A 107759-nucleotide genomic window follows, 5' to 3' on the forward strand; every position below is an offset into this window, starting at 1 on the left:
CTCAGTCTGGCTGTAGACCTAGAAATACATAGGTCCAGCCAGAATGAAGAAATGTCATAGCAAAAAAGCAAGACGCATCCGCAGCACACATAACATGTGCATGACAGCTGCGGACTTCATTGCGGAACTTAGAATCTCCATTGAAGTCAATGGAGAAATTCCGCCATGAGTCCGCCACTGCTCCGCAACAGACAGAGCATGCTGCGGACACCAAATTCCGCTCCGCAGCCTATGCTCCGCAGCGGAATGTTACGCATCGTCTAAACGAACACTTCTAAATAGAAGTGGAAGTCAATGCAGAAACGGCTCCGCTGCGGATTAACGCTGCGGAGTGTCCGCAGCGGAATTTAAGTGAAATTCCGCCACGTGTGAACCCAGCCTTATGCTGGCCTGCGTGCCGACGTACAATACGGTTGCATACTCTTATGGCATTAATGTGTTATGTTTGTGGAAAATTGAAAATAAAAGAATTTATAAAAAAAAAAAAAAGAATCTTCAGTCCCATTGGAATGTACTAATTTGTACAATATCATCTCCTCATCCTAAAAAAAATAAAAATTGCCAGGGCTATAATGTGTGAAGAGGTAGTAAGCAGAGGAGCTGTCCAATTTTTACAACGTGTGGGAGTGGTCATGAAAATAAAGGGTGTGGTAATGCAAATAGGGACTGTGGTAAGTTATCATACCTAGGAGACGCTGATTGGAAGTGTCACCGAGGCGGGATTTGATGTGCAAGCGCTCCTGCACTGCATGCTGCCAACCTCACCCCTCTGCTGAATGACGACTCTAGCGGTCCCCTGATTGGCCGCTAGAGCCGTGACTCAGAGATTGGCACTTGCGACTGTTGTGCCAGGGAAATCAAATCTCGGTTTCTTGGTAATGAAACTTGCATGACCGAGAATAAAGGTACGTTTAAAATCACCTCCCCTATATCCCGTCAGCAGTTTCGATACCTCAAAACTTTTGACAGGTTCTCTTTAAAATTAGAAAGAAATGTAGCAAATTTGTCCTGAGTAGTCGACTCCGCTATTGATTCCGTCGGAAAACCGGAAACCTGCCGGAATGTTGACGAACGGAAACCATTAGCAATGTCTCTGTCACCATTGATATCAATAGTGACGGAAACGGAAGCTGTGGTTTCAGTTTGACTTTCCGTTGCGGGGATCACCCGACAGAAACCTCCAACGGAACCCTGGAACGGAAAGCGAACGGTGATGTGAACAGGCCCTAAGACAAATATCTTTGTCTGGTGGCGGCCCGACTCTCCTCCGATGTTTGCCGATCCCGTAGTGGGGTAATCCGGAGAGATGACTTGTTCAGCAGCTTTGCATAGGAACTGTAGGCAAAAAAAAATTGGCTATAAAAAGTTGACTATATTTTTTTTGTTGTCCTGCTGCAATTAAAATGGTTGCAAAAGTAATACACACCCTATACAATATCCAGTTTATTGGGCAATTATATAACTAACAATTCCTTACTGCCCTCAGTTCTCAATGACAGTCCTGATCCAGAAGATACAGGCTTCAGTAAACAGTGTATATATCCTGCTGACTGCAAGGCAATGGTACCAACCTGTGGCTCTCCAGCTGCTGCAAAACTACAACTCTCAGCATGCCCGGTCTGTCAGGGCAATCATTCTGGGAGTTGTAGGTTGCGGAGCTCTTCTGTAAGGGGGAGGGGTAACTCCTTGGAGTACTGCAGGTTTATTATTACACTGCTTTGCTTGTATTATAATGTGACAGTGAGGAATTGTTACACAAGCAGTTGCCTGACGCGAATTTCCAAACACTGTTCACATAGTACATAAGCTCTATACCAACGAGGTGCTGCCTTCACGCTACAATATTTCTAGGAGACTGAAAAATCGGGGAATTAAACACGGACATACGGATTTCACCAGTCCTGCCAGTGACTCCGCTTTCCTCACTGTAGCACACTGTATCTGCTTTGCGCATGCTCCATGTGGTTTCCTACGCATGCTCAGAACAACAGCAGACAAACCCGCTACCGTATGTCTCGGTTACCATGGAGACGGGACTCCGCGTCCTTCCTAACATTCAGCTCCAGCTATAGGAATGTGTCCCGGTCTCCGGTATCTTGCTGTAGGAGGAGGAGGAGGAGACCTGCTGAAGATCACCGACTAAATTCACATAAACCAGGTAAAAACAGCCTAACACAGCTCTTCTGTCTACAAAGAATGATCATGAATAACAATGGCATAAACGAGGATAGACCTTTAAACTGGACTTCAATTATCCAATAGATTTGCTAAAGTTTTACCAATAATATATCATTTAAAGGGGCCATACACGGTCAGATTTTGGACAAGGGTGACGGATGATCCACGTATTGGTACTTCAGGAGATAACAAGGAGTTCTGATTAGAAGCCCTCAATATATCAGATATAGATTTTCTGCATGCTGGAAAAGATCTTACATGGCACATTTTTTCCCTTATTCTTTCCAGTTGCTTATATACTGTAGCGCCAGCATATTCCGCAGCACCGTACAGATATTTCCACCATCTTTCTTTATATAAATGTGAAGGTTGGGGCGCAGCAGAGTCTAAGTCTACGTTTACACGGCAATTATTAAAACCACCGACAAATGATCTTGGTATTGGAGCGACATTTCCATAATAGAAATTATTGAATTATTGTATATATGCCGCCATTTTAAAACAACTTTTATTGTATCCAGGGGTGTAACTAGGATTCATATGGCCCCATAGCAAAGAAAACGCGTAGAAACGCGCGTTGGGGTGGACGCTGGCTGTGTGTGTCTCTCCTGGCATCTCAATATGGGTATGGTTCATCCCATGCAAATACGCCATTCTTATTGTATATCCATTGACTTCTCTTCCAGTATTTATTCCTCTATACGTATAGTGACTGTATATGTACAAAATATTGCTGTGTATATTTGTTCGACCATATGCATGGTCTGTTTACCTTCCATTGATGTGTATGTGGTTTATAATACCTTGCATAAATGTTCTGCCGGTATTTTATTTAGTGCTACATATATACGGCCATTTGACAAATTCGTTATCATATTGTGGGCTCTACCTTCTTTCCCACAAACTCATATGAATATATTTCCTATTTTCATATATGGTCTCTCATTAGATATGTCTTTTTTTGGAAGTTCAATCACATATACTTATCTGCTATTTATGAGTATTTGCTAGACACCCCCCAGTCTTGTGTCCCTTTTTTAACTGTTGGTCTATGGATTCTTTTGCTTTTATACATTGTTCATTGTTCTATATTATGTATGCTAATAAAGTATTTTTCTATTTTTTTGTATGGCGTTATCTACAGGGGGGACTGTATGGCGTTATCTACAGGGGGGGGTCTGTATGGCGTTATCTACAGGGGGCTGTATGGCGTTCCCTAGAGGGGGGCTGTATGGCGTTCCCTACAGGGGGGGGGGCGCTGTATGGCGTTCTCTACAGGGGGGGCTGTATGGCGTTCCCTACAGGGGGGGCTGTATGGCGTTCCCTACAGGGGGGGCTGTATGGCATACAGCCCCCCCTGTAGGTAACGCCATACAGCCCCCCCTGTAGAGAACGCCATACAGCGCCCCCCCCCTGTAGGGAACGCCATACAGCGCCCACCCCTCTAGGGAACGCCATACAGAGCCCCCCCTGTAGGGAACGCCATACAGCGCCCCCCTGTAGGGAACGCCATACAGCCCCCCTGTAGGTAACGCCATACAGCCCCCCCTGTAGGGAACGCCATACAGCGCCCACCCCTCTAGAGAACGCCATACAGAGCCCCCCCCCTGTAGGGAACGCCATACAGCACCCCCCCTGTAGGGAACGCCATACAGCGTTCCCCCTCCCAAAAAAATGTGACCTACAGCGTGTCCGACAAAAGACATGTATCCCCTATCCACAGGATAGGGGATACATGTGTGATCGCTGGCAGCGATAGGGAGAACGGGGGACTGAATGTCCCCTGAAGTTCTCCATGACTAACCTCTGACTTCCGGCGTCTGCGCAGCTCACTAAAAATGAAAGGAGCGCTGGTCACGCATGTGCACAAGCTCGACCGGTGCTCCATTCATTTCTACGGAGCTGCCGACACAGACCCCGGAAGTCCGAGGTTTGTGATGGAGAACTTCAGGGGACTTTTAGTCCCCCGTTCTCCTTATCGCTGCCAGCGATCACACATGTATCCCCTATCCTGTGGATATCCTGTGGAGAGGGGATACATGTCTTTTGTTTAATGGCAGAGCGGGGAGATACCTCCCTGCTCTGCCGTAGTGTTCAGTGGCGTCCCGCTGTAGCAGCCATAGCGGCTGCTAGCGGAGCCTCCGGCCCCCCCATGCCGCGGGCCCTGTAGCAGCCGCTACTGCTGCTACGGCGGTAGTTACGCCACTGAATAGGGAGGTTCTTAGCGCAAATTTTGATAAAATTGTGTGAGCCCATCTGCCACGACAAGGCGACCTCTATAAGGTGGGTTCTTACACTGCTTATACACCCAGACCAGTGATTGGCTGCAGCGATCATGTGGGTATACTAGCACATCATCGCTGCAGCTATGTTAATACACAGCAGCGGGGAGGACCAAAAGCAGCGGCTCTGGAACGACGGGGATCTGTGAGTTGAGCAATTGCTCTTTTTATTCATCCCTCCTACCGTCGCCAATTTTTTAAATAACTCAAAAAACCCCTTTAAGGATTAAGATACTAACTTTTAAAATAGTTTAATTGTGTGTTATTCAATACAAAGGGATCATAAGTTTTATCTTCCCGCTCTGTATATGTGCATACACAGATGCCTGTCAGTCACTACGGAGAAAGATTAACTATGAGTCTACTGTATTCATTGATCGCTTAATGGAGTAATTTCCATTGCCCCATTGTACCCCTGAGGACGCCATCTCAGCAAAACAAGTCGGGGGGAGGGGGCTTTGGTAAATGTTTTTAACATACCATCAGCTCCGAATCAATTCTGGGATAGCGGTCTGCAGACGCTTCCCTCTAGTATAGACAGTATATTATTTCTACTGCTGTCAGCAGAGACTGACCATTACATCTATATGAGGGATAATGTTTCTGGGTTCATGGGTTGTTTTTATAATATAGGCTTTGTACCTTTAATAAAGGTTATTTTCATTATTAGGAATTATGTTTTTCTGTTTGTAGTGTGGAAAATAGGGTTAGTTGCCTTATAGGCAAATTGTGTTTTGTCATAAAATTTACTTGCCACTTACTAGGGCAAATATTTTTGTTTTTCTTAATTTTTGGTTTATTGTATAATAGGAGTTTGGACCTGTAACTGTAATATGTGGCCCTTACATAGGACAGAATATTGAGCTGACTGCTTCACTTTAAATGGAAGCCTAAATGACATAGATTCAGACATCATTTTTAATACTTATACAGTAGTGTCCCCTGCTGGTTATAAGGAAGAATGCAATTGTAGAAACTTTTTTAACTTTTTTTTAATATTTTTGTATAATTAATAGTTATACAATTTTTCTGTACTCATTCCTCACGGTTTTCAAGATCTCTTGTTATTCAGTAAGAACATTTATTGTTTGCTTCCAATGGATAGAATACTTTCCATGGTCATGTGATTTTTATCCGCCAAATTAAGTGTTACATACTAGGTTATGTTACTATGTTAGAATAAAATGCATAAAGTTTAACTTAAAATAAGTTTTACATGTGTTGAAATATGCAACTCACAGAACAAACTCAGGACCATGGTTAAAATATTCAGATTATTAAGTATCAAAGGGCTATTCCCAGAACACGGGTCCGTTGACCCATCCCGTCAGGTGGCCATTGGCTGTTGCTTCCAGGTGTAGAATTAGTGGAGAGGTGGCCAGGGTTATAGAAACAGCCAAGCTCTCTGTGCTGCCCTGTTCCTGTAACTCCCATTCACTTCTATAGCAGTTACGAAACAGCATAGCACAGCAAGATCGGCTGTTTCCATAATCCCGGCCACCTCACTGGATGGAACGTGGTCAGGGGAGATAGGTGCTGGGACCCGCAAATATCAGAAATGAATGGCATATCCATAGGATATGCCATAAATGTCTAAAGATGGGAATATCCCACTATTAAAAATATTACACTATATGATAAAAAAAAAAAAAATCCCCACTGCATCAATCCATCAGTAATTAAAGTGTAGCTAAACGTTTGACAAACTTCTGACATGTCATAGTGATATGTCAGAAGTTTGGATTAGTGGGGGTACAAGCACTGAGACCTCCACCAATTGCTAGAACGAAGCAGCTGAAGCACTCGTGTGAGCGCTCAGCCGCTTCGTTTCTGTTCGTCTTTTTCCGGAGAGCCGATGTATCGAAGTACGGGCTCATAGACTTTTTATTGAGTCCGTATACCGATACATTTATTTCCGGCAAAAGCTGAACAGACACCAAGCAGCTGAGCGCTCACACAAGTGCTTCAGCTGCTTCGTTCTAGCGATTGGTGGGGGTCTCAGTGCTCGGACCCCCACCAATCCAAACTTCTGACATGTCACTATGACATGTCAGAAGTTTGTCAAACGTTTAGCTACACTTTAAGACTTATGGAATCCTTAGCACTATCCCTGCATGCAATCTAAAAGACTGTAGGGAGTAATGTCGGTCCCCTGTGTAGCTGCACGGCTTGTACATATGTCATGTCTGCTCTTGATTGGTAGTGATATGGATGTAGTCCTTTTTTTCTCCACTCTTGTGTGACGTCTTTCCCCTAAACTTCGGCACATGATTGCCAATATTCACATCCATTCAGCCACAAAAACATTAAGGAGGTTTGGCCCAACATCAAGACCTGGCTCTCAGTTTGCTTTCCAGGTCATCCCATTCTTGCACAGGGGGTAAGGTCGGCTTGTGCACGGCTTTGTCACACTGAAACTGGAAAGAACCTTCTATAAACTATTGTAACATGAGTTATAGGGCCCAGCTCAAACTAGGAAAAATAACTTCAGACCACTTTTCCCTTCCACCAGACTTTACTTTTAATGCTACACATTCAGACAAGATGCTTTTTCCTGGCATCTGCAATACCCAGGGATCTGTCAGACGGCCATATTGTTCAGTGTAATTCTTTACGCCAGAGAATACAATGCCACGTCTCCGGAGTCCAGTGGTAAGGATTACACCACCAGCTGACACTTGGAATTATGCATGGTGATCCTAGACTTGTGAGGCTTCTCCATGGAAACCCAATACATCTTATGCTGACGTTTCCAGAATGAGTTTGTAACCTAATAGTGAGTGTTGGACAGAGGATTTTTGCAGGCCATGCCCTACAGCATTAGAGGTCCTATCCTGTGAGCTTGTGTTGCCTACTACTTCTCGGCTGAGGTGTTGTTGCTTTAGGATGTTCCACTTTTCAATAGCAATATGTAGTGTGGTCTATGGCAGCACTCGCTGGGCATATATCCGATTTGTTGTAAATTTGACAAACTTTAACAGCGCCAAATTGAAATTCTACAGTTTTTTTGCAAAGCCATGTGCTTTGCTTTATGGGTCTTTTATCAATTGGTGCGGCTGAAATGACTGAACCGACTGAACTTTTAATGGTGTGTTCACAAACTTACAGCAAAATGGCGTGGCTTTGTCGCGATTTTACAAAAACACAGTATTAAGCCTTATTCACACGAACGTGTCCGTTTTGCGCGCATAAAAAACATAGCGTTTTTCCTGCATTACAGTTCCGTGTGGCATCTGTGTACAGTGCGCGTCTGCGTTTTTTACGCACGTATGTCATCCGTATGTTAGGCGTTTTTTACGTCAGCAAAAAAATAAATAAAGGAGGTGTTTTATTTTTTCCTCATTATTTCTTTAGCAACAGGTGCGTGAAAAACACGGACAGCACAAGGGTGTGCGTCCCTGTGCTGTTCATGATCTTCACGCACCCATTGACTTCAATGGGTGTGTGATGCGCAAAAAACGCACAAGTATAGGACATGCAGTGAGTTTCACGCAGCAGACACACGATGCGTGAAAAACACTGAATGTCTGAATGGCCCCATTGAAATACGCTCATGTGAATAAGGCCTTAGGCTAGATTCACACGAACTTGGGGAAACTTGGACATGAAAAACGCAACGTTTTTCACGTCCGAGGTGCCCCCATGCGGCTCCCATTTTCACGGATCCCCATAGACTTGAGCCTATGGAGGGATGTGTGAAAACGGAAGATAATAGGACAGGTCCTGTTTTCCAACGGACCCTTCACACGGTCCGTTGAAACAACAGCCGTGTGAACGGCCCCATTAAAAAACATACGTCCATGTGACGGCTGTTATTTTAACGGCCACCACACGAACGTATTCAACGCTCGTGTGAATCAGGCCTTAGGCTTTTCCAAATAAATGTGCAGAGCAGCTAGTAAAGTGTTCCTATGACATAAACACATCCTGACTACATTGGTTTATATGTACTCTTAAGCCTGAATTTTCAACCTGTGGCATGTGATCCCAAAAATAAATGTAACCCTTCTATTATAAATATGGAGGCAGAAACACAAGATCATACCTTTGACAACTTACCTGCTCTTCCTCCCTGCACAGTGTCTACTGCACATGATACAGAGCATGCCCACAGCACTCTCTAGAAGTCAATACATATTTTTTTTATATCCATGTGCCTGCTGAAAAGTAAATGTTTAGAATTACCATGGAAGCAACTTAATGAAAACGGCTGCTCCCATAATCATGTAAAGTATGTATCGATCAGTTTTGCGTGTAGCTATAGAGGATGCAGAGGTAGCAGTCATACTGAGCCCTGGTGCCTGAGGGGGGCCTAAAAGCCTTTTTGATACATAGGAAGATGGCAGTATTACAAATGGAACATGGTTGGAGGGGGCCATGTTACACATTTTGCATTGGGGCCCAGGAGCTTCAAATTACCTCTCTGTCTTTATGTAAAGGATTAAACATAGATTTGAAAACAGCTTTGTGTTGTGTTTTGTAAGTGAATAATGTCCCAGCACATTCTACAATCAAAAGGCTGAACATTGAATAAAGACTTATTCTATATAAAGAATGTGTGCTGGTTCTTCTGCATAGTTGTATCCTCATATCTCCTTGGTAACCTGAAACGTTGCGAGTTTTTAACTTTGCATGATGACTGAAAACCTCAAGTACTACATTCCATTGGATGCAAACTGTGGTTGCCATATCTAAGAGTGTTGGGGTCCTCTTACACGGCCCAACGTGGGCCTTGTAAATGAGTGCCAATCGATGATACAGCTCGTTTGCTCCTTTCACAAGGAGCTATGTATGGAGATGAGCGCTCGTTACTACGATCGCCCACTAAAGGGGCACATAATCCATTTACGCTTATCACACATGTAAGTTCAATGTGGTTACATACAGTTGCAAGAAAAACAAGCATATGAACCCTTTGGATTTCTGCATTGATTACCAATAAAATGTGGTCTTATTGTTATCTAAGTCAGAGTTATAGTCAAACACGATCTAACTAAACTAATAACACACAAACAGTTGTCCTGTTCATGTCTTTTGTGAGCACATCGAGTAAACATCCACAGTGCAGGGAGTATGAGATTTAAAGTGTGGGTTTCACAGCTGTTTTGCCCATTAAATAAAGGCACACAAAGCCTGGTTACTGACAAATCTGTTCTTCTCAAGAAGGATTGATTAGTGTGAACCAAGACGTGTTATAGAGATGCATGAAGCTGAAAAAAGGCTACACAAGACCTGGGTGTACCTCAATCCATAGTCAGGACTGTTGCTACGCTCTATAGGAGTTGGTGTTTTGTTAAGATCACTCCAAGAGCACAACAGTCAATACTAGAAGAGGTGAGAAAGAACAGCAAAAGACATACTGTAAGATCTACAGCCTACAAAAATCTCTGTTTACGTGTCCAATATTAGAAAAACACTGAACAAGAATGTTGTTCATGGAAGAACACCGCTAAGGAAGCCGCTGCTGTTCAAAAAAATAATAATTGCTGCCCGTTTAAAGTTTGCTCGAGACCGCTTGGATGTTCCACAATGCTTCTGGGAAAATATTTTTTGGACCGGTAAGACAAAAGTGGAACTATTTAGCACAAATGCAATGACAGGGATTCCAAAAGAAATAGCATTCCACTGGAGGGTTTTAAAAGTGTAAAAAATATACTTATTGGTTTATAAGCTTATATACCAATAAATATATTTTTTATACTTTTAAAATCCTTCCACGGAATACTAATTCTTTTGGAGTCCCTGTCAGTGCCCTAAAAAAGACTTTGCTATTTCTGATTTGTAATCTTATTACTGCCAAGAAACGAACCATAGGAACCTCCTGATCACCCGGAGTGGAGCAGCGATAGGAAATATACTCCCTTACAAACCCTCCTACAGAGTTTTGCCTGGATGTCGCATATTTTAGAACACTGTACTTACAGCCCCCCAATACCACCTTATATCAGAGGCATCACACCATGAGGCGCCTGGTGTCTTTTTTTCTTTAATACACATCAGGGAGGAAGCATCATGGCTTTGGGCTGCTTTGCTTGCTCAGTACCTGGACTTGTTATACTTGAGGGAACAATAAATTCAAAGGTTTATCAAAAGATTTTACGACAGAACATAAGGGCAGCAGTCCATGACCTTAACCCCTTAATGACCGGGCATGTTTGTACCTTAATGACCAAGCCAGATTTGTCAAATCTGGTATGTCTGACTTTATCAGAGAATAACTCTGTGAAAGTTTTGAATATCCAAGTAATTCTGACATTGTTTTTTCGTCACATGTTGTACTTTATTTTAGTGGTAAAAGTAGACTGATACGATTTGCGGAAATTAATAAAAAAATAGAAAAATGGAAGAAATTTTGTAAAAATTACCATTTTCCCCTATTTTTAACTGCAATATGTCACATATGTACACACATACTGTACAATTTTTTTAATTAAATATATATTTCTATCTCTTTACTCCATTTTGGCAGCACTTTTGAAAAAATTAAATAAATTTTCAGCAATTTAGAGGACTTACAAATTGAATAATAATTTTATAAATTTTGAAGTACATTTTGTTTTCCTGCACCAAGCCAGGTTTTCAGAGGCTCATAGGTCTCAGAGTGATGGAAACCCCCACAAATGACCCCATTTAGAAAACTAGACCCCTTAAGGTATTTACCTAAGGGTATAGTAAGTATTTTGACCCCACAGTTTTTTGCTAAATTTAATACATAGCAGGTGAAAAAAAAAATAATTTCACTTTTTTTCATAAAAGTATCAGTTTGAAGACCAATTTCTTTGTAAAGCGACCATGAGAATGAAGAAACACACCACAAAATCTATCACCCTGTTTCTCCTGTTTTCAAAAATACCAACATTGTGGCCCTAATGCGCTGCCTGGACACACGGCAGGACCCAAAAGGAAGGGAGCACCCGGAGGCTTTCAGGACTCATATTTTGCTTGAAAATGTTTTAGGCCCCACTGTACATTTGGAGAGGCTTTGAGCTGCCAGAACGATAGAAACTCCCCATAAACGACCCCATTTAGAAAACTAGACCCCATAAGGTATTTATTTAGGGGTATAGTAATTATTTTGACCCCACAGTTCTTTGCTAAATTTAATGCATATCAGGTGAAAAAAAAAATAATTTCACTTTTTTCATAAAAGTATTTGTTTGAAGACCGATTTCTTTGTAAAGCAACCATGAAAATGAAGAAACACACCCCAAAATCTATCACCCTCTTTCTCCTGTTTTCAAAAATACCCACATTGTGGCCCTAATGCGTTGTTTGGACACACGGCAGGGCCCCAAAGGAAGGGAACACCCGGAGGCTTTCAGGACTCGTATTTTGCTTGAAAATATTTTAGGCCCCAATGTACATTTTTTGAGAAGCTTTGAGCTGCCAGAATGATAGAAACTCCCCATAAACGACCCCATTTCGAAAACTAGACCCCTTAAGGTATTTATCTAGGGGTATAGTTAGCATTTTGACCACACAGGTTTTTCGCTAAATATATTGAAATTAGTCTGTAAGAATTAAAATGTACTTTTTTTCTGAAACAACATAGAAATTTTTATTATTTACAAGGAATAACGAAGAAAATGCACCCCAACATTTGTAAAGCAATGTCTCCCGATTACGACAATACCCAATATGTGGTAATAAACTGCTGTTTGGACCCACAGCAGGGCTCAGAAGGGAAGGAGCGCCATTTGGATTTAGGATTTTGCTGGAATGGTTTTCGGTGCCATGTCGCATTTGCAATGCACTGGAGGGACCAAAACAGTGGAAACCCCCCAAAAGTGACCCCATTTTGGAAAAACCTTCAAGGAATTTTTCTAGGGGTATAGTGAGCATTTAGACCCCACGGGTCTTTTGCAGAGTTTATTGGAATTAGGGCGCGAAAATTAATATCAACATTTTTTCCACTAAAATGTTGCATTTTCTCATTTTCACAAGGGATAAAGGGGGAAAAAAACAAACATTTTTTTATAAAGCAATTTCTCCCGAGTACGGAAATACCCCACATGTTGTCATACGTTTTTTTCATTAGAAATGAATTAACCCTTTCAGGACTGATCCATTTTTTGCTTTCATATTTTAGATTTTCACTCCCCGCTTTCCAAGAGCCATAACTTTTTTATTTTTCCATCAATAGAGTGGTGTGAGGGCTTATTTGTTGCGGGACAATCTGTAGTTTTCATTGGTACCATTTTGGGGTTCATGCGATTTTTTTTTTTGATCACTATTTATTCAATTTTTTTGCAATCCTGAGCAAAAAACAGGAATTCTGACACCGTTTTTTAGGCTTTCTTTTTGCGGCGCTCACCGTACGCTATAAATGACATTTTTACTTTATTCTGCGGGTCGGTACGATTACGGCGATACCAGATGTATATAGGTTTGGTCCTTTTTTTTAGCGTTTGCACAATAAAATGACTTATTTATAAAAAAAAAAATTCTGTGTCACCATATTCTGAGGGCCATAATTTTTACATTTTGTAGTCAAAAAAGCTGTGTAAGGGCTTGTTTTTTGCGGGACGGATAGAAGTTTTTATTGGTACTATTTTCGGGTACATGCGACTTTTTGATCACTTTTTATTCTTTATTTAGGGAGCGGTGGTGACCCAAAAAATTGCGATTCTGTCGTAGTTTTTTATTGATTTTTTTTGGGGTGTTCATCGTGCGGGAAAAACAACATTATAGTTTTATAGTTGGGTTCGTTACGAACGCGGTGATACCAGATATGTGTACTTTTTTAACGTGTTCATTTTTTTTCTATAATAAAAGTCTTATTATAGGAAAAAAAGCATTTAGTGTTTATAGAACTTATAACTTTTATTTTTACACTTTTTTTAAAACATTTTTATTACTTTTTTTTACTTTTTTAACTTGTCCCACTAGGGGACACTTAGTCTTGCAGCTTTGATCGCTGCTAGAGTACATTACACTACACACGTAGTGTGATGTACTCTGTCATTGTGACGTGACTGTCACACTGACAGGAAGCAGAGGAGGAACGGCCGGACGCTGTTCCTCCGAGGCTTCCGTGCATGGCAACCCGGAGGTCATTATCTGACCTCCGATTGCCGTGACAAGCATCGGTAGCCCCCACGATCACTTCGTGGGGGCTGCTGATGTGCTTCAAACCACTTAAATGCGGCGACAGCAATCCGTCGCCGCACTTAAGGGGTTAACTGCCGAAATCAGCGGCGATGGTCCGCTGTCCGGCGAGACTGATGTCTCAGCTGTCTAGGACAGCTGTCAGCGCGGGTCTGTCACTCTGTGTTTACACAGAGTGACAGTTTGAAATGCGGACGAAAATGAACGTCATGGTGCGGGAACTAGCAGCCGACCATGACGTTCATTTTCGTCCTTGGTCGTTAAGGGGTTAAACTGAAGAGATGTTGGTTGATGCAACAAGACAATGACCCAAAACACACAAGTAAATCAACTAAAGATTGTATGAAAAATAATATTTGTAGAGAACTGTTCACGCAAGGCATCCGAGAAATATTTATGAACTAAAACACATTTGACATGACGATTGGTTTACAAAATTCTTATTTGTTACTACAGGAAACATTTTGTGGAGGTGATTGCTGCTAAAGCGGGATCTACAGGTTATTAAATTCAAGAGTTCACTAAAGGCACTATTACACCGGCCAATTTTGGCCGGTGCAACGATTGCAAGTCAACGAGACATCGTTGATCAGCGCTCATTTGCTCCTGTCATAAGGAGCTATGGATGGGGACAAGCGGTCGTTACACCGATTGCTCGTCCTCATACAGTATCATGTCGGCAGCGCGTCTACCTGTTTACACAGGGAGATGTGCTGCCGACAACGTTAATATTTCATTTTTTTAAAAACAATACGATCCACAGATGAATGAATGAGCGTTTGCTCGTTCATCTGCTGTTCGCTGCCCTGTTTACACAGGGCAATTATCGGCAACGGTAATTTCAAAGGGTTCACTTACTTTTTCTTGCAGTTGTACGATTTAAAGAGAAACACTTTCATTGAGTATAACCTTTCCCAAGCAAGTCACTTGTGCTTAAAGAGGATCTGTCACTTGTTTATTAATTCCCTATCTCCTAACTAATCTAATAGGCACTATGGTGCTGATAACTAGAGTGTAAATTGTGTTTCAAAATATTTTCTAAATATGCTAATTTGTGTATACTTGCCAAATGGGAGGTAACTCTTTTCTCCCTGGGCGGTGTAATATTTTCTGTATGACGCTGTCCAATCAGCGTCATACAGTTCTCCTCTTCCCAGCCCAGCACCACAGCGTAATGTCGAGATTGAAGCTGAGATCACGCTGGGCAGGGAAGAGGAGAACTATATGACGCTGATTGGACTGCGTCATACAGAAAATATTACACCGCCCAGAGAGAAAAGAAAGAGTTACCTCCCATTTGGCAAGTATAGCCAAATTAGCATATCTAGAAAAATGCTCATAACTTTGCAAATAATAAACATTTTTAAACACAATTTACACTGTAGTTATCAGCATCATAGCGTCTATTAGATTAGGTAGGAGATAGGGAATTAATAAACTAGTGACAGATCCTCTTTAAGGGATGCTAATCTTGAAATGTATTGTACAATAAATGAAAAGTAAAAAAAACACTGGGTGTCCACACATAGACACATATAGACATTTTGTGACAGAGTTTTGCGAATTCATGTTTATTTTCAAAGCTTGCCATCTCGGACCACACATCTCAGGATATGTTGAGGTAAGAGAAAGGGTAAGGAAGGACACATCTGTACATGTTTTTAGAGAATGTGATCTTGTGTGCGCAGAGGAACCTCATCTTTCCAATCCCTGTCCCCATGAATAACTGTCTGATAGAAGTAAAATGCTTTGTATTGCTTATCTTCTATCCGGCAGATATACTGTCAGAGGACTGTAAATTGTACGTTTTAAAATTTTGCCTAATTTACATTTCCACTTTGGAATAGAAAAGGCCATAGGTATAAAATAATTCTTGGACTGACAAAAAAGACAAGCCATCACAGTTATAGATATTAGAGTGCTGGCAGATCCCCTTGAAAATATCTATTGACTTCGCATTAACTGGTGCAATAGCAGAGCTGTGCCAAGAACTAGTAAACATTACAAATGTTACAGAAAATACGCTTTAAATTGCCCTAAAACAGTGGTTTCCAATCTGTTTGCTCTCCAGCTGTTGAAAAAGCACAACTCCTAGCATGTTTTGACAGCCGTCTACTGTCAGGGCCCGCTGCTGGTCGTAGTTTTTTTTAAATAATAACTGGAGAGCAACAAGTTGGAGACCATTGTCCTAAAAATTCAATTATATTTCATAATGATGTTCTGAGGTGCGTCATTGAGCCGCTGCAATAGAGAAGTTTCATCCAATTTATTAAATCCAAATCAGCCCTAAATACAAGTCTATGTGGGCCTTGGGGTGGCTGGAGTCACAGTAGGCCCCCTGTCTATCCCATTCTTTTAAAATCCACCCAAGTTTAGACCCATTAGTTAAAGTATACATCCAATTATAGAGAAAAATTATTATAGTGCATGATTTTACAAAATAATAATTTATCTATAGAACTTGTTTAGCCGATTCTGCTTCTGACTAGCAGCACAAACCGGCCACGGGCTGCTTAAAACCCTTCAGGAGGAGGCAGAGCATCCTCCTCTGTCTCCTAGACCCCTGTCTGCAGTACGGGAGCTAGCAATGTAAAATGTAAGTTGGTCCTACAGTCATTATTTTGCTAACTCTTGCATTATAATCGTTTTTCTATATAATTGGAGGCACACTTTAATAAACTCAGACTCCTATAATAGTCACAAGTATAAGATGGTCATTTACAAAATTAAAGTTGTACCTACGAGGACTCATTTCAAAAGTGAATTTGTTTGAATTTCTGAATTCTAGGAAATTTTCATTTTAAATATTAGTTAGAGAAATGGGAGAATTACAGTATATGCAGTACAATCACAATTATAACAAATATTAAAAAGCATAATTCAGTGTAGTGAAATCCCCTCTTTCCTAACTATTGTGAATTACAGACATCATAAATCACTGAGCAGTTCTGTAAACATATAAAAAGTACAAGGCTGCGAGAAAAGGGGTTTTGTGCAGGTCAAAGAACTTCTTAGTGACTTCACTTTCAAGTAATTTATTTAATTTTTCAACAAAGCAAACAAATGTGAAGCCTAAACGTTTGCTTTATTGTACAAAGTACAAAGGTAAACAACCTTGGTTAAGCATATAAACATCAAGTATATAATGGTGCAGTATATTGTACTAGTATTGAGTCACAATAAAATTAAATGATGTTGGTGTAAAAGAAGAGAATAAGAAAGTAATAAAAAGAAGGAAAAAAAAAAAAGAGAAGAGAAAAGGGGGGGTGTAGAGGGGCCAAGGGCGGAGTTTTGCCCCATTACGCAGATGTTGGAGCGGTAACATCAGGAGGGCAGAGATGAACAGGCTAAATAAGGTAATCAGGAATAATAGGTGGGGGGGGGGTGCCAATGTTTGAAGAGAAAAAGGACGTTAGGGAAGATTTTGAATATTCTGCTAGATGAATCACATCCTTTACATGATATCATGAAAGAGCGTCAAAATTGGTTTAGTCAGCGTCTCTTAAAGTGTCGGTGTAGTAAGGAGAGGTTCAGACGTTCTGTTATGCCAACTGCAATGGCACTTTATAATACATCTGTGTAAAGGGGTATTGTTTACTATCTATCTATCTATCTATCTATCTATCTATCTATCTATCTATCTATCTATCTATCTATCTATCTATCTATCTATCTATCTATCTATCATCTATCTATCTATCTATCTATCTATCTATCTATCTATCTATCTATCTATCTATCTATCTATCTATCTATCTATCTATCTATCTATCTATCTATCTCATATCTATCTATCTATCTATCTATCTATCTATCCATCCATCCATCCATCCATCCATCCATCCATCCATCCATCCATCCATCTATCTATCTATCTATCTATCTATCTATCTATCTATCTATCTATCTATCTATCTATCTATCTATCTATCTATCTATCTATCTATCTATCTATCTATCTATCTATCTATCTATCTATCTATCTATCTACCACACGTGTAGCTTGTCACTATCAGAGGTACACCCCTAAAGTAGTTGGCTGGATAGCTAAGGACTATGTGTGCTTTGAATTATAATGATAAAGCTAGGTTATAACACGTTTGAGCTCTATATGTCACGTGTATGCAATTATTTTAAAATACCAAAAATTTATTCAGAGTTTAGAAAGAGAAAAATTAAATACAAAACAAAATTTAACTGTTTGCGAAAGGTATAGTTTTATTTATAAATTTTTTTGTTTCTAAAAGGCAAAATAGGATTTTTTGCATTTTGTTTGCTCGGATAGATCTAAATGTATACAATGCACATGTATACCGGTACTTTTGGATCTGTCTGTCAATAACTTTCAGTATAAAAATATATATACACTTTTTTTTTGTTCTAAAAAGCATAATGGGCTACAATTTTTAGTTCCCTACAAAAAAGTGTACATATGTAAACCTACCAAACAGATGTTAAGGACACAGTATGAGTTTATTGAGAGAAAACAGAACCGTAGGCCTCATTCACACTTGTGTATTTTGCTTACCTCACCATCCACAAATATTGAGAGGTTGGAGCTAAGAACAGCCACCAGGTGGAAAGCAGGATAGCAGCAGAACAAAAGCAGGACTCCCTAGTAAAGCAGTCCCAGAACATAAGTCAGCTGTGTAGCCTTCTCCTTGACATATCATGGGTCCTAACACTTGCACTTCTAAAGCCCAAACAAGGAGAGCATTTCATCAATGCCCCAAGGACAGCCAGAGGAGAGAAAGCAGAGAACTAAGCAGCTTTAGCAGGATCTGTACTGCTGTTTTTACTGCTTCCTTACCTCCTGGACCAAAACATGATTTTGTGTTACTCTGTTACACAGTGTCTGTCCTATAAATGTCTATGCGTGGCCATCCAGTGGTCGTGATGTGTATTACAGTATGTAAGGATTTTTGCTAGCATGTCACGATATTGTATTGAATTTGTTTCAAGATAAATTGGAGTCTTTAACCAAATTCAAGCAAAGGTAAGGGTGGACACATCTGTAAGTGCATGTGATAACATTGGGCTGTGGGCTGGTTCAGGTACAATGCAAGTTATTCAGCTGAGCAGACAGAGGTGTGCGGCTATTATTAAGAAGAAGCAGAGCAGTGTGGGTCCCCTGTATTTAGAGGGCCCTGGCATCTGCCAGATTTTGCCAGGTGCTGATGCTAGCCATGCCCAAATATATATTTTCATGCAGGAGTGCACCATCCATGTGGCAAGGGGAGCACTTCTCAGGTGGTGACCTTCCTTGAGTTTAAGGCAGAAACATTTTGGTAGATACAGTATGTCTTCCATTCCTGCACTGATCAGTAATAGACTATGCTGACACAACCCTGTCCATTGTGCCAATGTCTAATACTAGAGATTGGCACAGGAAGAGGAAGTTACATGCAACAGTAGCAGATAACCCAGTTACATGTAATTTCCTGCTTGTTGACTGTAGAATCAGCATGAGGTGAGCTTGTAGTGTTTTACTATGCAAAACTACATGAAACATTTTAGGAAAGGGCATTTTTGACTTTATATACTGGTGTATACAAGTGAAGAACAGTTGCTTTATTTTTTGTTAAAGTGTTCCTGAAAAAAATATTTTTTACTGTGAATTATTTCCGCAGAAACACCATTATACAACAAATGGCATTAGAGTCATCCGTAGCAAAAGGAAGGCTAGAAATTCTACAGATCTACAAAGTTCTACAGTGCGTCCGAGAGCAAGACAAAGAACAGATAGAAAAACTCACCAAACTTGGTGCCCCAGACCTTATAAACCTCACTGAGCCAAACAATGGAGATGGTGTCCTACATGTGGCTGCTGTGGCTAATAACGTTGACATGTGTCACTTCTTGCTTACACTTGGAGCCCAACCTAATATTCAGGACTTAAAGGGATATACACCAGCTATGAAGGCTACAGAATTAGGTCATGACTTAGTGTTGGAGGTTCTTCTGGAGGCCCAAGCTGACATGACCATTGTGAATAAAGAAGGAAAAGGTAATTTATTTGACACAAATTATTTGAAATGTTCTTTTTTCTTCGTATAGAGCATCCAGTTTTATCACAGCCTATAATTCTCTTCATAAATGTCAGGTCAAACCACGTATTTTATATGTTATCATTGTGAAATGGAATTTCTAGTTAAAGAAACCCCCCTAAAAAAACTGTAATTATTGATGAAGTTGTTCTTCAGACTCTGTAATAACTATCTTTTTATGCTGGCTGTTATTTTCATTGCTTCGCATCAGATTTTTTAGGTGACAGGTGACAAGGCTGAATCTTTACACTCTTATGGAGATACTGCAGCTTAATCTCTATATTGGAAATAGGTTGGTGATGTACACTACCGTTCAAAAGTTTGGTGTCACCCAGACAATTTTGTGTTTTCCATGAAAACTCACACTTATATTTATCAAATGAGTTGCAAAATGACTAGAAAATATAGTCAAGACATTGACAAGGTTAAAAATAATGATTTTTATTTCAAATAATAATTTTTTCCTTCAAACTTTGCTTTCGTCAAAGAATGCTCCATTGGCATTCTAGCTGTTAATTTGCTGAGGTAATCGGGAGAAATTCCACCCCATGCTTCCAGAAGCCCCTCCCACAATTTGGATAGGCTTGATGGGCACTTCTTGCGTACCATACGGTCAAGATGCTCCCACAACAGCTCTATGGGGTTGAGATCTGGTGACTGCGCTGGCCACTCCATTACAGATAGAATACCAGCTGCCTGCTTCTTCCCTAAATAGTTCTTGCATAATTTGGAGGTGTGCTTTGGGTCATTGTCCTGTTGTAGGATGAAATTGCCTCCAATCAAGCGCTGTCCACAGGGTATGGCATGGCGTTGCAAAATGGAGTAATAGCCTTCCTTATTCAAAATCCCTTTTACCTTGTACAAATCCCTTTACCAGCACCAAAGCAACCCCAGACCATCACATTACCTCCACCATGCTTGACAGATGGCGTCAGGCACTCTTCCAGCATCTTTTCAGTTGTTCTGCGTCTCACAAATGTTCTTTTGTGTTATCCAAACACCTCAAACTTCGATTTGTCTGTAATCTTTTCCTTTTATTAGCCAGTCTCAGATATGGCTTTTTCTTTGCCACTCTGCCCTGAAGGCCAGCATCCCGGAGTCGCCTCTTCACTGTAGACGTTGACACTGGCGTTTTGCAGGTACTATTTAATGAAGCTGCCAGTTGAGGACCTGTGAGGCGTCTATTTCTCAAACTAGAGACTCTAATGTACTTGTCTTGTTGCTCAGTTGTGCAGCGGGGCCTCCCACTTCTCTTTCTACTCTGGTTAGAGCCTGTTTGTGCTGTCCTCTGAAGGGAGTAGTACACACCGTTGTAGGAAATCTTCAGTTTCTTGGCAATTTCTCGCATGGAAGTGCATGGAACTTCATTTCTAAGAACAAGAATAGACTGTCGAGTTTCACATGAAAGCTCTCTTTTTCTAGCCATTTTGAGAGTTTAATTGAACCCACAAATGTAATGCTCCAGATTCTCAACTAGCTCAAAGGAAGGTCAGTTTTATAGCTCCTCTAAACAGCAAAACTGTTTACAGCGGTGCTAACATAATTGCACAAGGGTTTTCAAGTGTTTTCTAATCATCCATTAGCCTTCTAACACAGTTAGCAAACACAATGTATCATTCGAACACTCGAGTGATGGTTGCTGGAAATGGGCCTCTATACACCTATGTATATATTGCATTAAAAACCAGACGTTTTCAGCTAGATTAGTCATTTAGCACATTAACAATGTATAGAGTGTATTTCTGATTAATTTAATGTTATCTTCATTGAAAAAAACGGTGCTTTTCTTTAAAAAGTAAGGAAATTTCTAAGTGACCCTAAACTTTTGAACGGTAGTGTATATTAATTCACACCACCAACACTTCTGTTCTCAGCACTGGATGGCGTCATTCCCCAGCACTTGAGCCTGATTTTTTTTTTTTTCAGTTAGTTTTTATTTCCATGTAATGTGTTTGTAGGGAGTCAGGGAGGAAGCTGGCATACCAGCAGTGGACTTGAGGACCACCAACTGTTTCCTTTCTAAAAGTACCTATGTATCAAAGGTTCTTCTGTCATATATTCATCCCTTGATCCATATGAAGGTATTTTCAGTGGCGTACATAGAAAAGAGGGGGCCCCATAGCAAAGGTTAAAATTCTCCCGCGATTTAAGTGCCAATTTTTTTCATCCAGGACAGAAGGACCTCTAAGTGCTTTATATTACCCTTGGGCCAATTCCCTACACCCCCTGGAGTGAGGACTTCTGCACAGGTTCTTTCCACCCAGTAACAAATGGTATAGGAGCAATCAGAACTGGGCCCCTCTCTCCAAGGACCCCATAGCAGTCGCATGGTCTGTCTCTATGGTATGTACACCTCTGGGTATTTTCATGTCCAACAGAATCCTGAACCACAAGGGCTCTATTCCTCAGTTTTGGATAATAGTTAAAGTCATGGAAATAAATTCTTTACGTGACCATGGCCGGATGTGCAACCGGAACCATGTTTTCTAGTGCTAGAATTATGACTATTTTCCTTTTTCAACAGGAGTTCTTTTTTACTGCATTTCACCGACCAAGAGACATCTACGTTGCTTTCTGCTGGTATTGGGCTCTGGAGCTGATGTAAATAACACATCAGCAGAAGGAATACCGGTGCTACTGGCAGCATGTGAACAGGCTCAAGATTGTAAAGAAATGTGCCTAAAATTATTGGAGAGAGGAGCTAATCCCAATGCATTTAATCCGGTAGGAATATCCATGATGTTGCTGATATAATTCCTACACATCAAGCCTAGCATACTTTCTTTATGTAGAAAAGTACAGTAGATAAAGGAATATCCATTGATGGCCTTTCCTTAGGCCTTCAATGTGTTATCAGTAGGGGTCTCACCCATGCAACCAAAACCAGACAAATAAACAAATTCACTGCTGTGACAGGAGCAACATTGAAAGGGTTGTGGTTCTCCAGCAAGAGATTCTGCTGATGGTGGCGTTCATGCGATTGGGACCCCTACCAATCACACATTGATGGACAATACTAAGGATAGGCCATCAATAAAAACTCTTTACAAGCTTAGAACATGTCATTTAAAACTAATTTTACTCAATGGGAAGACATATCATGATGAAATGACAGAAGCTTTATTAAGTAGTTATGGACTCTGCCTCATTGAAATAAGTGTGGCTGACCTGCAATACCAGATACTACCCATAGACATGAGTGGCGCTGTTTCTGAAAAAAAGTTGACCCTTATTTCTAACATCATATCTAATATCAATTGCAATTATTTCCTTTGTGTGTTTCTGCACTTTTTGACAGGCAGGGAGAGGGTGTGAATATGGAGATTACTGGTGATACTCATTTCTTTCTCCTATTACTATGCCCCTCTTCTATTCTGTAGACATAAGTTGGGGTATATCGGCAGTATTACATTGTAAAAAAAAAAATTATCATGATAAAAACAGGCAGATTAATTGAAAGAAAATCCACACTTTAGTGACCCTTAGATCTTTTAAATAAGCCCACAATTTTGGTAAAAGTGTCCCTTTCATGTGACATAAAATCAATATGTTATATCTTTCTATTTAGAAAACAGGTCGCACCGTTTTGATGGAAGCAGCAAGAGAAGGAGTCTTGGAAGTTGTCCACAGCATATTGGAGAAAGGAGGAGATGTGAATGCTATTGATCACCAGCGATATCATGCTGTTCATTTTGCTGCTAAAGGCGGATTTTTTGAGGTATGGCTTATACTTCTTTGTGTGTTATGGTTTTATTTCCTTAAACTACAGTTAGACTGGGTTCACACGAGCATGTTACGTCCGTAAAGGACGGAACGTATTTCGGCCGCAAGTCCCGGACCGAACACACTGCAGGGAGCCGGGCTCCTAGCATCATAGTTATGTACGATGCTAGGAGTCCTGCCTCTCCATGGAACTACTGTCCCGTACTGTAATCATGTTTTCAGTACGGGACAGTTGTCCTGCAGCGAGGCAGGGACTCCTAGCATCGTACATAACTATGATGCTAGGAGCCCGGCTCCCTGCAGTATGTTCGGTCTGGGACTTGCGGCCGAAATACGTTCTGTCCATTACGCACGTAACATGCTCGTGTGAACGTAGCCTTAGAAATGAAATTATGTTCCAGTTGAGCGGCAATGTAACTGCACGGTACTCCCTTTATGTAGAATAGAACATAATGTTGAAGGATAAGCTGCTTTTACTGCATTTGTGGCATTTGACACCTGACCAACAGCATCTTGTAGTCATGCAGCAATAAAAACAGCCTTGTATTCCCTTCACAGAAGAAAACACATAAAAAATTTGATGAATATTTATCTGCGGGTGATTCGTCCACAAGTCTAATCATGTTTTTGAAATTACTCCTTTTGTAGATCTTGAAGGTGCTGTCCGCATACAAGGGAGACATGGGAATTATTGCAATGGATGGAAACACAGCCCTTCACCATGCAGCCAGTGGTGGTTTTGTTGATTGCTGCAAGTTCCTTGGACAAAGAGGTATTAGGCAAAATGGCTGCTGCAGAATTCCACTGCGGACTGTCCACAGCGGAATTCAACAGCAATTCCACCACATCCCTAAGAGCACAGAAATGCACCTGTAATACATTCCTGTGAAACATCCAAAGACTTGAACGTTTATACAGTTTTGCCCTCTGTCCTTTTCCCAAAAAGGTTTTAAAGCATGTATGTGGTTTTTCTATCGACTCCCAAAAAATAGGTTTGGTGGCGTTTTTTCTATTCATTATATTTGTAATATTCTTTTTTCTGTAGTATTGAAAGCCCTATGGTGAAGCCTATGGGAAAAACAAAAGAAAAAACGCCATACCCAGAGCATGTTGTGTTGAAAAAAAACATCACTAACCTAAAAAAACTCACCAAAAGAGCAGAAAAATGTCACAAACAAATAAGCATGCCAAACGCAGGAAAATATGCCAGAAAATGGCGTAAACCGCTATGTGTTAAACCACCTCACTGACGGTTTTACACATAGCATTTAATTGTACAAAACGCCAATAAATAATTCTTTATACTGCAGGTGGGTTTTTTTATTACAAGGGTTTACAAACGCTAAATAAACCCTGCGTGATGGAGGCCTAAGGTTATTATATATGTTTAGAATCTTAGACACATGTAAACAGTGGGTTAAAGAATCCCATCTTATAACTGTCCCATCTGTGCATGAGATCGTGATATAAACGAAATTGTTTTGTTTACCGAAGAAGATTTTCTACAGAATTGCTATCATAAATCCCACTGATCATATTTAGTACCCAATTTACTAAAGTGCAGGCCTCGGAAAGGAGAATTAAATGACCACTAAATTTCACTTTTGTTTGGACAAAAGAAAAAATAATTAATGTTTCTCTTGTTTAAATAGATGTAATTATATTTACTACATTTAATGTATAACATAACCATGTCCCGAAAAATCCTGCCAAAATTGTCATTTTGATGTACGTAACATGCTAACACTAAAAATGTTAAATAATCAAAACATTTTTAAAATATATAAAATATTAGAAAACTTTCCTAGTTAATCATTCCATACTTAATACATAGGAGATATGATGACTAAATTGGATTAATGCTGATGTGTTAACTGAAATATTTATACATACATATTATTTATTCATTAGTAGCATATTATACCATTTAGTCACACTTAGGGTATGTGCACACACACTAATTACGTCCGTAATTGACGGACGTATTTCGGCCGCAAGTCCCGGACCGAACACAGTGCAGGGAGCCGGGCTCCTAGCATCATAGTTATGTACGATGCTAGGAGTCCCTGCCTCTCTGCAGGACAACTGTCCCGTACTGTAATCATGTTTTCAGTACGGGACAGCAGTTCCACAGAGAGGCAGGGACTCCTAGCATCGTACATAAGTATGATGCTAGGAGCCCGGCTCCCTGCACTGTGTTCGGTCCACTACTTGCGGCCGAAATACGTCCGTCAATTACGGACGTAAATAGCGTGTGTGCACATACTTACTATAAATAGGACTCTGTTCCTTGAAGCAAAATTGGACTCAATATGCTGATGCTGGACAAAGCCACATTTTATGCTGAATTAGGCTATGTTCACACGCTTAACAAAAAACGGCTGAAAATACGGAGCTGTTTTCAAGGGAAAACAACCTCGGATTTTCAGCCGTTTTTTAAGCAACGTTTTTTGCAGCGTTTTTTTACAGCCGTTTTTGGAGCTGTTTTTCCATTGAGTCAATGAAAAACGGCTCCAAAAACGGCTCAAGAAGTGACATGCACTTCTTTTTACGGGGCGTCTTTTTACGCGCTGTTTTTCAAAAATGAGGTGTAAAAAAATGCCCCGTCGGAACAGAACGCCAAATTTCCCTTTGAAATCAATGGACAGATGTTTGTAGACGTTCTGCTTCAGATTTGTACTGAAAAATTAATTCCATACCTTTGAATTGGGATAATTCTGCAGCATGTGCATGGATTTGTGCAAACGACATTGAGATTAAACAAATCCACTGCGTGTAAATACCCTAATACACTTATCTCTATAAGGCCGGTTTCACACGGGTATATACGGTCCGTAAAATACAGTCCGTTTGTCCTCAGTATTTTCCAGACCGAACACAGTTCAGGGAGCCAGGCTTCCAGCACAATTATTTATGATGTTAGGAGTCCCTGTCTCCTCGTGGAATACTGACACGTACTGAAAACATGATTACAGTACAAGATAGTATTCCCATGGGGAGGCGGGAACTCCTAGCATCATAGATAACTATGATCACTGGCGTAGCTATAGGGGTCGCAGCGGTCGCAATTGCGACCGGGCCCCGAAGCCAGGGGGGCCCACGGCCCCCCGCACCACATCAATAAAAAGTTACTATAGTAACTCGGGCCGCGGGCCCCTGTTACTATAGTAACATACTTTACTTACCTTACTGGTTCCGGATCGCAGCGGAGGTCCTGACGTCAAGCGCTGTGCGCAGCGCATGACGTCACAGCGCTATGCGCCGCGCACAGCATCGAGACTACAGAACTCCCGCCGCGGCCGAAGAGGAAGGTAAGGTTAGCCCTGACTGGCGGGGTCCGACTCCCGGGACCCGCCAATCAGCTGTTTTGAAGGGGCCGCAGCACTCGTACGAGAGCTGCTCCCCTTCATTCCGGTCACACTGTGAATCCGTGTCGGCGATTCACAGTGTGAGCGAGTAGTGAAATGAAGGGGAAGCAGCTCTCGTACGAGTGCTGCGGCCCCTTCAAAACAGCTGATTGGCGGGTCCCGGGAGACACATCAGCTATTGATGGCCTATCCTGAGGATAGGCCATCAATGTTTAGGGACTGCACAACCCCTAAGCCTACGATGTAGCAGGCTTAGGGGGCCCATGAGACAGGATCACAGATTGTGTGATCCTGTCTGCTGGGCCCTGAATCTAAGCCAATCACATGGTAGGCTTAGATACATGGCCCATGTGTGATCCTGTCTGCTGGGCCCTGTATCTAAGCCAATCACATGGTAGGCTTAGATACATGGCCCGTGCGTGATCCTGTCTGCTGGGCCCTGTATCTAAGCCAATCACATGGTAGGCTTAGATACATGGCCCATGTGTGATCCTGTCTGCTGGGCCCTGTATCTAAGCCAATCACATGGTAGGCTTAGATACGTGGCCCATGCGTGATCCTGTCTGCTGGGCCCTGTATCTAAGCCAATCACATGGTAGGCTTAGATACATGGCCCATGTGTGATCCTGTCTGATGGGCCCTGTATATAAGCCAATCACATGGTAGGCTTAGATACATGGCCCATGTGTGATCCTGTCTGATGGGCCCTGTATATAAGCCTACCACACTGTAGGTTTAGATACAGGGCCCCAGCACACAGTAATCTTATACTGTATAAGATTACTGTCTGCTGGACCCTGTATCTAAGCTTACGTTGTGGTAGGCTTAGATACAGGGTCCCACAGACAGTATCACACATGGTCCCTGTATCTAAGCCTAACACATGTTACTAATCGTTTTTTGTGTGTTTTCTTAGAGGTTCGGTCGTTGGACTACGTCGGATTCCAGGACTACTTCGGACGACGGCTTTTTTTTTTATTATCAATAAAATGGTTAATGAGGGTTGTGTGGGTTTTTTATTTTATTTCTATAAAATATTTTTTCTATGTCTTTGTGTTTTTTTTTAAACTATATTACCACCGCCTTAGTAATGGCCGCCGGCTGATTGACGACGTCCATTGCTAAGGCGGGGCTTAGTGCTAGCCGGTGCAGAGGCGAACACTAACCCCCTTTATTACCCCGGTACCCACCGCCACCAGGGGTGCTGGGAAGAGCCGGGTACGATCCAGTACCTGACCATCTGTAGTGGTGGTCGGGCACTGGGGCGGCCGCAGGCTGGTATTATCAGGAGGGGAAAGGCCAAAAAAAGTGGCCCTTCCTACCCTGGTAATGCTAGGCTGCTGCTGCTTTATTGTATCTGGCTGGTTATGAAAAATGGGGGGGACCCCACGTCATTTAAAAAATAAATAAAAAATAAATAATTGGAAAGAACGATGTGGGGTCCCCCCCATTTTTCATAACCAGCCAGATACAATAAAGCAGCAGCAGCCTAGCATTACCAGGGTAGGAAGGGCCACTGTTTTTGGCCTTTCCCCTGCTGATAATACCAGCCTGCCACCACCCCAGTGGCCGACCATCACTACAGATGGTCAGGTACTGGTTCGTACCCGGCTCTTCCCAGTACTCCTGGTGGTGGTGGGTACCGGGGTAATAATGGGGGTTAGTGTAGCCTCTGCATCGGCTAACATTAAGCCCCGCCTTAGTAATGGAGGTTGTCAATCAGCCAGCGGCCATTACTAAGGCGGTGATAATAAAGTTTAAAAAGATACAAGCACATAGAAAAAATGTTTTATTGAAATAAAAAAACACAACCCTCATTAACCATTTTATTGAGAATAAAAAAAACGCCTTCATTGAAGTCCTCGAATCCGAAGTCCAGCAACCGAACCTGTAAAAAAACACAAACACACAAAAATAATCAGTAACACAAAGAAGCAAAATTATTATTCTTACCTATCCTGGGTCCAGCGCTGGAGACGCAATGTCAGCGAGCTGGGCCCTGTATCTAATCCAATCATGTGTGATACTGTCTGCTGAGCTGTGTATCTAATCCAGTCATGTGTGATACTGTCTGCTGGGCCACTTTATCTAATTGTATCTTGTGTGATACTGTCTGCTGGGCCCTATATCTAATCCGATCATGTGTGATAATGTCTGCTGAGCCACTGTATCTAATCCTATCATGTGTGATACTACCTTCTGAGCCACTGTATCTAATCCAATCATGTGTGGTACTGTCTGCTGAGCCACTGTATCTAATCCTATCATATGTGGTACTGTCTGCTGAGCCACTGTATCTAATCCTATCATGTGTGATACTGTCTGCTGAGCCGCTGTATCTAATCCTATCATGTGTGATACTGTCTGCTGAGTCATTGTATCTAATCCTATCATGTGTGGTACTGTCTGCTGAGCCACTGTATCTAATCCTATCATGTGTGATACTGTCTGCTCAGCCACTGTATCTAATCCTATCATGTGTGATACTGTCTGCTGAGCCACTGTATCTAATCCTATCATGTGTGATACTGTCTGCTGAGCCACTGTATCTAATCCTATCATGTGTGATACTGTCTGCTGAGCCACTGTATCTAATCCTATCATGTGTGATACTGTCTGCTCAGCCACTGTATCTAATCCTATCATGTGTGATACTGTCTGCTGATCCGCTGTATCTAATCCTATCATGTGTGATACTGTCTGCTGAGCCACTGTATCTAATCCTATCCATAGTTTATAGGGTCGTAGTGCTATAGATATGCTATGCTGTCTCCTATACACACATTTTTTTTGGGTGGACGCATATGTATTGGGGCTATTTCCCCTGACATTTTAAGCCCTATGGGTATGTTCACACGGCAGCGTCTGTTACGGCTGAAATTACGGTGCTGTTTTCAGGAGAAAACGGCACCGTAATTTCAGCCGCAATGGCATGTGCAGGCGTCTTTCGCTGCGTCCATTACGGACGTAATTGGAGCTGTTTTTCTATGGAGTCCATGGAAAACGGCTCCATTTACGTCTGAAGAAGTGACAGGCACTTCTTTGACGCGGGCATCTTTTTTACGTAAAAAAAAAATGACCGTCGGCACAGAACATCGTAAGACCCATTCAAATGAATGGGCAGATGTTTGCCAACGCTTTTGAGCCGCATTTTCGGACGTAATTCAATGCTAAAACGCCCGAATTACGTCCGTAAATAGGGTGTGTGAACCCAGCCTTAGTGACGCCCCCAACTGCTAGTGCTGCATTGTTGGGTCACTTAGGAGACCCAGCGATGCAGCTGAAAGCTGCGGACCGTCGGCCATGAGAAGTTTGCGGGGGGGGGGGGGGCCCAGTAAGAATTTTTGCATCGGGGCCCATGAGCCTTTAGCTACGCCCCTGACTATGATGCTAGGAGCCCGACTCCCTGAAATGTGTGCGGTCCGGGAAAATATTTTGCTGTCATACGGACTTTTTTTTACGGACCGAATACGCCTGTGTGAAATCGGTCTCAGGGTGTTTTTTTGGGCGTTTTTCCTGGCATTTATTTTTTGGCAAAAAATGCTGCCGCCAGATATTAGCTGTAACTTTATATTGAAATATAACACACAATACAAACAATGCTTTTTTGGTGTGGATTTTTTTGCTAAACGCAGCATGCTCTAGGTATGGGCGATTTTCTAGCTTTTTTTTTTTTTAGAAAGGCTTCTTTATAGGACTTAAAAACGCCAGAAAAACAAGTTAGGAATGTAATGAATAGAAAAAAACACAACCAAAAACACCTGTAAAAAAACGCAATGAAAAACACTTGAAGTTCATGGCGTTTTTTTACAAGCAAAAAAAAAAATTGTAGAAAAAAAAAGTGTGTGTGAAGGAGGCCTTATGCAAGTAACATCCATGTACTCCCCCGCCTTTTGCTGGTACTAGCTTCTATCCCTTCACTAACCAATATCTTCACTAGGGAATTATGGTGTAAATTAAAGGATATCGACATTATTACAACAAACTTTATACTGATTCAGTAAATATGCAAATAGTCTTGATTAAAAATATCCAACCATTTTGTGCCTACAGCTCCTATGAACAACTATGTGTCTCTGTGGTTACAACACTACAAACAAACTAGTCTGATCCCGCAGTTATGTGTAAGGGTATGTTCACACGGCAGCGTCCGTAACGGCTGAAATTACGGGGCTGTTTTCAGGAGAAAACAGCACCATAATTTCAGCCGTAATGGCATGTTGAGGCGCTTTTTGCAGCGTCCATTACGGACGTTAAATGGAGCTGCTTTTCCATGGAGTCCATGGAAAACTGCTCCATTTACGTCTGAAGAATTGACAGGCACTTCTTTGACGCGGGCGTATTTTTTACGCCCTGCCTTTTGACAGCGGGGCGTAAAACAAATGAGCGTGTGCACAGAACATCGTAAGACCCATTCTAATGAATGGGCAGATGTTTGCCAACGCTATCGAGCCGCATTTTCGGACGTAATTCGAGGCGTAAAACTGTCCGAATTACGTCCGTAAATAAGCCGTGTGAACATACCCTTACTCCTCTCCCCTGTTCTGGGGCAGAAGGAGCGAAGTAATAAGAGCATAGCTGCAAGATCAGACTACTTGGTCTGCTTGTAGTCTGTAACCATGGATACACATCGATCTGCATATGAGTTGCATACAAGTTTAATTTTTAACCAAGACTATCTGCAAAGTTGCTTACATTTTAGATGCATTTGCACAATAAAAAAAATGGTTGCAAAAAGGACATAGCCTTTAAGCGGAGGAGTACAAACAAACAATAGTGACCACACTTCTGTTTGTCTAATATTAGGAAATGGAAGCAGCACACAGAAGAAGTTACAATTTGCCATATGGCTTTTTTTGCCCATACAGTAGATATATTTACAGGCAAATAGACCTACACTGTGTTTACAACTTCTTGTGCTTTTGACCTCAGTTTGCTGAAATTGGACCATATTGCGGGAAGTGAACCATATACTGGATGTCCTGAATAGGCGCTTCCAATTGTATTCCATTTGTGAAGGTTCTGAATAGGTGTTACCATTGAGGGTATGTGCACATGCTTAACAAAATACGGCTGAAAATACAGAACTGTTTTCAAGAGAAAACAGCTCTTGATTTTCTGCCGTTTTTTAATCAAACTAGCGTTTTCCGCTGCATTTTTCACGGGTTTTTGGAGCTGTTTTTCTATTGAGTCAATGAAAAATGGCTCCAAAAACGTCTCAAGAAGCGACATGCACTTCTTTTTACAGGGCATCTTTTTACACGCCGTTTTTTAAAAACGAGGGGTAAAAAAACGCCCCGTCGGAAGAGGACACCGAATTTCCCTTTGAAATCAATGGGCAGATGTAGGCGTTCTGCTTCCGATTTTTCAGCCGTTTCTTAGGACGTTTACGTCTGAAAATAGCTTGTGTGAACACACCCTGACACTGTATTCAATTCATGAAGAGGTTACGCTGCAGTTCATTAGTTGTATAATAAAAAAACTTTGAGAGGCAAAGTTTATGTTGATTAACAACTGTCTTATTGATGGCATTTGTTATTGGAACTTTACACATAAATCGGTAATAGTTTTTTTTTTATATACAGGTTGTGATCCTACGTGGAAAAATATAAAAACCCTGACACCTAAAGCCATTGCCAAAGAAGGTGGATTCAAAGCTGCAATGAAGGAACTAGGAAAAGCAATGCGTCTATTCAAAAAATACTCCAAGCCAAGTGTAAAAAATCCCAACCCACCATGGGCGATTACATTACATGACTGGTCATTTGAGCACCAGTTGGCCCTTCGAGAATCTTTTGCATTGATGGATAAGGGAGAAGGAACTGTTGCCAGGGCAGATTTTGTTGCAATCCTTACGGAGAAAGGAGCTCCAGTGACCATTGAAGAAATGGAGAGTATTGTTCATCTTCATGAAAAAGGTAGAGGTGGGAGCATCAGTCCTGAGGAGTTTTTGAAAGGGTCGAAGTACCTACAAAAAGCATTTTTAATATCCTCCTATGGACCAAAAAAGAAAAAAGGAAAGAAAGGGAAGAAAGGTAAAAAGGGAAAGCGAACACTACCAATGCCAATATGTACAATGCCAAGTCACCTAATCTCACGCAGGGAAGATGGTGGACCACCCAACTTTATGATTAAAGCTTGCCACAATGTTACTGATGTCAACCGATTTGATTGTGACCACCCACCTCTAAACCCACTGACAGATGATACCGGCTGGTATGTGGATGACCAGGAGAAAGTGTATACTCATATAAACTTTGCCACCAAAGCTGGTGACCTTGAGTCCCTGAACAGAGCCTTCGAAGAGGGCATATCCGTGGATGTAAAAGATATCTTTTATAAAACGCCCCTCATATCTGCATGTGCTTATGGGAACATGGAGGCTGTTCAATTCCTTCTAGAGAAAGGGTAGGATTTCTGTTCTTTTAATCTATTGAAAATTAGCGTTAGATTAAATTTTGCAGTCCATGAGAAAAGAATTCTAAAGTAAGATGTCCTGTTCATAAATCCTATCTGCTAGTTTGCACAGGAAAACACACCAATTTAAACCATGCTTATCTCTCAGCTATATAAGGGTCATTGTAACAAACAAAACGGCCTAGCTTGAGGTTGATTAGGAGTATACGTTATATAAAGGGGTTGTCCAGAAGAAAATATTAGCTTTTTTCCCAGAAACAGTAGCCGCTCCTTCCAACGGACTATGTCTGGTATTGCAGCATAGCCCCATTTACTTGAATTGAGATCAATTGCAATACCAGACACAGCCCATGAACAAGAGTGGCACTGTCTATGGAAAAAATGAAATTAAGACTTTTTAACTGTATAGCGATCTAGCAGAAAATACAGGAGATCAAAATACAATGTGCAACATATTCTACAGCTCAGTCGGGCACAAATCTACAGACCAGCTGCAAAGCTCCTGCTCACCTCTACTCCCAAACCTGCTCTTGTAACATTGAAGACTAAATGAAAGGATTTATAGACATATTTCGTGATCAAAATAAGCCAGATTGGAAAATGTTTTCAGTTTTTGGATAATTAACTTTCTTGAATATTTTACCTTAGAATTATTATTATTATTATTATTATTATTATTATTATTATTATTATTATATATAACATAGAATATGTATGTTTATTGTATACTGTACTGTGTAGGTAAAAGTATGTAAGTATTAGGCAACGGCATGAATGTGACATATTGTAAAATAATATTTTCTATTTATATATGATACCAGCAAAGGATGCAGAGTTTTGTTAGTTCTGCTGTGCTGTTTCTGATACAGAAACAACAAGGAGCATTATTCACCTGCAGAACCAGGACCTCCTCAGTAGCTGCAGTGTGGACAGACTACTAAGCAATTCTTCTCACCTCACTTCCCTGAGACTTTATCCAAGACTCCCGGAGGCCCTATCTTAAGGGTATGTTCACACGGCTTATTTTCAGCCGTTTTTCGGGCCGGAAACCCCCCCCGAAAAACAGCTAAAAATACGGAGACCGAATGCCTCCAAACATCTTCCCATTGAAAAACGGCATTTCGTTCCCACGGGGCGTTTTTTTTACGCGGCTGTTTGTAAAAACGGCACTTAACAAAACACCCCGTAAAAAAAAAATTGCAGTATTTTTGGAGCTGTTTTTCATTGTCTCAATAGAAAAACAGCCCCAAAAACGTCTGTAAAAATACATAAAAAAACGCCTGATGCATAAAAAACGGCTGAAAATCAGAGGCTGTTTTCCCTTGAAAACAGCTCCTTATTTTACAGCCGTTTTTTGTTTTCTGTGTGAACATACCCTTATAGTAAACACTATACATAGGTGATGGTCATTGTGCAGAAAAGAGCAGATCCTAGACAGGTAGAACAGTATGTGTATGTTTTGCTCTATGCAAAGAATTATATTCTAAGTCCAAAACTATTTTTTATTTAATTTGTGTAACTAATCACATAGAACTATTTATTATTACAATATACGTAATATACATTTTCCATTGACATGCCTGTAAATGATATTTGTGTGCACATAACAATCTTATGAGTGGCGTTACCTAGGCGCTGCTTATCTTTCCGCATAAATAGGCCTCTTTTGTAAAAAAGTTCCCTCTCCTGTGCCAACCATTGATTGACTGACACATAGCGCTCCCTATTTCTTTAAAAAAGGTGGTTCTTCAGCAGCTGCAGTCCCGTGTTACAGAAACGACATAATGCATAACTCAGATGCTGCAGAGCTTCTTTTTGGGAGATTTCATATAAAATCAATGGTGGACAGGAATCTCCCCCTTGTTCTTCAAAAAAAGGTTTTACAGCAGATTAGTTGTGTAATATAAGAAATAATGTATCCCCTACTATAAATTACACGGAATATTAACCCCTTCCTGTCATTTGACGTAACTGTACATCAGTTGGCGTCGGCTGTGTATTACAGCCGACCGGTCATTGCAACCGCCGGAATCGGAGATAACTCTGATACCGGCTGTTTAACCACTTAGATGCCGTGGTCAATAGCGACTGCCGTCTCTTAGTCGTTAGAGAGAGCCTCCCTTACCGCGATGAAAAGGTGTTAAGGGTCTCTTCAAAGTTCCGTTGCCTGCAGCCTTGTGATTGTATATGGTTTTTTTACGGAACCGCAATTGTTAACCTATGGGCCAATGCACTCGACCGTTTTTCCACAGACCGTGCATTGCCCAAAGTGCAAAAAAAATAGGATATGTCATTATACGGTCCGCAATTGCGGTCCGGGCTCATTGAAATGAATTAACATCTTGTGTGTGCACGTTCCACGATTGCGGACGCCCTGCGGATGACACTCCGTGGCCCGTCCATGCCGTAATCACAGACCGTGCACACAGCTATGGCCATGTGCAGGAGGCATAATAAAGAAGATTATGGCAGGTCGATAATCCGGAGTCATCCATGGAATCTAGAATAAAGCAAATACCTGCAACAGAAAAAAAATATTATAGTTAGGCCTCGTTTACACGAGCATGATATACGTGCGTGCGACGCGCGTGCTTTTCAGGCGTGTCGTACGCACCTATATTACTCTATGGGGCAGTGCAGACAGTCCGTGAGTTTTGCTCAGTGTGAGTCCGCTGAAAAAAACTCACGACATGTCTTATCTTTGTGCGCTGTTCGAGCATCACGCACCCATTGAAGTCAATGGGTGCGTGAAAACCACGCATGCCGCACGGAAGCACTTCCGTGCGAACTGCGTGATTCGCGCAACAGCTGTCAAACTCTGAATGTAAACAGAAAAGCACCACGTGCTTTTCTGTTTACAAACATCCAAACGGAGTGTCATTATGATGGCGGCTGCGCGAAAATCTCACAGCCGCGCATAATACACTGATGACACACGGAGCTGTTAAGTACCTTTTGTGAACGCAAAATGCAGCGTTTTTTGCGTGCGCAAAACGCACACGCTCGTGTAAATCATGCCTAAGTCTGCTCATTGTCCTGTAATAGCACTACACAAAAAATATATATATTAGGGGGGATTCACACGAGCGTGTATTCGGTCCGTGCGGGCCGCGTGGTTTTCACGCGGCACGCATGGACCAATACAAGTCTATGGGGCAGTACAGACAGTCCGTGCTTTTTGCGCAGCGTTTGTCTGCTGCGCAAAATGCGCGACAGGTTCAATAACTCTGCGTATTTCGCGCATCACGCACCCATTGAAGTCAATGGGTGCGTGAAAATCACGCGCACCACACGGAAGCACTTCCGTGGGACGAGCGTGATTCGCGCAACAGCAGTGAAAAGGATGAATGAAAACCGAAAAGCACCACGTGCTTTTCTGTTTCCGAACATCCAAACGGAGTCAGGAGATAGTCACTGTCCATGGTGCTGAAAGAGTTAAACTGTTTCAGCACCATGGACAGTGACTTGCGATCCCAAAATACATTAACCTGTAAAAAAAACCCGAAGTTCTAACTTACCGATTACTCCTGTCTCCTTCCTGCAGTCCGACCTCCCGGGATGACACTTCAGTTCAAGTGACAGCTCCAGCCAATCACAGGCCAAGCACAGGCTGCAGCCAATCACAGGCTGCAGCGGTCACTTGGACTGCTGCGTCATCCAGGGAGGTGGGGCCCGATGTCAAGAGAGGCGCGTCACCAAGGACGCGTCACCAAGGACGCGTCACCAAGGCAACGGCCGGGAAGTTCTCGGTAAGTAGGAACTTTATCTTTTTTTTGTACAGGTTTTTCGCTGTTGTGTTCGGCATTCACTGTCGAGGGTGCTGAAAGATTTAGCTCTTTCAGCACCTTGGACAGTGACGGGCGTTGACAAGCCTCATCTCTATGATGCCGGCTGCGCGAAAATCACGCAGCCGCGCATCAGACACGCATGACACACGCAGCTGTCAAATGGTTTTTGCGCTCGCAAAACGCTGCGTTGTTTGCGCGCGCAAAAACGCAACGTTCGTGTGAATCTCCCCTTATAGTCAGTCTGCTCATTGTCCTGTCCTAGCACTAGACGAAAAAAAAATACTAAAAACAGAAAGGGGGTGGAGTTTTGGATACCTTATATAGTGTTCAGGAGTCAATTAAAATTTCCATCTGTCCTATTAGCCCGCAGGCTGCTAAGGGCCGTGAGGGAAGATTTATTTGCTGAAACTTTGATACCCCTTTAAAGGAACAGAGACCATGAGATATGTAGCTCTTTTCTCAATGTTTTTGGAACTTAAAGTTTTCCTCCAATTCCAATATCCCGCCAGATCTCACAATGGGTGGGGAGAGACGCTAGTGTATACAGGGTGGTACAGTTGCCCAAGCAATCGTTCAACGCTCAAAGGCTACGTTCAAACAGGGCAGATACACTGCGTAAAGGTATACAGTGTATCCGCCCTGGCGGCCGCAGGAAATTCCAGCCGAAAAACCGCACCAAATTGTGGTGCAGAATTTTGCCCCGAATGTCCGCTGCGTGAAACTGCACGTTAAAAAGCAACAACACATACTTACCCTCCTGCAGACCTGATATGTTGAAATTTCATCCACTTAATACGTTGCAGAAAAACTGCAGTATTTATGCAACATGTGAACTCGGCCAAAGATTATTGTGCATGGGTCCACAAAATAAGAATAGGACCCATGCACAATGATATCCGGGCGTTGTACAGTTGCCAACGTAACTGTACCGCCAAGCGTGCACTAGCGTCTCTTAACACCCGATTTCAGATGAGGTGGGAGATTGGAATTAGAGGGACAGTTTAACTTTTGTGAGTTTGAAATCAAATGCCTATATATTTTTTTTGTCCATAGAGCTGACGTCAATGTAAGTGATAATTTCATGTGGACCCCTCTTCATCATGCCTGCCATGCTGGCCAGAGTGACATTGCTGAACTGCTGCTAAAATATGGAGCCAAGATAGATGCCGTTGCCGTAAATGGATCCACGCCACTCATGAGAGCAGTAGAAAGTGCAAGCTTGGACTGTGTTCAGATGTTAATGAATTCAGGTGCAAAGGTGCAGATTGTGAACAAGAAAGGTAAATAGTGAAGGGTGGTTTAGGTACAGTCACACGTGGTGTACTTGCATTGTATTTACGCTGTGGAAACGACAATATATGCCTATGAGAAAAAATATTCAGCACTTTTGACAGATTTCTCTAGTTCTTGAGTTGCGGAATATTTTCCCCATAGGTTTCTGCAGCGTATGTTTAGGCCTCGTTTAGACGAGCATGATATACGTGCGTGCGACGCGCGTGCTTTTCACGTGTGTTGTACGCACCTATATTAATCTATGGGGGCATGCAGACAGTCCGTGAGTTTTGCTCAGCGTGAGTGCGCTGAAAAAAATTCACGACATGTCCTATCTTTGTGCGCTGTTCGCGCATCACACACCCATTGAAGTCAATGGGTGCGTGAAAACCATGCATGCCGCACGGAAGCACTTCCGTACGAACAGCGTGATTCGCGCAACAGCTGTCAAACTCTGAATGTAAACAGAAAAGCACCACGTGCTTTTCTGTTTACAAACATCCAAACGGAGTGTCATTATGATGGCGGCTGCGCGAAAATCATACAGGGCTGACACACGAAGCTGGTAAGTGCCTTTTGCGCACGCAAAACGCCACGTTTTTTGCGTGCGCAAAACACACACGCTCGTGTAAACTCTGCTGAAATACAATGCAAGTATGCCACATGTGGGCACACCCTAACGTGGCATTTTGATGCAGTTTGTTAAGCTAATGCGCAGTGTGAATCATAAAGGGAGCAGAATTATATAGGAGAGATTCGACTTCTCTTTTTTTTTTTATCAACTCCTGGTTATGGCTTCAAAACTGCATCAAAATGGCTCGTGTGAACGTACAGCAAGAATTATTGCAGGATGGGAGCACTGTTGTGCCTATATAAAGGACCAGTTTACCATTGGGGCAGCAGAGCTCCTGCATAGCAGACCCAAGTAAGGGGGGATTCACACGAACGTGTATTCGGTCCGTGCGGGCCGCGTGGCTTTCACGCGCCACGCAAAGACCAATACAAGTCTATGGGGCAGTACAGACAGTCCGTGTTTTTTGCGCAGCGTTTGTCTGCTGCGCAAAAAACGCGACAGGTTTAATATCTCCGCGTATTTTGCACATCACGCACCCATTGAAGTCAATGGGTGCGTGAAAACCACGCAGGTCGCACGGAAGCACTTCCGTGCGAACCGACTGAAACAGCGCACCAGCTGTCAAAAGGATGAATGTAAACAGAAAAGCACCACGTGCTTTTCTGTTTCCAAACATCCAAATGGAGTGTCTTTGAGATGAGCGAACCCGGACAATCGAACCGAGCTTCACCGGGTTCGGCCGAACTCGTTTTGGCCGAACCCGGCAAAAAAATTTCCGGTACGCAACGTCAGGAGATAGTCACTGTCCAGGGTGCTGAAAGAGTTAAACTGTTTCAGCACCATGGACAGTGACTACCGATCCCAATAAACATGAACCTGTAAAAAAAAACGAAGTTCTCACTTACCGATAACTCCCGGCTTCTTCCTCCAGTCTGACCTCCCGGGATGACAATTCAGTCCAAGTGACAGCTCCAGCCAATCACAGGCCAAGCACAGGCTGCAGCGGTCACATGGACTGCCGCGTCATCGAGGGAGGTGGGGCCCGATGTCAAGAGAGGCGCGTCACCAAGGACGCGTCACCAAGGACACGTCACCAAGGCAACGGCCGGGAAGTTCTCGGTAAGTACGAACTTTTTCTTTTTTTTTTAACAGGTTGCTGTATATTGTGTTCGGCATTCACTGTCGAGGGTGCTGAAAGAGTTATTGCCGATCAGTTAGCTCTTTCAGCACCTTGGACAGTGACGGGTGTCGACTAGCCTCATCTCTATGATGGCGGCTGCGCGAAAATCACGCAGCCGCGCATCATACACGGATGACACACGCAGCTGTCAAATGGTTTTTGCGCGCGCAAAACGCTGCGTTGTTTGCGCGCGCAAAAACACAACGTCCGTCTGTATCTGCCCTAAGGGGAGGCAGAGATGAGACCAATAAAGACACCATGAGACAAAAGCTCCTGCTGCCAGACTTGGCTGTAGCCTATAAGGCCGGGTTCCCACAGGATGGATGCGCTGCATAAAAACCACTCAGCGTATCCAACCTGGAACCCGCAGTACATTCTATCCGAAAACTGCACCACATTGGGATGCGTTTATTCGGACGGAATTTCCGCTGCGCAAAGCAGAAGTAAAAAGTGCTCATACTTACGTAGGCCGTTGTTATGGCGACGCATCACTCCTGCCCAGTCCGCTCCGGCCTCCCTGGATGACACTGCAGCCCATGTGACCGCTGCAGCCTGTGATTGGCTGCAGCATTCACATGGGATCTAACATCATTCCAGGAGGCCGGACTGCAGGAAGGAGAGTGTTCTGGGTAAGTATAAGGTTTTTTTTTCCGTAGTTGTGATTTTTGCGGCGTAATCCCTGCGAATACGTGGCAAAAGTTGCAACACTTGGATTTCTGTTGCAGGTTTTGCATCCTCATTGAATTCAATGAGGAAAACCTGCAACGGAAAATCAACAAAATCGCAGAATTAAATTCCCCACCGCAGGTGAATTTATTAACGTTCACGCTGGATTTTTTCTCCGCAGAGTGTGCATGAGATTTTCTGAATCTCATCCACTTTGCTGCTACTGTAAATGCTGCGGTTTTTCCGCACAGAATTCTGTTGCGGAAATTACGCAGTGTTTACGCTATGTGGGAAACCGCAGTTCTAGATGCAGTTTTTGGTGAAGGTTTTTTTTCAGCCAAACACAGGAGTGGCTGTAAATGAAAGGAGAATTGTAAGGGCATGACCACACATGGCGGAATTCCTCCGCAACTGTCCGCATCAATGCCGCACCTAATCCGGGTTGCGGATTACGGCTGCGGATCTGCACAAAATGTGCAGAAAATTGATGCGGACTAGCTGCTGCGGACTGCGGGAAAAGTGCTTCCCTTCTCCCTATCAGTGCAGGATAGAGAGAAGGGACAGCACTTTCCCTAGTGAAAGTAAAAGAAATTCATACTTACCGCCCGTTGTCTTTATGACGCGTCCCTCCTTCGGCATCCAGCCCGACCTCCCTGGATGACGCGCCAGTCCATGTGACCGCTGCAGCCTGTGCTTGGCCTGTGATTGGCTGCAGCCGTCACTTACACTGAAACGTCATCCTGGGAGGCCGGACTGGAGACAGAAACAGGGAGTTCTCGGTAAGTACGAACTTCATTTTTTTTTACAGATACATGTATATTGGGATCGGTAGTCACTGTCCCGGGTGCAGAAACAGTTACTGCCGATCGCTTAACTCTTTCAGCACCCTGGACAGTGACTATTTACTGACGTCTCCTAGCAACGCTCCCGTCATTACGGGAGCCCCATTGACTTCCTCAGTCTGGCTGTAGACCTAGAAATACATAGGTCCAGCCAGAATGAAGAAATGTCAAGTAAAAAAAGCAAGACGCATCCGCAGCACACATGACATGTGCATGACAGCTGCGGACTTCATTGCGGAACTTTGAATCTCCATTGAAGTCAATGGAGAAATTCCGCCATGAGTCCGCCACTGCTCCGCAACAGACAGAGCATGCTGCGGACACCAAATTCCGCTCCGCAGCCTATGCTCCGCAGCGGAATTGTACGCATCGTGTAAACGAACACTGCTAAATTTAAGTGAAAGTCAATGTAGAAACGGCTCCGCTGCGGATTAACGCTGCGGAGTGTCCGCAGCGGAATTTAAGTGCAATTCCGCCATGTGTGAACCCGCCCTAAGTCTTATCTTTCCTTCCTTTATGATCCACTTCTAGCTTTAGCTAAAAGAAACTGCATCAAAAACTGCAGGTGTCAATCTAACCTAGAGGAGTTTTCTGGTTTTCGATTAAAAAAACAAAACTTAATCACTTTATAATGAAAAGTTATGCAAATGTATAATATACGTTGTGTTACAATTCTTCACAATTTGTAAGATCTCTGCTTTCTGTCAGTGAATGGGAATTGTTGGCCCCAGATGCTAAAAACCCATACTGACCTAAAACTTCTAACAGCTGAGAATTTGGTACATTTGGATCCAGTTGAAGCAATGCCCTGTGGGTTAATTGCTTCATCAGTCTTTCCAATCATGATAGTTTGCTACAATGTATCAGTGTAGACAGGGGCAAAGCTATAAGAGGTGCAGAGGTAGCAATCCCTGGAGCCTATGGGGGCCCAAAAGCCCCTCAGTCGCATTAGAAGACACCAGTATTATAAATTATATATGGTAGGTGGGGGCCCTGTTATAGATGTTGCATTGGGACTCAGGAGCTTCAAGTTTCACTTCTGAGTGTAGATAAAATATATTAGGCTGTTTAGCTCACAGAGAATTGTCTGGACTGCAACAAACTGTTCCAAAATTTCAGCTGTCAGAATTATTTAGGACTGAAGCATGCATCCCATCATGTAATTAGGTAATAATCCCCAATCTATGATCCTCTTTTATCCTAATAGGACAAAATGTTCTCGATATTGCAAAAGCATTTGCCGATTATAGACTAATTGACTTGATTCAAGCCAAACTGGACAGCTTGCCAAAACCAAAAGACAAGAAGGGGGGCAAGCGGAAAGGTAAAATGGAAGGCAAATCTAAAGCGTTATCTAAGCCACAGACTCCTGCAATACCTGAAGCCATATCTGCAAAGCAAGAGGTAAAGAAGCCATTTTATACATTTCCTTTACATTTTTTGTTGACTTTTAAACTGTTCTTGTTCCTGTTTGCTGTTGCTGGATCTCTTTCTGAGAGTTCACACTTATTCAGTAGAACGCAAAACACCATTTATTGGAATCATGACTTCCTACAATCACATCTTTCCAATATCAGGTTTCTCTAATTGCTATATAGTGATGCAAGAAATGGTCAATTAAATACAATGGCGCAAGAAAAACCGGGGAGCAGATCTGCGCTGTAAAAAAGTTCTGCCCCAATGATGCCTTATGGTCAAAAAGACAGACACAAGGATTGCCAGGAGCAAAACAGAAAACATTTATAGAGGTGGCCATTGCTACTGTAATGTTTCGGATTAATTATTTAAATGACAGCCACACTCCTATACTTATGGGGGACTGGAGGTTTCTCTAATCCCAGACTGGAGAGCGGCTGTCCGTGACTTCTTAGATGCTGTAATCATTGTGGTATCTATAAAAAGTTGACAAAGGAAGGAGGCTCCCCATAGTTACTTCCCTTGTCAGCCCCTGCGTTGCAATTGTCGGGAATGACAATTTGATACTGACAGCCCAGGGTCTAAATACAGCCCTAAAGTCTGTCCTGTAAGTAACCCTGCAGCATTATAGCTTTAACCCCTTCCCGACATTTGACGTATCCATACGCCAAAGTCGGGTAGGGGAAGTATGGAACGGGCTCATGGAGTGAACCCGCTCCATACGATGCCGGTGTCGGCTGTATGTTACAGCCGACACTTCAGCGTAACAAGCGGGATCGCATTCGTTTAACTTGTTAAATGCCGCTGTCAATAGCGACCGCAGCATTTAAATCGTTGGAAAGAGGGGGCGACCCCCTCTAACAACTCATCGCGCCCCCTGAAATGAAATCGTGTGGTGTTGACGGTTGCTATGGCTGCCTAGGGGGCCTAATGAAGGTCCGCCACCTTTGTGCTCCTATTAAGCGCTGCCTCCGGCAGGGCTTAATAGAAGTCTGCCAGAATCACGATATACTGCAATACATTAGTATTGCAGTATACAGTGCAAGCGATCTAACGATCACTGGTTTAAGTCCCCTTGGGGGACTAATAAAAAAGTTTAAATTTGTAAAATAAAGTTGTTTTTTTATGCAAATAAAATCCCAGAATCGCTATTTTTTGGTCACCTCATCTCCCACAAAAAATGAAACAAAAAGTGATCAAAATGTCGCATGTACCCCAAAATGGTATAATTAAAAACTACAGCTTATCCCGCAAAAAATTAGCTCTCATACCACTTAATCGACGGAAAAATAAAAAAGTTATGGCTCAGAATTTGGTGACACAAAAAGTAAAAGTAGTAAAATATAGAAAAAAACTATATATATTTGGTATTGCCGTAATCGTATTGACCCACAGAATAAAGTTAACATGTTGTTTTCATTGCACAGTGAATTTCGTAAAAACTAAGCGCAAAAAACAATGGAGGAATCGCTGTTTTTTTCATTTTCTACCCTACAAATAATTTTTTCCCTGTTTCCTAGTACATTATATGGCACTATAAATTGTGCTACAAAAAACTACAACTCGTCCCACAAAAATCAAGCCCTCATAGGACTATATCGATGGAAAAATAAGAAAGTTTTGGCTTTTGGAATGTTGGGAGGAAAAAAATAAAATGAAAATCTGAAAAATGGCTGCGGCGGGAAGGGGTTTTAAAAATAAGCAATAAAAGCTTAAAGTCCCCTAGTGGTTAAATAGAAATAGTTTACAATAGTTCACATTAACAAAAAAATTAAAAGAGCAAAGGTTTTCATTAAATACATAAAAACCACATAAGAAATGATATATACATATTTGGTATTCCCAGAAAAGTTAAAATGTTATTTAAAGTGAATGTGAACAACAAAACCAAAAATATGTATATATGGTAAATGCCAATTTATATGTACCCTAAAATGGTGCCAAAAATAGAACTTGTCCTACAACAAAGAAAAAAACACACAGCTACAAAGTTATGCCTGTCAGAATGTAGTAAGGAAAACCTGAACATGTTCTTTGTGTCTGTTAAAGGGGGTGGGGTAATAGCGGGATTCACTGGTTAGTGACACCCACTATTACTACCGCCTTTATAATCAGGGTCACTAGGGTTATGCCTAGTTCCCCTACCTTTTCCTTATACTAACGTCGATCTAATTGCTGTTGCTGCTACTCAAGGGAATAAGACCATATAGTAAATAAAGGTAATATTTATTAACATACAGTAATCACTCTCATATATAAAATACAGTAACTAATCACAGTACAGTATAAAGATGGTATCACAATCCTAATTATACCGCCACCGACTTACCTAAACATACACAGAATACAGTTACGTTACAACACAATACACATAAGTTACTTGTAATTCTCACACGCTCACTATCTCTGTCCCACTCCCTCCTAATATAACTTTCCCTATACACTAAGGGTTAATACGGGATAAGGAGGAATAAGGGGAATGGGTTACTGTGTACCTGGGGATGTGCAGGTCAAGGGTCACTGCAGGGTACTTAGGGCAGCAAAGGTAAACAGGGTTCAACAAGGGGTTAACTCAGGGAATGCAAGGGGTTAACTTGCACCAAGGGTTACTCAGGGAATCAAGGGTTAACTTAGGGAACACAGGGTTACTCAGGGAAGCAAGGGTTAACTCAGGGACTCTGGGACAGCAAGGGTTAACTCAGAGACTCTGGTACAGCAAGGGTTAACTCAGGGACTCTGGGACAGCAAGGGTTAACTCAGGGACTCAGGGAAGCAAGGGTTACTCAGGGAGAGTAGGGACAGTACTCAGGGAGAGCAAGGGGTTAACTCAGGGAAGCAAGGGTTAATTTACTCAGGGAGAGTAGGGACATTACTCAGGGGGAGCAAGGGGTTAACTCAGGGAACTTCAGGGACAATAAGGGTTAACACAGGGACTCAAGGGTTAACACAGGGACTCAAGGGTTAACTTGACAGTACTCAGGGAGAGCAAGGGGTTAACTCAGGGAAGCAAGGATTACAGCAGGAGGAGACAGGGAGAGACAGGGTTAAGTGTAGCTATTGCTACACTTGATACTTAGCGTGACTCATTGGTGGAGCAGAAGCAGAGGCAGAAGCAGGAGCCGTAGCAGCAGGTCGTTGGAGGAGAGAGACAGGACAGGAGAGGTGAGCCGGGTTGTGGTGGTGTGGGAGGCAGGCAGGCAGCTCTCAGCTGGTGGTGAGGTTGTCTTCTGCTAGCTCCAGCTAGCTTCGGCTCCTGAGCGTACCGACTCAGGGCTATTTAACCCTGCCGGTACGCTCGCAGCGGGGGATGTGTGGCGCTCGCCCCTGGCTAGCATGGGTCGGCATGGTGATAATGTATCACCAGCCGACTCATGAGTGCACGCACGAGACTGTCCGTGTGCGCGGGAGACTTGAAATGGAGACAGGGGATAACTATCCCCTGTCTCCATGGTTTCCAAACAAGGCAGGGCAATGCTAATTGTCCTGCTTTGTTTACAACCGTATTCATGACCAGGGCTGTGTTGCTACAGCCCTGGCACATGATACATTATATGTATTATACAGACACACACATATTATATGTGTGTATATATATATATATATATATATATATATATATATATATATATATATATATATAGGGACACTTCCCTTTACAGTGTCCAAAAGGCAAAATCTGTCTGTGGCACAAACGGGGTTAAGTAAAAGCTGTATGTGATTCTAATGATCTTGTCTGTTATCCTTGGCAGATATCAAAATCTACAGAAGTTCTACTTCCAAGAAAAGAGAAGAAGAGTGCCATTGTTCAACTAAATAATCTTATAACTTTGGAAGAAACAAAGAAAGTTGACATAACATTTGTACCAAAAACAGTAAGAAACTTTTTGTAAATTCACTTTCCAATAAATGATGCCTTAGAATTTTTTTAAAAACAGATTCCAAGTCAGCATACATATAAAAAGATATAGGGATTATAAAATGTAAGATAATTTCCTCTTAAATATATATTATGGTTACAATAACTTCTTATTAAAAGTTTTAATAGAAAATATATCAGCTGTGAAAGGGGTTCTCCAGGAATGCCTTACTACCATTTGACTGACTCAACATGTAAATCCAAGGCACTTTGTAATATACTTACTATACTTAATATACTTACTATCCATATGTTTTCCAATCGCCGTATCTATAAGTTGGTCATGTGATGCATCCCACATTGGAAATCGCCACTTCCGCCGACGTTTCGTACATCCTTTTCAGATCATTTTTCCGGTGGACTCAGTGAACGGCCATGTCATTGATAATGTCACTGGAGGAGAGGGCAGACCGGTTTCTCTTTCTCCAACTTCTCTGAGCGTGTGTGGTTAATCCATATCATGTCTTTAACACACATACTCAATATTGTGGTCTCACAGCACCTGCGTCACTTTTCCCCCGCCCCCCAGCCTTTACTGAATGCCCAATTGCACATGTGCCCAGTCTTTCTGAACAACCACATAAGCTAAAAGTTGTTATGGGACATTTTGAGTCATTCTAATGTGCCAGAACCCGCATACCTTGGCTGTATATTTAGTGATTTAATAAAGATTAAAAAGTGGGTGAGCTAACTCAAAAGGAAAGGAGGTGTATTTAGAGGATTGTTGACTGAGATGCCAGTGCTATGCATCATGGGACTTGTAGTTGGGAAGAAAAACAGGCTACAGCACCCGAACACTAAAGAAATGTACAGAACAAGGTATTTGGTCAGCATTAATAGACACAACGCAGCAGCAAGAGAGCATTTTAAAATTTGGAAAACAATGTTGGAAAACCCCTTTACGGAAAACCATATAAATGTATAATGCACTTACTCAGTATAACACTTCCTATTCTTCCCCCATCCAATTTCGGGCATGTAACCCTTGAGATGTCTATTAAGCAATGGGCATAACCTGCTGCTTGTCTTTCTGGCATATATAGCCTATTTTTCTGTGTGAGTATAGAAGGATATATAAGGCTGTGGGCTTTGGTAAAATTAAGTGCCTTGATTTATCCACCAGAACGAGCATGCGGTCTTCAATCAAACTTGATGAGACTAAAAGTTTTAGCACCTTAGTAGTTTAGTTCCTTGGAAAGTTATTAGCTTAAAGCTGGCCATACATTTATTAATAAGATAAGCCATGATGTGTGTTGAAACGACCTGACCATCAGCATGCCAGACTAAACTGGCAGATCAGGCACATAACCCCTTCCCGCCGCAGCCATTTTTCGCATTTTCACTTTTGTTTTTTCCTTCCCACCTTCCCATACCTTTTTTATTTTCCATCAATATAGCCATATAAGGGCTTGTTTTTTTGTGGGACGTGTTGTATATTTCACGGCACCATTTATTGTACCATATACTGTAGTGGGAAACTAGGGAAAAATAATTTGTGTAGTGGAATAGGAAAAAAACAGAGATTCCTCAATCTTTTAGGGGGTTTCGCTTTTATGGCATTTATCATGCGGTAAAACTGTCATCTTAACTTTATTCTGCGTGTCAATACGATTACGGCGATGCCAAATTTATATAGTTTTTTTTATCTTTTACTACTTTTACAAGAAAAAAACTGATTGTTAAAAATAAAATTTGAGTTTTCTCGCCATGTTCCGAAAGCCATAGCTTTTTATTCCCCATCGATTGACCGGTATGAGGGCTTATTTTATGGTACAAATTTGGGGTAGGTGAGACTTTTTGATCACTTTTTATTCCATTTTTTGTGGGAGATGAAGTGACCAAAAAACAGTGATTCTGGTGTTTTTATTTTTTACTGCATTCACCTTGTGGGCTAAGTTATGATATATTGTATGAGTTCAGACTTTTACAGTTATTTTAATTATCTTGTTTTTACATTGTGCTTGGGGGAAAATGGGAAAAGTTGGTTTTTTTAACTCCTAATATTTTTATATACAGGGTGGGCCATTTATATGGATACACCTAATTAAAATGGGAATGGTTGGTGATATTAACTTCCTGTTTGTGGCACATTAGTATATGGGAGGGGGGAAACTTTTCAAGCTGGGTGTTGACCATGGCGGCCATTTTGAAGTCGGCCATTTTGTATCCAACTTTCGTTTTTTCAATGGGAAGAGGGTCATGTGACACATCAAACTTATCGAGAATTTCACAAGAAAAACAATGATGTGCTTGGTTTTAACGTTACTTTATTCTTTTATGAGTTATTTACAAGTTTCTGACCACTTATAAAATGTGTTCAAAGTGATGCCCATTGTGTTGGATTGTCAATGCAACCCTCTTCTCCCACTCTTCACACACTGATAGCAACACCGCAGAAGAAATGCTAGCACAGGCTTCCAGTATCCGTAGTTTCAGTTGCTGCACATCTCGTATCTTCACAGCATAGACAATTGCCTTCAGATGACCCCAAAGATAAAAGTCTAAGGGGGTCATTCAACTGGCCCATGACGACCAATCCACTTTCCAGGAAACTGTTCATCTAGGAATGCTCGGACCTGACACCCATAATGTGGTGGTGCACCATCTTGCTGGAAAAACTCAGGGAACGTGCCAGCTTCAGTGCATAAAGAGGGAAACACATCATCATGTAGCAATTTCAGATATCCCGTGGCCTTGAGGTTTCCATTGATGAAGAATGGCCCCACTATCTTTGTACCCCATATACCACACCATACCATCAATTTTTGTGTTCCAACAGTCTTGGAGGGATCTATCCAATGTGGGTTAGTGTCAGACCAATAGCGGTGGTTTTGTTTGTTAACTTCACCATTCACATAAAAGTTTGCCTCATCACTGAACAAAATGTTCTGTGTAAACTGAGGGTCCTGTTTCAATTTTTGTTTTGCTCATTCTGCAAATTCAGTGCGCCGATCTGGGTCATCCTCGTTGAGATGGTGCAGCAGCTGGAGTTTGTAAGGGTGCCATTTGTGAGTAGCTAATATCCGCCGAAGGGATGTTCGACTGATGCCACTCTCCAGTGACATGCGGCGAGTGCTACGCTGTGGGCTCTTGCTGAATGAAGCTAGGACAACCACTGATGTTTCTTCATTAGTGACAGTTTTCATGCGTCCACATTTGGGCAAATCCAACACTGAACCAGTTTCACGAAACTTGGCAAGCAGTTTGCAAACTGTAGCATGGGAGATGGGTGGTCTCGTAGGGTGTCTTGCATTGAAATCTGCTGCAATGACCCGGGTACTGCGTTCACCAGACATCAACACAATTTCTATCCGCTCCTCACGTGTTAACCTCTGCGACATGTCAATGGCTGTAAACAAAGAGAAGCTTGTAAATAACTCATGAAAGAATAAAGTAACGTTAAAACCAAGCACACCATTGTTTTTCTTGTGAAATTCTCGATAAGTTTGATGTGTCACATGACCCTCTTTCCATTGAAAAAACGAAAGTTGGATACAAAATGGCTGACTTAAAAATGGCCGCCATGGTCAACACCCAGCTTGAAAAGTTTTCCCCCTCCCATATACTAATGTGCCACAAACAGGAAGTTAATATCACCAACCATTCCCATTTTATTTAGGTGTATCCATATAAATGGCCCACCTTGTATATATATATATATATATATATATATATATATATATATATATGTGTATATATATATATATATATATATATATATATATATATATATATATATACACTACCATTCAAAAGTTTAGGGTCACTTAGAAATTTCCTTATTTTTGAAAGAAAAGCACAGTTTTTTTCAATGAAGATAACATTAAATTAATCAGAAATACACTCTATAAATGGTTAATGTGCTAAATTACTATTCTAGCTGCAAACGTCTGGTTTTTCATGCAATATCTTCATAGGTGTATAGAGGCCCATTTCCAGCAACCATCATTCCAGTGTTCTAATGGTACATTGTGTTTGCTAACTGTGTTAGAAGGCTAATGGATGATTAGAAAACACTTGAAAACCCTTGTGCAATTATGTTAGCACCGCTGTAAACAGTTTTGCTGTTTAGAGGAGCTATAAAACTGACCTTCCTTTGAGCTAGTTGAGAATCTGGAGCATTACATTTGTGCGTTCGATTAAACTCTCAAAATGGCTAGAAAAAGAGAGCTTTCATGTGAAACTCGACAGTCTATTCTTGTTCTTAGAAATGAAGGCTATTCCATGCGAGAAATTGCCAAGAAACTGAAGATTTCCTACAACGGTGTGTAATACTCCCTTCAGAGGACAGCACACACAGGCTCTAACCAGAGTAGAAAGAGAAGTGGAAGGCCCCACTGCACAACTGAGCAACAAGACAAGTACATCTCTAGAACGGGGCTCCCTAAATTCCATTCTACCGCTCTGTGTTCCAGCTGATTTCCGACCATGCAGAAGAAAACAGTAGGGAACCAAACAGGGTGGATCCAGCGTTGCTGTAGATAAAAAGGAACTTGTTCCAAGTTTAATGAAGATTTTAAAAAAAATAGGATCAATCTATATGATGTCCTAGGGTGCGAGGAGAGAAATGAAAAAGTTGGGGAAGCCTACGCGTTTCAAACGCTTCCTGCGTTCTTAATCATGGCTAGGATCCTAGCCATGAACAAGTTCCTTTTTATCTACAGCAACGCTGGATCCACCCTGTTTGGTTCTCTATTGTCCACATATCGCGTGCCGACGCGAGGATCCGTGCGGTGACAAATGTGCAAAATCTACGTACAAAAGGTGAGCTGGAGGTTTCGTCTCCCCCTCTTTTTTCTAAGAAGAAAACAGTAGTTAATGGCAGTTACGGAAGCATGCGATTTATGTTGTTTCCATATCTACTATTCAGTTCTATGGGACTTACGGAAACACCATAGCTCAGTGAGCTATGCTGTTTTCTTTTTCATGGTCAGAAATCAGTCGGAACACAGAGAGGTAGAACAGAGTTTAGGGGGCCCCATTCTAGAGATAGGTGTGGGTCTCAGAGGTGGGACCAGCATCTATTGGATGTTTATGACATATCCTGTGGATATATCATAAATGTCCTTGAAAAAAAAACCTTAGTCGTCTGACCTCACTTCATGAGTTCCTATCCTATGTCGTGTAGTCCTATCCTATGTCTACACTCAGAAGCAGGAGGAGGGCAGATGGAGCCAAGTACTGAGTATGCGGCGGTCTGAGTGAGAAGGTCAGTGCGTGTCAGCTCGGGAGTGGACCAGTTCAGTCATCTGACCTCACATCAGGTGACTGGACTGGTCCACTCCATGGCTGGCACGCAACATCCTCACTCAGACCGCCGCCATACTTGTCTGAGACCGCTGCCCTCCTCCTAAATGGGCTGACGAAGGGCTGACGAAGGGCTGACGAAGCTAAGGAGGGAATGACACGGCAGCAGCGGTGGTCAGAGTGAGGTCGGGGCATTCTGTGACGGGGGTGGACCAGTCAAGTCACCTGACCTCACGTCACTGACTCAGGTGAGGTGACCGGACTGGTCCACTCTTGGGCCGGCACGCAACGAACTCACTCAGACCGTCGGCATACTTGGCTCCGTCCGCTCTTCTCCTGCTCCTAAATGTGAGTTAGTAGGGTGGAAAGTGCCAAGGAAGGAATGACACGGTGGCAGCAGTGGTCAGAGTAATGTCGGGGCATGCTGTGACAGGAGTGGACCAGTCCAGTCACCTGACCTCACGTCACTGACGTGAATTCTGGTGACTGGACTGTTCAGCCCGGAAGTGGACCAGTCCGGTGACCTGACCTCATGTCAGGTGACCAGACTGGTGCACTCTCAGGCTGGAATGCACTGACCTCACTCAGACCGCCAACGCCGCCATACTTAAGCCAAGTAGCGAATGACGCAGTGGCAGCACGGTCTGAGTGAGATCGGGCCAGAACAAATGATCTCGGGGGCCTTATACGGACTACGGGCCGGACGTTCCCCACCCCTGCCCTAGGGGAACTGAAACAGAGATCGTTGGATCGCTTGCATGACATACTGCAGTACTAATATATTTCAGTATATTGTTATACTGATAGTCTCCTATGAAGCCCGGACGGAAGCATGGCTTAATAGGAGTACAAAGATTGCAGACCTAGGGGCCTTCATCAAGCCTCCAGGCTGACATGCCAACCATCGGCACCCCACGGGGCCAATGTAACGTTACAGGGGGCTGCATCCCTTTTTCTAACCACCTAGATGCTGAGGTTGCTACTGACCGCGGCATCTATGGGGTTAAATGAGCAGGAAGTGTAAAAATTTAATATCACAGATCGCGAACCATTATTTGCGTATAATTTTAAAATGAGGGTCTTGTGAAATTGGTCATTTCAGTCAACTTTTATATTATGTGCTGGAAATTCCTCATGTATTTATTGAGTGTTTGTTAAAATCACCATTTGAGAGGTGTTTCTTCAGGAGGAGCAAATGGTTTAATGTGGGAGCAGGGAGAGTCCATGGCCTATCTGCATGACAAATATTTGTTTAGCCCATAAAAAGCTCCTTTCTCTACGTGTTGCAAGGCAAAAGTGTAGTTCTTAAATCTCTTCTCGAAGGTCAAATTTAAATGTTTTTTTTTGTGACGTTTCCGAAATGAGGTATCACATAATTGCCTCATAAAAAAATCTAATTAGTAAGTGTAGAACTGTCGTCTGGTTTGTTTGATCCTGGATCTTTTTTAATATTTCCTGGTAGAATTGCTGATGAGGGATTTGTTTTTAACCTAATATCTCTTTGAACATGGACACAATCAATAAACGCTATCATTTTTTTAAAGAAACTACTCCAAATGGATTTAATATTTCTCTTTTCTGAATCCATCTTCCTACAAGGTTAGGAGAATCCAGTTGCTGCCCACTGGGTCAGGGTAAGTGACAACAACTGTGAAGCTCAAAGAGGAAGATTTTACTTTTTTCGCACCATTGCTACTGCTGTTATTGCCCACTTTTTTCCCAGTGGACACTAGATCTACAAATCATGGGCAAAGTATACAAGCTGAATATAGGCATGATACCTACAAGTAATATAACCCGGTCCCTGGGTCCTAGTGATTAAATAGGCTATATGTTCATCAATATTGCTTTGGTCCAAAAGGGCTTTCCTCCATAGAATTGACATATTTTACTCTGGTGTATATGGATTATTATTCCAGTTTCTATGTTTGATGGGAAAGTCTTTTTTATCTCTTCCATTTACTAATAATTAACTCTGTAATATTTTCCAAGGTTTGGATTACGGAGCCCGCAACATCAGATCGTATAAGGAAGAGAGAGAATCAGAGGGAGCGATTTACATATGAAGTTGATTTTGAAAACTTCAAGATGCCATTTAGCAAGAATCTAATGGAGAAGTCATTGACACTAATGAATAATGATCCTTCAATGTGCATTTGAATAGTTACTTGGGGGCAAGTTTACATGATATACAGTTTACATGTAATAAATGTGACATGAAAAGTTTAAAGCCATTACTATCAATTCTATAACAGTACTGTATTTACAATGCCAATATTTAAGGTGCTAATTTGTAATGACTATATTTCTTAAGCAAGTTTTCTCTCATACCTTAAAATGTAGTCTACCTTGTGATCACTCTGACAGCTTAGATCAGTAAAAAGGTGATGTGATGGCAATGGCAAAGGTTTAGAAATGAGAGTCAATTGGTCCTTGAGGACCCAGTTTAGGATGAAGAGAATCTAAAATTTTAAGCTTGGACTTTTAGCCACGTTAGTCTCACTTACAGAAGAATATAGGCTGTAAAAAAATCTGTTTATGGCCAAAGTCTTATTTCACCTTTTTAGGTGTGACTCATTCAACAAACAAAAAAAATATATATTTTTTATATTCACATTAGCGTTCTTAGCTTTATCCCAGGGAACCCTGACATTGGAATGACCTTATTTTGGACCAGCACCAAGTTTTATATGGACCCTTGGACCACAGAGTCATAGTGGGTCCTTGGTCTTCCCCATCCTTGGATAGACAGGTAAAGAACATATTTATCCAGATAGTCATAAGACCCCCAATCTACCCAGGTTTGCCTAGTGCTGATTGGGAAACTGACTTTATTTAATGTTAGACGCATAACCAATCGACGGTGTCTGTATCATGCATTTGTATGTAACATGTTATAACATTTCTATATAGTCTAGACATTATACTGGTTATGCAGTAAATTAAGTATATATTTTACCTTTGATTGTAATAATTTTGCTATTTTACATATAAATATTTTAATATTTACAACTATTCCCAAATAATAGCTTAAAGGAAACTTCTACCCTAAAGAGTTTGTCTGCTTTTGACAATTCTGTTTTGTTAGAAAGTCTCCCCAACAATAAACTGATCGCAGAGTGCTCCGGTGCTGGGGGCCCCAATGATCTGCTTTACTAGTAATGAAATCACTGCATTTTTATAGTGTGTGACACTTTATTCATGTTAAAATGTTCATTTTCTATGGGGGGGGGGGGCTGACAGCCCTGTCATTTTTGTACTTTCTGACCAGCCCCTAATAACCCGCAGTGCCCCACACCTCCATGCACACATCCCGTCACAGATTCTCTATGTTTTACAGTTCTCTTTAATGTCCCCTCAGATACAGATGCTCTCAGATACAGGACCTGCTGATCTGCTTATGATGAGTGTTTAATGGCTGCCACTCTTCACCGCCGTCCTATACTTACCCAGTCCCGGGGTCTTCTTCCTTCTGGCTGGTGCCGCTCCTCTCTCGACACCGACAATTTAGCTAATTCAACCAATCTAAAGAGTTTATACATCAATTCTTCTAATAAACAAATTCCTTAAAGGTTATATAGAAAATGATTTCTTATTTAATGCTTGATGTTTAAAATACTTAGAACAAAGATTATGTAGGGTAGACGTTCAACTTATCAATTGAATTAATAGACTGCCTTAAAGAGGACCTGTCATATTTTTATTTTTTTTAAACCTTATTCCTGGCTTCCTCTCGATTCCAGCACTGTAATTTCTACTTCTTTTTGCCCTCCCGTTGTCTCGCTAAGGCCCCTGCTCCGCTTGTCTCCTAATATGATAATTTTGAGTAAAGGCACAAAGAGGAGGAGACCTCATCTCTACTCAGTAGTCGTTGCCTCCTGCTTCGCTATGACGCTGTCCAATCACAGCGAACAGCTTCACAGCGATGCAGAAGACCAGCTGATCTCACAAGATTTACTGCAGGTTTTCTGCTTTGCTATGAAGCTGTTCGCAATGATTGGACATAGCGAAGCAGGAGGCAACTACTACTGAGGAGAGATGAGGTCCCCTCCTTTCTGTACCTTTACTCAAAATGAGCTTATTAGGCACCAAGTGGGGCAGGGGCCGTAGTGGGACAATTGGAGGGCCATAAAAATAATAATTACAGCGCTGCAATAGAGTGGACGCCAGGAATAAGGGGAGGTAAGTGGTTAAAAAAAAAACATGACAGGTTCTCTTTAAATGAACGCTTAACATATAGTCATTTATTAAGTAACAGTTAAAATTATCGGGTTAAGCAAGTCACTAGAAAATTACATTCATTTAGGCTCTAGGTACAGAAGGCGAAGTGATTTTTACAGAGAGGCAGCGCTAATGGAGCAGATGGAAAACGGATATTGTTCCTTAGTGCAATAAACGGCTATCCCGCAATAAAATCACATAAATATTGGATCTAGCCTCTTTATCTAGAAGGATTGTCACACATATCATTTTAATGACACAAAAATCCACGTACGTCATCACACTTACTGTAGTATGGAGCGATCATTAACATAATTTGTTAGGTCACTATAGCTATATGGTCTAGCCAGTATGAATATGATCGGTCTTGCCATTACATCTAGGATATAATATATTGTCTTTCATGACAGGGCAAACATTGTGACTTCTATGCACTGTCCTTCTATCATTATTCTCCTTTTCGTTTGTTCATTTACCTCTCTCTACATGCCGGTTTGTTTACACGGCCACCCTATGATCTCTATGGTAACCACACGCTAGTAGTTTATTGGCTGCCACCAGAGGGAGTGATTGGAAATCCATCAGCCCTCGATCCAATGTCATTGATGACATTTAGATATAGCATTGGCTGATTGACCGGGTTTGGTCCGCCTGGTGGGTTTGCCTGTACGTCCGTGCATTACTGCCGTTACTGATGCTGTCAGATACTCTATCGTGCGACTGCATGAAATAAATACCAAAGTCAAAGCACCATATTTAGCACTATTTATTTAACCACACCTCTGATGACATACCACAGATGTCTTGTGCAGTGCAGAAACGCTTTAGGTGGAGTTTTGTGCCACTAAAAGTATAAGTGTGACAATATTTCTAGATAGAGAGGCTAGATCCAATATATACATATGTGATTTCAATAAGGGATAGCTATATATAGCACTAAGGAACAATATCCTCTATGTAAAAAATCATTTTGCCTCCTCTAACTGAGTTAAGGGCATCAAAACTCTTAACTAACAAAAAACACAGTCCACAGTATATTGTTTCAGTAAAAGCTGCGGTCTCTTATCTGGAAACTTGAGGCACACTGTAGACTTCACAGAAAGCAGAAAAAAAAAAAGGTTTTTGTTCTGAAAAAAAATCCCTTTAAGTATAACCCTACATTTATTTTAAAATGCTAGTAGTTAATATTAATGTGTTCCAGGAATGAATGTGCAGTTGTTCTGGAACAACAGTATGAGTGCCTTTAATTTAAGACCTTCAAAAAATGTAATTCTTAGTAAAAAGTATTAAATTCCTACCAATAAATGACCCCAACAATGAAAGTTACTATTTGCAAATGTAGTTACCAACATTGTTAAGAAAGCAAACCAGAGTTAAAAAAAAAATAAAACCGTATAGTGCTCCTCATGTACAGCACCTTTGTGGAGCCTTTCCCTTCAAAGCTCAGCGGATTGTGCTGCAGATCCCCCATTTTTCCTTATTCACTAACACAAAGTTATTATCATTGTCTGTCATGTTAAAGATACAGCGGAGCTTCAGCCCGGTCACAGTCACTGTTTCTACTAGCCTGCTAGCTCACAATACACAAAATATTAAAAGGGGCTGTACCATCTGGACATCCCCTATCCAAATGTAGCTCCTACTCAGAACTCCCCCATCTAAGAGACCTTCCCTGTAGATACTTTTCTAGGAATCAGAGCAGAGAGCCTCTATAAAGAGGGATCCTTGGAACGATCCATGGCGATTATCTGGCAACATTTATTTTCCAGGGGAACAAAAGATTAGGCATGTCAAAATAAAAATCTGTCTTGGTACTGTCAGGAGGCCCTCATACATGTTTAACTATTAGCGAACCCCACTGAAATTGGCTAGTTCGTGCGACTTTGTGTGGTCATCAGCAATGTTGACTTTTGCAGCCGTGGCTTATGTAAATCCACGTGCAGGAATGTTTAGAAAGGTGAATATGTCCTTCAGATCATTTTATGTCAGGATTGTAGTTGTGGACAGGATTTTGTGCAAAAATTATATCCGACCGTACCGTCTTTTCTCCTGATATCTCAGGTGTGAGAAAATCACAGATACAATGGAAACCTCACACTATGCACTGAATGTATCTAGGAAATGCTGGCTATTGTTTTAAGTCATTGGGTGATGCAGCAGATGGAGGAAGTTAGTCTTTTCTCCTACATCAACACACTGGAGGGAGATGGGCCATAAATAAAATTTTTACTTTTAATAATGAACACATCTTTTTTCTTTAGAGACCTATTTTGTATACACAGCGTGTTTATGCTATTATTGCAATAGCTCTTTAAGTACTACTAAACTGTTATGTTCGGATGCTTTATTTAAAGGCAGGCTCCATATTTAAAGATTACGGTACTAGAGTAAAAATAGAATTAATTTCTATTTGTCAAACAGGGTAAATGTGGAACAAAAGACAATTGTCATATGACTGACATCGCAGTTGTCTTCTTCCTTCTGTTTATCGCTAATTATTATTCTTCGGCTTTATTCATTCACCTGCTTATCTCCGGTTTCATTATTTTTCACGTTATTAATAAATGTTCCATCTTTCCCTTGCATTTACCATAGGTGTCAGAAAACAGCTCAATTCTTTTCACCTAAGGAAGGAAAAAAGGAAAACAGCAGCACTGTGGCCATGACTATGGCTCATAAGCCCTGTTATTTGTCACTTGTAAATTCATGGGCTGCTGAGTAGTTTTAGGGAAGCTTTTAAAACTGAAAATGAAAATTATCTAAGCTGGAGCTTTGTCGCTGATGACAAAAGAATATAAATTTCGCTGTCGCTTTGATCATTTTACTTCCCACACATAGTTGTCTCACTCCAATTATCACTTAGTATTCCTCAAAAAACAAATGCAGAAGAGCATCACAACCATTGTTTTAACTCCCTGATTTCCATAGCTCAACCCAATGTTTTACCTATGCTATTCTATCTGAACATGGGCCAAGCATTCAATTCCATGTGTTGCCTTTGTGTACTTTCTATGGTAGAAGATCAGTTCCACTAGGACCAGGAGTGATGTAGATAAATATTTTCTGTGTAACATATTGCCTTTATCTTCTAGTAGAAATTCATACATTCCCTAAGATCCCCTCTATGGTGTCTTATTATTAAGCCAAACAAATCCTATCTTTTAAACTAATTGCATGCTTTTGAGCCTTCTCCAGCTCATCTATATCTTGTCAAAATTGCATCACATTTTTTAAATGTGGCTTTAAAAGTAATTTATAGAGGGGTGTAGTATTTATTTAACTCTTTATATTGTAATTAAATCACAGGCTTTTATTTTCCTTTGATATACCCTAAAAAAAACGAATTCTTTAGCAGAAGCTGCTTGGCATTGAGTGCTGCTGCTTAGCTTAATGTGTTATACCCAAGTCCTACTCCTTCCCTTCTGTATTTTAATAAAAGTATTCAATTTATTGTATAGCCGACAAGACTATTACTGTGGCCTAGAACATAACTTTACATTTATCATCATTAAAAAGTCCGGTCAGCTCTCCTTACACGTCTGTTTTAGTAAATAATTGTATTTCACATGAAATAACAATTCTAGATCTTTTCTTAGTATTCAGCATTGTATCATTTCTCTGCTAATCCTCCTAAAAATGTTTGACTAAATTGACAATTGGGGGTTCCAATTTCCTTTGTAAAACCAATATTAACCCACATCACCTAGTTCAGACTTGGAACATTATTAAAAATAGTTAAAACAACTTCGTCCAAATCATTCTAAAGGGGTATTCTCATCTTAAACAGAGCATATGACTGATAGGTGGATGTACTATCCCTGGGACCCTCACCTATCGAAGTACAGGGGTCCTGTGTCCCCTGTTTGCTGATTCACATGACCTGCCTTCCTAATAGAAGCCAAATAGAGAGGTAGCCACTTGTCAGATGGGAATAAACTCAATTTTTCTCTCTCCATTCAGAGAGTAAAGGCAACATAAATGTGGTATGAATTCTGTTGATTCACTGGGTAGAGCACTTGGAATGAATTTGATTTTCCTGTTTATTCATTGTCACTAGACTTTTTCTGCATGGAAAGGAAGGCTGATAGATATATTATTGTATTACAATTTCTTCCTCTAATACTGTAGCAATGGTAAGAAAATGTACATGGAAGAAACTGCATAGGTTTGACAGACCCATTATAATCCCTTTTATGACATTACATCCCATTAATATATGATATGTGCACAGTAATGTATCTGGTCTCTCATGGGGCCTGCATGGAAAATGTTTGCAAGAAAACTGCTGATGTAACATAACAAATAGAAAACGATTACGGCCGTGCTGTTTTTACATCTCTGGTATGTTGGACATATTATGTCTGCCCAGGAAACTGAGATGGTGCATGTTATCCGTGTTGCAATTAAAGAAAAATCACAGCAATAGAAATAAGGTCTGTTGTGAACTTCTAATGATAAATATTGTATGGGCTACTTTCTCATTGTTCTTTGAAATACAATGGCTTTGGTATTTAAATGTGCAATTTTCTTAACTTTATACTACTGTAAAAGGAGATGACACATAGAAATCACCGGACAAACATACTATATTGGGCTGGTAGCAACAATCTCTTAATATATCACTTATGATGTCAATATTTGATGCCAATAATTAAAGAGGTATTCCCATCTCATAAAGTGATGCATATCACTATGTCCATTTCACAGTCTTTCCCAGCACAGAGGCGCTCCCGGCTACCGCTGTGCTGGCAACTGCAACACAGCTCTATGGCCATGGACACCATTTGTGCTTTTTAATTTTTTTTAAATTAAAGACATGTATTTTTACTTAAAATTAACTTTTGTAATTCAGAGGCTTCCATTAAAAATGTTGCACCATTTAGCTTCTGAAGCTCCTATTTGTCACAATACATAAGAAGCTGCAGAATGCCGTTCATAGTCGAATCTGTCAGTGAGCTGGTTTGACAGCTTGGTCTCATCAAGTCAAAATTGATCAATTCTGATCAAGTGCCCAGGAGCGCACAAGAGCCGCTGAAGATCAAGCGGTCAGACCAGCTTTCTTTTGTGTTTGACTGTGAACGGAATTCTGCAGCTTGCCATGTACTGGGATACAGAGAAGCTAAATGGTGCAACATTTTTAATAAAAGCCCCTAAAGGTGTCCATAGAATGGATCTGTGCTGCAGTTCCCAGCTGAGCCAGTGGCCGGGAGCATGGCTGTGGAGGGAAAAATATCCTTTTAAGATTGGGGAATATCGACGATGAAACAGCTTTTTTTCTGCTGGAATATTTGATATTTCTCAAAGCTCATTTTGAATTTTTACCATAACTCTGTATAGATAGGGCAAGAATAGCGTATAGTAGAATATGGTCACCACAGCTATATTGCTTGGAATTGTACGGATTTTCCAGCACTATAACATACTCTAAAACCTAATTTATAAGACCACATATACTCTTTGCAATGCATTTCAGTTACTTTTGTCCTGTTTTCTATATATTTTTACCGTTTGCCTTTACACAAATACTAATTGTAATTGTCTCTTACGTTTAGGTTTGAGCAAAAATGTAGTTTAAGTGCACGTGCTAGAAACTATGTTTCCTGACGTCAATCAGCAATTCCCATAAATAGTGCTGTATAGTGTGTTATGGTATACACTGTATGGTTAATGAAGTCATATTGAGCATAGATAAACAGTATAATACCAGAACCAGATAAAGTGCCATAAACTCAAAATAGTGCATACAGTCAAAGATATATTGTCACACAGTTCCCAAAATAGACTCACATAGTGACCAGATAAATAGTTAATAAATTAGCAAGGTAGTGCCATACAGAGTCCAGATAAAATGTGCATACAGTACACAAATAATTCATAAATAGTGCATAAATATGCATGTATGGCTCAGGTAGATACTTCTGGGATTGCTTATTCTTAGTGGATACAATAAGATGGGTGCAAGTAACATTCATCCTGTTCATTGTATAGGAACAATGGGACCCGCATACAAAAACAAATTCAGACAAAAAGTAAGGAGTTGCCAACTGCAACTAAGCCACTGTTTTGGAATAACATTGGAACATTTGAATCTGAAAGGATATTACTTAACTGAAAGACTACATCAAATACAGGTACATTTTATTTTCAACCTGGAACAAATTTCTAAGAAGAAAACAGCCAAACAGAAATGATCAGTGTGGAAATTCCAAGGGGTGGTGATATTGTGCTGGTACAAAGTCCACTTCTACAGTATTGCCCTTTTTTAATCTCTGTTACTTTCCGTCTAAGAAATGGTTTAAAGCACGCCACCGCCGTGTACTCTGGAGTGACGAATCCCATTTCACTTTCTGATAGACAAGTCTTTGTTTGGTAAATGTCAGGAGAATGCTACCAACTAGAATGCATTGTGCCTACTATAAAATTTGGTGGAGGAAGGATAATGGTCTGTGGCTGCTTTTCAGGGGTTGGACTAGGCCCCTTGCTTCCAGTGAAGGGTAATATTAATGCTACAGCATACAAAGTGTTATTTGCCCGGTTCCAGCAACGCATCTCTCTGAGGAGCCAGGGCTTTAGCTGACGGCGATGACCGGTTGCTAGGAAACCGGATGTCTCCTCCTCTACGCTTGTCTTCAGCCACAGTTATGCTGGAATTGGCCGTGCATCGTTAGCAGCATCGGGTTGCCGGGGCAATTGGTGCTCCAAGAGGATGTTGGTCCTGGCGGCCTATTTAAATGGGACACCAGGCATTAGTCCTCGTCTTCAGATGAAGGTACATCCTTCAGCTATTTTTCCTGTTGCTATTTGATTTTGTTCCTAACACTGATCCTGGCCTCCGACTTTTTCCTGGATTACGCTTCTGTCTTGCCTTTTGGATTTGGATTTGTTGCTTGGTTCCTGTGGTTCTACTTCTGGCCTGACTCCTGACTTGTTTCTTCCAGACTACTAATCCGTTGATGAACCCTGGCTACTTTCCTGGGAATCTGGACCGCAACCTGGGAATCTGACTGGGAAAGTCCTTACCTTAAAGTGTGGGATTCCACACCACAGTCTAGCCAGCGCCAAAACATTTTAGACAATTGCATGCTTCCATCTTTGTAGCAATAGCCTGGGGAGGCCCTGTATTTTTCCAGCATGATGGTACCCCTATGCACAAAGTGAGGTCCATAAAGACATGGCTTGACGAGTTTGGTCACAGGTAGAGAGCAGTACAGTACATGCAGAGCACAGGGAGAGAACAGTACAGTGCAGGTGGGAAGCAGTACACTACACTTAGCACAGGTAGGGAACAGTACAGTACATATAGCACAGGTAGAGAGCAGTACAGTACATGTAGTACAGGTAGAGAACAGTACAGTACATTTAGCACAGGTAGAGAACAGTACAGTACATGTAGTACAGGTAAAGATCAGTACAGTCAGGGCCGGCTCCAGGTTTATGTGGGCCCTTGGGCGACACAGACTTAGTGGATCCCTTTGCCCGGGAACTCACCCATATAAAAGTTAGGCCCCTTTATGTCCCGATAAAGAAGTTAGGCCCCAAGTTTGTGCCCCCATATATACAGTGCCCTCTGTAGATAATGCCACAGTTCCCTCTGTAGATAGGGCCACACAGCCCCCTGTAGATAGTGCCACACACACCCCCTTGTAGATAGATCCACACACGACCCCCTGCAGATAGTGCCACACACATCTCCTTGTAGAAAGTGCTGCACACACCCCTGTAGGTAGGGCCACACACAGCCCCCTGTAGATAGTACCACACACACACACACACACACACACACACTGTAGATAGTGCCACTCACACCGTTGTAGATAGTGCCACACAGACCCCCTTGTAGATAGTGCCAAACACACACACACACCCCTATAGATAGCGCCACCCTACTTGTAGATAGTGCCACACACACCCCCTGTAGATAGCGCTACACACCCCCTACCTGTAGATAGCGCTACACATTCTTCCTGTAGATAACGCCTTTGGGGCTCCCTCTAGGAATCCCCAGCCGGAGCGTTGCCGACGGTCTGGCCTGGGATTTCTCTCCCGCCAGAACCCCTGACGTAACTGTCTATATATGGATAGTGACGTAAGGGGCTTCTCCAGGAGCGGAATCCACGGCCGGAGCGTCTGATAATTGCTTTGCTTTTTTATGTGTTAAAATTTTTTTTGTGTGTTTTTGTTTTTTTAAAGGTTTGGTTATTGGACTTCTTTGGATTCGAGGCCTACTTTAATAACAGCATTTTTTTGTTATCAATAAATTGGTTAACGAGGATTATGTGGGGGGTTTTATTTCAATAAAATATTTTTTTTATGTCCTTGTATTCTTTTTAAACTTTATTACTACTATTTAGTAATGGCCGCTGGCTGGTTGACAGCATCTATTTCTAAGGCGGGGCTTAATGTTAGCCAGTGAAAAGGCTAGCGCTAACCCCCACTATTACCCTGGTACGCACCACCACCAAGAGTACCAGGAAGAGCCGGGCACGATCTAGTGCCCGACCATCTGTAGTGATGCTCGCACACTGGGGCGGCCGCAGGCTGGTATTATCAGTTTGGGTAAGGCCAGAAACCTTGGCCCGTCCCACCTTGATAATGCTAGTCTACTGCTGCCATATTGATTGTATCTGGCTGGTTATGAAAAATGCGGCGAATATTTATTTAAAAAAAATAATTATGTGGGGTCCCCTTATTTTTCATAACCAGCCAGATACAACATAGCAGCAGCAGGCTAGCATTTCCAGGATGGGAAGGCCCACTGTTTTTAGGCTTTCCTAGCCTAATAATACCAGCCTGTGGCCACCCCAGTGCTCGGCAATCACTACAGATGGTCGGGTACTGGATCGCACCCAGCTCTTCCCGGTAACCCTAGGGGTCGGATAATAATGGGGGCTAGTATTAGCCTCTGCAATGGCTAACACTAAGCCCCGCCTTATTAATGGATGCTGTCAATCAACCAGCAGCCATTACTAATGCTGTAGTAATAACGTTTAAAAAAAAAAAAACATAGAAAAAATATTTTATTGAAATAAAAAAAAACACACAATCTTCGTAACTATTTTATTGAGAATAAAAAAAAAGCTGCATCATCGAAGTAGTCCTCGAATCCGACTAACAGTCTAACAACCGAACCTGTAAAAAAAGCACAAACAAAACATTAGTAACAAATGTAGTAGGCTTACATACAGGGCCCAGCAGAAAGGATCACACATGGGCCATGTATCTAAGCCTACCAGGGACAATGTGTGATACTGTCCGGTGGACCCTGTATGTAAGCCTACCACAAGGATCACACCATGTGTGATCCTGTATGATGGACCCTGTATCTAAGCCTAACACATGGTAGGCTTACATACAGCGCCCCAGCAGACAATAATGTTATACTTACCCTCCTCTTCACCTCCGGGAGCAGCGGAGGTCCTGACACCATCGATCGTTGCGACGTTGTGCGCGGCCCACAGTATCGTGACATCATGCACGTTGCACAGTGTCGTGACGTCATAATGCGAAGAGATGTCAGGACCGAGGTGGGTAAGAATACTGTCTGCTACTATAGTAACAGGGGCCCGTGTAGTTTATTACATAGGCCCCAGTTACTATAGTAACTTTGAATCCAACATCCACTACAATGTTTCACCTTCTCTATGAAGGTATTTTCAAGCAATATGTATATATGTATATATATATATATATATATATATATATATATATATATATACAGTGAAGGAAATAAGTATTTGATCCCTTGCTGATTTTGTAAATTTGCCCACTGTCAAAGACATGAACAGTCTAGAATTTTTAGGCTAGGTTAATTTTACCAGTGAGAGAAAGATTATATAAAAAAAAAAAAAGAAAATCACATAGTCAAAATTATATATATTTATTTGCATTGTGCACAGAGAAATAAGTATTTGATCCCTTTGGCAAACAAGACTTAATACTTGGTGGCAAAACCCTTGTTGGCAAGCACAGCAGTCAGACGTTTTTGGTAGTTGATGATGAGGTTTGCACACATGTTAGATGGAATTTTGGCCCACTCCTCTTTGCAGATCTTCTGTAAATCATTAAGATTTCGAGGCTGTCGCGTGGCAACTCGGATCTTCAGCTCCCTCCATAAGTTTTCGATGGGATTAAGGTCTGGAGACTGGCTAGGCCACTCCATGACCTTAATGTGCTTCTTTTTGAGCCACTCCTTTGTTGCCTTGGCTGTATGTTTCAGGTTATTGTCGTGCTGGAAGACCCAGGCACGAGCCATTTTTAATGTCCTGGTGGAGGGAAGGAGGTTGTCACTCAGGATTTGACGGTACATGGCTCCATCCATTCTCCCATTGATGCGGTGAAGTAGTCCTGTGCCCTTAGCAGAGAAACACCCCCAAAACATAATGTTTCCACCTCCATGCTTGACAGTGGGGACGGTGTTCTTTGGGTCATAGGCAGCATTTCTCTTCTTCCAAACACGGCGAGTTGAGTTAATGCCAAAGAGCTTAATTTTAGTCTCATCTGACCACAGCACCTTCTCCCAATCACTCTCAGAATCATCCAGATGTTCATTTGCAAACTTCAGACGGGCCTGTACATGTGCCTTCTTGAGCAGGGGGACCTTGCGGGCACTGCAGGATTTTAATCCATTACGGCGTAATGTGTTACCTATAGTTTTCTTGGTGACTGTGGTCCCAGCTGCCTTGAGATCATTAACAAGTTCCCCCCGTGTAGTTTTTGGCTGAGCTCTCACCTTCCTCAGGATCAAGGATACCCCACGAGGTGAGATTTTGCATGGAGCCCCAGATCGATGTCGATTGACAGTCATTTTGTATGTCTTCCATTTCCGTTGTCTCCTTCTCACCCAGCGTCTTACTTATGGTTTTGTAGCCCATTCCAGCCTTGTGCAGGTCTATGATCTTGTCCCTGACATCCTTAGAAAGCTCTTTGGTCTTGCCCATGTTGTAGAGGTTAGAGTCAGACTGATTAATTGAGTCTGTGGACAGGAGTCTTTTATACAGGTGACCATTTAAGACAGCTGTCTTTAATGCAGGCACCAAGTTGATTTGGAGCGTGTAACTGGTCTGGAGGAGGCTGAACTCTTAATGGTTGGTAGGGGATCAAATACTTATTTCTCTGTGCACAATGCAAATAAATATATATAATTTTGACTATGCGACTTTCTTTTCTTTTTTTTTTATATAATCTATCTCTCACTGGTAAAATTAACCTAGCCTAAAAATTCTAGACTGTTCATGTCTTTGACAGTGGGCTAACTTACAAAATCAGCAAGGGATCAAATACTTATTTCCTTCACTATATATATATATATATATATATATATATATATATATATATATATATATATATATATATATATAGTTATTAAATCTTACCACTTACTGAACACAACTCACTATTATAAGAACAATATTACCAACAATAATACAATATAAGTTCCTCATACTACAATCACACCATAACCACAGTGACTGAATAATACCACCATACTGTTACTGAATAATACCACCACACCATAACCACATAGTGACTGAATAATACCCCCATACTGTTACTGAATTAAAACCACTATACAAAGACCAATATTACCACCATATAGGGAACATATAGCGGTAGATGCCAGTTACAGGAGCTCTGCAGACCATATAAGTGATAACAGCAAATTTATATCCAGTGACTCACAGGTGATGTTTTCTCTGATTAGAGTCGTTCACTTTCCTTTTTTTTCTCCATCCGGCCACCACTCGTCTCTGCTGAGTTTGACACACAGACATGTTGGTTTCTTGCTTTTCCTTCACCGTCCCCACCTATACCCCATCCTCTAAACAAACTCGTAGTCCACAGTGCCCCAGATGGTAATAATGCTCCCTTACTGCTCGACACAATAAAAGTGCCCCCACAGTAACAATGCCCCTTTTGTGCCCCCTAGTATATATATCGCCAAATGCAGCCCCTGTAGATAGTGCCACACACAGCCCCCTGTAGATGGCACCACACAGACCCACCTTATAGATAGTGTCACACAGCCCCCCTTGTATATAGTACCACACAGCCCCCCTGTATATAGTGCCACACAGCCCCACCTTGTATAGTATAGTGCAACACAGCCCCCCTTGTATATAATGCCAAACTGCCCCCCTTGTGTATAGTGCCACACAGTCGCCCCTCCCTTGTATATAGTGCCACACAGCCCCACCTTGTATATAGTGCCACAGCCACCCTCCCTTGTATATAGGGCCACACAGTGTGATACACTCCTCTTTACAACGCCCACTTGGTCAAAAGTAAAAACATGCCCAGCTGTCTATTAAGAAAGTAATTAGCATAAATCTAAAATAGGTCATAACTCTGTCAAAATTGATTGTTTTTCTAAATAAAAAACACTGCTGTAATCTACATTACAGCGCCGATCAGATTATGTAGAAGATAGGCCACTTATAATGTGATGACAGAGCCTCTTTCCTCTGGAGTTTTAGACCGCGTTCCATGCTTATTCGTTCTATATTATTCCCTTTTTCATATTGATCTATTTCAAAGCAGCCCTAACATTCTTTGCTTACATGACTGAACATCACATTATGGGAACAACACAGCATAAAGGATTGGACAAATGCTGAATAATCCTTAGGGTCGTAATGCAATGGAGAGCAGGCTCCTGGCATCCCATCAGAACTATCTCTGTGTAATGTATTCCTTTCACTTCTTGCACTATAGGAGATAAAGGTCATTATACTGAAAATGACATTTTATTTTATATGAGCACTGAAATCTCATTTCCAGTTTTTCAATTGGCCATTTTCCTCTTTTCGCTTTCCGCAGTCTTTGTCTTGCTTAGCTCACACAATTTTTTAAAATCAATTGTTTATTTACTAAACAAAGTGAGGATTTCGTTCAAAACGTGACATTAACCATGACCGCAGCGTTCTGACCTCACTCTGATAAGGAGAAATTATGTAGAACAATGAGTCAAGATCTTCAGGCTGAACACTGCAGCAGATGAAAAAAATAGCACTTACTGTGCCAAGTGAATGCTGCAATGAATCGATTCTGCCACACAGCAGTGATTTGTTAAATCCTTCGCTCTGTAGGTTACAGTTTCATTGCAGTACAGATCAGCTCCTATTTCTAGCCTATCATTTATAGGCTTTACAGTTTGCAGCAGTGGCAAACATTTCCTTTTTAATTAACATGCTTTATGACTGAGGGTTGCCTGGCTCAGTAACGGGTACGGACACAAAACTGAATATTACCCAGAGCATATCTTGTACAATACAAAAAGCTAATTCAATGTGTATCAATGTCCCTGAATATGACGGACAGGTGGTTTACTGGGTCTGCAATTTTTTTACATTTTTATATATATAAGAACGTGCAATGTTAATCAGTCTTTGTGGAGCTTTATAATAAAAACAATGAGTTAAGTCAAGTGTGATTTCAATGATATCATGGAGCATGATGATTATGTTTAAAGACCAAACCCTAATTTTGCGCTGGATATATCCTGCCCTTCAAATCAACAATATGACTGAAAGCTTTGTAAAGAAATGCATTATTAGTACAAAGAGGATAGCCATCTCAGATTGTAGATCTGCCTCCCAAGGGACCGCAGTGACATTGCTCTCTTCACCTATAGCTCGCTAAGACAGAGGAAAAGCATGATGCGCTCTATTGTAATCTGTGGCTGGGCACTAAGCATTCCTCCAGGCTTTCTATTATGCTGGACACAGTTCTTAGCTTTAGCTAATAGAAGGAAAGCCCTCTCATAGTGATACATAAAATAAAAGAGCATATAAAAAAAATTCTACAACTAGTCCTGTCATCACATATCAAGTGAGTGGGGGTCAGCTGCAATATAAAAAGGTATATTTTCTGAAATCAAGTTTATCAGAAGGCAGCAAGGGAGGACACAATGCAAATAGGTTGCTTTAAGTTTAGTGGTTTAGGTGAGGGGTCAATTAAGAGAGTAACAGAGAATATACATTGCAAAGCTACACTACTACACTAAGGCCATGTTTACACAGGGCAGATATGCTGTGTAAAAATTCACAGCATATCCATCCCGGAACCCGCAGGGAATTCCGCCCGAAAGACCGCACCAACTTGTGGCGCAGTTTTTCGGGCAGAACATCCGCTGCGGAAAACAGTGTCTGAAAAAAAAAGTTTATACTTACCCCAGTCTCCGTTGTCATTGCTATGCTTTCTTCTGTTCTCACCCTGGCCCGCCTCCTAGAATAACACTGTAGCCAATGTGACCGCTGCAGCCTGTTATTGGCTGTAGCAGTCACATGGGATGAAGCTTCATCCCAGGAGGCCAGGCTGCATGGAAAACTGAGAAAGCATCGCTATGACAACAGCCGAGGGGTAAGTATAAACTGTTTTTTATTAATTTTAAGTGATTGTAGTAGTGTACACTTAACTGATTGCCCTGCTGGGCTAAATAATATACAATGGCAGGACGTGACCCGTAATCTAAAAAATATCCTTTATTGGATTTGTTTAAAATGATACAAAAAAATAAACACTGTGGTGTGAAAGTGTTTAAAATACAATTCTGACCAGTGTTAGAGTCTCAGGACTGTATCCACTAGTGTATCTTTCTTTTTGTGTGCACTAGGGACTGACTAACATCTATACAATTCCCACACTAGACTGGACCCTGACTCACAAGTTTGCTGGTTTGCTCTGACAAAAGCGTACTCCAGACTCACAGAGCTTCTATAATATTCTGGCAGATTGTCCCTATATTAATTTCACTGCTCCAACATGTTTCACCAGACTTTTTTTACTGGCTCTTCAGGGAGCAAACTGGCAGCGTAACGGGGCAGTTTTGATAGTGGCTGCCACTAACAAATCTGCCGGAATAGTATAATAGTATAGAAGCTCTGTGAGTCTGGAGGCCGCTCTCATCAGAGAAAACCAGCAGCCTCCAACATATACAGAGGAAAGGACTACAACTCCCACACAAACAAGAGGACTTGTGAGTCAGGGTCCAGGCTAGTGTGTTAATTGTATAGATGTTAGTCAGCCCCTAGTGCACACAAAAAGAAAGATACACTAGTGGATACAGACCTGAGACTATATAATGCCTAAAAAATGCCCCAAAGTCTGCCATCGTTGTATGTCTATTAGGCCCTGACAAAGGCATGAAATGCGACAGTCAAAAAAACTTAAAAAATCGCTCCGCCATTAAGGTCCAAAATAGACTTAGGCCTCATGCTCACAAACTTATTTTTGTCCTCCCGTAAATACTGGCGTAAATACGGGTCCTTGGTCACACGTATTCGACCCGTATTGCACCAGTGTCACCCGTGTCACCCGTATTCCACCCGTATTTACGGGCACGTTTTCGCTGCAAAATTACACTGCAGTAATCGGCAGCCCTTCTCTCTATCAGTGCAGGATAGAGAGAAGGGAAAGCCCTTTCCGCAGAAAAAGTAAAAGAAATCCATACTTACCCGGCCGTTGTCTTGGTGACGCGTCTCTCTCTTGACCTCCACTTGGACCTCCCTGGATGACGCGGCAGTCCATGTGGCCGCTGCAGCCTGTGATCGGAAGTCACTGTCCAGGGTGCTGAAACAGTTACTGCCGATCATTTAACTCTTTCAGCACCCTGGACAGTGACTATTTACTGACGTCGCCTAGCAACACTCCGGTAATTACGGGTGCACACACGTAGTCACCGTAATTACGGGAGCCCCATAGAGTTCTGAAGGGCCTGCCCGTGCCGTAATTACGGCCTGAAATAGGACATGTTCTATATTTTTCAACGGCACGGGCACCTTCCCGTAAGCATACGGGGAGGTACCCGTGGCCAATAGAAGTCCATGGGCCCGTAATTACGGGTGTTTTTATGTTCGTGTGCATGGGGCCTAAAGGGTTGAGGATGGACCTTTATAACTGGTTCCACTCAAACATAGCGATTCTTGGTGTGATCTACATGTTTGTGCAGTTCCTATTCTTTTGCTATCTTTCTATTAAGATGATGTCATTATTCTTATTTTTCATCAGTTTAATCAATAAATAATAACACCAATACATAAATATCAATAAATATAAACTTATAAGGATGGATATAATAAATATGCAGCACAATCTCATGATAAACACAGATATAGCTTATATAAGGCTGGATTTTCTATTGCACCGGTAGAAAACAAATCAATGTATTATGCAATTACTAATTTGTCTCTTAAATTACTATTGTTCAGAGTCTGGTGAGTCATTCACATGTGCAGCCGAACAGCAGAGAGAGGCAAAATGAGGAAGATACGCCTGAAGTTTTTGGGTACAACTAGAAACCCTCGTTTAACTTTGCTTGTCACTGTGTTTATTTGCACGGGTATGTTTTTGTTTCTAATTCTAAATTAATTCTATGCATCTCGGTTTTGAATATATAAAGCTGTGTATCTTTTACCAGGGTCTTGGAATTTTAAACACCCAATAACCATAACTGATCTTAAGGGATCTAAAAAAAATATAAAAATGCATCCGTACATCCCAACTGGTCTGCTCACTAATATTTGTAAAAGAAGACATTGTTATAGTAAATGAATAGGCAGCTTCTTTACTACTAGTTTGCAGTACAAAAAATACAATACAACACTGAAGACGATAAACCATTAAAAAAAAGATGGAGAAAAACTTTCAGGGGTGTTCATGGGGAGAGGGTTAAATTACATAAGTCATTGATATTCTCTGATACAGCCGCTACTAGGGGAGCTTCCTGTATATGTATTTATGCAGCAACTATTGACTTTAACCCCTTATTGCAACATAGAGCTGGCTCGCGAGTTGAACCAGCTGGATATGCTGTGGCTGTCAGTTGTATATTACAGCTACACCCTGCTCTATCAGCCGAGATCAGAGGTAACTCTGATCCCGTTAGTTTAAACGCTTAGATGCTACGGTATCTAAGCCATCAGCAACTGCGTCATCTAAGCCATTGGACAGAGAGGGGCCCTCTCTGTTATCCCCCCCTGCAATTCAAATATGGGATGCCGTTGCATTGTTATGGCAACCGGGGGCATGTTGATGGCCCCCAGGTCTGCCATATTAGTTTTCCTGTTAAAGAGAATGTCCGGTTTCAGCAAATTGTTGTTTTTTTTTTGTATGATTAAAAGTGATAGAATTTTCCAAACTATTTTTTGTATTTTTTCTTCACAGTTTTCTGTCCATGGTCATGTGATGGACACACAGGTGCACGGCTCGTTACAGTTACAGTATGTGTATCAGAGCTTTGTTTTCTAATGATCCCAGCACCTGTGTGTCCATCACAGGAACATGACCACAAATGTCTGTGGGATGAGTTGCTAAATTCTGATCATTTCAATCAGCGACCATAGGTTTCTTTATTATAGGTAAACTCTGTGATATAACTGAATAACAGAATGACTTTGCCCCTTTGGCCCACACTACAGGGTCTTCCACCTTCTTTATTTTATATCTTAAGTAGAACCCAATTTAATTGCAATCTATCACATTACATTTCACAACTTCTTTTTACCCCTTAGAAGAGAAGGGCAACTCGAAGTTTGTGTGCGTTAGTTCGTTGCTAACATTGTAATGCTGGTAAAAGCACAGATTCACACTGCCAATGTGGAGTGGGTATGGGTCCAACCCGATTTGGGACATTATCTCTCCATGGGTCCCATAGAAGTTGCAGGGTCTTTCTCAATGGTACTTAAAGGGGTTGTCCAGGTTTGGGATGTTTTTTATACTCATGACCTATCTACAGGATATTATGGGTGGTGGTCAATAACCGGACCCCAAACCAATCAGATGTTCCGGTTGCCTCCGGACGGCGTAAGCTATGCAGTGGTCGGTGCTGGAAGCAGAAGGCTCCATACACTGTATAGCAGCCATGCTGAAGTGCTGCAGCTCTGCTCCTATTCAAGTGAATAGGAGCAGAGCTGCAGTAACCCTCCTGCTTCTGGCATTAACCCTACGTAGCCGTAACAGCTGATTGGTGCAGGGTGTTGGACCCCCACCGATCATATACTAATGACCTATCCTGTGGATAGGTCATTAGTATAAAACACTAACCTGGACCAACCCTTTAAGCCTTTTCCAGGCATTAAATGTTGTTACCCAAATTATGCTTTCTTTAGAACGGTCTAGCTATTGCAGTGGGGATAGAGAATTGTCTACTTAATGAAAAGACCATATTGATGGAATTTTACCTGCCAGTTATAAAAACATGAGGGAGGTTAAACTGAAACTCTAATATGCAGCAGCTTCGCAATATATCTTACTACCATTTTTAGGTTTTTTTACTTACAAAAAATCTGTTGCTACTTGGAAATTGTCAACAAGCAAAATGCTTGCTGTTGTAAGTCTTGAGAACATAAATACCTAATGTGTAATAACAAATAAACCAGTTTTTTTGTTTTTTTTCAGAATTAGGCTTCGTTCACATCTGCGTCAGGGCTCCGTTCCGACGTTCCGTCTGAGCTTTCCGACGGAACGGAGCCCTGACTAACACGAAACTATGGAACCTGACGGAACCCCTGCACAACTGAGACAAACGGAAACCATTGGCACCGGATCAGTCAACATTGAAATCAATGCTGATGGAAACGGAAACCTCCGGTTTCAATTTGTGTCTGTCAGGGTTCGGTTCCGACGGAAAGCTCCAACGGAACGTGGGAACGGAGCCCTGACGCAGATGTGAATGAAGCCTAAGTGCTACTCTTGTCCATAGTTTGTGTTTGGTATAGTAGCCCACCCCTATTCGAGTAAATAGGACTATGAACAAGAGTAGCACTGTATTTGGAGAGAAATAATACCCATTTTCCTAATCTCAAACAAGCCTTTTAATTAGCCAAGCTGAGATAATTAGAACCAACAACCATTCACAATATATCAGTCAACAATGACTTGTTGACAGTTTCCAGGTAGCAACAGTTAAAAGTTTAAAAAAATGTGAAAAAATAAATGAAAGCTGCAAAAATGGTTGTGAAGATATAACTAAGATGCAATACATCATATTTCCTGTCTATACCGCTAATACTAATCAAAAAAACCTATGAGTCATCTACATCCCCCAATGTTTCCAACCTGTAGTGGACAGAAGCTGTTATAATCTATTCTCCAACTAGGACTGTTATAAGCATGGGAGTGACAGCTCTGAAGCTCTGAATTATCCTTACAATTTAACTCCTTGATGAGAATTATTTGTTCCAAGGTCCCACCAAAAAAAACATGTTCAGAAATTAAGTTTTTTGCTACTAAACCCTAGTTAAAACTTTAAAGGAAAGACTTTTTCATGTTTTCTTGAAAGTGCTTCTAGATCATAAGAGTATAAATACAGACATACAGTATCTTCAGCCCCCGCAGAAGAGTTTCTATTCATTCTGTTTAGTATTCAGCACCTCACATACTTATTTATGACTTGGCAGACCCAGTGTATAAGAAACACGACTGCAGCATTGTAATGATTGGAGCTGAGGTGGTACACAAGATTGTCTGATGTCTTGTAACCAATTCTGTATTCATACTCGTCATGGTTTTCCTATTAAAGTAATCTGGACTGAATGCTGACATTTAGATTTATTTTTTTACTTCCAATAAATTCTCATCACACATAACCACAACAGGTACTGAATTAAGAAAAATACAAGCATAAGATATATTTACAGGCAAACATCTTCAAGGTGACTTCTCCAACGTTATAATCTATGGTCTTTGACTCTTTATAATAAGAAAATGTATCTGGCAGTGATAACATCAAAACTCCGCAAAGTGAGAAAAGCTGGGAACAAGTAATCCTGCGGTGAATTACAATGAATGTCTTGAAATATTATGATCTGAAAAGTAAACCATTCTCGGTCTAAAGACAATAAGGTTTTATTATTTTGATTTACTAGATCAAGGTTGGGGCCCCCCTTCTCTGCAGCAGCGTCATATGATGCATGGATAACTTACGCTGGTCATAAAAATTGGATAGTTATAAGCAGATCTCAATAAACATGCACAATCAACCACCAGATATCTTCTAGTTAGCTGTGCAGGAGAATAAAGCCCTCACTCTTTTTCCTCACTATATTGTGGATGAAGATACGTTTTAAATCTTTTCAAGCTCCCATGTCTTGTTGCTAGGAGTGCCTAGAAGGGCTGGAGGAAACTGGGTGGTGGAGGTTCCTGGGCAATTGAAGTTTTTGCCTTTTTTACTGCCAAATGATTTTTGGGGATTATTTGCTATTGTATTCATGCACTTATGCTTTTTTTAGTCATTGCCTACATATATCTTTGAACATGGCATACCTGCAATTGTGGTAAACATGGTCTACAGGAAGATAACTACATAACTTGCATGTACAACATCACTGGGTGACCACTATTTTTGGAAAATACCCTTTGTAAGGTGATGATATTATTCCATGTGGCACATCTCTATTTTTTCTGGTAAAATAATGTATATTGTGGCATATTGTGAGATGGGTTTAGGTTAAGTGTATGTTCAGTGGCGGATCCTCATTAGGGCGGTTCGCCCGAACCGCACGTGCCCCCTCATGCCTGCTGGCGTCACAAGCACCGGAGGGGGCCCGGTGCTAGCAACAGCCACATTCACTTGTATCTGAGTCCTCAAGACTCAGATACAAATGAATACTATGGGCTTCAGGCCACGTTAGGGGGAAACGCAGTGTGGCTCTATATGCAACAGGGAAGCGCTGTCTCGCCCTATATACAAGGGGGAAACGCTGTGTGGCTCTATATACTAGGAGGAGTGCTGTGGGGCCCTATATACAAGAGGGGAAGCACTGTGTGGCCCTATATACAAGGGGGGAGCGCTGTATGACCCTATATATTCATGAGGGAGCGCTGTGTTGCCCTAAATACAAGGGGGGAGTGCTGTGTGGCCCTATATACAAGGGGGAGTGCTGTGTGGCCCTATAAACAAGGGGCAAGCGCTGTGTGGCCCTATATACAAGGGGGGAGTGCTGTGTAGCACTATATACAAGGGGGAGCACTATGTGGCACTGTATACAAGGTGGAAGCGCTGTATGGCCCTCTATACTAAGGGAAGTGCTGTTTGGCTCTATATACAAGAGAGGAAGCGCTGTGTGGCCCTATATACAAGGCGGAAGCACTGTGTGGCCCTATATACAAGGGAATGAAGCGCTGTGTGGCCCTATATACAAGGGGGACAGCTGTGTGGCCCTATAAACAAGGAGGGAAGCGCTGTGTGGCACTATATACAAGGGGGAAGCTCTGTGTGACACTATATACAAAGGGGAGCGCTGTGTAGCACTATATACAAGGGGGAGCGCTGTGTGGCACTATATACAAGGGGGGAGTGCTGTGTGGCACTATATACAAGGGGCGAATGGAGGGTGTCTGTGTGGCACTACATACAGGGGGGCTGTGTGGCTCTATATACAGGGGGGCTGTGTGCCACTATATACAAGAGGGGCCGTGTGGCACTATATACAAGGGGGGCTGTGTTGCACTATATTCAAGGGGGGACTGTGTGGCACTATATTCAAGGCAGGGCTGTGTGGCACTATATTCAAGGGGGGGCTATGTGGCACTATATTCAAGGGGGGCTGTGTGTCACTGTTTACAAGAGGAGGAGGGCCGTGTGTTGCTATCTACAGGGGGCTGTGTGTGGCGCTATCCACAGGGGTATGTGTGTGGCGCTCTCTACAGGGGGGGCTGAGTGGTGCTATCTATAGGGGCTGTGTGTGACGCTCTCTACGGGGGAATGTGTGTAGTGCTAGCTATAGGGGGATGTGTGATATCTACAAGGGCTGTGTGTGACGCTATCTACAGGGGGCTGTGTGTGGCACTATGTACAGGGGGCACTGTGTATGTGGTGCATTACTTTACATTGTTTGACACAAATATATTCAGGGGTACAGTGTTTGGTATTATTATATTCAGGGGCACAGTGTTTGGTACTACTTTATTCAGGGGCACAGTGTGTGGCACCATGATAATTTTATCTTCATTTATAGGTGTGGATATGTTGGAAACGTGAGGAGCCGAAGACATCTGAGTGGCAAATTCTGCAGAAATGGGTCATGGCCGGGAGAAGTCATCATGAACTCTGGACCGGATGGAGAAGAAAAGAGGAAAAAACTGACTTGAATCTGAGACGTCCTCACCTGTGACTCACTAGATTTATAGAGAATCTGTCACCTCTCCTGACATGTTTATTATAGGAAATCCTTGTATTTCACAAAGAGTCTTTGTGCAGTCCAGGACTGATAGACAATTGCCCTTGTCAGGAGAATGTGTTCCTGCACAGTGTAATACTGTCAATGATGGTTAGAGACTGGCAGTATGTAGGGATACAGCCCTTTGACAAGGGGAATCGTAACAACCATTTGTTAATGTTTGCACAAAAAGGTAATGTTAACCCTTTAATAACCAGCTGTTTTTGACGTTTTTCCATCGACGCATTCCAAGAGCTATAACTTTTTTATTTTTGCGTTGACAAGAGCACCATTTTGGGGAACATATAATTTATTGATTAACTTTTATTAACTTTTTGGGGGGGGGGGAATAGAAAAAACCCAGAAATTTTGCCACACTTTTTTGTGTCCTAAATCTACGCCACTTACCGTGTGGTATAAATAATACAATAACTTTATTCAGTGGGTTGTTAGGATTGCAACGATATCAAATTTGTATTGATTTTGTATGTTACTACTTTTACACAGTAAAAACACTTTTTTTTCAAAATTATTTGTTTTTGTGTCTCCATATTTGAAGAGCCATAACTTTTTTATTGTTCAGCCGATGCAGCTGTATGAGGGCTGTTTTTTTCGGGATGACTTGTTTTTATTGATACCATTTTGGAGTAGATGTGACTTTTTGATCACTTTTTATCACATTTTAAGGCAGGATTCACAGAACAGCAATTTTTCCATTGTTTTTTGTTTTAGTTTTTACGGCGTTCACCGTGCGGGTTAAATAATGTAATAACTTTATAGTTGGGGTCGTTATGGACGTGGCGATACCAAATATGTGTAACTTTTTTACTTTATTTAGTTTTTTTAATAATAAAGCAATTTGTAAGGGGAAAAAGTGGGTTTTTCATAATTTTTTTTCACTTTTTTTTTTTTACTTAACTTTATGAACCGTTTTTTTTTACTTTTTTACTAGTCCCACTAGGGGGACTTTACTATGTGATCATCGGATAGCTTTTATATTACACTGCAATACTTTTGTATTGCAGTGTATTACTGCTTGCCTGTTTAAAACGGACAGGCATCTGCTAGGCATTGCCTCTGGCATGACCTAGCAGGCATTCACTACAGGCAGACCTGTGGGCCTTTATTAGGCCCCCGGCTGCCATAGAAGACACACACACTCGGCGATCTCATCGCCGGGTGTCGGTGGGAGAGAGAGGGAGCTCCCACTCTCCAAAACAACTCAGATGCGGCGCTCGCTATTCAGCGCCGCATCTGAGGGGTTAAACGGGTGAGATCGATACTGATATCGATCTCACCCATTTGAGCAGGGATGCCCCCAGCCCTCAGCTACCTCTGGTAGCTGAGATCAGGGAGATTTAACGGCTCCCTGCTCTGTATATTTATTCTGATGCAGAGCTGTGAAAAGGCATATGCATCCGAATAAAGCCCATTAGTGGCTGCCGTGAAAAGGCGTATTGGCGGTCACTAACGGGTTAACAATAGTTACAGGGCGGCGGTGGAGAAGGGGGGCCCAAGTTTGGGTAACAGCCCAGGGCCTATGGTCTACTTAATCCGCCACTGGGTATATTTACACGTAGAAAAGAAGTGGCTGAAAATTACAAAGATGTTTTCAAAGGGAGGACAGCCTCTGATTTAACCCCTTAATGACCGCCGATAAGCCTTTTTACGGCGGTCATTAGTGGGCTTTATTCTAGAGCGCCGCCATTCTACGTCGCTGCTGTAGAATAAAGTAAACAGAGCAGGGAGCCGTGAAATCTCCCTGCTCTCAGCTGCCAGAGGCAGCTGAGGGCTGGGGGCGTCCCTGCTCTGCCGGGTGAGATCGATATTAGTATCGATCTCACCCGTTTAACCCTTCAGATGCGGTGCACAATAGCGAGCACCGCATCTGAATGGTTTTGGAGAGAGGGAGGGAGCTCCCTCTCATCTCACTGACACCCGGCGATAAAATCGCCGAGTGTCTGTGTCTTCTATGGCAGCCGGGGGTCTAATAAAGACCCCCAGGTCTGCCTGGAGCGAATGCCTGCTAGATCATGCCGCAGGCATGACCTAGCAGATGCCTGTCCGTTTTAAACGGACAGGCAGTAATACACTGCAATACAAAAGTATTGCAGTGTATTATAATAGCGATCGGAGGATAGTGAAGTCCCCTAGTGGGACTAGTAAAAAAGTAAAAAAGTTTAATAAAGTTAATAAAAAAAAAAAGTGAAACAAAAAAAATTTAAAACCCACTTTTTCCCCTTACAAAATGCTTTACTATTAAAAAAAAACTAAAATAAAGCAAAAAAGTTACACATATTTGGTATCGCCGCGTCCGTAACGACCCCGACTATAAAGCTGTTACATTATTTAACCCGCACTGTGAACGCCGTAAAAAATAAAATAAAAAACAATGGAAAAATTGCTGTTTTCTGTTAATCCTGACTTAAAAAAAATGTGATAAAAAGTGATCAAAAAGTCGCATCTACTCTCAAATGGTACCAATAAAAACTGCAAGTCGTCCCGCAAAAAACAAGAACTTATAGAGCTATGCCGACGCAAAAATAAAAAAGTTACAGCTCTTCGAATGTGACAATGGAAAAATGTAAAAAATGGCTTGGACATTAGGGCCCAGAATGCAAGCAGGGGGAAGGGGTTAAAGGCATTGTTTTTAAGATGAAAATGAAGCTTTTTTTAATTGAATCTTCTTTTGAGACTTTTTTTTTAAGGCATTTTTCATAGTGTCATGGGAAAATCAGCTCCAAAAACGCATCCAGAAGTGACATGATACTTCTTTTTGCGAGGCATTTTTTTAATTCAGCAGCATAAAAATACACCTCATGTGAACAGCACAGTGTGTTTTCCATTGAATTCAATGGAAAGCTGTTTGTAGGCATTTTGCTAGTGTTTTTCCAGGCGTATTTCAAGGCGTTTATGCTCAGAAATATGCCTGAAAAAACTATGTGTGAACATACCCTAAGCCTGGCATGAGTCGGGAGGTTAGTTTGCGAGAAATTAATTATTGCCTGATGAGCTGTGCCTTTACTCTGTATTGTATTTAATTAGTATAATCATTCTTATGTCTACATGATCAGGGTCAGAGAGGCATTTTCCTAAGCAATGGAAAATCAAAGAAACAGGAAAAGATCTCTGTTCGGATTAGTACATCCTTGTAAAGGATTAAATATATTTTTACTGTAAAACATGGGCAGAAATACAAGGGCAGATGTCTCACAGTCAGTCCTCAGAGCCCCCGTGTGCAAGAGCTGATCCTTTCCTCTTCTATGAGAAAGGAGAAGAATCTTGTAATTTCATAAAGACTTCCAAATGTCTTGGAAAAGCTTTTATGCAATGTTAAGTCAGTAGTCGAGTAGTCTATAAGTAAAGCAATGTATTTACCAGGAGCGGACTGAGAGGAATCTGGGCCACCACGGGCATGATTATACATGATAGGCCCTTAACCAACCACTATAGCTATAATACATTTGATTTGGGTTAGTAAAATTAATTAGAGGAACTCTTATCATTTGCATTTCTTTTTTTGCAGGCCTTGCACTTAAAAATGAGCTTTCACCTCTCCTGACATGTCTGTTTTAGTAGATACTTGAATCCCCATAAAATAACAATTGCCTGTGCCGTTCCTCTGTTATTCTTTCTGGAAATGTATGCTTAATTATACAACTGAGTGTTACCTTTCTCCCTGTCAATAGGGTGTGACTTCTCACTTTACTGTCAGCATTGATTGGACAGAGTCAGAATGTGTGGGGACCATTAAAAAGGTGAATGGTAACATCCAGTTGTCAATTCATCCATATATTTCCAAGAGGAATAACAGAGGAATGGCACAAGACAGAGTTCTAACAAAAAATGCTCTGAAATTGTTAATTTATGTGGAAAGTATTTACTAAAAAAGACATGTCAGGGGAGCTTACATGTTCTCTTTAAAGAGAACGTGTCATGTTGAAAATTCCTTTGGAAGATCCTATTGATCAATAGCGCATAGAAGACACCCGTTTTTTTGGCTTTTTTGCTTTTATTCCTTCATTCATTATTGAGACTTTGTACTTCAAGTTCTCAAACCGGGTCCTATGCTGCAAGCTGATCCTGCCACCAATCTACCGTGGAGGCTACCCAAGTGGAATTTGTTACACTGGATGTTATGCTCCCAGCATAACCCCACCAGGTGAGCGTATTTAGAACCTTGTTCACACGTGTAAAATCACAGTGTCACGCACTATTGTGCGCTTTGTGTTTTTTCTACTTTTCTCCAGCATGTTGAAAATGCGGCCTGAACTGCAATCAGTGTATTATAGAGCAGGAGGAACTCAGCAGATTGATATATATTTTTGTGGTAAGATATTCAGTATAACTTGTAATTTATTGATCTAAACCTCTGCTCGTTTTGGGTTTAGGAGTCTAGTGGGCGGTCCTACTTGACTCCTACTGAATTCTTAAGCCCAGAATGAGCAGAGGTTTAGATCAATTAAATATCAGTTATACTGGATATCTTCCCACAAAACTATATATCAATCTGCTCCGTTCCTCCGGCCCCATAATATGCTGCCTGAAAATCAGACCACTTTTTCTACGTGGCAGGTTCCCTTTAAAGTTTAAGGAGTGCTAAATCATCAAAATACTCAGATAATCAATTTTATCAAAAGTGGTGACTTTGTATTTACATGTGCACAACATACATCACTATATAAGTCTACCTTCCACACTGGCTTAAAGTACAACACTTTTTCTATACCAGCATGCGTGACAGTTTTATGTGACTGTTTAAAAAGTCACGTGTCATAAATATGTCGCAGACAAACAGTAAGCCATGCCCACATTTGACTCCACTTTTACAATCTACTGGGCTTATTGAAAATGCATAATAAATATGTTGTTCACAAGATCAGACAAAGTACCAAAAAAAGGGAGAAACTGAATTTGCTCTAGGCACTTTTCTGAATCTGTGTTGTACGCATCTGTAATGTGGCCCCTACTGTACCTCTGATTTTAAATCATAGCATACAGCATCTCACAAACCGTATTACAAAGGAAACCAACTCTTCTAGGGGAGAATACAGTCATGGAGGCACCTATATAGAAGCACATGGAGCATGTATGTCTACACCCTGTGTTCTGCTGCTCAAGTTCCGTATGCAGGGGAGTAGCTAAAGGCTCATGGACCCTGGTGCAAGAATCCAGCTTGGGCCCTCCTACCCCTCCCCAACACCACTAGACCCCTGCACACGCCTATGTCTAGCGGCCTTGCCTAGCAGACCCCATGAATGCCCCTACAGTATAATGCCCCCCCATAGCTGCCCCCACAGTATAATGCCACCACACAGTATAATGCCCCCACAGTATAATGCCCCCCATAGCTGCCCCCACACAGTATAATGCCCCCCCATAGCTGACCACCACAGTATAATGCCCCCCATAGCTGCCCCCACAGTATAATGCCCCCATAGCTTCCCCCCACAGAATAATGCCCCCATAGCTGCCCCCACAGTATAATGCCCCTATAGCTGCCCCCACAGTATATTGCCACCCATAGCTGCCCCATACAGTATAATGCTCCCCCATACAGTATAATGCCCCCCATAATAATAATTTTGCCTAGCCGCAATTGATCATAGTATATAGTGGATGTGCGGTCCATGTCTAGTCTCCCTCATTGATATGATACAGAGTCTATCCCCCTCATTTGTTTTGTTTTACTTGGCACCAGCACTCCACATTTTTGGCCCAGCTGATTTTAATTTAGGAATGACCTCATAAGTGTTTCTGCTCCTGCCTGTACTCTCAGTTGTCCACTGGGGGCGCATGGTAAGGTGAGCTTATTCCATCTGTTCACTTGTTGTGCTACTGTGGGGTGGTGTCTGTTGCTGTGGTGCTGCACTTGTGGGGGGACGTGGCCCAGAGCCAAGGAGGCTTGGCTTGGCCTGATGGCATGGGTGCCTTTGGGCCTCCGGGTTGCTCCCTCTGCAGGAGCGGGGCTGCAGTGGCGGTGACCGCCACGCGGTGGTGCAACCGATAGAGTAGGGACCCACTTTTAAGAGGTCGCCGTGAAGTGGCAAGTGGGCTTGCATACAATTTGATCAAAATGTTACAAAGAACCTCTCGTTCATGTTTAATAATTTTGCCTAGCCGCAATTGATCATAGTATATAGTGGATGTGCGGTCCATGTCTAGTCTCCCTCATTGATATAATGCCCCCCCCCATAGCTGCCCCATACAGTATAATGCCCCCATACAGTATAATGCCCCCATAGCTGCCCCATACAGTATAATGCCCCCATACAGTATAAGGCCCCCATAGCTGCCCCATACAGTATAATGCCCCTATAGCTGCTCCATACAGTATACTGCCCCGATACAGTATAATGCCCTCCATAGTTGCCACATACAGAATAATGCCCCCCATAGCTGCCCCATACAGTATAACACCCCCATACAGTATAATGCCCCCATAGCTGCCCGATACAGGATAATGCCCCCCATACAGTATAATGCCCCCCATAGTTGCCCCATACAGTATAATGTCCCCCATACAGTATAATGCCCCCATACAGTATAGTGCCCCCCATAGCTGTCGCACAAAGTATAATTCTCCATACAGTATAATGCCCCCCATAGCTGCCCCATACAGTATAATGCCCCATATTGTATAATACCCTCCATAGCTGCCACATACACTATAATGCCCCATAGCTGCCCCATACAGTATAACCCCCATACAGTATAATGCCCTCATAGCTGCCCCATACAGTAAAATGGCCCACACAGTATAATGCCCCCATAGCTGCCAATACAGTATAATGCCCCCCATACAGTATAATGCCCCCCATAGCTGCCCCATACAGTATAATGCCCCCCATATAGTATAATGCCCCCATACAGTATAATGCCCCACCATAGCTGTCCTATACAGTATAATGCCCCCCTTAGCTGTCCCATACAGTATAATGCCCCCTCAGCAGCTATCATATGAGCCCCCCACCCATACCCAGTATAATGCCCCATTGTAAAGGATCTGCCAGACACAGCTTCTGTGTCGACGCCCGTCTAAGTCTGATAGAGTGACTCGATCATCTACCACTCGGGCTGGGAGGCTGAGATGTGGGAGAGCCTATCACAGCCTGACCAGGCGGAGCTAGCTCCCGCCCTCTGTCTATCTATACCTTCATTTCCTGCTCCTCCTTTGCCTGTGATTCTGCCTGTTTCCTGGCTCTGCTGCTGCTGCTTGTACTATTGTCCTCTGCTTCATATTGAACCTGGCTTTACTGACTACTCTCCTGCTCTGCGTTTGGTACCTCGTACACTCCTGGTTTGACTGGGCTTGTTCACTACTCTTGTTGCTCACTGTGTTGCCGGGGGCAACTGCCCCATTTCCCTTAGCTTCTGTGTACCCTTGTCTGTTGTCTGTCGTGCACTTATTGAGCGTAGGGACCGTCGCCCAGTTGTACGCCGTCGCCTAGGGCGGGCCGTGCAAGTAGGCAGGGACTGAGTGGCGGGTAGATTAGGGCTCACCTGTCTGTCTCCCTACCCCGTCATTACACCCATAGTACCTAATAGAAAAATAATGCAGACAAAGAATGGACAGAGGCAGCACTTCCAAAAAGAGCAAGAGCTATTTATTCACCCATGCGACGTTTCAGTCCAACTGGACTTTTCTCAAGCAGTTGGACTGAAACGTCGCATGGGTGAATAAATAGCTCTTGCTCTTTTTGGAAGTGCTGCCTCTGTCCATTCTTTGTCTGCTTGATATCCAGGACCGCGGACCAGGTCTTATCGAGGCGTGCACCCATTTGCAGTCCAGTGCTGTGGAACCTTTTCGTTTTGTGTAATAGAAAAATAATAACATAATTACTTACTTATCCCCGTTCTGACGGTTGGAGGATCCTTCTCCTCCTCTGCACTGTGCTGTGAGTGACTCGGCTCAAACAGGCAAGATGACCTAACTACATCGTGCCTGCCTGCGCCGAGCTGCTCGCGGCACAGTGAATGCTGGAGCAAGGCTCCAGCATTAAACCCAACTGAATGTGAGTCCTGTGGACGCATATTCAGTTTGAAGCGGGACCAGCGCGGTCAGCGCTCTGTGGCAACCGGGTCCCCAAGCTTAGGGGCGCGGTCGCAATTGCGACCGTTTCGACCTCTATAGCTATGCCACTGCTTGGGCAGCAACTGCGCCTTATCCCACACCTTCCCCAGAAAATAAAGCAGTCTGCCATCCTCAGCAAGTGGAGTAGTGCTCCTATGCATACTAATGGAAAGGTCCTAGTGGTACTGATCTGCCCTTCAGCCTACCACATGAAAAGGTCCTGAGCTGGTCTTCCCCCCAGCTAATCAAAATACACTCAGTTGGTATCCTTACATCAAATCGAAGCCAATAATTTACTCCCCCCTCTCCTCAGTATCAGATCGGATCAGAACTCCAGTTGGAGGCATGAGGGAAATGGGTAAAAAAAAAACAGTTAAACATGCGTAACTCCCAGGTGCCCGTGGCCCGCCGTCCTAGGAATTGGACCTGCAGTGCCAAATGCAAAATACAGGCCTGTCAATACGTTTTCAAATAAAAATTCTGATATTTTATGCCTAAAGCAGCTACCTTCAAAATAATTTTATAGGCACAATGTATTGTATGCAGGGCAATAATGAATATATTTTCTCTGTATTACAGCTCCAAACATTTTACACTTCTACTATTCCTCAGTTCCTTAGATCAATTAAGACGTCCCCAGAAGAGTCTACTATTTCCCCTGAGCTATGTAGAAACTAGGGAAATAATACAGCCTGACTATATTTAATTTCAGAAACAACATTTCCATGTCACAGGCATTAGAGTTATCAGAAGAACCCATTAACCATTTCACTACCCTAGACCAACAAAGAACCATAGGCAACAAGGGATTTTACTATTATACCCTAAACTACCCTAGACCATCAGGGTTATTACCATAAATCCCCTCACTACTTTATCCCGCCAGGGTTGCTAGAATTAACCTTTTCAATACACTAGACCACAAGGTATGAATTAATCGCTTTATTACTCCAGATCACCATAATATTAACCCTAAGCCACCCTGGACCACTAAAGGGATTATCATTATATTTTAGACCACTATAGAAATATTCAGCAATCACCTAATGTCTGATCAGACCACCAGCATCTAATATTAACCTTTAAGCCACCCTCATCTGCCAGGAAACACAAGGTATTAACAACAAAGGGTCTTTATACACGGCCAGACGTGGGCCTTGTAAATGGGCGCCGATCAACAAGACAGCTTGTTGATCGGCGCTCGTTTGCGCCTTTCACCAGGAGCTATGTATGGGGACGAGCGCTTGTTACTACGATCACTCATCCTCATACATTTCTATAATGTCGGCAGCCCGTCTCCCTGTTTACACAGGGACAGTGGCATAGCTATCTGGGTCGCAGCGGTCGCAATTGCGACCGGATCCCGAAGCCAGGGGGCCCGCGGCCCCCCCGCACCACATCAATAAAAAGTTACTATAGTAATTCGGGCCGCGGGCCCCTGTTACTATAGTAACTAACAGTACTTACCTGGTTCCTGGTTCCGGAGCGCAGCAGAAGTCCTGACGTCACAGCGCTGTGCGCAGCACATGACGTCACAACACTGTGCGCAGTGCACAACATCATGATCCTGGATAGAGTCAGGACAGAACTTCCGCCATGGCTGAAGAGGAGGGTAAGTTTAATATTCCTGTCTGCTGAAGCGGATTGGCGGGGGTCCGACTCCAGGGAGCCGGCCAATCAGCTGTTTTGAAGGGGCCGTAGCAGTCGTACGACAGCTGCTTCCCCTTCATTCCGGTCACTTGCTCACACTGTCAATCCGTGTCGGCGATTCACAGTGTGAGCCAGTAAGTGAAATGAAGGGGAAGCAACTCTCATACGAGTACTGCGGCCCCTTCAAAACAGCTTATTGGTGGGTCCCCGGAGATGGACCCCGACACATCAGCTATTGATGGCCCATCCTGAGGATAGTCCATCAATGTTTAGGGACTGGACAACCCCTCTAAGCCTATGATGTAGCAGGCTTAGAGGGCCCATGAGACAGGATCACAGATTGTGTGATGCTGTCTGCTGGGCCCTGTATCTAAGCCAATCACATGGTAGGCTTAGATACATGGCCCATGTGTGATCCTGTCTGATAGGCCCTGTATTTAAGACTACCACACGGTAGGTTTATATACAGGGCCCCAGCACACAGTAATACTGTATAAGATTACTGTCTGCTGGACCCTGTATCTAAGCCTACCTTGTGGTAGGCATAAAAATACAGGGTCCCACAGACAATATCACATATGTGCCCTGTATCTAAGCCTAACACATGTGTTACTAATCGTTTTTTGTGTGTTTTCTTACAGGTTCGGTCATTGGACTACGACGGATTCCAGGACTACTTCGATGACGGCTTTTTTTATTATCAATAAAATGGTTAATGGGGGTTGTGTGTGGTTTTTTTTATTTCAATAAAATATTTTTTCTATGTCTTTATGTTTTTTTTTAAACTATATTACTACCGCCTCAGTAATGGCCACTGGCTGATTGACAGCGTTCATTGCTAAGGCGGGGCTTAGTGTTAGCCGGTGCAGAGGCTAACACTAACCCCCTTTATTACCCCGGTACCCACTGCCACCAGGGTTGCTGGGAAGAGCCGGGTACGATCCATTACTTGACCATCTGTAGTGATGGTCGGGCAATGGGGCGACCGCAGGCTGGTACTATCAGGCTGGGAAAGGCCAGAAACTTCCTATCCTGGTAATGCTGCCTGCTGCTGCTTTATTGTATCTGACTGATTATGAAAAATGGAGGGGGGACCCCACGTCATTTAAAAAAATAAAAATAAAAAATAATTGGAAAGAACGATGTGGGGCCCCCCCCAATTTCCATAACCAGCAAGATACAACGCAGCAGCAGCAGGCAGCATTACCAGGGTGGGAAGGGCCACTGTTTTAGGTCTTCCCCAGCCTAATCCTACAAGCCTGCAGCTGACCCGGTGCCTGGTCGTCACTACAGATGGTCGGGTACTGGTTCGTACCCAGCTCTTCCCAGTACTCCTGGTGGCGGTGGGTCCCGGGTCCCGGGGTAATAATGGGGGTTAGTGTTAGCCTCTGCACCGGCATAACATTAAGCCCCGCCTTAGTAATGGAGGTTGTCAATCAGCCAGCGGCTATTACTAAGGCGGTAATAATAAAGTTAAAAAAAATACAAGCTCATAGAAAAAACATTTTATTGAAATAAAAAAACACAACCCCCATTAACCATTTTATTGAGAATAAAAAAACCCTGTCATTGAAGTAGTCCTCAAATCCGAAGTAGTCCAACAACCGAACCTGTAAAAGAACACAAACACACAAAAATAATTAATAACACATCAAAAAGGAAAACAATTATTATTCTTACCTTTCCTGGGTCCAGCGCTGGAGCCACAATGTCAGCGAGCTGCACCCTGTATTTAATCCTATCATGTGTGACACTGTTTGCTGAGCCACTGTATCTAATTCTATCATGTGTGATACTGTCTGCTGAGCTACTGTATCTAATCCTATAATGTTTGATATGGTCTGCTAAACTGCTGTATCTAATCCTATCATGCGTGATACTGTCTGCTGGGCCCTATCTCTAATCCTATCATGTGTAATAACTGCTAAGCCACTGTATCTAATCCTATAATGTGTGATACTGTCTGCTGAGCTGTGTATCTAATCCCATCATGTGTGAAACTGTCTGCTGGGCCTTATATCTAATCCTATCATGTGTGATACTGTCTGCTGAGCCACTGTATCTAATCCTATCATGTGTGATACTGTCTGCTGAGCCGCTGTATCTAATCCTATCATGTGTGTTACTGTTTGCTGAGCCACTGTATCTAATCCTATCATGTGTGATACTGTCTGCGGGGCCTTATATCTAATCCTATCATGTGTGATACTGTCTGCTGAGCCACTGTATCTAATCCCATCCATAGTTTATAGGGTCGTAGTGCTATAGATATGCTATGCTGTCTCCTATACATATTTCCCCTGACATTTTAAGACCTTAGAGATGCCCTGGCTGCTAGTTCTGCATTGTTGGGTCACTTAGGAGACCCAGCGATGCAGCTGAAAGCTGCGGACTGTCGGCCATGAGAAGTTTGAGGGGGGGCAATAAGAGCTTTTGCATTGAGGCCCATGAGCCTTTAGCTTACACCCCTGCACAGGGAGATGTGCTGCCGACAACTATAACATTTTCGGCTGCATAAACGATACTAACAACCAATGAACGAGCTCGTTTATCAGCGGATCGTTGCCCTGTTTATACAGGGCAAAGATTGGGAACGAGCATTCTGTGAACGCTCGATTGCCCGATAATCGGCCTGTGTTAAAGGGCCTTAATCTCAAGTAATTTTTATTTTTCATCAAGGTTTGGTGGCATACTGACCGGAGCATAGCTATAGAAGATGCAGTGGTAGAATTCACGCCAGGGCCCCTCTGCTACATAAGAAGACTCCAGTATAATATTTGCCACATGGTAGGTGAAATAGATGCTACAGTTTTTGTGTTTGGGTCCATAAACTTCATGTTTCATCTCTGCACACTGACTCATTGTCAGAGGGGCATTTCCTTCACTTTTTTTTCTGTCCCCAAAATTGGTCAGGAGGGGGGTAGCGATAGTTTTATGGGTACCATGCTCTAATATAAAACATGAATAAACCCAAAAAAAACTCCCTTAAGAGCTAGAAATTAATAATAGGTTTTTACATATTAATTAGTACAATAATCTTCCTTGTTTTTATAATGCACCAGTTTATATTTTGCTATTAAAATATTAAATGTTAACTATCTTACTATCAATGTGCAGCTTCTTCAAACATTTTGCAACAAAAGAGCGAAGCAACAATAATTTATGTTTTGCTTTATCATGACTTATTTTGACTTAGAATAAAACTAATTATATTTATTTTCAATATGAGGCATGCTATAGACCACAGACCACAGCTGTGTTCATTACAAGAATGCACAATTACATGTCATTAAATATGAGAAATATACTGTATGAACTATTTGCAGCAACTAAATATTTACTGCATACGAGGACTTTTCTTTTCCTTTATGACAAATACTGTCTGAAAATAATGAGTCACAGCTTACTTACTCTCAGAGGCTGATATGTTAATAGGACAACGGCTCCCATTTATTATTCATTAAATTATAGACTTTCTTCTAGATATCAGTGAAGATAAAGGGAGGTATATAGATAGATAGATAGATAGATAGATAGATAGATAGATAGTGGATATGAAAAGTCTACACACCCCTGTTAAAATGCCAGTTTTTTTCATGTCAACAAACTGAAATCTTTTAGAGGGGTAAAATAAAAATAACAAAACTATAATAATGTGGTTGCATAAGTGTGGACACCCTCTTATAATTGGGGATGTGGTTGTGTTCAGAATTAGCCAATCACATTTAAACTCATGTTAAATAGTAGTCAGCACACAGCTGCCATTATTTAAAGTGATTCTGAGTAACCCCATATAAAGTTCAGCTGTTCTGTTTTTTGCTTCTTTGTTGCATGTGACAGCAAAAGCCATGGTACGTAAAGAGTTTACAACACATCAAATGGATCTAATTGTTGAAAGGCATCAGTCAGGAGAAGGGTACCAAATATTTTCCAAGGCATTAGACATAACATGGAACACAGTGAAGACGGTCATCAAGAAGTGGATTACATTTTGCACAACAGTGACATTACCAAGAACTGGACATCCCTCAAAACTTGATGAAAAGACAAGACGAAAATTGGTCCGGGAGGCTATCAAGAGGCCTACAGCAACATTAAAGGAGCTGCAAGACTTTCTGGCAGGTACTGGTTGTGTAGTGCATGTGACAACAATCTCCCGTATTCTTCATATATCGGGGCAGTGGGGTAGGGTGGCAAGACGGAAGCCTTTTCTAACAAAGGAAAACATCCAAGCCCAGCTATGTTTTGCAAAGACCTGCATCAAATCTGTCAAAAGCATGTAGGAAAACGTCTTATTGTCTGATGACACCAAGGTTGAACTTTTTGGCCATTATTCCAAAAGGTATGCTTGGCGCAAAACCAACACTGCACATCACCAAAAGAATACCATACCCACAGTAAAGCATGGTGGAGGCAGCATTATGCTTTGGGGCTGTTTTTCTGCAGCTGGAACTGGGGCTTTAGTCAAGGTGGAGGGAATTATGAACAGTTCCAAATATCAGTCAATATTGGCACAAAACCTGCAGCCTTCTGCTAAAAAGATGAAGATGAAGAGGAATTTCACCTTTCAGCACGACAACGACCTAAAGCATACCTCCAAATCTACAAAGGAATGGCTTCACCAGAAGAAGATCAAAGTTATAGAATGGCCCAGCCAGAGCCCAGACCTGAATCCCATTGGAAATCTGTGGGGTGACCTGAAGCGGGCTGTACACAGGAGATCCCCTCGCAATCTGACAGATTTGGAGCACTTTTGCAAGGAAGAGTGGGCAACAATTGCCAAGTTAAGATGTGCCATGTTGATAGACTTCTACCCAAAAAGACTGAATGCTGTCATAAAGTCAAAGGGGAATTCAACAAAGTATTAGTTTAAGGGTGTGCATATTTGTGCAACCACATTATTTCTGTTGGTTTTTTTTATAAGAGATTTCAGTTTGTTTTTCAATACAATTGTACAGACTATAGGTGACATTAAATGTGGAAAAAGTCCTGAAATTATTCATCTTGGACTGATTTTGTAATATGACAAAAACCTGGCATTTTAACAGGGGAGTGTAGACTTTTTATATCCACTGCATATACATATAGAGAACTGTGCAAGAGTTTTAATATCATTGTGGAAAAATTCTGAAAAGTAGTAATGCTTTCAAAAATGGAAGTATTAATAGGTTTTGTTTTTTTTGCAATTACCATAATACAAAGTGAATCGACAGAAGAGAAATTTAAATCAAATTAATATTTGGTGTGACCAAGCTTTGACTTCAAAACAGAATCAATTCTTCTACATCAACAGCATAAATTCTTCTACACGTGCACAAAGTCATGGATTTTATAGTTATTCAGGTGTATAAATAACCAATTATACCAAACAGGTCATCATTTTCATGTGTAGGTTGAAACACAGTGATTAACTGTACAGAAAAGATCCAGATGCAAACAAATTTAAGTTTTATTGCAACAAAAGATGGTAAAGTTGAGGTGGAAAGCGACTTGGTAAAGACGTTTCGGCCGAACCTCGGCCTTTGTCACGGTCGCTAAAATGATAAAGAATAAAATGCTTTTACAAAGTTGGCAATAAAATTTACAAAAATACAGTATGAACAAATGAAAATAATAATATGAAAATAACATATATAGATGAGTTCTCTGTTTACATGAAATTATATAGCGCTGTCACCTCAGATATACACAGAGAACAATTATTATACATTATAAGGAAAAATAAAAATATTTTAATACTGAACTGTATAAAGAAAATTGCGTGATCAATTAGTGGAACACGTAACACAAGAATTAAGGAAATCATAATCATCTATGAAAGAATAAGTCATAATGATCTATAAAAACAAGACTAGGGGCTGAATAGTCAGAACAAAATTAAGTTAAATATGCTCAAGGAGGATCTAGCAGTATATAACTGTATGTGGCATAAACAATCTGGAAACCTCTGATGGTGATGCAATACCTAGGTTACATATATTGATTTAGTTTTGTTATTGTGGTGGGGAGAGGAAAGAGTCCTCACTGTAGACCATACCATAAAGTACCGGTAGAAAATAAAGGACAGTGTGAAAAGGAACAAACACTAGAGGATAAACTAAAGGGAGAAAGTAAGAGGAAAGACATGTGCTGCTGTACCTGTAAGACGATATCACTGGTATGGGTTGTCCGCCGGATATTCCCTGTGTGTCTGTGCTATGTGAGTTGCGTCTGTGTTTATACCAGACCAACCGGAACTGATGTCAGTGGTACAGCCAGAGCCGTCTAACAGCTGATATGTGAGTGCAGTGAATATTCATGAGGTAATTATAGCAAGGGACCGTGAAAAAGAAACCTTCTGGGAGTATTGACAGAGCCATCTAGCTGCTGATATGTGAGTGCAGTGAATATTCATGAGGTAATTATAGTAAGGGACCGTGGAGAAAGAGAGCAAAGGGACCTAGCAGCTGATGTGAGTGCAATGAATATTCCTGAGGTTATTATAGTAAGAATGTGTGTTAGTGTGTGTATATATATATATATATATATATATATATATATATATATATATATATATATATATATATATGTGAGTGGCATGTAATGAAGGAATGCAACTATATAGAGAAGTATGTTGACAGAAACTGATTGGACGCTATCTAGTTGCCATGACAACGAACCAGAGAAGGAAAGGGACCGTATGTCTGAAGGTATAGATGATCTCAGCCCATGTGTATGGGATGTCAATGTAAGGATAGATGTAGGAACGGTATAGAAGGTGATAGTAGTCATGGCAACATGGAGAGAAGGGAAAATTAGAAAAATTAGAAAAAATTTTGAAAAAATAAAAAATAAAAATCAGAAAAAATATATATGTATAAAAATGAAGGAATAAAGATGAGATTTGACAGCCGGTTTTATGGTACTTTTACCTGGTCCATGTGGATGTGTTTTTTCTCTAGCGTGTCTAGAAACAGAAAAGACAACAAGTTAGAATATGCAAGTCAAACAAGATATAGGAACTGGCATTAATACATGAACTGCACAGAAGATAATAGGGTTTCGTATCAATTCATTAGGTCAAATTCCCTATTGAGACCCCTGGGACTTAAGGTTTGTAATGTATGTAGGAAGCTTCAAACTGGCTGAGGAACAGCCAAACTCTGCTACAAAGGTGAGGTTGTGGAAGACAGTTTCATGTCACAGGTCCACCATGGGAAGACTGAGCACAGCAACAAGACACAAGGTAGTTATACTGCACCAGCAAGGTCTCTCCCAGGCAAAGATTTCAAAGCAGACTGGGGTTTCAAGATGTGCTGTTCAAGCTCTTTTGAAGAAGCACAAAAAAACGGGCAACATTGAGACCCGTAGGCGCAGTGATCAGCTAAGGAAACATAGTGCAGCAGATTAAAAACACATCTGACACATGCTTACTTCCCTACTAAATCGGAAGATGTCCAGCAGTGCCATCAGCTCAGACCTGGTAGTAAGTAGTGGGACCCAGATACACCCATCTACTGTTCCGAGAAGTCTGGCCAGAAGTGGTCTATATGGAAGAATTGCGGCCAAAAAGCCATACCTTCGACGTGGAAACAAGGCCAAGCGACTCAACTATGCAAGAAAACATAGGAACTGGGGTGCAGAAAAATGCCAGCATGTACTCTGGACTGATGAGTCAATATTTGACTGTAAGAGAGGGCAGTTTGTTCTCCAAAGGGCTGGAGAGCGGTACAATAATGAGTGTTTACAGGCAACAGTGAAGCATGGTGGAGGTTCTTTGCAAGTTTGGGGCTGCATTTCAGCAAATGGAGGTAGGGATTTGATCAGGATTAATGGTGTCCTCAATGCTGAGAAATACAGGCAGATACTTATCCATCATGCAATATCATCAGGAAGGCGTCTGATTGGCTCCAAAATGTATTCTGCAGCAGGACAACGACCCCAAACTTACAGCTAATGTCATTAAGAACTATCTTCAGTGGAAAGAAGAACTAGGAGTCCTGGAAGTGATGATATGGCCCCCACAGAGCCCTGATCTCAAAATCATTGAGTCTGTCTGGGATTACATGAAAAGACAGAAGGATTTGAGGAAGTCTACATCTACAGAAGATCTATGGTTAGTTCTTCAAGATGTTTGGAACAACCTCCCTGCCGAGTTCCTTCAATAACTGTTTGCAAGTGTACCTAGAAGAATAGATGCTGTTTTGAAGGCAAGGGGTGGTCACACCAAATATTGATTTGATTACGATTTCTATTCTGTTCATTCACTTTGCATTTTATTAATTGATAAAAAAACAAACTTTTAACACTTCTATTTTTGAAAGGGTTCTTTTTTTTGTAGCATTTTCCCAGAACAGCCTAAAACTTTTTTACAATACTGTATATATATATATATTTTTATTTTTTTTATTTATATAAAAAACAAAGCTTTTCCAGATCTTCCATCCGTTACATTCATTGCCTGTCTTCTATAGCACTTCATACAGTTACAGCATACTTTGACAACGATTTTTAAAAGAATTTTACTTATTGCATAAATTGTTCTTCTAAATACAGATCACCAGTGCTGAATGTAGTTGTGTTGGCATCGTGTGGGTGATCTGCCTCCTCACCGTATGCTCTCTTTGATAGATCCTTCTCAGGCTTAAAGTGAAAATTTTGCTATGACACAAGCTGTCTCTACAATACAGAACATGTTGCGGCATTCACTAATATATTTCTAGCAGTTTACAAGACTTAAGGATTTCCTCCTAAAATCAGAAACTGACCAGTAAAGCCTTGAGTTGTTTTCTGGTTAATAAAATTGTATTCAGCTGCTGCGTCCACTTTGGGAGAGTCTGCTCTCTTGTCATTCAAGTACCGGAGGCATGCTTTCTATTGGATCCCCTCATTTGCTACCCCCAGGTAGTATGAGAAAGAATGCCACCAGGTTACACTTGCACATTATTGCTTATTGTCTGCTGGTATTATTTTGGAAGAAGCCTGACCCTCCCTCCATAGTGAATCTCCATTGAGGAATAAGAGCTCATGCAGATGGCTTTATTACAGCTGTGTTTTTTATGGGTGTAATAGGGCTGCCATTGAGGTGCACAAAACCTCTACTGTCCCTCCACATACCTCCAGTTTCATATGCAGTATTTTCTGTTGGGTTACGACCATCAAAAATCGTGCCATGCTCCATTGAATGGATATATGGAGGTATTCTCCCTTAGAAGCATTCTTTTAAGGGGAGAATATCTCCATACATACAGCACCCAATAGAGTCAAAATGGCAGTACATGGGGCCCTTATGAATCCTTAGTACGGGGCTACACAGGCTCCATGCACGTAGCTCTGCCGTGCTCATTAGCCGACAGACCTCTGCTCCATGGAATATGTGACAGCCTCACGCCATAATGTACTGGACATTTAGTCACCCTTGGACCTTAATGTGCAAAACCTGATTATATCAACCTTTGTTATTCATTCCTGAGCCCTTGCGCTTTGTGACTATTCACCATTCCTTCCTTAATATACATTATAATCTTCCATTGGTCTACCTCTCGCTTTTATTTCTCCCTTTTCTCGTTTTCCTTCATTGCTCAAAACAAATTTAGCCGGCTGTTACTATTACTACTAGATTAATTAATTTAAAAAAATTATATCCAGCTGAAATGTCCTAGGGTATTGAGTAGCAAGTGCATAGGTGTGTAGTTTCCAATTCTAACTCTAGTATTATTGCTTAACTAGGATGATTTTCTATTCAGGAGTCTGGGAAAGCTGAGTGATAAGCCCCTAGGGAGCTGTAATGGTAACCATAATGGCTGCCACCCAAGTTATATGACCGTAAACAAAAGGTTTATCTAGTATTTATTGATCATTCCTCATTTAAGGCGTCATGCAGAGCTGTGTACACATAAGTAGGCACACTGCAGCTCTGTAGTACACAGCCACAGGCACTCCATATGGTGCTTCCATATGGCATCCTACAGTATTATGACAATGTAATATAGTAATGGGACATTTGATAGAGCATTCAACAATTTGGAGCATTCATGTGGAGGTACTATAGGCCCCCATGCACCTCTATGGGTGTCACTGTGTCCTGAAAGCTTTTCAGTCCTGACCTCGACATCACTTCTATATTGATGATGTGATCCCTAAATAATCTCAACTATGGTTTGTGTGTGGAAAACATCAATTCTACTTTCACCACGGTCATTACTGTTGACATCATTCATGATGGAATAGATTGCAAGATTTTTGCCATCTTCCATCTCTCCAAAATCGAATGATATCTCACTCATTGCCACCGTACTAGATGAATCTAAAATTTGAACACAATTTTGTAATGTACTGTGTCATGTACAGTGAAGGAAATAAGTATTTGATCCCTTGCTGATTTTGTAAGTTTGCCCACTGTCAAAGACATGAACAGTCTAGAATTTTTAGGCTAGGTTAATTTTACCAGTGAGAGATAGATTATATTAAAAAAAATACAGAAAATCACATTGTCAAAATTATATATATTTATTTGCATTGTTCACAGAGAAATAAGTATTTGATCCCTTTGGCAAACAAGACTTAATACTTGGTGGCAAAACCATTGTTGGCAAGCACAGCAGTCAGACATTTTTTATAGTTGATGATGAGGTTTGCACACATGTTAGATGGAATTTTGGCCCACTCCTCTTTGCAGATCATCTGTAAATCATTAAGATTTCGAGGCTGTCGCTTGGCAACTCGGATCTCCAGCTCCCTCCATAAGTTTTCAATGGGATTAAGGTCTGGAGACTGGCTAGGCCACTCCATGACCTTAATGTGCTTCTTTTTGAGCCACTCCTTTGTTGCCTTGGCTGTATGTTTCGGGTCATTGTCGTGCTGGAAGACCCAGCCACAAGCCATTTTTAATGTCCTGGTGAAGGGAAGGAGGTTGTCACTCAGGATTTGACGGTACATGGCTCCATCCATTCTCCCATTGATGCGGTGAAATAGTCCTGTGCCCTTAGCAGAGAAACACCCCCAAAACATAATGTTTCCACCTCCATGCTTGACAGTGGGGACGGTGTTCTTTGGGTCATAGACAGCATTTCTCTTCCTCCAAACACGGCGAGTTGAGTTAATGCCAAAGAGCTCAATTTTAGTCTCATCTGACCACAGCATCTTCTCCCAATCTTCTCCCAATCACTCTCAGAATCATCCAGATGTTCATTGGCAAACTTCAGATGGGCCTGTACATGTGCCTTCTTGAGCAGGGGGACCTTGCGGGCACTGCAGGATTTTAATCCATTACGGCGTAATGTGTTACCAATGGTTTTCTTGGTGACTGTGGTCCCAGCTGCCTTGAGATCATTAACAAGTTCCCCTCGTGTAGTTTTCGGCTGAGCTCTCACCTTCCTCAGGATCAAGGATACCCCACGTGGTGAGATTTTGCATGGAGCCCCAGATCGATGTCGATTGACAGTCATTTTGTATGTCTTCCATTTTCTTACTATTGCACCAACAGTTGTCTCCTTCTCACCCAGCGTCTTACTTATGGTTTTGTAGCCCATTCCAGCCTTGTGCAGGTCTATGATCTTGTCAGACTGATTAATTGAGTCTGTGGACAGGAGTCTTTTATACAGGTGACCATGTAAGAGTTGTCTTTAATGCAGGCACCAAGTTGATTTGGAGCGTGTAACTGGTCTGGAGGAGGCTGAACTCTTAATGGTTGGTAGGGGATCAAATACTTATTTCTCTGTGCACAATGCAAATAAATATATATAATTTTGACTATGTGATTTTCAGTTTTTTTTAAAATATAATCTATCTCTCACTGGTAAAATTAACCTAGCCTAAAAATTCTAGACTGTTCATGACTTTGACAGTGGGCAAACTTACAAAATCAGCAAGGGGTCAAATACTTATTTCCTTCACTGTAACTACATCTCTTTGAATAACTGAGCAGATCAGATATATCTACAGGGTCTTAGAAAATTTATACACAAAGAAAGGAGTCATATACTCTAATATTTCAAAACAGTAGAAAAAATTCAAATTTTATTAAATAACAACACATATTAAAATAGAGAATACGAATGGATAACTGTATATGGGCTATATACAGAACAATAAAGCACAAAAGTAGCAACAGAATCTCACGTACAGAGGGCTTATTGCACTGTATCAGGAGACATTTATGAAATGTCACATCAGCAAATGGGTATAAAGTGCCTAAACAAACAGTAAAAAAAATCAAGTGACTTACCCATACTGATCGTGTGTCCTGTAAGCCCAAAAGGGCATCCTTTTGGGCTTACAGGACACACGATTCGTATGGGTAAGTCACATGATTTTCACTTTTTTACACACCCATTTTTGGGAGACTATCCCTTTTTTTGAAGTGTGAGGGGTCACTCCCTCTATGGCATGCTTACTACATGTTATTTAACGTGATTTATTGAGCAGCACGTAGTATCTACACCATCGCTTCGTCCCCCCCTCCATAGACCTACTTTACATGTTTGTTTCTCTCCTTCTTTTGGAAATCACCTTGCTCTATACTGTGTCTTTGTTCAGGCACTTTATACCGATTTGCTGATGTGACATTTCATAAATGTAGCTACTCCTGATACGATGCAATAAGCCCTTTGTACATGAGATTCTGTTGCTACTTTTGTGCTTTATTGTTCTGTATATAGCCCATATACAGTTATCCAGTCGAATTCTCTATTTTAATGTGTTGTTATTTAATAAAATTAGAATTTTTTCTACTGTTTTGAAATATTAGAGTATATGACTCCTTTCTTTGTGTATAAATCTTAATGCAGAGTTTTCTATTAATACTTGGGAGGTGGCTATCCAGACTAATGGACACCTAGCCCATTGGTAACTGTCCTGTGAGACCTATGTTTAGGGTCTTGGAAAATGCAGAACTTGCTTGAGGAAGGCGTCCAGGCAACACGTGCAGGTATGAATGGCATGCAGAGGTAAACATATAAGAACTCCAGGAGGGTTCATAGCAAAATCAAAGTGGGCACTGCCTACTGTTGCTGATTCATGCCATCACTTTGGACCACACCAGGAGCGAAGGCTCCAGCACTCGTTTACCCTCTCATGTCCATTATATTAGAGGAGGTTGGTGTGGCAATTGGGTCATTTCCCCCCTACAATGTGTGTTAATGTTTAAATCGTGTTAATGAGGAAGACCCTTGGCAAAGGGAACCACACGATCCAGAGCTAAGGCTCAATTCTTTAATAGCAGTTACAGAGGCTGCTGGTATATAGTTGGTATGCCCATTTTCTAAATTCTGGTACATATAATTTATATTGCAATCATAGTAAAATATGAAGAATAACACTCCAACTATTATTAGAAGTACTCAACGTAGTAGTATTAGTATACAATAAATAATATATGTATCTTGTTTTTGTATGTGAACTAATTTACTGTAGATATATAGCACATTGCATTTGTTTCTATTGGTTATACTTGTGTTATAGTGAACAGTTTTTGTTTTTTGTTCTTTTGAAATGTTCTGATCTCTGTTTTGCATTCACCTTCACTTACAGCTTATTCAAGAATCAAATAATGATCCTTCGTTGTCTCTCTGCTAATCCTCCCGACACAAAGGTCCACAGCTTCTCCTGAAAGAGCGACACTTCAGTCCTCATTTAGCAAACTGGAATGTCCTATATTGATTTGCTCTCCTGTAATTGCAGCCTCATTTATCTCTTCCCCTTAGGCCTTATTCACCCTGCGTTGCAGTTCCGTGTGACATCCGTGTACAGTGCGCGTCTGTGTCTTTTACACGCATATGTCATCTGTATGTCATGCCTTTTTTACGTCAGCAAAGACAACTGAAGGAGGTGTTTTTCTTTTTCTCATCATTTCTTTAGCAACTGCTGCGTGAATCACGACAGCACACGGATGTGCGTCCGTGTGCTGTCTGTGATTTTCACGCACCCATTGACTTCAATGGGTACGTGATGCGCAAAAAACGCACAAGTATAGGACATGCAGTGAGTTTCACGCAGCGGACACACGCTCGAGAAAAACAGTGAATGTCTGAATGGCCCCATTGAATTGCATAGGTCCTTGTGACATCCGTTTTTTTAACGCGCGTAACACGGACGTGAAATACGCTTTTGTGAATAAGGCCTAAAGCCGAGTCCTTTTCTCTGTAGTGTCATAAATCAATCTACTGTATGTAACAAATAACCAACTTTCCAATTTAAGGGACACGCTTAAATTGCGCCTTGTCTAATGTCTAAGGACTTCTATATGGCATCCAAAAATAATTTACTTATTTATAGAAACAGAAAAATGTTAAACCCCTTGTATCCCCTTCTATTATGTCTGATCTAAAGACTAGGAGAAGGTGTACAAAGTTTTGTTGTATTTAAAGTGGGATGCCTACATAAGGAGATCGGCGCTATAATGTAGGTGACAGTAGTGCTTTTTATTTAAAAAAAATGATCAATTTTTACCACTTTATTACGATTTTGGTTTATGCTAATGAGTTTCTTAATGCCCAAGTGGGCGTGTTTTTACTTTCGACCAAGTTGGTTTTGTACAGAGGAGTGTATGACGCTGACCAATCAGCGACCAGTCAACGACATACACTCCTCTCCATTCATTTACACAGCAGCATCGCGTTCTTACTAGAACGCGATGTGCAGCCACATACACAGACATTAACGTTAATCAAGTGTCCTAATAATGAATATACATGACCTCCAGCGAGGACGTGATGTGTATTCAGAATCCTGACACTTCTGAATCTTTTCTGTGAGATTTCCAGCAAGGGAAATGCAATCTTGTTTACCTCGTAATCTCGCAAGATTACGCGTGGCTTGCTGGAATCTCACAGAAAAGATTCAGAAGTGTCAGGATTCTGAATACACATGACGTCCAGGCTGGAGGTCATGTATATTCATTATCAGGACACTTGATTAATGTTAATGTCTGTGTATGTGGCTGCACATCGTGTTCTAGTAAGAACGCGATGCTGCTGAGTAAGTGAATGGAGAGGAGTGTATGTCGCTGACTGGTCGCTGATTGGTCAGCGTCATACACTCTGTAAAACGCCCACTTGGTCGAAAGTAAAAACACGCCCACTTGGGCATTAAGAAACTCATTAGCATAAAGCTAAAAATCGCTAATAAAGTGGTTTAAAATAGATCGTTTTTCTAAATAAAAAGCATTACTGTCACCTACATTATAGCGCCGATCTCCTTATGTAGGAGATAGGGCAATTTTAATGTGGTGACAGAGTCTCTTTAAATTACCCATGAAATAACTATTCTGGAGCATTGTTTCTTAGACCTCTGCATTGTGCAGTTCTTCTGTTATTCCTCCTGAAAATGTATGAACGGCACAATGCAGAGTAGAAAAGATTCCCCAGCATTGTTATATCATGGGGAATACAAGTATTTACAAGTATTTAATACTAAGAATACAAGTATTTACTAAAACAGGCATGTCAGGAGAGGTGACAGGTTTTATATAAGTGATGGGGCGATGCTTTTCTGCTATTTTCGGTTGTTTTTTTTGTATTGGCTGCTGCTTAGGTCTATTCCATGATCATGAACTGTAGCTTCATGGTAGTCTAAACTTTAAAGGAAATTTGAGTTAGTCTTAAACACACCTCCTGTCTCATCCATCCCCCATGCTTTAAACTGTGTGCTCAGTTTAGCTGTTATTTATATGCACAGGCTTTCAGGAAAACAGTGAGATTGTAAATGACAAGAAATGAAACAAAGAAATTCGGTAACTGACACATGCAGCCTCGGTAAAAGGAGCAGCCTAGAGTTCCAGTTTTAACTTTCACTCTTCATTTTAAAACATAAATATGTTGATCATACAAAAGGCAACAAATCATGCCGATGCCAATTCTGGACAATCAGTGTGTTCTGATGTAAAAAAGCAACGGTTATGCAAGTATTATTTACATACATATTTATGGAATTTGTCCATTTCCACATATTATTAAAATTACTTTATATCTTCTATGGGCAAAACTACTCCCAGGTTGTCCCAGCATTTCTTAACAGCTGCAAAATGTTTAATTGCATTATTTTTTAAGAACCCCCCTTCCATGGTAGATCTGTACTCCCAGATTAAGGATATTTGAAATATAGAATTCCTGATGGCAATGATTCAAGATACCATGGATATGTTTTATCCAATATGTTCCCCATGGGGCTCATGCTGCACTTCCATATCTCTCTCCATGATATTATAAAACAACCAGGGGTGTAAATAGGAAATACTGGGCCCCATAGCAAACGTTTGACTGGGCCACCACAACCATCTATGGTAGTTCTATATTAATTGGATCTCATAAAATACGGGGTCCCTGGGTGGTAGATTATCTACCCCACTTGTAGAGAGTGCCCCACACAGTGCAGTGTCAGAGTTAGCCCCCTGTAGAAAGTGCCACACACAACACTCTGTAGATACACACTCCCCCCTTGTAGATAGTGCCACATCCACCTTGTAGATAGTGCCACATCCACCTTGTAGATAGTGCCACATCCACCTTGTAGATAGTGCCACATCCACCTTGTAGATAGTGCCACATCCACCTTGTAGATAGTGCCACAAACACCCTTGTAGATAGTGACACACACACCCCCTTGTAGACAGTGCCACATACCCCCTTGTAGATAGTGTCACACCACCACCCCTTGTAGATGGTGACACACAACACCCCTGTATATAGTGTCACACACATCACTTTGTAGGTAGTGCCACATCCCCCTTGTAGATAGTGCCACACCCCCTTGTAGATAGTGCCGCACCACCACCCCGTGTAGATAGTGACACACAACACCCCTGTAAATAGTGTCACACACATCCCTTTGTAGATAGTGCCACACACCCCTTGTAGATAGTGCCACACACCCTCCTTGTAGATAGTGCCCCCCAAATAAAAATTATACTCAGCTAGCCCTGTTTCTGTGATGAACTGAGCTCCACAGCCTCCTCAGTCCTTATCTCACCCAAGCCCTTATAAGAACCCTGAAGATTTCAGTATTGTAGGACCCTAGATGAAATGTGTTTTGTGGTTTGTAGTATAAGCCGTAACTCAGACAAGATAGATATTTCCTAAAACATTTAACAACATCTTTGTTGATTATCAAAACATGTTATTGTTCTATCATCATATCCTATTATCAACATGTCTTATTGATTTTATTTTATATTTGTTGTAATTAGGATTTAAAAAAACGTAGTGCAAACCTTTAAAACGAAGTACAACAGTATTCGAGCAACACTATTGTGAATAAGGTCTAAGCCTCTAGGGAAGGGTTCCAGACCCGTAATTACCTGCAGCTCTTTAATAGATTAACGTACAAAAACTTGCACATGTTCCTTATTTACTTCATTTTGAACAATTAGATGTAACGTTTGTCTATTAGCTTTGAATAGAACTGGAACAATGTGTCAGGTAAAGCTTTCAAGCCCAACCAAATGTTACTATATAATTCTGCAATCTTTTCCTCTTTACTAAAACCTGTGGCAACTGCTGTGTGACTTTGTACAATCGTGTTCTCTCTTTATTTCCTGGCAGGCAGCATTTACTTCTCTTCCAGTACACCCTCCTACGACCAAACTCTGCTCTGTTTGAAACAGGGAACTTGACTGCTGTTTTTTTCCTGCCCACGACTTGTAGTCTCTGTTACTGTTTTCCTGATTAAGTGGTTTTTAACTCCTACAAAATGACATGTTTAGCTGTGTGTCCCCCAAGTTCACACTTCTTCTCATGTACTAATACAAGACTAGAATTATCCATAGGGGTTGTAGTGAAATGCTGAAGATGTAAGACCCTTATGCATATGACAATAATACAGCACCCTTTCCATATCTATAGGGCTATACTGTACCTTTGTACGCCTTGAATGTCAGACAAAAGCACATAGAGGTCATCTCTGTCAGATTCCCACAGAACTTGGGAGAGATACACCACAGTCCGCTTTGAAGGGTATGTCAACAGCTTATGTATCTATTTCAACTTATGACTCTCAGGTTAAAATTTGCTATATGACAAAATGGAAATCAGATTTTCAGTTTAACTTCTTTCCCAACATCTCCTTCCCCCTCGCCATTTCTCTATCAATCAGTGAGGTATAATTTTTTTTTCACTTCTTTTTTATGCAACTCGAGCACAAAACCATTTGTACATTTTACAAGCAATATAGGTATATAAGGTAGTTAACATAACAATAAAATTAAATAAATTAAAAAAGGTCAGTGCGTGACTAAAACAGATTGTATTACTGAGTCTAATGAGACTATATGGTGAAATAATGAACAGCTTCCTCTTGTAGATAGTGCCACACCCCCTTGTAAATAGTGCCACACAGCCCCCTCTAGATTGTGCCACACAGCCCCCCTGTAGATAGTGCCACAATCCCCCCTTGTAGATACTGCTACACAGCACCCCGTGTAGATACTGCCACACTCCTCCCCCCCTAGTAGATAGTGTCACACACCCCCCCTTGTAGATACTGGCACCCCCCTCCCTGAGATAGTGCCACACATCCCCCTTGTATATTGTCCCAAACATCCCCGTCCTGTAGATAGTCCCACACATCCCCCCTTGTAGATTGTGCCAAACCCCCCCCCCCCCCCCGGTAAACAGCGCCTCACACCCCCTTGTAGATAAAGCAATACAGCCATACATTTGTAGATAGTGCCTCACACCACCCATAGATAGTGCCACACACAGCCCCCTGTAGATAGCGCTACCCCCTCACTGTACATAGCAGTATTAGGGCTCCCTGGAGGAGACCCTGACATCACTGTCCATATTTGGATAGTGACATCAGGGGCTTCTCCAGGAACGGAATCCCCGGCCAGAGCGCCGGTAACGCTTTTGTCAGGATTTTGCTCCAGGAAGAGCCCCTGACGTCACTGTCCATATATGGACAGAGATGTCAGTGGCACCCTCAAGGAGTGGAATACCCGGCCAGAGCGTCGGCAACCCTCTGGCCGGGGATTCCTCTCCTGGAGGAGCCTTTGACGTCACTGTCCATATATGGATAGTGACATCAGGGGCTCCTCCAGTAGTGGAATCCCTGTCTAGATCGTCGGCAACACTCTGGCGGGGGATTCTGTTCTAGTAGGAGCCCCTGATGTTACTGTCCATATAGGGATAGTGACTTCAGGGGCTTCTCCAGGAGCGGAAATTCCCGGCCAGAGCATCGGCAACGCTCTGGCCAGGGATTCCGCTCTAGGAAGTCTTGACGTCACTGTCCACGTATGGATAGTGAAGCCAGGAGCTTCTCCAGGAGGGGAATCCCTGGCCAGAGAGTGAGCAACGCTCCGGCCGGGGATTCCGCTCCAGGAGGAGCCCCTGGCACCCGTGCCGTCCAGCTCGGCCTCCCCTACCTTCCCTCCTAGTTGCACCTGGGGCACATGCCTGCCTGCCCCCCTAGCTTCACCCCTGGGTTAAGAGCATTTAAGGGGACAGCTGAAAACACAATGTGTGTCAATCACGTTGAGGCCATTCAGAATTTAGTTCGTTTCTGACCCCAGTTCGCTTACAATATATATCAACGGCTTACTCTCCACTTTGCTGGAGGGAATGAGGACAGAGGGACACCTTGTATCACTTATGGTGGTCTTGTAGGGCTGTGTACCCATTTTGGAAAAGTAAACTCAGAGATTGGGGGACAGGGGCTAAAACCA

The 107759-nt window shown here is 41.8% G+C and overlaps 1 protein-coding gene across 2 annotated transcripts; it reads left to right on the forward strand.

Moving 5' to 3' along the window:
- Positions 1–226: 226 nt before the first annotated feature.
- Positions 227–55557, forward strand: ANKEF1 (ankyrin repeat and EF-hand domain containing 1). Of its 2 annotated transcripts, XR_012883249.1 has the most exons (11): positions 227–2158; positions 19199–19575; positions 22140–22339; positions 23184–23333; positions 23987–24110; positions 32292–33114; positions 37965–38191; positions 42653–42849; positions 46611–46733; positions 54017–54776; positions 55386–55557. XR_012883249.1 is itself a non-coding variant. In XM_075863072.1 (10 exons), exons 2-10 carry the CDS (start codon positions 19218–19220, stop codon positions 54182–54184), a joined length of 2370 nt encoding a protein of 789 aa, XP_075719187.1. In that variant the 5' UTR covers positions 227–2158; positions 19199–19217; the 3' UTR covers positions 54185–54915. The 2 variants fall into 2 exon arrangements, 1 of the variants encoding a protein (XP_075719187.1); XM_075863072.1 differs by lacking the exon at positions 55386–55557 and having other exon boundaries at positions 54017–54915.
- The last annotated feature ends 52202 nt before the right edge of the window (positions 55558–107759 follow it).

Source organism: Rhinoderma darwinii, chromosome 4 (assembly GCF_050947455.1).
Source record: "Rhinoderma darwinii isolate aRhiDar2 chromosome 4, aRhiDar2.hap1, whole genome shotgun sequence".
NCBI classification, from domain to species: domain Eukaryota; kingdom Metazoa; phylum Chordata; class Amphibia; order Anura; family Rhinodermatidae; genus Rhinoderma; species Rhinoderma darwinii.

Excerpts from the sequence above, each read along its gene's own strand:
- ANKEF1 (XM_075863072.1), top strand. The coding sequence starts at position 19,218 with ATGGCATTAGAGTCATCCGTAGCAAAAGGAAGGCTAGAAATTCTACAG. Across the intron at positions 33,115-37,964 it reads CAATTCCTTCTAGAGAAAGG|AGCTGACGTCAATGTAAGTG; the intron begins GTAGGATTTCTG and ends TTTTGTCCATAG. Across the intron at positions 38,192-42,652 it reads GCAGATTGTGAACAAGAAAG|GACAAAATGTTCTCGATATT; the intron begins GTAAATAGTGAA and ends TTATCCTAATAG.